The sequence below is a fragment of the Crinia signifera genome, chromosome 12 (genome assembly GCF_055691185.1).
Source record: "Crinia signifera chromosome 12, ASM5569118v1, whole genome shotgun sequence".
Classification (NCBI taxonomy): domain Eukaryota; kingdom Metazoa; phylum Chordata; class Amphibia; order Anura; family Myobatrachidae; genus Crinia; species Crinia signifera.
In genome coordinates, this window is record NC_139228.1 from 41,246,357 (window position 1) to 41,390,535 (window position 144,179).

The window sequence follows — 144,179 nt, forward strand, 5'->3', positions numbered from 1 at the left end:
AAAGCAGCTACATTTATTGTGGTCGAATAGTCGAGCTTTCAGGGTTTTACCCCCCTTCCTCAGGTCATACAATTCCTACAGCCATGATTGATTGGATTCCTGTATGACTTTGCCTATGGGCACCGGGGATATATATATATATATATATATATATATATATATATATATATATATATATATCTATATATCTATATATATATATATATATATATATATATATATATATATATATCTAGTGTCTGTTTGTTTGTCTCTGTAACACTGCCATCTGTTGGCAGCGAAAGAAACGACATCTCTCTCTCTCACACATGCACAAACACAGAGGCAATCACAAGGTAGCAGACTAACTTTCAAAGCATTTATTTAGAGCTGGCTTACTAGTAAGAACACATCTGTATTAATGATGCCGAGTGTCCACCTTTTGTCACAATAATGCCAAATTATTATGCTGTATTTGAAGAATTAAGTATTGTCGGTCTTGCAAAATACAAAAAAATACAGATCTCATATGAAGATGTTTTTATTGAAAACACATTTACAATGTTACATACACAGAAATTTAACAAAACAGATATACATTACATTGTTTTAGCAGCATTCATTATTTACTTTGTTCATTTATTAGAATTTTGTTTAAACGATTTTGAATATATTAACGGAAACACATGAGAAGTCAATTAGAAAGTGATAAAAGTAATTAAGGCAACAGTTCACTGAAGAAGTTCATATGTATTTGCCAAAAAATGTTCTGTACTGCTCATTTGGTTATGTTCTTACAAACTAACTTGTTAAGGTCAAATGTATATTGCATGTAATACATCCTATTTATTATCTGCATAGCAGCATTTATTTACACTGTATACAGGCATAGAGGCCCATAAAACAACGACAGCTCTGGGAGTCTTACTGAGCATCCTTTGCCATCGGGGAGTATAGCAGTAAGCTGCGGGGAAGGATCAGTGAGGAAGCGGAAGGAATTATACATAAAGAAACCCTCACACTTCTATAGCATACTTGCCTACAATCCCGGAATGGCCGGGAGGGTCCCGCAATTCAGGTCCCCCTCCCGCCCCCCCCCCCCCCCCCCCGGGAAGGTGGGCAAGTCTCCCGCATTTTGCCCACAGCCCCTGCGAATCGCGTAATTTCGCGTCATTTTAGCCCCTCCCCCACCCGCGAATGAATGCGGCTGTCTGTCATGGGGGCGGGGCTTGGTGCTGTCAGTGTTGCCCCGTCCCCCAAAACGAAGCCACATCCCACCCGCCTTTCACTCCTCTCCGGGCTTCTCCCGGAGAGGAAAATTATAAAGTCGGCTTGTATGTTCTATAGGCAAAGCCACCTAAAGATGGCATAGCCTACAGGGTACACGCACCAAAAAGCGAAGCATAATACATATAGGGAATAAAAAAAACCTATGAAGAGTTGTTTTCTGAATTTTTACCGTATTATGCCATTAGTACATCACATCGTTACCTATAGTAACCAAATTGCATAGTTTTTTCAACCTACAGAAGCTATACCCAAATAGTAATTCGTACACAGGTATTTCAGTCTGCAGTGCAGTAGGCAATCAAAAAGATCATTAGAATTATATTATAATATAGAAAATAGGATACGGTTCCAAAAAAATAACATTGAGATATAAAAAAAGATGTAATTTTTCCTGAATGGGCCACCTTTTATATCTCTCTCAAAAAGGTACTGATTGCATTAATATCACAAATGCAGTTACTACAGTATATACCAGATGACCTCCTTTTAATATAAGGAATCTGGTTTTGATTTTGGTGGCCTTAAAATAGAGGGTGAATAACAGACAAATCGGGATCCGCCAAGTCTAAGCTGGGGAGACTGTGCCTCTAATGACTCCAATAGAAAGGACTACGGAAGTCAGCTTTAGTTTTGTATAGGCGTTGATTGGGGATGCAGTTACAATCCCGGCGGTCGGGATCCCAGCGTTCAGAATCTCGACGCCGGAATCCCGACCGCCGAAATACTGACACATTCTCCCTCCGTGGGTGTCCACGACACCCCTGGAGGGAGAATAAATTAGTGTGTCGAGCGTAGCGAGGCACCGTGCCCGCTGCGTGGCGAGCGCAGCGAGCCCGCAAGGGGGGGCGATCCACGTCCCCCCCTTGTCGGCATTTCGGCTGTCGGGATTCCGGCGTCGGGATTCTGAACGCCGGGATCCCGACCGCCGGGATTCAATACTGAATCCGTTGATTGCCTGTCTCATAGGATTTGTTCCAACCTTATACAAAGGCATAACGTAAAAGTTTGTGCATGTGGCGCTAAGCCGGTCCTTAGTCCGCTATTGATTACCCATTAACCCTTTGACTGCCAACATCTCTGTGAGAGATGCGCAAAATATCCGCTAAAAATGGCAGCGTCACTCAGGTTTGTTATATAAATTCAAATTAAAAATGTTTCGTAAAAAAGATCATAGTTCCTATATAAGGGAAACATTACAGGTCATTATTTGCTTGGCAATTTACACACCTATTTTGGTAACTTCACACGGCACTCAAAGAGTTAATGTTTATATACATTTTCAGATGTATTATTAAGGTGCCCCTACATGGAGCGATGTGCTAGATCACATCACATCACGAACATTATTCAGGTCCGTTCGCTAGTGGCATTTGTTCACACGGGGACCTATGTTTCTTCTATGTGCTTGTTGCGTGCGGCCACGGTGAACAGATGGCTTGCGTGTGCCCAGCAAACAACCTTGCGGGCAGGGAGCGTAGAGGGGCTTGGGGCGGTGGGCTGCCCCATTACCATATGGGGACATCCACCATTTCATGGGCGTTCTCATGGTAATGAGGCATGACGGACAGGTGGGAGGCGGCAAGCTGACATCAACGCATGTCAGCTGCCCGCCTACTTTCCCCTGAGCAGACAAGCATCTGTAAGGTTGCTCTGAGGCAACCTTACAGATGCGTGAGCCTTAGCTATCATTCAAAGGCTCACGCACACGATCTAGTACAAAAAGTACGGGATGTTCATTTGCACGGGATGCACTTTTTGTGCTGTGCGGTGTGATGTGCATGGGAGCGCGCACCACATCGCACGTGCAAAATGTACCGTGTGTAGGCACCTTTAAAGCTATAGATAAAGTAAAGAACATAATTTTCAGAATGAAGCTGTATATGACTAATCCACTTAAGTACACCACTGATAAGCCAGTTCACACCAGTACACCATTGCGTTTTATCTTAGCAGTTGGTAAAGTTTAAAGAAAGTCTAATCCCTTTGTTTTCTATTAATGTCCTCTTGTCCATTTCAGTGGCATTCAGCACAAACAGTGCTGCCAATCTTCCAACCGGAATGTCAACAGACATACACAAAAAGTAATTATAAAAACTTCCTCAATGACGACATTAAGAATTTCCACAAGATTTTATCTATGCAACAAAACAACTAAATATTTGTTAGTGGCGTGGTTAGATTTTCTAAATAAGACCAACCAAGCGTTTCAAATTAAGCTTAAAAATGAAAATAGCAAAATCAACACATAACTTAAAAAGTAAGCTACCTAGTGTGAAACTGAATAGAAAAAATGTCAGACTACCTTACTGAATTCCTGCTTTACAAATGGGAGGACAGACTTCACAATGATTATCTGCTTTGTGCAAGAACTCAAGAAAAACTCGATAAGAAAAAATACATAAGCGGTTTACTTTGACCTACAGAGTAATTGCACCAAATCTGACGCACACATAGCACCAGGAAGAGGTCTCTGTCACAAGGACAAACAGACAGTCCTCAGCTAGTCTTGGTATGGAGAGATTATAAATGCAAAGTAATAAAAGATGATTAGAATAGATATAAACATAGGGGGATATCAATGCAGCTGACAAGGGGATTTTTATGGCGAAAAACAAGCTATCCTCGCTGTTTAACCCCCGTTCTGGCCACTTCACCCTATACTATGTGCCGGCGGAATCCTCACTGATTCACCGGAACGGCGAGGTTCGCTGCTAATGCAGCAAGCCCACTGCATATAGCTGCGAGCTCTGCCATTTTGAAGGCCGCACTCGCCGTTTCCACCTCGCTTTTTAGAAACAGCGAGGTGGAAACGGCGAGTGCAGGGGGTGGGTTGAATACTGAGTTCAGGCTATGACGGCGAGCAATAGGCACTGCTCGCCGTCATAGCTCGCCTGTTTGTCATTGAATATACCCCATAGAGTTTGACGGCAGGTAAGAACACCTTGGCCCATCTAGTCAGCTCTTATAGGGTGCGGTTATTAAGATTAGTTGCAAGAATTGGAAAAGGGTCTTGTACTGGTGTTAGAGTATTAGGATCAGGGTTGGGAATAAGATTAAGGGTTGGGGCATTCATTGTTCAGAAGTAGGACGGATTGTGAGGGCTGAGACTATTTGTGTTAGGGTTTAAAATTAAGGGAGAGAGTGTTAGGGTGTTATACCACTTTCACATCGCATAGCTAAGTCTGATCCAGGTCCAGCATGTTCACATTAAACCTGGGTCTACCAATATACAGAGGGTGACCCAGGTTAAACCCTTCTTATAACCCAGGTCGAATTGCCAAGTTGCTCGGACCGTGTTATAAGGTTTGGTGCTTTCACACCGCACCGCAACCCAGGTCATTACTTAAGCAACCTGGGTCCAACCTGGGTTATTTTGAAGATGTGAAGGGGATATTGGTTTTTGGGGTTAGGAATAATAAAAATAAATGTATTTCTATCATGCACTTCCTCCAATTGGACTTCAGCGCTTCAAAGTGAATCTTAAGGTATTATTGGTATGGTATTAGGAATAACCGTGAGGGTCAGGGTGTTAGCATAACGGAATTTCCATTAATGGTGAGGGTCAGGGTCTTCATGTTAGGGTGTTAAGATTAAGGGGTATGTGATTGGCTGCTATACGTTACAGCATATATGTGGTCTCTTTGCCTGATATAATTAGTCATGTAGACAATGACGTTTTGCATACAATGTTTCTGCAGATCGCTTGTGAACAAGAGTTTTGAAGATATTGCCCTGCCTTCCCATTACATTGACAAACTGGTTGTTAATACAGAATCCATTAGCCAAATATAGAATTAGACTAATTATGGTGAAAATATTTATCAGAATACCGAGATCAGTTCTATTCATAGAACCATCCAGTTTTATTCTAATTGTAAACTAGATAGAGATGTTCTAAGCTGCACAGATAATTCTTGGGATAATTGTTGCTTTTACCATGTCAATTTGACTGTAGTGTCATTTGTTGTTTCTTTATACTTTAGCATAGAACAAAGTCTTATGATAGCCAAAACTTAATGCTGTCTTAAGGGGCGAACACATGGTGCAATTTCCTTGTGATTCGTTCCCAATTCGATCGGAATCAAATCACACGGCAAGCAAAATGCATTCGATTTTGACCATATAGAACAGATCTGAAAACCGTTCCATTTTGATTAGATTTCTATTCGATTTTGACTAGAAGGTTAGTTACAATCGCAGTGTGTACACTACATCAGGAAAAACAAATACACATTTATTCAAAACTCAAAACTTTGGGCAATACCTTCAGGTCATCTTATATACACAGAACAAGTCTAAAAAAGAATATTCTAGAATACTCTAGATTTTCTATAGGCAGGTATTTTGCATTTTACTTTGACTACACTGATAATCACAGAGGGAGAATACTTTAAGAACCAATGAGGCAAATTTAAACCCACAGAATAATCTCTATGGGATCAAGTTACTGTATGTTATAGATTTTAAAGCAAATCTAATCAATAATAAGCGGGTATTAAAGAACCTGTTAGCATTCAGCAATAACGTGATAAAGTACATAATTTCATATGTAAACAAAGCTGTTCTGACAACTGTAAAATGGATGATTGTTTTAGGTTTTCTCTGTCTTTTTAAACCCGAGGTAGGCAATTTTTTGTGCTACTGCAAATCCCAGAATGCACTTCTAGACCCAAATTACAGAGTGTTCTTCAGAGCAATGGTCTAGAACAGAGGTTCTCAAACTCGGTCCTCAGGACCCCACACAGTTCACGCTTTACAGGTCACCCGGCAGGTGCACAGGTGCACTTATTACTCACTGGCACATTTTAAAAGATGCATAGGTGGAGCTATTTATTTTACCTGTGATTCTGTGAGGAGACCTGCAAAACATGCACCGTGTTGGGTCCTGAGGACCGACTTTGAGAAACTGTGGTCTAGAAGTCATAATGATTTGGAATAAAGCAGATAAGCTTGGCTTTGAGTGTCTGCAAGACCATTACCAAACATAACTGGGAAGGGTGCTTCCCTCTACCTCTCCTGCTTCCCTTTTAGTTGAACTGATTTTTTAATTTAAATTAAGACATAAAAACAAACATTAAAATAACTGGAAGAACATCACAGTGATTTAGTATGTAAAAAAGGCACTTTTTGCAATTATAATTATTTCCGGAATGAAAAGATCAAAAATATTAATAATTAAAGCCACTATCTTACTGGCACAAACGACTTTTTTTTTTACTGGCTTGGTCCACAGACTTGTATATCTTCCATGTGTTAATAAGTAAAACGGGAAGGAGCCAGCCTGTGCGAGCATTGTAAATTTCAGTCATGTAAAAATATATTGCACTTGACTTTTTCCCTTAAAAAAAATAAAAAATAAAACAGTTTTCCCTCTCCCCCGATTTTAACCAGTGACCAGTTTTATTTTTCCAGAGGAGGCAGAGGGCGAAGGAGTTGCGTGCTCTTAACACAAACTATTTCTCAACCAATTTCCCCTGAAACTGGATATCCTTGGCTGTAAATCGTTGCACATTCTGTTCAAATGTAAACTCCAGTGTGTTGCTCTCATTCACTGTAAGCCCAGTTCACGGTAATTAGTGTTAAACTGCAGGCACCAATACAAATACCGAGGACAAGCAGCCCACAGGCCTGGGAACACAAGAGAAAACAAACAGAAATTAGTACTTGTGGAAGGAATCAATTTTCACCGTGTGAGAACAGCCAATCATTCAGGCATCGGCTCAAATCATTTCCCCATTGTTGGTTTGGGAAAAACAGGTTAAGGGTGGCTATTAAGAGCAATTGTGTTCTACGCGTTATATAGGTTATCAAGGTAAAACAAGTTTCTGCAGGTTGTTGGAAGAACTTGCTGGTAAATGAAATACACTGGGCCGTATGAGCAGTGCTTCAACAGATTTATCGAAAGGCATAACTGTTCTATTCTTTTCATCTGCTAGACAAACATTATTTCCATGATCACAAAACACAACCCCTGTTATTATGAATGACTGGGCAGCTTGAAATGAATGGATGTGGGCTGGCACACACTGTACATAATCACGCATTTTTAAATCCAAAAACAATTTGTACAGAAGTCCATAAAGATGTCAAATAAGGGATACTTCTATAGCACTGTTTCTCAACACCAGTACATCCCAACAGGTCATGTTTTGCGGATTTACTGCAAATCGGGTGAGCGCATCTATTGTACTGGTAATTATACCACCTGCTTCCACACATAGAAATCCTCAAAATATGGCATGTTGGGAAATCTTAAGGGGTTGTGATTGGAAACCACTACTCTATAGTATATCCTACACTGGCATTTATATATGTAAAAAATACCTGCAATTATATACGTAAAAATGGGTTACGGGCAATTATGTAAAAAAAAATTAAAAAACACAGACTCACTACAGTCTACGGATATAAAAAAAAACCCGAAAGGAGCGGATATTAACTCACAACCTCCTCCCATACAGAGGGGTGTATTCAATGATTTTTGCAAGCTGTGACAGCGAGCAGTGCTGCCTGCTTGCAGTCACAGCTCGCAGGGTCAGTATTCAACACGCGGGGGGTAAATGGCGTGTGCGGCCGCTAAAACTGCGAGGTTCATGGCTAAGTGCAGCTGCCTCCCTGCATTAGCCCCGAGCCTCACTGTTTGGGGGAATCCTCGCCTGTCCTGTGACAGCGAGGATTCCTCCAGAATGTAGAATAGGGTGAGCAGCCGGCGCGGGGGTTAAACGGCGAGGATCACTTGTTTTCGGTAATCCCTGCCATTTAACCCCCTTGCCAGCCACATAGCAGCTGGGGGATGGGGCTGTTAGCACCCAGATAGTATGATTTATTACAGAATAAATTGGTGGAAGACTAATAAGGTACAGTGGTGTCTGCATACCCATAATGCTCAAATCACGCCAGACAGCCTACTTACCATGGCACAAACTTTGCCAAGTATCATGTCAACACTAATTTTGACTACTTAGTACACAATTTGCAAACTTAGGGGGTATTCTATCCCGGCAAATACTTTAGATCCTCAGAAATATTATTTGTTTTGCATAGAATAGAATTTCGCATTACATTTTTTTCATGCCTTTCGGAAACATTCAGAAAGTCAGAAAAGATCTGCGAATCCATGTCTTTAGCCTGTGGAAACGGACATTAAGTCGCAAATTTAGCAGCTTTTCCCCTAATGCAGATTCAGCTTTTCAAAAACCTGAACCTGCAGCAGCGAATCCCAGCCAGGATTGAATAGGTCCTGGCCGATATTTCCGAGTATTGGAAATATTGGGCAGCATTGAATAATACCCCCTAAGAAGGAAAAAAAAAAAAAGAGGGAAAGTAGCACATGCATCATTAGGATTGGAATTTATGAGGCCCATATATCTAAGTGGCAATTCCTTAATGCCGATCCGAACATTGGTGACTTGATTTCTAGAGGATCGATAAGATACTACATAATAAAAATATCCAACTCGCAGATTCTAGTCATTTTGGGGTCGGAATATGTGAATCGAGATTGTCCAACATATTAGACTCTCCAAACCCAGGCATTGGCAGAACCGGAAATTGCCCCAATTAGTTGCAGATGTATGAGCCCCATTAGATGCAAGTTTGAGACCGTAAACTAGCAGGATAAAATATATAGAGGTTGCACAAAAAGAAGCAAAGCTGCAGAAAAATAATAATTTATTTTAAATCTATATTACTCCTGTATTTTTATTCTGTTTTTTCAGCCTGGTCTGTCAAAGTTTTGCTATAGGATTCATTATCTCTGATAAGTATTAAACTAGCGTAGTCTGGCCAAACAACCTGCAAACAATCTGGTGTATTTTATTCTGGTAACACAGGAACCAATGTAATCTATACAGACACCCGGGGGGCGCTGCAGAACATCCGCTTTAGGAATATGACCATAATCAGTTACATGTCCGGAGAAAGCAGTTAAACCGCACAGAAATGCAACACCACATACCCCGAGCTTCTGGCAGGAGACCAAGTCTTCGTAGCTAACCTTCAGGTAGAACAGCCCAGGAAATATAAACAGCAGACACGTTGACGTGGTGGCTCCTAAACAGACAAGGAAATAGGATTTGAAATGTGCCTTTTCTCTGCTGTAATTGGTTTACAAAAGGCAGACATTTTAGTACATGTATCTTACTGTGATTGCCCTTATAAAGCTAAAATGATGTCTTGATAAAGAATCCATGGGATGTAAATGCGATGAGGTGTGCGCCATTGTTTTTCAACAGCTGAGTTTAACTAAAGTTTACTAAATGGAAGTATGTTGTTTTCTGCACTCCTCGGGCTCCGGAAACCGAAGAGGGTGCGTACAAAAGGTTCTCTACCTTGGATTTGTATCCCATGACATGTTGTTTTAGGATAGTGGATATTTTTAAAGGTTACACATTGTATTGGTATGAACTCAAGACCCATTTGGGACAATGATATATTATTATTAATGGATATTTAGGGTTTATTTATTCCTATGCCATTACCCTCTGTATACAGTAAATAACTGGGTGGTGAAAATAAGACTATTGGAGATATGACCTTATGGATACCTTCACAGGAGAGAACTAGACCTCATATGTGTGAGTTGGGAACTCGCCCCTCTGTTTGTGATCCATATAACAAATAAAATAAAAAAAACATTTATGATCACTGATAAATTTACTAAAGTGCAGGTTTTTAAAAGTGCAGATGTTGCCCATGGCAACCAATCAGACTAAACTAATTTCTAGTAGGTGATAGATAAATGATAGTGATTGAATGTGATGGGTTGCTACGGGCAACATCTCCAATTCTAAAATTCCACTCTTGAGGAAATAAGCCCCTACTCAGGAGTGGTTCAGATTGATATACAGGGGGAAATTTTATAAGATGGGATGTTGTTTTGGGCAACCAATCAGATACTATCTATTATCTTCTAGAGGGTGCTAAATAAATAAGTAGATTCTGATTGGTTGCCCATAGACACATCCTATGTGTAATAGAACTCCCATCTCAGTAAATTTCCCCCACAGTGTCTTAATAAACAGTCAATACAGCAGGTCGACAACAAAAAGTCGACAAGGACAAAGTCATCATGTTTTTGGACTTTTTCATACTTTACCTTCCTCAAAGACTACCACATGAGAACAATAAAGGCCTGAAGCATGGCGAGCGAAGCAAGGGTACGCGTTACACTAATTGGGGGGGGGGGTCCATGTCAATAGGTGTCAACATTAACAACAACAAAAACTAGGAAACATTATGTCAACCTTTTCATGTGACCACCATTTTTTATGTCGACCTTTTGGTGTCAACCTATTGACTGTCTACACTGTGGGGGTTATTCAGATTCAATCGGTCCCCCGCACGTTCGCACGGGGGACCGATTGTTTGAAACTGCGCATAAGTTTTTATACGCAAGTGCAGTCGCTTTGTGCGAGCGCCCACAGAAGTCTGGGAGGAGAGCGTGGAGGGGCGTGGGGCTGGGCAATTTGCATATAGGAATGCCCAGTGTTTCAGGGGCGTTCCCATGAGAATGCTGGGTGTTCCCATGCAAATTGCCTGGTGGCGCGGGTGCAGGCAGCTCATATTGTCCTCGCACCGGGCACCCGCAGGTCTGAAAAACCATAGAGGTGTCTCAGAACTGTGAGCGCTCAATGGTCGCCGACCATCAAATGATGTCTCCCCCGCACACAAGGCTGAGAATGGATGATTATGCAAATCCTCCATTCGCATGCCTGCGGCCTTGCAGGCAGCGGGCGGCCCTTGATGGACTCGCAAGGATGTGAAATTCGCAGCCTTGCGAGTCAACCAGAATAAGGGCCTGTGTACCTAATAGTCCACAGCCACTCAGAAGCAAGTGTGATACTTTATTCTAGTCAATGGTGTGGATAAAACATGAAATCGTAATGTTCTAAGAATACAACTGAAATGTACCTATGTACTGTACACATAACAATGCTTTCCACACAAGTGGGACATGCGGGAGGATTTGTTCACCTTTAAGTGACAAGAGGTGATCGTGCCCACAGCAACCAATCAGATCGTGTCTGTCATTTTTTATTGCATCCTAGAAAATGATAGACGGAATCTAGAAATCTAGATGCTTTAGTAAGTGTACCCCTCCGTGCATGGTTCACACTAGGGGGATTGCATCTATTTGGTACACGCTACAGATGGTTGTTTGCTCTGTCTTTTACATGCCAACAAAAAGGGTGAAAATTGTTTTGAAAGAGAAACATACGACTGACAAGAAATGCACGATTTCATCCTATATTTATTCATTTTGTTGCCTCGGTCAGGAATTCTTTCTGGTCATAAAACATTTATTATAATATAAGGCCACATGAAATATTTAACGCTGTAACTACAATTATAATAACACATTTTCAGGCCAATTGCCAATTTCAGACACTTTTCTGTGATGTATCACCGAATCTGGCAACACACGGCTGGCTGCTGTGACAGGAAAGCAAACTTGTACTAAGGGTCTGATTCATGTTTGTAAGTAAAGAAAAAAGAAAGCAAGTGGGCAAAACCATGCTGCACTGCAGGTGGGGCAGATGAAATGTGTACAGATTTATATACCTGTATAACATCTGTATAAAAGCAGCCAGTATGAACCCTACAGGGAAACTATATAATTGTACTGTATTTGCTCCCCTTGCAAGGCAACATGGTTTGTTCCAGACAAAGTTGCTTGCTTTTTTTTGCTTAACTTTCAAACATGAATCAAACCCTAGAAGCATAGACACAGGTGATTTAATTCCCACTATTAAGCAATATGACTAGATCACTTACAAATGAAGCACAGATCACTCCATGTGTACACCCTATAGCAGGGGTGGCCAGACCTGTCCTCGAGTTCTACCAACAGTCCACGTTTTCCAAATCACCTAGCTGGTGCACAGCTGTAGTCATTACTAACTGTCACATGACCCAGATCACCCAGTTGCTGCACAGCTGTAGTCATCACTGACACATGACCCAGATCACCTAGCTGGTGCACAGCTGTAGTCATCACTGACACATGACCCAGATCACCTAGCTGGTGCACAGCTGTAGTCATTACTAACTGTCACATGACCCAGATCACCTAGCTGGTGCACAGCTGTAGTCATCACTAACTGTCACATGACCCAGATCACCTAGCTGCTGCACAGCTGTAGTCATTACTAACTGTCACATGACCCAGATCACCCAGTTGCTGCACAGCTGTAGTCATCACTGACACATGACCCAGATCACCTAGCTGGTGCACAGCTGTAGTCATCACTGACACATGACCCAGATCACCTAGCTGGTGCACAGCTGTAGTCATTACTAACTGTCACATGACCCAGATCACCCAGTTGCTGCACAGCTGTAGTCATCACTGACACATGACCCAGATCACCTAGCTGGTGCACAGCTGTAGTCATCACTGACACATGACCCAGATCACCTAGCTGGTGCACAGCTGTAGTCATTACTAACTGTCACATGACCCATATCACCTAGCTGCTGCACAGCTGTAGTCATCACTAACTGTCACATGACCCAGATCACCTAGCTGCTGCAAACCTGTAGTCATTACTAACTGTCACATGACCCAGATCACCTAGCTGCTGCACAGCTGTAGTCATCACTAACTGTCACATGACCCAGATCACCTAGCTGCTGCACACCTGTAGTCATTACTAACTGTCACATGACCCAGATCACCTAGCTGCTGCACAGCTGTAGTCATCACTAACTGTCACATGACCCAGATCACCTAGCTGCTGCACAGCTGTAGTCATTACTAACTGTCACATGACCCAGATCACCCAGTTGCTGCACAGCTGTAGTCATCACTGACACATGACCCAGATCACCTAGCTGGTGCACAGCTGTAGTCATCACTGACACATGACCCAGATCACCTAGCTGGTGCACAGCTGTAGTCATTACTAACTGTCACATGACCCAGATCACCTAGCTGGTGCACAGCTGTAGTCATCACTAACTGTCACATGACCCAGATCACCTAGCTGCTGCACAGCTGTAGTCATTACTAACTGTCACATGACCCAGATCACCTAGCTGGTGCACAGCTGTAGTCATTACTAACTGTCACATGACCCAGATCACCCAGTTGCTGCACAGCTGTAGTCATCACTGACACATGACCCAGATCACCTAGCTGGTGCACAGCTGTAGTCATCACTGACACATGACCCAGATCACCTAGCTGGTGCACAGCTGTAGTCATTACTAACTGTCACATGACCCAGATCACCTAGCTGGTGTACAGCTGTAGTCATCACTAACTGTCACATGACCCAGATCACCTAGCTGCTGCACAGCTGTAGTCATTACTAACTGTCACATGACCCAGATCACCTAGCTGCTGCACAGCTGTAGTCATCACTAACTGTCACATGACCCAGATCACCTAGCTGCTGCACAGCTGTAGTCATTACTAACTGTCACATGACCCAGATCACCCAGTTGCTGCACAGCTGTAGTCATCACTGACACATGACCCAGATCACCTAGCTGGTGCACAGCTGTAGTCATCACTGACACATGACCCAGATCACCTAGCTGGTGCACAGCTGTAGTCATTACTAACTGTCACATGACCCAGATCACCCAGTTGCTGCACAGCTGTAGTCATCACTGACACATGACCCAGATCACCTAGCTGGTGCACAGCTGTAGTCATTACTAACTGTCACATGACCCATATCACCTAGCTGCTGCACAGCTGTAGTCATCACTAACTGTCACATGACCCAGATCACCTAGCTGCTGCACAGCTGTAGTCATTACTAACTGTCACATGACCCAGATCACCTAGCTGCTGCACAGCTGTAGTCATCACTAACTGTCACATGACCCAGATCACCTAGCTGCTGCACAGCTGTAGTCATTACTAACTGTCACATGACCCAGATCACCCAGTTGCTGCATAGCTGTAGTCATCACTGTTGCATGACCCAGATCACCTAGCTGGTGCACAGCTGTAGTCATTACTAACTGTCACATGACCCAGATCACCTAGCTGCGGCACAGCTGTGGTCATCACTAACTGTCACATGACCCAGATCACCTAGCTGCTGCACAGCTGTAGTCATCACTGACACATGACCCAGATCACCTAGCTGGTGCACAGCTGTAGTCATTACTAACTGTCACATGACCCAGATCACCCAGTTGCTGCACAGCTGTAGTCATCACTGACACATGACCCAGATCACCTAGCTGGTGCACAGCTGTAGTCATTACTAACTGTCACATGACCCATATCACCTAGCTGCTGCACAGCTGTAGTCATCACTAACTGTCACATGACCCAGATCACCTAGCTGCTGCACAGCTGTAGTCATTACTAACTGTCACATGACCCAGATCACCTAGCTGCTGCACAGCTGTAGTCATCACTAACTGTCACATGACCCAGATCACCTAGCTGCTGCACAGCTGTAGTCATTACTAACTGTCACATGACCCAGATCACCCAGTTGCTGCATAGCTGTAGTCATCACTGTTGCATGACCCAGATCACCTAGCTGGTGCACAGCTGTAGTCATTACTAACTGTCACATGACCCAGATCACCTAGCTGCGGCACAGCTGTGGTCATCACTAACTGTCACATGACCCAGATCACCTAGCTGCTGCACAGCTGTAGTCATCACTAACTGTCACATGACCCAGATCACCTAGCTGCTGCACAGCTGTAGTAATTACTGTCACATGACCCAGGTCACCTAGCTGCTGCACAGCTGTAGTCATTACTAACTGTCACATGACCCAGATCACCCAGTTGCTGCATAGCAGTAGTCATCACTGTTGCATGACCCAGATCACCTAGCTGGTGCACAGCTGTAGTCATTACTAACTGTCACATGACCCAGATCACCTAGCTGCGGCACAGCTGTGGTCATCACTAACTGTCACATGACCCAGATCACCTAGCTGCTGCACAGCTGTAGTCATCACTAACTGTCACATGACCCAGATCACCTAGCTGCTGCACAGCTGTAGTAATTACTGTCACATGACCCAGGTCACCTAGCTGCTGCACAGCTGTAGTAATTACTAACGTTCACATTTTCAAACCTGCTGCATTCATTCCTACTATAGATCCGGGTATGGGTCGGCCAACATTGGGTCGACCACTGAAGGGCGACATGGCTTTGATCAACACCTGAAATAGGTCAACATCTCTAAAGTCGACATGGATGGATCAACAAAAGCATTAGGTCGACAATGGCTAGGTCAACAATCAAAAGGTCGGCATGGGTTTTTCTTTCTTTTTTCATCCTGAATGTCTACAGAGTTGCAATGGACACTGTCAATGTGTGCGGTGTCCCCTCGCCATGCTTCGGGCACGGTGCCTCGCTACCTCCATGTCCTAGTGGATGGTAGGGCATGAAATACTGCTCGTCGGCACAAAAAAGGCGAAAAACCCATGTTGACCTTTTGACTGTCAACCTAATGCTTGTGTTGACCTTCCATCCATGTCGACCTTAGGCACGTCAACCTATTTCAGGTGTCGACTTAAGCCATGTTGACATAACGACCGTATCCTAAAGATCCACAGGTTGCCTGAAAAACATGAACTGTTGGTAGATCTTGTGGACAGGTTTGGCCGCCCCTGGTCTATAGCGATGGGTGGTCCCGCGCGTCACCATCACCCTCAGAGATAAAGCAATGCATGTACGGTCTATCCTGCGTAGATCGCAAGGTTTTGCCTAGGCAAAACCCCGCTCAGCACAGATTGCGCAGCAAACATCGGGGGTGCATCGCATGTGTGCCGCGATGTCTACTTATGCATCTCCCTCAGCCAGGAGGCATCCATCACCCCATGGGTACGGGGCTTAAGTCCTTAAAAATAGGAGAGGATATAAAAAAAAAAGTCCCATAATGGTATAGAAGGGAAGTGCATAGTTATACAAAAGTCTTGGAAATACTGCAAAGTAACAATGTTTACAGCAAATACTTACCAACCACACCAAACACATTCCTTATATCAGGCACATATATGGCGAGGACAACGATGATTACATTGAGGGTCAGTGTCACCAATATATGATGGAGGTACGAGAAAGGATAGCTGGAGAAGAACAGCATCATGAAAGCCTTTCTAGCCTAAAATAATGGAGGGGGGGGAGGAAACCGGTAAGAAACATAAGCCACTGTCTTGTTTACTCCTCCCCATTACCCAATGTAAGAAAAATAATATTCACCAATGACTTACAGGAAAATGAATAAGTGGGACGGTCAGAAGAACGGCTAGTAAAATAAAGAACCTGACCGTCATGATCAGAGTATCATTAGGCAGGAATCTGCTGTAAGCCTGTAGCAGCTCAGACCCCACTTTATCTGGAACAACAATGAGCATTAAGGCAAAACTCTATCACAAACACAAAGCATCTATTTACACAAACAATGCTTCTCTAGAACCAGTGACAGCGCTGAGGCACGACGGAGACTCACAGTTATACCCCTTACAAATGCTGCATCTCAACCGGAATTTGGACACGGGTCCGTCCTGGGAGTGACCCGGTATTTGCGCTGGTCCCTGATGTCATCCGGGGGCTGGGTGGTGCAGGGGAGGCAGCACTATGGTGACACTGCTGCCTCCTACATAGAAGTGAAAGGGACCCGGGTCCCTCTACCCAGGTTACCCGTTTACACTGCCCAGAAACCCGGGTCTGACCCGAGAATATCACTGCTTTTATTCCGGGTCGGATTGCTGGGTTAATATTAGACATGGCCCTTTCAAGGGGTATAAGTGGTCAGGATAATGCAGCCTCTCTGTGACCCTATGACGATGCCTCATGCCTCAGATGCCTCAGTGATACCCCAGGTTGCCAGTGACTTATCAGGCTGTATTCCAAGCGCTTATGTATGCAGAATGACTCATCCATACTGTCTAGGCAATATACTCCACATTAGTTTTTATTGGTCATAGAGTTTGTATTTCTAGATAAAACGTTTAATCTTAACCGTTTGAGTGCCAGTGCCGCTCACAGTTCTTAGTATAAATAAATACAAGTACAGCCAAGTCAATTCATTGAAGTTAAGTAAAATACTGCACCCAAAACAACACCCGTGAGCGGGATCGGCATTTTGAGGATCTCACACAACAACATTGGCACTCAAAGGGTTAATGCTACACAGTAATTGCCCAGCATAGTTTATGGAACTTACCAGGTGGTGACGAGATTAATTCCTGTTTATACATACCATAAAAAGTGAGATATCCAAACAATGCAGAAATGAAATAGATGAGGAAACTCAGGGATATCCCGAGGTTTGCGACATTCTGCATTCGGCTCTTTGATGGGCTGCCAATCACATACACAACAACAAATAATAGAAATAACAGACTTGGTCAGTGGCACAACAAATAACCCGTGTCATTCACTATTGCTGCAGTTGCCCCAAACAGCTCTCAGCTCTCCAGGCCCAGTGCGCCTCGGGTTACACCGTGCGGCTTTTCTGTGCAAATGTGCATTTTATACGCAATGCAAGGAGACTGCACTGATTAAAAAGGTACAGAATGCGTCACTTGTATAACTGTGAGACTAATGGGGCCTACACACAGGGTGACACTGCTGAGGGATCTGAGCAATGTAGATTGCACAGCACACATTGCTGCCCAGCCATATGTCAGCGCAGTGTGCTGAGTGATCTGTCAGGGCCAGTGTCCAGTAGCGCCGCGCATTGCTATCGCTATGGCCCCTATACACAGAACAATGTAGGGGCATTTTCTAAGCGATCTAGTCAGATCGTAACCCCCCCTCTAAATATTCGTATATGAATTAGCAAGAACAGTATAAAAAGTCTGTTTTCTGTAGTGCCCACCTACAGGCCTCGAATAAAGTCAATTTTAAAGTGTGATATAATCTGTAAAATACCACCGAAATATAACAAAAGGGTGCGAGTCAATAAAAAGATAAAAGGACTAAAATGAAAATGCCCCAACAGCCTTATTTCAGGCACTGAGTAAACAGCTAAGCAATACAGAATGCATATTATGCCACAACAGGGTGGCTAGTTTAAAAATAATATACATTTCACATTGTTTATATCAAAGGTGTAATCCCATTTAAATAAAATTTTCCTAAATTAACATAACAGTAACATTGGGTAAATGTCATTGAGTGATCCAAAGATTAATCTAATAAAAACAAAGGTTCAGCTGGCCTGTGTGTGACCGACTTACCTTTTAAGCTCGCAGTAAATGGGTAAAACAGATGTGTGGCATAGAAACGAGAAGGCCATAGTGGGCAATGCAAACGCACTCTAAAAAACCCAAAAAGGCAAATACGGTAAGGCTACATTGGAAACTATGCATGGCTGGCAATACACACCAGTTGGAAATAAGAAGGAGCAGCCATCGCCTGTACACCGGAGTGAAACGCCATTACCTGGAAGCATGTATCCTATCAGTGTATTGGTAGATTTACTGTAAAATGTAATAGGGTCATCACAGAGCGCTGCACAGCGCTGTGCCGCTGAGCGATCGGTCAGAACCAGTGTTCTCTGGTGGGAACACTTGCTCCGACACCTGTGATTATAGATTTATCCAGCATGCAGGATATTAATCTGCGGGTGATAGCGAGGTGTGGGACTGTGCATCACTATCGCTTTAGCCCCTACACACACAGCGATGGAGGGCCATTTTCTGAGTTATCTAGATAATTTAATTAATAGTGTTTAGAAAATGTTTAGAAAATGGCCTGAAATCGCTACGTGTGTAGGCCCATTAAATTTGAGTGGGGCGTGTTCAACCTGAAATCTAAAGTGCAGTGTAAAAATAAAGCAGCAAGTATTTACACTGCACAGAAACAATATACCTCAACCAAATGTAACGCTCTCTGCACAGGTCACATCTGTCCCACCTGCCGTGCAGCATGGTTTTTTCCCAAATCAGCAATAACAGAGAATAAACTAAAAAAGTTAAACCATTTATCACTAGCAATGGTGATTGATATTTAAGACCCTTCTATTTTTGGTTTAAGTGAGTTTTAAGGCCTTTAACCGATTAAGTGTCAATCCGCATAAAATGCCAGAGTCACTCACATTTGCTACGGAAGGTCGTCCACCCCCGGGAAAATTGTTAAACGGGCGAAAAACGCCCAGTGTGTATGCACTGAGCGTATTTCAGCCCAGCGATATTCCCCATCATCTCTAACCATACACACTGGGCAAAAACCCCCAGTGTGTATGGACCTTTAGACTTGAGAGGTTTTCTTTTTAGCACAGTTTAATGTCAAAATACTAAGCATGTTTATTTTACCAACATTTGTTTTCTCAGACATTAAACCAAGGATAAAAAGTATGGTAGGTACCAACACAAATTCCACAAGGCTGGACAAACTGCTACTTTAACCCCATACGTTTAACAAAATAGCGTGAGCAAAAGCAACAAAGGGAAAGAATACAAGCAATTTCACACTCGTGCTTTCTTGATGTGATGCGATCTCTGCAGTTGCCACGCACAGGTAGCTAAATCCCATACAAGAACCTAGGAGAGACACTTCAGTGTGTTGTGTTTGTAAGTCAATACAGCTATAAAACGACCGTGGTTAAATCATGCTTGACAAGAACAAGCATCCTTGGATTACATTTTTAAACGTCCCCAATATATTATGGCAAACCCTTGGTCAAACTTGGTGAAACCCTAGCCTCCCTTGGGACCTATAATCGCTCTTGGATGGTGCCAGCTTTTGAAGTGCAGAAGATCAGAGGGTCTCTCAGCCATGTGATTCCATATCAGTACATCATCGTTATGCCAAGGACCTCTTAAAATGATCTATTAGTGGGAGTCACACTGATTATGTTTTCCACATCCACCAATGCGTTTATTCAGCAGTCTACTACATCACTGTTACAGGACAGGAAGTGAACTCAAGTGCCATAGATTTAAAATAAACACATTCACTTGTCTAGCACTCTATGGACCGAAAACAAACCAAAAAATAAACTACTTTGGAAAGAAAGATCCAAAACTGGTTTACAGAGTCATAGGTTATACACAGTAACCGTCAATTTCTAAGTAAACGTACAGTATACAACATCTGCTAGCCGCTGGTTACTTTCCCAGCAAATCTAGATGCATGAAAGTAATCAGCAGCTTTAACACAAAAAGGGCAAAAGAATATCAGGGGACAAATGTAATAGGGTGTTAGAATCAGAAAGTGAGAGATTTTAGGAGAGTTTTCCCAATTCTTTTTAAAGCGGCAATCATTTACATGGCAAAATAAACCTAGTTTACCAGTGTAAATGATTGCTGCTTTAAAAAAAAAAAAAATGAGGCAAAATATAACATATACTACTTCAAAATACTACTACAAAATTTATTTCGTACAACACACATCTTCTAAAAACTCACCTCTTTTGAAAATTCAAAAAGTTTTGCTTTACATTCAGAACTATTGGAAATCTGAGGAAAAGAATAAAATGCGAATATTTTTGATTAAGGAAACAATTACTTTAAGGGGTTGTGAAAAAGGGGACATCCACCCAGAGACCTTCTGCCCTAACTGAGACATTGCCAAAACGATCTTTAAAAGGCCCAGACATACAGGATTAATTAGATCGTGGTAGGCCTGCAAAATGGATGCCTTCACAGTGAGCATGTGACAGATCCAATTTAGTAAGCAACTATGGCAATGATGGACACAATAAGGAAATACAAAGTGTTAAAAAAATAAAACATTTAATGGTAATAATGTATTACCATGCTAAGCAGGTCAATGCCCACAATACACATGTAACTGGTGCACTCTATAGGGTGTCATGTCCACCAAAGTCCCATAAGTGCCACGTAGAGTTCTGCCAAACAGGCACACTGTATTGAGCATCTGCCAACATTATGGCCTCATGCCCACATCGTTTTGGAAATGGAACTTTCTAACACTATCATGCCCACCATATAGATTTTCTATAGTTCCCTGCCTGTTACCTGCCTCTACGGAGTTAGAATTCTTGACACATTACAGCTGCTAAGCCAAGAGCAACTAAAGCAACAATGCTTTCTGGTCTTATAAACATTCGCAACACTTTCCTTGCAATGTTTTTGGCAGTGGGTCTAATTTCTAGTAGCACAATATAAACTTGTTTGCTATACTATAATGACATTGGATTTGGAACATGTTACTAAAACAATTTCTCAAGTCCATAGCAAATGCTGTTACCTCCATATATGTCAGAGTGTGATTCAGCGGAAGCGGGCACGGTATGTGCCATTTTTTAATCACAACCTGGAAACAGAAAAAAAAGGGTTAATTAGTGTTGGTAACTTAGTCGTAAGGCCCCCATACACTGAGCCGATTTGGGCCTATTTAACACCACCTCAACATTTGAGAATATAATCCTAATGTCCTTGTAAATGTTCTGACTGGAACTCACTCGGCAGATGTACAGCTGATGTATTAGAACACGTTTTCCCAAATTCTGCCATTACCGTCCAGATTTTAAGGGTATTCATGCTTGAATCCAGATGGTTAAACCAAATTGCCAGAAGTAATATTTAACAGTTTCATATACAGTGAATTATATCCTGTTGTTTTACAATTGGAAACAACGTTAATAGTACAAAATGGTTATGGTATATTAGATCTACAATGTCTAGGTCTACAGTCATATGGTCTACCACTAAGGGTCAAAAGGTCGCCATGAGCTTTTCATATTTTTGATGTCTATGTCAACGTAGGTCGACATGGACACCGTCTAAGTGCACCGCGTTCCCTCGCATGGCTAGCTATGTTCGCCATGCTTCGGGTTCAGAGTCTCGCTGTGCTCGGCACACTTTTATATTCTCCCTCCACACCTTAGTGGAATACCGCCTGTCAGCTCAATTTTTTTTTTAATGCATGTTGACCTTTTGACCCTGTCGACCTGTGGACCTTTGACCTTATGACTGTTGACTTAGAGTCAATCTATCCGAACACCGAACAAAACTGGGTAATAACAGACACACACATAGGTAGGTAGGCCCGCCCGCAAGTTTACAATCTATGTCATCGGTCTTCAAACTGTGGCCCTCCTGATGTTGTGAAACTACAAATCCCAGCATGCCTTGCCACAGTTTTAACACTCCCTTATAGAAAAACTGTGGCAAGGCATGCTGGGATTTGTAGTTTCACAACATCTGGAGGGCCGAAGTTTGAAGACCCATGATCTATGTAATCTGTGCATGGATATACTTAAAACCTGGACTGTAATGGTGGAGTTTGAGAACTCTGTGTTAGAATGACATCGAATAAATCACTAAAAACAGCTGGAGAAAGATATATATCCACAGAAAGATAGCTTGTTAGATTGGATGAAGAGATAAAGATAGATTGTATTTAAAGAAAAAACAGGCAAAAGGTGGAGAATGCACAAAAATAAGCGCAGTGCTAAAAGAAGCTAATGCTAAAGCATTTTCTAGTATATTTCCAGTAAATAATCTTCAGTATGAAGAAGCATATAATTCATCCTAATCACTTCTGTACCCATACATTCTAAAGAGTCCAGTCACATGGATCCTGGGAAATATATGTACAATACCATGTTTGTTTTTAGTTTTATTTTCTTTCCGTGTGTATATAAGAACTTGTGGACCAGGGCACAAGGCCAAGTGGCAGCACCATTGCACAAGGCCAAGTGGCAGCACCATTGGACAAGGCCAAGTGGCAGCACCATTGCACAAGGCCAAGTGGCAGCACCATTGATATCCCCTATATTTGGCTTGCCTGGTGGTTGTGCAGGCCCCCTCATCACAACATTATGAGGTCACATCTGTGGGGATTAGGGGCAGTCCAGGGCACATTAAGATCGGCTGCAGTGCTGTATATCACTACCAGACATGAAGGTACAAAAATCTTCCCATTTCTGATGAACTATACAGGAATATAATTTAATTAATTTAAAATAATATAATATATAATTAATATAATTTAACATATGTTGGAATTTAAAAAGTTCAAAAGTGAAAACGTTAAAAAGGCCAACGGAAAAAGAACAAGACCCAGGGCCGGTGTAAGGTTTCTCAGCACCCTAGGCAAAAATTCAACCTACTGCCACCCCCCACCCCCCATACTGCCACCAATAACCATTTTCCAACCCCTTCATGCATACTTGCTTAACATTCTGGAATGGCAGGGAGCCTCCCTGGGCAAGACTCTTGCTTTCTCTGGAGGCCCCCGGCACCCTCCCCTTTGCTACCCACAACAGAGTACAGGAAGAGAGGGAAGCAAAATAGGGAAGTATGCCTCAAGAGAAAGTATGGAGATGAGGTCGTAGAGGTTCCACAGCAACCACCAGCATTAAGTACAAGGATCCTCACAGACATCCTTTATTTTTTAATAGGCAGACTTGGTGGCGCCCCCCTAGATCCTGGCGCCCTAGGCAGCTGCCTAAAGCTGCCTTGTGGTAGAGCCGGCCCTGGCAAGACCAGCAGCGAGATGACTTGATCACAACTCCACACTACCAACACTGAGCCTCTTGATTGACATTTGTTTAAGGCAGCTATCTATAGGTTCACTAGAAGTCAGCATTGACTTGACGGTATACAACAACATATACAGACTTATCTACATACATCTACAGCTCTTTCAGACGCGACATGGTGTGACACAATAGCACAGTTTTTCAGTTACAATGCATCTTATTTGCAAAACGGTTCAAATAGGACACACAATCAGCTTCTACTGAACAAAAAAATATGTGTGTGCCCCGAATGCCACTGTGTAAGGCAATTTCTTATTTTGGTTAATTAAGCGCAGGGTGCCCCAACCCCACCTGTCTATACTCACATAATTTGGGTATTAAGTAGTGTACCCGTGCACCCAGCTGCTACAACCAAAATAACAGGTCTGTGGCGCAGGTTTCTCACCACCCACTCTAAACCCACATATTTTAATTGCATGTTCTGTTTTCACTGTTTTGTAAATAAGATGCAGTGTAATGGAAAGAATTGCACACAAAAGGACCTCTGAGTCACACAGAGCCCCCACATGATCATGAGTAACATGACTTGTAGCGCATGGAGGATAGATGTATGTGGACACATCTGTAGGGATAAATGTAACTCTCTCTGCACATTACATCTGCCCCACCTGCAGTGCACATGGTTTTGCCCATTTTGAGAACAAGGTGGTACTGCGATCACATCTGAATAAGGCCCTGTGTGTGGATTATATAAGAAACTGTTAATAAATAAATAATATTGGCTACATACACCAACCCAGGCTAATTGAAAAAAACACAAAAAAACCAATGACCAGCGTAATTGAAAAAAAGTTCCACACCAAAATCCAGTGTCTCAGCCACGAGGTGCATTGGAACTGTTCTGCTGGCGATTGGAGATTACATTAGGTCTACCCCAAAAAGGTCAACAGGGGAACGGTCGGCAAGGTCAAAATGTTGACATGAAAAAGTCAACATGAGTTTTTCTAAATTTTTGGGTGTCAAGGTCGACAACTGTTGATATGTGTTGTATAAACACGTCAAGCACATGAAATACACACAAATATATTGTATTTGTGCATAAAACAAGGTTTCAAAACATGAAACAAAGTTTGTGTACGATCTCAGATACTGAATTTAAACGGCAATCAATCATTTCCTTGCAAATATTTAGTGCCAGTTACATATCATGTCCTCAGTAGTGCCAGTTACATATCTTGTCCTCAGTAGTGCCAGTTACATATCATGTCCTCAGTAGTGCCAGATACATATCTTGTCCTCAGTAGTGCCAGTTACATATCATGTCCCCAGTAGTGCCAGTTACAGATCATGTCCCCAGTAGTGCCAGTTACATATCATGTCCCCAGTAGTGCCAGCTACATATCATGTCCCCAGTAGTGCCAGCTACGTATCATGTCCCCAGTAGTGCCAGCTACATATCATGTCCCCAGTATTGCCAGCTACATATCATGTCCCCAGTAGTGCCAGCTACATATCATGTCCCCAGTAGTGCCGGTTACATATCATGTCCTCAGTAGTGCTGTTATAGATGTCCCCAGCATGCTTTAAAAAAAATAAAAAAAAAATTCCGGAATGTATGGTTTTCAAAATAATTTGGATAACGGATATTTGGATAAGGGATACTCAATCTGTATCTAAATCCCTTCTACACCATCCTCTCTACTCCATGAGATGTGGAAGCTATGTATTCAAAAAGGACACCACATAACCACCACCTCCTAGTCAGGCCCTAAAGAGTCTACAGTGACCAAACACTCTGGACGATGACTACAATGAAAAGCTATATGCATTGGTATTCCACAATAATAATGGTGTATAGCGGCAACTCCAGCAATACTGTGGACACAAATACCATTGTATAGATTCTGAAGTTAGTGTATCAGTACATGGAAGTCTAGCAGGCAACTGGGTGCTACACCACTTACTTTAAAAAGGTGAAATACTTGGGTGTAGACCAAGTTCGAACTTTCTCTTTACATTTATACAATGTATAAAATAATATTTGTTCTCTACGGGTATATTAAACGCTAAAGACTTCCTAAGACTGGATTATGAAAATTCATTTGTGCACAATATTTCTCTCCTGTAACCACCGTGACTTAAAACACAGGACGTTCCGTTCAGCATGGACTCATTAAAAAAGTGAAAGGAGTAAAAGTCATTTTGGCCACTTAAGCCCCCTCCCCCCCCACCAAAAAATAGTTATTTTAAGAACTTACCACAATAGCAAAGTAGACCATAAAGAAAAATGACAAACTACTTGTGTAGCCAAGAAAGCCTGTAAAATAACAGTGAAATAAAAAGCAATTTATATGGAACCTGATCTTAATGCAGAGCTAAGGGTTTACATTTCTGGTATGTTTTATTTTACAGTGCTTGGTACCTGGAGCTTAAAGCTCAGAGTAACAGCCTTTCCAGTGCCTGTCACAGATCATTCCTGTCGTTTTGTGGGACCGAATTAGGACGGGTTTTACCACTAATGGAATACCATAAGTAAGAGCTGCCCTTTAATGTTCTCCTGTAAAGATTTTATTTTTGTATAACAGACAACATACTACCGCAGCCCAAGTAATGGCTTAACAAGCCAGGTCCCCTGGCTGAAACAAATTAAAATATTCCAAATAAAAAAGGTACCTCTACCTTCTACTAGGGGCCCCTCTACTTGGCCATCCCGTGCCAGCCCAACAAGGATTTAAAACTTTATTTGTATTTCCTTTGTTCCTTACCTATTCTGGAAAGCATCGCCAGGGGAAGCACAATGCACACGGATGTGATTATTAATAGTAATCTGCCATCAAGGTACCAGGCCCTGAGAAAGCAGGATTTCATTTGGAGCTTAATAGATACAAACACAATACAAAAAGTACAGGATTTACAATAAGGCGCCGTACAGTTTGTGCCTTCCAACCGGCACCACTGCAAATTTCCCTGTTAATTCATGCAGACGGAAGAGGCACAGGTTAGCTACTTGTGGTTTAACATATAATGACATTCAGACACTGCATATTCAGAAATGTAAACTGCAGTAAACTTGGCATGTATTGCAAATGCGTTCATAAAAGTAGTGCTTGAATAGCAACAGTGCAGCTGGGGAGTCCGGACAGGTGACCCCCAACGAAGCGACATCACCAACGAAGTGACATCACCAACTTACGTGCACTGTGACTTGGGTTTCTGTTCAGCCTAATGTGAACTGGGGGCACTACACTTTTTAAATAAAAAATATTTCCTTTATTGAAGCATGAATACATAGTATGCACAAGAGGCATAAAAATACAAAAATAGGGGGGGGGGGGGAAGCTGACCTATCTAAATAAAAAAAACAAGATAGACAATAAAAGCCACACTAGTAAAATATAATCTCTTATTGGTTGCTATAGGTAACATCACGCTTTTTTTATTACATAGAAGTCCATGGACAAGACTGGATGCCCATCAGAATGGAGGCACCATCTTATTCATTTGTTACTGTCGCAGAATGAAGGTTGGATGTGAGGTTATAGATGGGCGTGTAAGAAAACACTTGGTGTGGAGCCATTTTTAGAGAGGAGCAGAGGCCTTACCAAAGCCGACCTCTAACATTGAACAAGGAGCACCACTGCAAGAGAGTAGCAAACTGCTGCTTGTCCTTATTGGAAGATCGACTACACCACACCCCCTTTACACCAGTTTCTGACTGGGCTATGGGGGTTATTCAGACTTGAACACTGTTGTGCGAATGCGGATATAGATTTATGAAGGTCTGCGCAAGGTTCATAGAGTGCATGAGAACAAACTGCAACAAAAATCAGCGAATACTCTATTCACCAGCCCCTTGCAACTCGACTGACAGGAAGACGCTATTTGTGGGGTTCACTAGTAATTTTTTGGTGAGTTTCTGGAAAAATGCAGGCGTGCCCAGGCGGTTCCAGGGAAGGCCTGTGATGTTAGCGCTGGCCTTGATCAGCCCGTCTCTGGTGCAGACTTGTGGAAGGGTCAGAGTTACTCACACTTGCACAGCTGGAAAAATCAAATCGATGGTGAGTGAGTTGCGTATGGATTGGCAGGTTTTCAGTCTGTGTGGGTGGTGACTATCTGATCACAGATCTCTGCAAATTCATACAGCAGATAGTATACTGAGTTTATTAATTATTTATTTATTAATTATTATTAATTATTGTGTACTCGCAAATTTTATAATGCCCCAATGAACAAAAGCAGTAGTTTTGGTCTGTGTCCTAAACACGCACTTCAGGGAAGATATTGTAATGCCCTTGTTACACCGCCACAATAACTTGTGTTCGTTGGGGCTCGGTGTAAAAGGACCCCCCAAAAATAACCCAGGCTCAGTAACCCGGGAATCCAACCTGGGTTGCGAGCAGAGTTGGACAGGGAAGGACCAGTGTAATAGAACGATGTAACCAGGTTACAGCATATGTAGGGTGGTAACAGGAAGCCCCAGCAATAATCCAGGTCCATCCTGCAGTGTAAACAGGGGTTCAAGCCGCAGCCATACAGCTGGAAACTGGTGTTCAGTGACTCAGGCTTGACCCTGTTAAAAAGGGGTATAACAGAAAGACGAGACATTTAACCCTGTGAGTTTCATTGTTGCTGCTAAATATTCGCAAACATTTTCAGCATCGCTCACAGCGACTATTCTTTTAGTATAAATACAAATAAAGCCAAGTCAATTAATTGAAGTTTAATTAAATTTTGCACTTCAAAAAAAAGAACGGTCGGTGTGAGCGACACTGGCATTTTTCGCAGATATTTTGAGGATCTCTCACAGCGACGTTGGCACTCAAAGGGTTAATAATGACAATTTACCCTGTACAACAACTGAAGAAAAAAACGGTACTTGTTTCCTAGCACGGCGCCTACAATATTCAGTCGTATGGCATTGTATACATTGTATAGCATTGCATGCCATATGCACGCATGCGATGCGATTTTAAAATTGTATAAGCACCCTAATGGTTTTTTCAATGTTAAGTGGTCCCCCTATACGATTTTTAATTGTATTAGCACCCTAATGGGTGCTTACAATGTTAAATGCACCCCCACGCCACCCCTACTATCAATGCCAACCTGAAGCGTGGCGAGCGCAGCGAGCCCGCGAGGGATGGTGGTACGCGTCCTCCGACCTTTTCATAACCCCACTATCCACGTCGGCGTGGAGTTGATTTTATATAGTGTGGCGAGCCACCGAGCCCGAAGCTTGGCGAGCCCCGCGAGGGGACACGTATTACTTTTCATGTATTCCGCGTCCGCTCGTCACGCTTCAGGCTCGGTGGCTCGCTGCGCTCGCCACACTATATAAAATCAACTCCACGCTGATGTGGATGGTGGGGGTATCAAAAGGTCAGAGGACGCGTACCGCCGCCGCTCGCCACGCTTCGGGTTGACGTTGATAGTGGGGGTGTCGTGGGGGTGCTTTTAACATTGTAAGCACCCATTACGGTGCTTATACAATTAATAATCTTATAGGGGGCCCATTTAACATTGAAAGCACCCATTACGGTGCTTATACAATTAATAATCTTATAGGGGGCCTATTTAACATTGAAAGCACCCATTACGGTGCTTATACAATTTAAAATCGTATACCATCGCATTGTATGCCATATACAATGGTATACAATTTTAAAATTGTATAACATCGGGTGCCATCGCGTCGCATAGCATACCATTGTAAGGCTTATGGTAGACGATGCGATGGGCGCTGTGCTAGGAAACAAGTACCAAAAAAACAAAACAAACCTTATTTTCTATACCACAAGTCAATTATAATATATATGCAGGCTGGATTAGGGAAGGTTAGGAATATGCAGGTATTACTGGGACGGACGCCAGACATGCATGTCCGTCCCAGACTGGTTGAAGAATATAACGAAAGGAATGTACCCAGGATGACACGTTATTAGTGTCGGAGGTTGGCTGACACTTACCCACTGTGGTCTCCAGACAAGAACTCAGATACAGTGGCGGGTAGCTCAGACTTGATAATGAAGAGATAGGATGACATTGCTGCAAGGGAAGAGCAAATGTACATGTTATATGTGACTAACAATGAATAAGTTAATCAGGGTTAGATGTACGAAGCAGTTATACGGGAGGAGAAGTGAGCCAGAGGAGAAGTGGCTAATGGCAACCAATCAGCACTGAATTAACACCTATACATTTGCATAATATAAAATGATACAGAGCAGCGGATTGGTTGCATTGGGCCTCTTCTCCTCTGGCTCACTTCTCCTCCCTTGTCACTGCTTCATGCATCTAACCCTCAGTGTTTTTATGGAAATAATTCTGATACTGGTTAGCGGTTAAAGAGACCCCAACAGTAGCTTATATTTTCCTTCCTGCCTTTCAGCTTTGTCCAAATATTATAGAAATGTTTAATTCAAATCATTTATAATGTAGCACACATTACTCAGCTCTGGGCCGACAAGGAATATAATATATACAGAAGACAGACGCAACTGTACATGTGACAACAGTTAAGCATCAATGCGTGTTTAAACTCTGAGAGATGGTATACATATACCGCTCAGAAAATATGCAAATCATACAAATCCTGCAATGATCTTGTGAAGCTACAGGTAGCACACATTGGTGTCAATGTGAGGACAATGTACAGAACAACAGATGGGAGGGTCAGGGGGTACATGACATTATCAAAGAACTGCAGCTAAATAGAGGTACTGGCTTTCCACAGCATCCCAAACTATACGGGATATGGTTGTATTGTCGACAGCACTTAGGTCGACACCGTTGGGTCGACAGGTGGGAAGGTCGACAGGTGTCTAGGTCGACATGGGTGAAGGTCAACAGGTGTCAAGGTCGAAGGGGACAATGTCGACATGGGTTTAGGTCGACACAGCGTTAGGTCGACATGGTTTTTTTACTGGTTTTTGAGCCAACGTGTCGACAGGCGGTATTTAATGCCCTACCATCCACTAGGGCACGGTGGGAGAATAAAATAGTGTGCCAAGCGCAGCGAGGCACTGCGTCCAAAGCATCGCGAGCGAGGGGCTGCAGTTGACTTCCAACTGTGTCCATGTCGACTGTGTCGACATTCGGGTCAAAAAATAGTAAAAAAAAAATGTTGGCCTTCCGACCTAACCCATGTCGACCTTGCCCCCTGTCAACCTAGACACCTGTCGACCTAATGAAGGTCGACCTAAGTGCAGTCGACAATACGATCCACACCTACTGTAACTATACAGCTCCACCCAACACAATAAGAATAATGACACAAGTAACCTAAACCAGAAGAGACTTGTTTATGCATTTGTGCTGCATTGTGTGTTTCAAAGACTTGTTTTACTGTATTCTTTTAACATAACTGTATATGTTTATAAAGTAAAGGATGATACCAACATTGAGGTAAGGAAATAATGAGAGAGATGGGGTGGTAAAAGGAACAAAGCACAGAGATCAGTATTCCACACAGTAATATGCAGAAACTGATTTAGATGCCAACAAACCTCAGTATAAGACGAGAAGACTGTCATTGTGATGATCACAATTTCTCCCAAAACCTCAGCAAGTCTAGATACTGTCATCCAAGGGACCAGTCAGCATAGTTTGTTATTGAGGAGAGTAGGACAGGAAGAGGGAGGGAGAGGGGGAGAGAGAGAGAGCAGGGGTTAGAAAGGATGAAAGTGTGATTAGTAGCTTATTATATATTAGCTTATTATATTATAGCTTATAGTAGTGTACATTTTTGCATTGCAGCAAGTACTAGGCAAAGTTTCTACATGCAAGGCAAACAGCCACCCAATCAGGGCCGGATTAACAATGGACCTGATGGAGCTATAGCTCCAGGCCCACTCTCCAAATAGGCCCATTTTGTAGCTGAGGGCCAGGGCTTTCCAACGAGTCCAGCCCCACGTCGCTAGTCCCCCGGGAACCAGAGATACCGCCAGGCAAACCTGGAACGTTTTCCCCATAGGATAACATGACCAGCTTATTCCGACCTCCACCCGGTTCCAACGGCTGCCAGTTCCCCCTCTGGCATCACAGAAGCTCAAGGTTAATCTCAGTCGATTCCAAATAGCTGTGCCTTCAATCTGATACCTGGTCCGTATGGGTTCATGGGTTGTAGAGATATTGTGGGTAAACCAATTTTTTTTTCATTTCTGAAATGTAATTTCATGGCTGTTCATGTTGTTTGAGGACAGATTTCTCTGGAACCAAATGGCCCAGTTTCACGGGACCAAAATCATTCGAAGCCCACATTTAAAGGGGTCAGTTGGTTCAGAAGATATAGCTGGTTGTTTAAAGGGAGGCGGGGGTGGTTTTCTCTCCCCCTCACACCAGAAAATGCAGGGACTAGGTTGGTGTAAAAGGGGCCAGTCCGGGAATGTCCCTGCATGATCCTGGGACCATATTCCCGGTTAAATCCCTGCAATTTCGGGTGTGAAAGGGGTATTATTTCAAATAGCCGGGACCTGCAGTGCTCTAAATACAGCCGGGCAGCCCCCTGCTCTCTACCCGGCTGTCATTTTTGCCCGGCGGTGGCTGTCCCCCAGTTACCGCGAGCATGTATTCCCCTTGGTAATGAGCATGTAATCCCACATGGCAACGAGCATGGAACCCCTGGCAATGAGCATGGAACCCCTGACAATAATGTAGGTAAGCAACACTTATGTAGCATAATTTTTAATGGAAATTATGGTGTGTGGCTTAACATGTAATGGGCATTATAGTGTACATTTTTAATGTGCGCCTTTGGCACGCAATGCCCCTGTTTATGAAGCATATTGTGCATTATTGCTCAATCTGTTTGGTATAGTGCAGGTATGTCCAAGCTATGGCCCTACAGCTGTTGTGAAACTACAAGTCCCATCATGCATTGCCACAGTTTTGCTATTAGGGAATGCTAAAACTATGTCAAGGCATGCTGGGACGTGTAGTTTCACAACAGCTGGAGCACCACTGTTTGGACATACCTGGTATAGTGTGTATTTTGGCTCAATCCATGTGGTATAATGTGTAAGAGGCAAGTACAGTATAAGGGGGTTACTATTGTGTTGCATGATTTGAATAAGGGGTATATGGTGTGGTAAATTTAGGTGACCACATAAAAGGTGCTGAAATGTTGTCTACCAAGTTTCGGCTTTCACTATTCTTTTTATGACTGGAGTGCCGCCTCATCCCGCAAGTATTTTAGTACATTGACGTCCTGCGGGTGCACCTTTGGAGGACACCCGCCAATATATCTCCCTGCATTTTTCCTATGCCAGCCCCCTGCCTTTTCCAGGCATATATAATTAGTTGAAAGTATTTACACAAATAGAGCCACACCCATGAGCAGACCACCCACACTGGTCACCCCTCCCACATTATTAGGTGCTGGCCACAATCCCTAATATTGCGCATAATAGGCCCTTGATCGTTTTCAGCTCCAGGCCCATTTAGACCTTAATCTGGCTCTGCACCCAATGACACACGAGGTCCATAGTTATTGCTTTACAGTTATAGGGTCTAGCTCACATTTTGCTAGCTTTGTGACTAAGGTGCTCACTAGCACCGAAACAGGCTTGTCATGCAATGACCTAATGGAGGAGGACCGGGAGACGCTCAACTCTTATTGCTGCTAAGTACTTTTTTATTCTTTCCACGGCCTCCTCTTGATGTAAACTTTTTGTCACTATGCACTTTACAATATGCCATTTATAAATACTTGTTTCTAAATCTGATGTTGCTGGCGTACAGTTTTGTTTCTATACATTACTCCAGGTCTCTTTGCCGGGCACTCAGTCGTTGATTTAGTTAGTGCTGTGCGGCTACCTCCTTTGAACTATATATATATATATATATATATATATATATATATATATGGTAGAGACAGAGGCACTTCTGGGACTTGTAGTGCTAGTAAATAAATACAGACAGCGTGGTCCGTGGGTGATGTTCCGGTCTTTATTTGACCTTTTTCAAGCTCAATGTGTACAGTACAATGACATACCTTTGTAGCCACCACCATTCACCATGACTGGGACACCTTAAAGACCAAAACGTCGCCCACGCTGTCTGTATTTATTTACTAGCACTACAAGTCCCAGGAGTGCCTCCGTCTCAAACCTGTACATGTGGCACGCAGCTGCCATTGGCAGGCACCCGGGCAATATTTTTTGGTAGTTGTGTATTATCACGGCGCCCGTTAAGTACTTTATGTAGTGTCCTATTCACAAAAGGTATATTAGGGATATTATGTAGTTTCACGGCAGCACTGGGTTGGGATCGCATTGCATCGCATGCAATTTGTGTGCGATGCAATGGTACTTGTGTAGTTTCAGGACGTGGATAGTGGGGGTATCAACAGGTCGGGAGGACGCGTACCGCGTGTGCTCGCCACTCTTTGGGGTGACGTGGATGTGCTAAGTAATAGTCGGGTGTGCCAAATCGCATGCGATTTGCGTGCGATGCGATCCGATCCGCGGGCAGTGGCCCTGTGAAACGACATGCGATGCGATCCGACTACACCAACTAAGTTGCGCAGACAAGCACCGGGATAATACACAAGTTTTTTTTAAAGAGCATTCAGCTTGAACATGGAAAGTTTGGACTTCTGTAAGGAAAGGATGAAACCCAAAACCTTTCTATCACATTCAGTAAGTGAAATAAGACATCCGTATGGAAATTTGACTTGTGGCTGTAAATTCGGCACTTGCACTCCAATGGGTTTTGGAGAATTGTATTGAGGGAGGGTAGTGGCAGAGGATTTGTTAAGTTCTAATCAAAGCTTAATCGTGAATGTGAAACACTACCTGGAATCCGGAGCTGACCTGCGCGCAAACTGCGATAGTTCTGGCTTTACACATGCACTAACTGCAGCTTTTTAAGTGAATGCATTTTAGACTCTGCATTGGGTTCAACGTGTTTAAATAAAAATGGATTAATATACCTCACGTATAACCACATTCATTAGCCAATGTTCAATGCTGCGGCCGGCGAGGGGGTTAAACAGCGCGGATTGCAGAAAACCAGCGATCCTCGCTGTTTAACCCCCTCGCCGGCCGCTCACCCTATTCAACGTTTCAGGGAAATCCCCCAAACAGCGAGACCCTTGGCTAATGCAACAAACCCGCTGTATTTAGCCTCGAGTCTAGCTGCTTCTGCAGCCGCATACGCCGATTTTCCCGATTACCCCTCGCTCAATAAACGGAGCGAGGGGGAATTGGCGTATGAGGGGGTGAGTTAAATACTGACAGGGCGAGCGGTGACAGCAACGGGAAGCCCTGCTCGCTGTCACCGTTCACCCACGGCATTGAATAGACCCCATTATATTGATGACACAGGAATTTGTATCATTTTATAAAAATAAAAAAAAGCTAAAGTGGTGTACACACGGGCTGACCTGGAAGCCATCGATACAGATTCGAAATCAACGGCTGACAGGATCCGACTGGTTGCTGGAATCGACCAGGCGGGAGGACCGCACACAGGGGGAGGGATGCTGCATTGAGCGGCATGGAACCGATTTTGATCTGGCCGATTGCGCATCGGGATCAAAATCAGCCAACACTATTTGATTCAGTGTCATTATCGGTTTGATTTGGACTATATAGTCCAAACTGAATAAAAAAGAACACTGAATGGAACAGTGTGTACAAAGCACAATTCTTCATTCCATATCTACCCATGGAGTGACCAACTTTCTTACCAAGACTATAGGGTGGTGTTTAAATAAATTCTACACTCATTTGCATAAAATTCCACTAGAGATCAAAGGAAGAGAGAGGTGACATACCTAAAGAGAATAGCTTTGGAGCAATAATACGCATGTGGTTTATGTGCTTTTGTGTTGACAGCCCACTTTATATTGGTGTCCTTGTCCTTAGCGGCCTGTTTTATTTACATTACTTAACCTTTATCCCGTTGCAGGGACCTGGAATTCAGTCTTTCTATCCTCGTACAGGACAAAAAGATCCTTTTATGTGCCTCCGTAATGTGAGAGAATATTAATTATGTTTTCACAAAACCAATATTCATTAGGAAAAAAAAAAGTTTAGAGAAATGAAAAGGAGAAACCCAAGACTGTTATTCCATAGGAAATGTGAAATACATGAATGTTAAGTGGCCGATATCTAGCGGAAGGTTAAATGAAAGCAGTTGCTGGGTCAAGAAAAAAAAAAAACGGAGAGATATTCTTGCTTTGTGTAGAATATTTTACAGCAGAAAATCCCTCAGCCATTTGCTGCCTCAGTTACACAGCTGCTGCCTGCAGCTCGGCAAGACATCCATCCCTGTCCTTAACTCCCTTGTTATGGGGAGAACAGCAGGTCTGCTCAGCTGATATTGGGTTACACGAGCTTATGCACATGCTTAACTGCTTCAATGCTGGCATCTAAGCCACAGGGCATACTTTTTTTTTTTTACATTTGCTCTAACTATGAGGTCTCATCCCAAGAACAACACAAGGGTGCTTTTGCTAAGGCGGCACAGTGTAGAAACAGCTCAGTGGACAGTTACCGGAGGGAGACCAGTATGCGCCACACTGTAGCACCCATTCATAATTAAGCAAACTGGGGACTGTGGTTTACAGTGCTAGTTAGCCAGGCTAGTTAGCCAGGAGATTTATGTGTAATCACCTGGTTTAGGCTGTTAGTACATAGCGTGAATACGTACAAATGTACAGAAACTGAGCTTTCTACATCATTTTGCCAAAAACCAATGAAATTATCGGTCGTTTTTTTTGATAGGCAGAAAAAAAAAATGGAGGTAGCCATTGCAAACACAAGTACATAGAGAACATACAAACTTCACTCCAATAGCCGGTCTTCTCAAGATGAGCATGGCCCTTCTTGTGTTACTCTCCTGCACACAGGCCCTTATTCTGATCGGTGCGGCCGGATCCGAATATGCGGCCAGGACCGTGCGTGCGAAACCCCGCCTTCCATACGGATCGCCAACTCCGTCCGTACGCGGTAAGAAGCTGGCCGAACGGACCGCACGTGTATTTTTCATGGAATACGCCTCCTCCATCTCAGGGAACCTCCCCCATTATTCGATGGTCGGGATCAGAATTAGGGCTACAATGACAATTAACGTGGTATTCAATCTTGGATTCTGACTGTCGGAACGTTCCGGCAGTCGGAATCCTGGCCCGTTTTCGCTCTGCTTGACAGGCAGAATTAAATATTTTGTCTGTTAAGTGGCATAACGTGGGCGTGTCAGAAAAAACGGACTTGGATTGACGAGAAACGGCCGTGATTTCGCCAATCCACGGCCGTTTCCGACAAAACAAAACAAGTCGGATCCGTTTTGTCTGAATTCGCCTTCAATGTTGCCAGAAACGGCAGCATTGAATAGGAGGCGGGAGCTATTTCTCCTGTCGGAAATAGCGCCCGACATTGAATACCCCCCTAAACCTTTAGGCTCAACAGCATTAGTTGTAGGATTGCAATAACTAGATATAACTGGATATGAAACAACATTTGTATCTTGGATAATATGGAAAGTTGTGTATGTAGGCATTTTGCATTTATTTCTATTTTTCATTGGCTTGTACTGTTCATGTACTATGCATAGCAGTACGGAACTCTTGTGGTACCATATAAATAACGGATGATAACACCACAAGTAATAATAATAATAATAATGATACAGGCAGCCAGCTAATGATTGCGTCCCCATGACTTGGATATTTGTACGGACTATACGCTGTAGCGGAAAAAACCCTGCTAATAAACAGGTTATATTTCACTATTAAAACATAATTCTGCCCCAGAAAGAACAAAGTGTTTACACTGAATTAATAAGATGATCAGACTTTCAACACTTGGAGGAAGACTGTCAACTACTTAAAGGATTAATTAGCCATTACTAAACAAACAGATGTATAAAGGGAGGAAGTTGCGTGTTTATTCTGAAACTTCAAACATTTATTATATAAATGAAAGAATCTCGGAGGGCATGACTGGTGATGACAGAATGTGTCAAAATTTCTCCCAGCCGGCAAAATAATGGACTTCCCATACCAATACCTCACACGTGAGTGGGTCTAGCAGCTAAATAGTGTACGGTATAAAGAAGTTAAATGATGTAGGCGTCCTGCAATATCACTGTAACATGGCAGAGGCAACTAGTACGAGCGTAAAGAATATTCATGGGAATGCAGACCATCACTGTTGGACACAAAGCGCTGTCACTAGCCAAGATCTGCGCCTGTCTTCTGCACGGATCACTAGCTCCCATTCACTATTACAGGAATTTCCTCGGGCTGCTCCCACCCTATGGAATGCCCTTCCACGCACAATAAGACTCTCCAATAGCCTCCAAACTTTCAAGCATTCCCTGAAAACTCACCTCTTCAGGCAAGCCTATCATATTTAAGTTCTACACGCATAACCCTCTGAGGCACTTATGTATTATAAAGCTTCCCTTCTGGACCTGCAACTTGGTGGGACTGCTATGCTATTACTGGTGCCTGTCCTTGTATTTCCCTCCTATGTCACTATAGAGCAGGCTTGGCCAACCTCTGGCTCTCCAGATGTTGTGAAACTACAAATCCCAGCATGCCTTGCCAGTGTTTTAATACTACCTTATAGCAAAACTGTGGTAAGGCATGATGGGATTTGTAGTTTCACAACATCTGGAGAGCCACAGGTTGGCCAGGCCTGCTATAGAGTGTAAGCTTGCAGCAGGGCCCTCCTAAGTCCAAGTCTGTCTGTTACACAGTTTGGGCCTTATTTTGGTTCACTCTTTCTGACAAAATCATGTGCACTGCAGGAGGGCAGATGTAAAATGTGCAGAGAGAATTAGATATGGGTGAGTTATTTTGTTTCTGTGAAGGGAAAATACTGGCTGCTTTATTTTTACACTGCAATATAGATCTCACTTTAAAGTAAAACCCCACCCAAATATTATTATATCTGCACAAGTTACATCTGCCCCACCTGCAGTGCACATGGTTTTGCCCATCTAAGAAGGATTTTGTCAGAAAGCGTGAACTAAAATAAGGCCCTTTGTTTTATCACTGTCTACAATTGTAAAATGGAATCTGCTGCGCTATATAAGAAACTGTAAATAAAGAAATAATAATAATTGAGCTGGTATAATATAAAATAGTTCTCAGTTCTACACAGATCAAAACATACAGCAGAATGATATTGATATTTTTTTTTTTTTTAAACAACTTTTATTTGGTCAAAGCTTCAAAGCAATATAATGTATATTAGGATACAATAATCAAATAGATATTGATATTTTATTCATAAAATACATAGTGAAATGCAATTATTTGTATGATCCTAAATTTATAATGGTGCCACAAGCACCGTGTCAGTCCCACTTTCCACCATCCGCACCAGGATCGGAGTCCGGACCAGCCTTCAGGATACAGCTATCAGCATTTACCCACCCAAACATCTCAAGGGCCATCTTCAACATCCTCTTTAAAACCCTCCGTCCCCTTCGGCCAAATTGGGACTCCAAAGTCATTCCAGTGGACCGGTAATTTGTGCCAACCTTGGGCCGACCACTTGGACAATCTGAGACTGTTTCACCAGGAGTGGTAATTATTATGTTCTAAACCAATACTGTCTGGCATCAATAGGAACGGACTCTCCAATATAGTGCTGCTAGTGTGGAAGTGGGATCATCTGTCATTGTTTTTATTAATTGTACATTCCTATATCTATTATGTTTTAGTGAATTTATTACCATTAAATTTGTTGTACAGGTCATCCAATTTTCTCAAAAGTTTTTAAAGGTACAGCGCTGCTTTATTTTTTCTTGTTTTTCTATGGTGCCACAAGCAGTCTGCAGAACCTTACAGAGTCAGATACAGAGCACTATAGAGTACTGAGCTGTGGACAACTGGCCAGCAGATGGCGCTGTGGCTTCACATGTACTGTAGAGTTCACCGATGGCAGTATCTCCTCACTAGTTCGCCATTGCAGACTGTAGTGACTTTCCAATGCAGTTTCTTTGGCTTAAGCATAAGCAAATAAAACTGACAATATGTTTTATTTACGAACACAAGTGGCGCTCGAACTTCAAACAACTATATGGTGAAACTATTTATTGCACAGTAAGTGCCGGAAGTCGCGCCGTTCTGGGATTCATACAAATGGACACAACTAATCATGTTCTTGAACAGCCTTTGCAAGATTTCCCATGAAATTGCACTGACACCGTTCTAAATGTTCCCTTGCAGTTCTGGAATACTGTTTGGGTGAGATGTGTAGGCAGCACCCTTCAGTCGTTCTGGAAAACACTATTCTTAGTAAGCCATAGTGTTTCTGGGTGTACGGGCTGTGACAATGTCCTCCTGTTGAATCCATGCGTTCTGCATTCTCTGTGCTGGCAACAGGTTGACAAATCCTTGCACCATTATTATTATTATATTTTTATTTATAAGGTGCCACAAGTGGTACACAGCACCGTACATATAGAACACATTAGAACAGTACAGGGTACACAGAACTAGACATAACAGCAACAGAAGAACAAAAACAGAGCACAATTAACAGCACAAATCTTTGTAAACAATACAGCTGAGATACAGGGAAGTGAGTCTGAGAGAAGAGATGTAGGTATAGATTGTAGGTGAGTAAGAGAGCTGTAATTGAAATGCAGGAAGAATGATTGTAAGCTTGCAGCAGGGCCCTCCTACCTCCAAGTCTGTCTGTAAATAATACCCCTTTTACACCAAAACGCCGGGTCGCACCCGGCTTTTTTAGACCCAGGTTCAAGCCGGGTGCGACCCGGCGTTTAGTGCAATTTACACCAGGCGGACAGCCCTGCCCGCACCCCCCCCCCCCCGTGCTTGGAGATGACAGGATGATGTCATCTCCAAGCGCCAATCACCACCGCCGCCGGACCGGAACGCTGCTGGGGGCAGCCCAGCACTAAGGTAAGCTGCTGGGCTGCCCCCAGTCCCCGCGCACACTCCCCCCCCCCCCCGCCGTCGCACAGGAGGTGAATGGATGCCGCACACAGGCATCCGTTCACCTCCCTCCCCCGTCTGCAGGGTATAGCAGACATCAGCGCCGGCTGTCAGTGTCAGGCTGACAACCCGTCCAACCTGCGGACGCTGCGGTCCACAGGTTAGACGTTCCCCATTCATGTAAATGGGAGCTGGGTCATCCGACCCGGCGTTCCCATTTACACCGCCCTCTACCCAGGTCCTAGCCGTGTTCTACCCAGGTCAGGACCTGGGTAGAAGTCCCGTGTAAAGGGACACGGCGTTAGGGATTACACCGCCGAAGATCCGGGTCTGACCCGCCGCTGACCCGGATTTTTCGGCGGTGTAAAAGGGGTATAAGAGTACTGTGAGAACAGGAGGGAAGAGGACCCTGCTCTAAGGAGCTTACAGTCTAGAGGACCATTATAGTTAGGTATTAGTCCACGGCCGCTCACTGTGTCTTGGAAGAACATTAGGAAGATGCGACTACATGACGTGGCACAGCAGACGCCTAGAAGAAGACAATTCCGTATTTCCACGTAGGGTTGCATAACTTTTTGAACACCTTGTAGTTACCAATAAGCAATCACGCATTAATTAGCATTCAGACCGATAGTTTACGTAAGAGAAGAAAAAGTACAGATGACTGGGAGTAACCATCTTCAATGGTACCAAATCCTGCAGTTTCCTGACATGGTGATACTTAATTCAGTGTTGTCTGTGGTTAAAGGGCCAACAGACGGGAGAGATGCGGAAGCGTTCTAAGCGTTGTTAGATCGCTTGAACGCTATAGCAAGATCGCTCAGCACACAGCAATGTGTCAGCGCTGCGCGATCTGTCAGGTTCAGTGTTCTCCGGTGAGAACACTGGCGACTATAAATTTATCCAGGATGCTTGATATTAATCACCGGGCGATAGCAACGCGCAGGGCCGTGCGTCGATATCGCTATTGCCCCTACACATGGATCGATGTAGGGGTATTTTCTAAGCGCTCAAAATGCCCTGGGATCGCCCCGTGTAGGCCCCATTAGGCATGGGTTCCCGTTTGGCTGATCAGTTATGTACTCGGTATTTGGGTGCTGAGCATATCTTGTGGCACCATATAAATAAAGGATATATTGGATAATATTAGTAATTATTTATTATTATTAATACCCCATAGATCAGGAATGTGCAATATGAATTTCATACTATCGGCCAAACACGCATAACAATGGAAACTACAATTTTTGTAGCCCAAACCAAATCAAGTTGTTAAAAAGAAAAAAATACCGACACACCCAAAAACAGAATACAGATTTAGTGGTCAACACAGACAGATGGCGAGAGCCAAGAGTATCGGGTTTCTCACACAAAAAGGCTGAGGGGGGAAGGAAAGGTCTGAAAGATTTTAAACAAATTTAGCAAGTAAGGTGTTAATTAGGTGCTAGGGATTTTGCGAGGAAAGATAATTAACCCTGTTCGTTGAACAAGAGATGTGAATTACAGAACAATAAGATAAATAATTTTACAAAAAGGAAAAAAAGTTGTTTCTAAATCCCTTAATTTTGTGACTCCCTTAATAATGTCACTGTTTTAATCAGAGGCAGACAAATTGAGCTAACCTAGCAGTTTGCACTCATGCTGTGACACCACAGGAAAGGGACTTGTGCTCAGACGAAAAAAAGGCTATTTTAAAACTTAAGAGTCACGGGAGCTAGCAGCACACTGCAGACCGTATATCAGTCATTACGTAGCAGCAATCAAAACAAATGAGCAGGAACATATAATCCTCCGTGGGAGAGGTAACAACAGATTTCTTAGTTGGTTTAAAAAGCCCAACACTTCGGAAATAAATACACATGTTCCATATTAATAGCTACAGACTAGTAATGGCAATGAGCTATATTAAAAATAAGCATGTCCTGACAGAAAATAGCAGGGAAAATGGTCGCAACACCGGCAACTTCTGGTCAAAAATTGCGCATTACCTCACACACATCATATGAAAAATGCAGTGAATTTATTTGGTGATTGTAATTGACTAGATAAGCTGCAAAGCTTACCGAGTCCTTGTGACACCGCCCTGGTGAATACCCGCATCCCCTCACAAGCATGCGAGGGGATGTGTTACTTATACCCCTTTTACACCAAAATCCCGGATCCAACCCGGTATTTGTAATACTGTTCCAATCCGGGATTTTTCCTGTGTAGACTGCGGTGACATCATCTCCAAGCGCCGCTGCCCCCAGCCTCTGTGCACTGCTAGCCCCCCCTCCCCCCCACCCGTGAGGTGAATGGATGCCACATACAGGCATCCATTCACCTTCTTCCTGCCTCCACTGTTGTCTGCCCAGTACAGCAGACAGCAGCGGAGGCTGTGTGCACCCCCATGACCCAACCTCCATTACTGATCGCAGGATGCTGCAGTCAGCAGGTTGGGCTCCCCCATTGCTATACATTGGAGCTAGGTCAGGTGACCCGGTATACCAGTTTACACCGCCCCCCCCCCCCCCCCCCACTGCTCCACCCTGGTCAGGACTAGGGCAGGATCTGCGGGGATATCAACCTGTGCTTTTTTTCAGCTACCTCTTTTACACCGGCGCTGACCCGGTTCCACGAGGCAAAACTCCGGGTTTTTTCCTCGGTGTAAAAGGGGTATACGACACATCCCCTCGCATGTGGCTGCAGCAGGAGAAATCATTTGAATGATTTCCCCTGCCTTCGCAAACATATATTAGTGGGCACCGGGACGAAGACAGGGCGCGTGGCTGACGTCATGTGACGTCAGCTGCCCACCCCTGACACATAGCCACACCCACATTACCATGGGAAAGCCCACAGTTTTTCATGGGGACGCCCATGAAAGGCTGTGCTTTCCTATGCCCCGGCTCCGCCACCGCCCCTCCCCGCTGTGAACGGCCAGACGACATTGGAAATCTCCGAGGCCATTCGTAGTCGGGGTTTGTCGGGGTTTGTGCATGTGCAGAAATGCACATATGCAAACCTCGACCATCGGGACAGGGGCCAAATTCAGTTCACTAAGAGTGAACCAGAATCGGCCCCTCAAATGTCTCAAGATTCCTGGTCAAAAGGTCACCTGAATTATGATTGGCGAGTCTCTCATTATTGCACATAAAAACTAGAGCATTGGTGGTTTTAAAGGGGCAAAAACAGGGGGCAAATTAAGCCCTATTTATAAGCAATCTTACTAGATGGCTTAGAAATGGAGCACGGCTCGCTGTGTGTGTACACCCTATAGCAATGGCAATGCGCCGTCCCACGTGTCACCATCACCTGCAGAGATAGTGCATGCACTGCATAGATCACAGTGCTTTGCCTATAAGCATAGGAGCAATCCTCTGCACAGATTGCACAGATCGCAGGTACATTACATGTGTGCCGCAATGTGTAATAAGTGATCTGTGCTTAGGCAGCTCGATCACCACAGGGCACCGGTGCACAGGGCTTAATAGTGCTCAAACAAATGATGGCCAACTGCGACTAATGTGTCTGCCCAGTGGTTTCAATCCCCATAAATTCCACAAGGAGAACAAGAAACAACTGTAGCTGTACAATAAGTGCAAACTAAGTTTACCATCTTTCCAAGACAGAACTAGGGACTATGGGGGTTATTCTGGTTCACTCCTTCTGGCAAATTCCTTCTCAAATGGACAAAACCATGTGCACTGCAGGTGGGACAGATGTAACATGTGCAGAGAGAGTTCGATTTGGGTGCGGTTTTACTTCAAAGTGAGATCTATATTGTAAAAATAAACCAGTCAGTATTTGCCCTGCACAGAAACCAAATAACTCACGCAAATCTAATTCTCTCTGCACATGTTACATCTGACACCCTGCAGCGCACATGGTTTTGTTCATTTAAGAAGGAATTTACCAGAAGGAGTGAACCAGTATAACCTCCTATAATCCAAATGAAACATGGAATTGTGGGATAAAACACAGAACCCCATTTTTACAGGACATTGGCTAAGCTCTCTTCATCAAGCACTACAGGGCGGCAGTGCTCATTACATATCCAACTCACTGCAAGTCGCAGTTGATTCTAAAATAGCCAGCACAATTAAATATTGCTCCAGTGTAAGGACAGCTGATTGGAAAATGATTCCATAGTAGTGAAACGTAACACTGCCAAGTCTGCAAATATTTTAACACGTTTACGCAAAGCCAGCTAGTGTCTAACAGAGATGACGTTGGGGGACAAATAAAAACTGTAAGACTTTTGTAAGTAGGGCCCGTTTACCTTCATATATAATTTATTTTAGATGGGTTGATTTAAACTTTATCTTCCTTTAAATCAGTAGTTATTTAAGTCGGTCCTCAACGACCCCCATTGCATATTTTCCAGGTCTCCTCACAGAGTCACATGTGAAATAAGTATCTCCACCTTGAGATCTTTTACAATGTTAGTGAGTACACCTGTGCCCCTGCCAGGTGACCTAGTAAACATGCACTTTTGGGGGTTCTCGAAAACAGAGTTTGAGATTTACTGCTTAAAATCCTCAGTAAGACACATGGGGGTTGAGTCAATGGTATCTTTCACCCCCTGGTGGGAGTCTATAGTAAGGGGATGCGGTCATCTATTAGAATGAACTTAGGTCTACAGTCATTAGGTCGACTGGCAGGAAGGTCGACCTGACTTAAGGTCGACATGGGCCAAGGTCGACATGACTTAAGGTCGAATTTGCATAAAGGTCGACATGAGGAAGGTCGACATGGGGTTTTTCACTGTTTTTTGAGCCGACATGTGCCGACAGGCGGTATTTCATGCCCTACCATCCACTAGGGCGTGGAGGAGGTTATTAAAGCTGTGGTGAGCGAAGCGAGCCACCGTGCCCGAAGCATTGCGAGCGAAGCGAGCGATGCGAGGGTCCGATTTCCATTGCCAACTGTGTCCATGTCGACATTCGGATAAAAAAAAAAAGTGAAAAACCCATGTCGACCTTATGACAAGTCGACCTTCCTCATGTCGACCTTTATGCAAATTCGACCTTAAGTCATGTCGACCTTGGCCCATGTCGACCTTAAGTCATGTCGACCTTCCTGCCAGTCGACCTAGTGGGGTCGACCTAATGACTGTAGACCTAAGTTCATTCTGACAGATGTACCGATTCCTATAGTAATGGGTATCTATAAGAACTATTAAATGTTTGCTCCAACATTCACATTTATTTCTTCACAGCTTCCAAAAGGTGCAAGAAAAAAAAATGTGTTAAAAAGTCTGTAGTTTGGGTGCCCAAACTTGTGCTAATGACGCCCAATACCGGGACAATTAAATATTGTAAGGACGGGTTTAGCTGCTTTGAATACATCAAGGGCAAATGGCCCATGATGAAGTTAGTGTAAAACATATTTACAGGTAGTATCAGCTTTGGATACAATCTCAACCAGTTATAGATTTAATATAAGTAAGCACAGGATAGTTACACCTTGAGTGAACGTAGAGGCTGCAACTCCAGACATCCTGGTTCTGCCAAGGTCCTCATCGCTTCCTAATGAATTCAGAAACCGAAGAATACTTACATATTTTCAGTAGTGAAGCAGTTGACAGTGAAAATGTCAACAGCATTATGTTGACAGGAGAAAGACAACACAGCTGTAATGCTAGTAAAAGCAGGTTAACCACATTGGCATTATCGGCGGAATGTAATGCTGCCAGAGTCTGGCGGCTGTGCAGGATGCCGGCCGAACTTGGACGATGTTTTAAAGGGACAAATCGCTTACAAGGCATGGTTTTGCCTTTTAAGTAATTACCCCTTAAAAAAAAAAAAAAAAAAATCAGAGTTTGGCCATCATCCCGCCCTGCCGCCAGACTCGGGCACCATTACGTTCCGCCCTACAACTTTACTCTACTTAAAATGCTTTACAATTACATTATAACCTTACAGCGCGATCTCTTGTCAACATAATGCTGTTCACATTTTTACTGTTGATCAAGGGCCAGGTGTATCAAGCTTCAAATAGTGATAAAGAACCAGCCAATCAGCTCCAACCGGTCATTTTCAAACCCAGACTGTAACATGGCAGATAGGAGCGGATTGGCTGGTTGTTATTCTGCATTTTATCACTTTTTGAAGCTTGATACATCTGGCCCCCAAATGAGCAGACTTCCCATGGACTGTATTCTTATAAACAATGGTTCAATTACAAATGGCTGTTTAGTCATTAGTCCCTAGTACAGGCATGGCCATACTGTGGCCCTCCAGCTGTTATGAAACTACACATCCCAGCATGCCTTGCCATACGTTTAGCATTACCTAATAGCAAAACTGTGGCAATGCATGAAGGGACTTGTAGTTTGACAACAGCTGGAGGGCCATAGTTCAGAAATGCATGCCCTAGTCCGCTGAATAGCATCACTTGCTTGCATGCATGCAGGCTACCTCCACTCTACGAAGACAATCATTTTAAGCACGAGGTAGAAGTAAAAGGCAACTAATGTCACCGAAATGTAATAGCAACTATCCTCGTCAGACCTTTACCACCCAGATTCCTGGGACTTGTGTCTTTCAAACACATGATTCCACTTAAAGTAGCTTATGTATGAATGGAGTATTGGGTGGTTATACTCATAACACAATCTAAAATCAGGTTTCCTGAGGACAGTGCTGAGAAAGCACAGTAAACAATGACTTTCAGAACATGTGTTTATAAAGTGTAACTAATGGAACAGTTCGGTCTGGGGTTTGACTTGTTCTATTTCCATCTAAAGCCAGCAACGAAAAACTTGGGCTAGCCAGATGTAAAGGTGTTGGCTTCGTTTTCGCTTGAAAATGTTCATATAAAGAATTACACGGTCTACTGGATTTGCACTTAAAGCCTCACAGTTTTACAAATTGAGCTAAACAGAAAACGGTTTCCCAGTTAAATTGACTTGGTAAATGTTCACATCTATAGTCATTAATAGTATTAATAGACCAAACATAAACATAATTCATTTCCGAACACTACAAAAGGGACACTGAGTTGGACGCAAACGCATTTGTCCACGTAAAAAAAAAAAATGACGTGAAATGTTTGATTGCGCCGCTTTCCTATGCATTTTGTGTGGACTGCATCTTCTGCTTGAGTTCAGAGACACAATAGTGGCATTTAGGGGCAGATGTATTGGTGAACTGATAAAGTGGAAGGTGAGGATGTACCAGCCAATCAGCTTCTAACTGTCAAGTTACAGGCCGAGTTTGAAAAATGAACGGAGATGAGTGACTGGTGCATGATCATCTTTCACTTTATCACTTCACCAGGTTTAATACACCTGCCCCGATATAAAGGATATATATAGATGCAAGTCAGATGTGTAACCAGCAGCCGCCTGGGTTGCCGGTTACACATCTGACTTGCATCCCATCAGTGTCAGAGTGTGAGTAGAGGATCAGTGAGTACAGACAAACCAAAGCGAATCCTGTGCGTCAACACGTAACGGACCCGAACGATAAAAAACATTGATTTTTTTTTTTTATTAACTTTAAAAAAAATGGGGCTCCCTGAAAAAAATAATTATACATAAGGGCAGTGGTTCCCAACCCTGGTCCTCAAGTACCCCCAACAGTGCATGTTTTCCAGGTCACCTGGGAGGTGCCCTCATTATTCAGACACATTTTAAAAGATCCACAGGTGGAGCTAATTATTTTGCCTGTGTGGAGACCTGGAAAACGTGCACTGTGGGGTACTTGAGGACCAGGTTTGGGACCACTGCATTAGGGCATTGCAATTCCAAAAACTTTGTAAACCATTGCTATAGCCTGGTTTAAATGAAAATCAGATTATAAAGGTTTATGATATCATGATAACTGCCTTAATTAGGAGAATTTCCGTTCCATACAAAGTTCTGCAATTAAATCCAGAGATAAAATGTGCCAAAATGAAAAGGAGACTACAGTTGTATGTAAAAGATATTTTAATTAAAGAATATTTAATTACAGTTCATTTGTAACACTACAACTACACATAATTGCTATTGACATTAATGAACTTCAGTCTAGAAACTCCTGGGTTGCTGATGGATCCAGCTTACCATGGTGTCCTCTACTACCTTGTCACAGGTGAACCATTGACCTTTCACTGATTTTTTTAAGGGGCCTTGTTTTTGATGGTCAGATTCAGCCTCAGCAACGTCTTGCAGTACCGTTCAGCATTAACTGTTCCACCCCATTCTAGCCAGTTGATGAGTAGAGTGTCTTTTTATCGATCCGGTCTTCTGGCCAGAGATTGCTTTTTTTGGATGAGGGGAGCTGGGATGCTGACACTCCATGCTCATCCGTTTAGAAGCAGAGTTGGAGTAGTGATACCCAGTCTCATCACATGTAACAACATTGGCAATGAAATCTGTTCCTTGCTCCACGTACAAAAACAGATGGGCCAAGCAAACATCAATTTTTGCCAACTTCTGATTCTCTGACAGATTCTTGGGCACCCACTATGCACAAACTTGAAAATCTTCCACATCTGAAATCGTGGAAGAGTTGGTGACCACGTGGACATGCCCAGGCCATGGCAAGTCCTTGATGCTTTTGCGTCCCACCTCACATCGCTAATACCACCGGAATATGGTGCACTATGCGAGACACTGCTCTCCGTACACCACCTTCATCATGTGATCATTTCTGAAGCATGCTCACCTTCTGCACTAAGAAATTGGATAACAGCTCTTTGCGCTGATCTGGAGAAATCCATCATGCATACAACCGCGCAAAACAACTTTCCAGGACTGAAGAAACAGATGCAAAGCCGTTCACTACACACGCGCAACTGGGAAAATTGCCACGCCATCTATGGGCCAACACATTAACCCACTGTGATTAGATACAACGCTGCTACAGCAAGTCTCCTTTTCATTTGGGCACACCATGTATAATATATACACACAAGCACACAAATACACACAGAGTGGCATGAAAATGTTAATTTTCCCATTCCCGATTCCTTTTATTTTTGCCTATTCACACTTAAAATTGTTGCAGATATTTAAAACAAACCGGAAAAGACAAAGACAATATGAGTAACACATACACAGTTTTCAAAATGATCAGTTCATTTATTGAAGGCAAGATATTAAAATATCCTGTCCCTAAGTGAATTAGTAACCACCTCTTTAGTTACTCAACCAATGGACTAAATTGATAATTGGATTCAATTAGACCAGACAATTAGGTTTAATTACTTCCAGCCTTGTCGAATATAAACATCACTTAAATAAAATATTTCCATTTAAAAGTTGTCTAAAAAGGTCTCAACAAGCAGCAGTTTGCCACGATCAATAGAAATCCAGGAGATATGAGAAAGTAAATGATTGAAATACATCAGTCTGGAAAGTGTTAAAAAGCCATTTCAAAGATCTGATACGCGAGTGAACTATAGTGAGCGCTATTTTCTGCAAGTGGAAACATAAACAGTAATGATTATCATTACATTTATTATAATTGAAGAGCTTACCTCCTATGTTCTGAATAAGGATTGTGCTTGCCACAAGGATCTGTACAGAAAATGAGAAATACAATAAATAAGTAATTACATTTGGCTAGAATTAAAATACTTAAATATATTTGTAGAGAAACCCCCTAGAATAGCTTGCGCTCGCTTGAGTGACTAGTCCAAGGAAATTCGGTGGTTTGGTAGTCCCAGATCTGAAAAAGCTTGCTTGCCTAGTGGCAGGTGATTGGTCTTTGGGATCAGGTACAAAACTTTGGGCAGTATTCCTCTTGTTTCACTGCTTTTTAAGGTGAACAGGGCTGTTTTTCGGCGAAACAGTGAATTTTTTCACCGTAAATGATATTCGCTGTATTCAATGTTTACTGTTCGCCCGAAAGCAACCAGTGAATGCCGGCCAATTCGCAGTTTGATAGTCGCTGCAATTCGCTGGTGTATTTCAATGGGGTTTTTACTCTAATTCTTTGAAAGTGTATTCAATGCTAAAATGGAGAACTGCTTTCACCGTGATTTTCGCAGAGTTTCAACGTTTTGCATTCGACATCTTTTTAGGTGTACTTTTAAAATAAATGTGTTTTTTAATAATTTTTTGGGTGTCTAAAAATCAGTTAATTTATTATTTGCAGGAACTTTCTATTTTTTCTTGACAAGCAGCACATAAATATATTTATATATTTTTTTTCAGAGACATCAGAGCCCTCCCAACCCCCTCCTCCTCCCGCCCCGCCGGTCAGAGGCATCAGAGCGCTCCCCCGCCGGTCCTCACATCCCCCTGCTGGGACTGCGCTCCATCCGCAGCCCAGCCTGACAGTGCAGCCCCAGCAGCAGCAGCGAGAGCAGGAGGGGAGAGAGCCGGGACACAGGGCACGCCGGATTGGATAATTTTCGCCATCAGGGGCATTGAGCTCCTGAGGCGTTGAATAGGGCGGGCTGGCGGCTGCCAGTGAATAGTGGGGAGCGGTGAATCACGACAAGCGCACGGTGATTCCAAAATGATGTGCGCTGTGGATTTGGAGAAACAGATGTATTCTTCCACCCCACGCACAGATCTATTATGGACCCCAGCCCAACAGGGCACTTCACATGCTATTTAAGAATCACTAAAAGCTTGGAATGAGATTTTAATCTCCTCGAAATCTATTTCTCTGCCTGCTCGAATACTCTACCTGCAATATCTTTCCTGATTCAAATCCAGCTATTTGGAAGTACTGTGGCATAGATACTATACTGACCTTGTGGTTGGCATAACGATCACCTCATTTACCTCTTTACAGACTCAATATAATCTGCCCTCTACGGAAATATTCTCTTATAGCCGTATTGCTCATTGGATAGCTACCTAAAGACTGTCTTCTTTTCCAATACTCCTACCACCCCCCAATATTTTGACTAAGGTTTCATCTGGTAATTTTAGTGGCTCTATCAGATTTAGGTATATTGTGGTGCAAGGTACCGGAATCTAAATCACCTTCACAAATGAAATGGGAATCTCATCTACACTGCTCATTCACCCAAAAACAATGGGAATATATCTAGGCCTCCTCTCATACTACTGTATGTTTAGGTGCAATAATCACATACAAATGCACTTTAAAATATTGGCCTTTACTTTACCCCTTAAACTTCATAAAATTTTGCCTACCATATCCAAACTTTGCTGGAGGAATTTTGCAGAGACAGGTGATGGATTTCATATATTCTGCTCCTGCCCCAAAATCCGGCATCGCTGGAGGAATGTTTTTGCTTTGGCATCTATGGTTCTACAAGTCTCTGTATCGATGTCCCCCTCATTTGCATTGTTACATATGTATCCGAGAAACCTATCTAACGCAGGTCACTACGTGCTAGGCCACATCCTTATTTCCACAAGAGCTGTGTTAGCACAGAATTGGAGAGACTCCTCCCCACCATAAATCATTCGGAAAGCCCACTAAACCTTGGGTCTGCCTTATTCCCCCTCAAGACTTACTCCCCATTAGCTAAATGGTTTAAGCTGGCACGGAATTGGAGAGACTCCTCCCCACCATAAATCATTCGGAAAGCCCACTAAACCTTGGGTCTGCCTTATTCCCCCTCAAGACTTACTCCCCATTAGCTAAATGGTTTAAGCTGGCACGACCATTGAACTTCAAGAGATGGAGCCAATCTACTACTTGAAACTGATTGAGTATACGTCATTGAGATCTAGGATTCCTCTTTATATCACAGATTATCTTGTTTTTTTTTGTACCTGTCTTAACCAATTGCGTTTTAATTGTTGGACACCTTGTTATTGGAAACTTCTCCCCATGTTCCCCTTACCCTTCCCTATTGTGTTATTCTGTACCCTATTCTTTTTGTTATCGGAATTAAATCTTCAATAAAAAGCTATTGATTTAAAAAAAATAAAATAAAGCCCAATGGCAATAACTGCAAATAAATGACTTCGGTCAAGGTCTTATAATGTAACCCAAATGATCATGCATTGTTAGCACACAAAATACAGTGGTTACTGTGGTTTTTACTGGAAACAACATTAGAACTTAAGTTCTACTTGAGAAAATATTTGGAAATATTTGGAATCCTCAATATAATTCAAGAACAATGTAAATTTGTTTTTTGTAATGTAGAATAGTCTACTCAGATTTCCTATCTGTTTTTGCCACATGATTCCCCTTTCCCCCTGCAGCAAAAAAACGGTAAATTGCAGATTTTCAGCGCAATTTACCGTTTTAAGGCTGCAGTGGGAAAGTGCCAGAGTTGAAATACCGTTTAAAGCTAAATGGTATTTCAACCCGTTTTTAAAGCAGAGTCCTACACGTTAAAATAACGTTTAAAAAGCAGTGGGAATGCCTCTTAACCGTTATTTAGCCTCCAGGCAGTCCCAGTGCCTGATGAGACCTAGTAGTTCTCACTTTGTGCATGTGCAATGAGTGCACGTGCATAATAAAGAGCCGCTCATTACATATGCGCATATGTAATGAGCGGCTCATTATTATACACGTGCACTCACTTCATATGCGCAAAGTGAGAACTACTAGTTCTCATCAGGCACTGGGACTGCCTGTACCCTGCATGGACCCCCGCTGCCTCCCCACTGCCCTGCATCCCCGTACAGGTAAGTACAAGGGGAGGGGAGGTGGGGGCACAGGGCAGGTACGGGGGGTTAGGCACACTTTACACTTGGGGGGGGGGGGAATTAGGCACTCTTTACACTTGGGGGGGGGGGGGGGGTTTAGGCACTCTACATTTTACACGGTTCACTGCAATGGGAATGGTACTTAAATGGTATTTAAAACGGTAATCTGCTGCAGTGGGAATGCTAATACCGTTTTAAATACCATTTAAGATTACCAGTACTTTAAACTGGTCTGCAGTGGGAAAGCAGCATAAGACTGATATCAGCAAAAAATAATAATAATACTAATAATAAATACAAACAATACCTTTCCAACTGAACCAAACGCAAAGAGACCAAGGTCTTCATAGGACGTGACAGCTGTAGACAGAAGGAAATGTTTTAAGGGATCAGACAAATTCAAGTAACACATTGTTATGGTTATAACTAGCTGAAGTACCCGGGGTTGCTATTCCAGTTAAGCCATCAATGAGTTGGATGTAACAGACAACACATAAAAAATAATTAGTAACTTAATAGCTCTTCCAACACCCATGAGGTAGCTGTCGAGTGTCAATTTTGGGGTGTTGCCAGTAGCCCTGATCTCCAGCATATCCAATGCTTTGTACACAACATTCCCATAGATATATAATAATAATTATAATCATCTTATTTATATAGTGCTCCATATCTCCCAACTGTGCCGCTAAACGCGGGAACGTCCCGTTTTTCAGGGACGTTCCTGCGTCCCTCCCGCAGTCGGCAGTGTCCTGCTGCGGAGGGGAAGTTGGCAGTCTCCACCCCCCAATCTGACAGAAAAGATGTCTATTCAGAGGCGCATTGGCCGAAAAAGGGGCGCGGCCCTCATTTGATTAAGCCATGCGCCCTTTCTTGCCAATACAGGACTCTTGGGACTCTCCGGGCCATACATTTTCCCCAGTTTGGTTGGTGAGATATGAATTTTATGTGATTTTAGAGAATTATCAATGTATTCTGGCTATATGTATTTTAGACATTAAATCTTTTTGTACTAGATCAACCAATCCCTCATTTTTTTCACCCAACTTTACAGGTTTCATTACCTCACTTTTTACAAAGTTATACCAAGCGCAGCTCAACAGCCCTTTCTTTTCTTGTTCCTGCTGCGGAGGGGAAGTTGGCAGTCTCCACCCTCCAATCTGACAGAAAAGACGTCTATTCAGAGGCGCATTGGCCGAAAAAGGGGTGCGGCCCTCATTTGATTAAGCCATGCGCCCTTTCTTGCCATTGAAAAGTTGGGAGGTATGGTGCTCTTTCTCCAATAGGACTCAAGATGCTTAACAGAATGAATGTAATACAGTACAGGAACAATGAAGTACGGAAAAGCTTTTCAGTAACTATACTTAAAAGGAATCATGGAAATGCTTGAGTAAACAGGAGAGTCTTGAGGATTTTAGAGTGGGGTTCTCTCGAACTGTGCGGAGTACGAATTTCCACAGAGTCAGAGAATAGATCAATTGATCTGCAGATATACCTGTAGACAGATTGGGCAGTGTGCTCTGCATGCATGCCGCCCGACACAATAGGGTTGTAAACTACGTCTTTAAGAGACATATTACTGGCAAACACTGATGGACCAGCAATATAATCGGCTGTTTAATTGACCGGCCAGAGTGTACCCAGTATTACTGTTCACTTTTAGAATAGCTTGTAAATTGTGAGATGGGTTTAAAAGTTTTCCTTTTACTTTCATGGAATTATGGTCATTATCTGTCAGTTATGATAGTTCATTAAAGTTTTCATCCAAATCCATCATTTAAGGAGCAGATCAGGCACCATGTGTTAAAGTTCTGGCCAGAGTACACAAAACTAGAGATCTGACTGGGACCCCAGCCCCCTAGTATGTTTTATGGGATCCAATGTTACTGCTTATGGAAGGTTTCTTCCAAATCCATCTAGTGGCAGGCTCAGAACAGGCTCCCTTTGGTCAAAGTACTGTCTGTCTCTGTCCGCTGTGTGTGTAAAATGTTTAAAAAATAAAATAAAATCCCAACAACATTGTGGATTTTTGTCTAAAATACAGAAGCCCTGATGTCACTTCAGGACTCAATACTTAAAGGCAAACCACATCCCCAAACTGGTCTTTACCCAATAAAGGGCAATGCATATTTGAAACATAATTATTTGGTCTTCTGTAGTTTTTTGCCTATTTAGTCATTTTTTGTAGACTGACCAATGCTTCGAGTGACAGCATGTTACATACCAACTAGGTCTGCCATTTTACCACACACAAAAGCAGTTGTGTTACTAAAAGAAAATTGCATTCAATGTGTGGCGATTAAGTAATGAACTGTACTTAAAAAAATCAGCCATACTGTGTCAGTTATATGGTAGTGTGGGAACAATGATCTTGGTAGTACGGATGCTGTAACAGTTAGCATTTCTGTCTCATAGCGCTGAGGTCATGGGTTTGATTCCCACCATGGCCCTAACTGTGCGGAGTTAGTATATTCTACCCATACTAGCGTAAGTTTCTTCCAGTTACTCCAGTTTCCTCCCACAATCTAAAAGAATACTTGTAGGTTAATTGGCTACAAACAAAATTAACTCTAGAATGTCTGTGTGTGCCTGTACATGTGGTAGGGAATATAGATTGTAAGCTCCAGGGGGCAGGGACTGATGTGAATGTTTAAATATTCTCTGTAAAGCACTGCAGAATATGGGTGCACTATATAAATAACTTAATAAATACATAAATAAATCTTGGACTATGCCAAAATGATTTTGCCAGTTTTACTCCTTATTCCCTTTGCGTCGTAAAAAGCTTATAGTTCAAAAGGAAAACAATGTGGTAACTAAAAATATCTTGTTAAAGTTGAACAAATGCTTACTGAACCTTTCTATAAGCTAAATGAGCCTAATGGGGCAGATTGTAGATCATATGACAAATAGCCAGGGAATCAGCTCCTACCTGCCATTTCTCAAACTCAGCCTGTAACATGGCAGCCAGGAGCTGATTGGCTGGCTGTTTGTCACACTACATTCTATCACTTTTAGAAGCTTGATACATCTGGTCTGTAGTGACAGTTGGGAGGATGGTGAAGACGATAAAGATACCCGAATGCCTTGGATTTTGGTTAAGTATTCAAAGGGTTAAGTATTAACCGTTTGAGTGCCAAGTAAATGAGTCAAAGTTGGTGTGAAAATTGTCAACGAGACATTTTTATTCATCATAATGACCAGTAATGTTTACTTTATATAGGAAATCTAATCTCTGTTCTACACAACATTTTATTTGAAATGATATAACAGTGGGCGGGGTTGGAATTTTTAGAGGCTATTTTGCATATCTCTCATAGAGCGGTTGCCATTTTTTGCGGATATTTTGCATATCGCCCACAGACATGTCAGCATGCAAAGGGTTAAAGCACAAAACACAATAGTTTTGCTGTGACAAAGCTACACATGGAACTGAAACAATGTATACAGTAAAATTCCTTTGACATACATAATATAAATGATCATTCCTTAATTTTTCCATTAGACACACAAAAACAAGAACAAAAGGAGGAACTACTTTGCTAAAGAGGAAGAATAAGGTGAGTACAAAGTCAAATGTAAAAAAAAAAAAAAAAGGAGAGGAAGAAGTGTACCGGTGACCTCTGGCCAGATTAATCTAACAGCCCGATGCTCAGCCCTTGTAACACTTTCCTGATACATGTCATTCAAATTGAATGTGCAACGTTCAATAGATTGCAGAAACCTGTGATGTCACCAGGCTTAGCCAAATAATGACAAGATGCAGGGGTCAGGATATTGCTTTGTCTGTCTGATACTAGATAAAGAGAACAGAAACATTGCACCAAAAAAGGGAATGCACACTGGTTTTATTTGCCCATGACGCAGTCAATTATTTGGTTAGTACAAGTAAAAGAGACACTGGAGAAGAAAGTAGCGTATAGATATTTATTTATCAGCAGTTTCTTATATAGCGCATACATATTCAGCAGCGCTTTACAGAGAATATTTGAACATTCACATCAGTCCCTGCCCCAGTGGAGCTTACAATCTATATTCCCTACCACATGTACACGCACACACAGACATTCTAGGGTTCATTTTTGTTAGGAGCCAATTAACCTACCAGTATATATTTTTGGATTGTGGGAGGAAACCAGAGTACCCGGAGAAAACCCTTGCAAACACGAGGAGAATATACAAACTCTGCACAGTTAGGGCCATGGTGGGTATTGAACCCATGACCTCAGCGCTGTGAGGCAGTAATGCTAACCGTTACACCATCCGTGCTGCCCCATACACAGATATCCACATACACAGACCGAACTTCTGCTATGCCTCCTTATTACCAAGAGAAAGACCTCAAGGAAGTAGATAAACGTCACCCATGTGCACCTAATCTATGTCCTAAAGTTGGCCATACATTAGAATGATTTTGGGCCCGAATGCACCATTTTGTCGGCTCCTGAGGTGTTCTGGTACGATTGTGATCCAATGCACAGGCCCACAGGTCTTGAGATGAATCCTATGATCTTATGTGCTGCACACATGATCTAAAGATGTTACGACCGACCAGTATGCCTGCAGTTGCAGATCTTACGATAGATCTTATGTGAATTTAAACTTAAAGATCTAGCATATGTCAGGGAAGCTGCCGGGGAGTTCAAGGGAAATCATGACAGGATCCGGATGGCAGCTGCTCGTTGCCATGTATGTCCAGTATTACACTAATTTCTGCACCCCTTGCCAGGCTGCCATGAACTGCTTCTTCTTCTTTACAAAAAGAAGTAACCAATATATCCCCTTAGCGCTGGTTGTGATATGGTTCTTTGTCTCTTATTGGTTGCCCAAAAGAAAAACAGAGAAAAAACACAATAGTGTAATACAGTTTCAATGTAAAGTCACTTAACTAAAAAAAGGTGATTTTTCGTGATATATCTGACTCGTACCCTTTTGATAGGTCTACTAAATTGTAGACATTAGCGTTTCATGGGGGAGCGGTCATGTCACCGATACGTCAGGTGTGTATCTTGCCCATAAAAAGAAGAAATACTGGATAGTGCAATACAGCTTTTTATTCTAAAAACATGGACATAAAATAAAACAAGTAGCAAGGTGGACTCTCACCAGATCGTGTGGTCCACACACAAAGATGCAGACTACAGAGCAGATGTTAAATATGTGGGGGATCCCAGGCGTCCCTGATTGTCTCCCAGGTTCCAGTGCCACCAAGCCGCTACCTCCAACGCGTTTCGAAACAGGTATGTTTCTTTATCAAGGCCCATGCGTAGGAGAATCACATCGTATGGGCCATTTTAGTGCCGTGCGATGTGATGCGATTTTTTATTGTAATTTATTCACTGCTCTGTATGCCCCAGGGGATCACATTGCATCGCACCTCCCGCAAAAGTGCATGCGATTTTATAGGATGTGCAATGCCATTACATTAGCTATACAATAATATCATTGTATGACATACCAAGAGGTTTTAGGCACCCCCCCACTATCCACTGTACCCCGAAGCGTGGTGAGCGCAGCGCGCCCCGCGTCATCCGACGGTTTCATACCCCCACTATCCACGTCGGCGTGGAGTTGATTTTATATAGTGTGGGGAGCGCAGCAAGCCACCGAGCCCGTAGCGTGGCGAGCCCCGCGAGGGGATGCCTAATACATGTAAAGTAATCCACGGCCGCTCGCCACACTATATAAAATCAACTCCACGCCGACGTGGATAGTGGGGGTATGAAAACATCTGAGGATGCGTTCCGCCGCCACTCGCCATGCTTCGTAAAACATAATTGTATGTCATACAATGGTATTATTGTATAGCTAATGTAAGGGCATCGCACACCCTATAAAATCGCATGCAATTTTGCGGGAGGGGCGATGCGATCCCCATGGGCATACAGAGCAGTGAATAAATGACATTACAAAATCGCATCGCATGGCACGGCACTAAAATGGCCCATGCGATGCGATTTCACTACTTTAGCGTACGTAGAAAATCTGGGCGCCGTGCTAGGAAACAAGTACCGGGGCGTGTCCGCTTAAACGGTCGTGGATTGTCGATATTTGGCCGTGAGCGCGTCAATTCATGGCCAGTATCATCAAAACGGGTCATACAGCTTCTAAAGTCGGGCCTGTTTTGTCGATCTGCCTCTTCAATGCTGTCGGTCAACACTTCAACTCTGATGACGAGGCGAAAGCGGGCGTTCAGTCGTGGTGACGACAACAATCACCAGCTTTCTACTTCTCAGACAGGTTTGCCCGATTTGCCAAGTGTTGACACACATGCGTGGAAAGGGATGGGAACTACGTTGAAAAGTGAAGAGCGTATTACAGAGGATAAACTGAGTTATTATGTACAAAAAAGTGTTCTAATGCGTGCACAAATAAGAAAAAAAAACAATTTATAGCCATGGAGGCATTACTTTACAATCCAGCCTCGTAGATTACATGTCTGGCAATGCCAAGGACCAGACATCTGAACTTGACGTTTCTTATCACTGGAAAAGCCGCTCACACCCCCTTAGGCGCACAGAGGAAGCCTCTGGTCACTGGCTGAGGCGCAAAGTGAAAAGCTCGATACTGCCCTGCATGCAAATTGTTGAATGACAGATCTACACAGATATAAAAATCCGGCTTTCTGGTCTAAACGAACCTTTTAGTCCAAGTGCCGGTAACTTTTCCTACCTTTTAATGTCACAAGTAACTTGCCATGGGTTATTGCCATATTACTACATCTGTAAAATGACTTTTTACCCACTCAATTTATTATATGCACTTTAAGGAGTATTATAGTTTGCATCGTTGTAAAACCTTTGTTTATTGGTTACAACAGAATTTAAATATATACACAATTTCTTCTCCTAAATAATAATTTTAGAACACACCAATTAATTCTAACAACAGTTGCAGTTGATATTTTGGCGCACATATAGGACCGGATTTATAGCTGTACACCAAGCCAATGTTTGCTCGCAGGTGAGCGATTATAGGCTGACTCTGCGCGTTTATTAGTCGCACTGCACATGCACCAAAGCCCATTGCTGTAGGATTAATAGGAAGGGACTGTATGGAGATGGTAATAGGGGGCTGCGTGCATCTACAAATAAGTATGCTTAAAAGATGGCTCTGTTGTCTCGGTACACGGGACCATTTTGGGTTAATCAGAAGGATGATTATCAAGGGATCTAAGACAGGGATGGGAAACCTTTGGCCCTCCAGCTGCTGTTCAACTACACATCCCATACTGCCCTGCTACAGTTTTGCTATTTGGCCATGCTAAATCTGTTGCAAGGCATGCTGGGATGCATAGTTCAACAACACCTTTGTTCACAGTTGCTAAGTTTAGCAAAGCTAGCGGTGGATGTATCAATACAAATCCTGCCGGCTGATACATTTGTAGATTTTCGCACGGTATTGCAGTTGTGAAGGCATTAACGTACAACCCTGGATCAGAACCAATTTATATTCATAAAGGATGAGTCTTGCTATTTGTAAAAACACATGCTTAGCATAAATATTCTTTGCATTTGATGGGAGTGTGCAGGTAAAGGTGCCCATACACTAGTAAGATTTATCTTCAGATCTGGCTGGTTGGAACAAAAACATGGTTATGGATGAGTGACCATTTCAGTTTTCCAGCATTTCCAAGCAAATGGTCAACTGTCATTTGCTCTCATCCATAGCCATGTTTTTGATCCAACCAGCCAGATCTGAAGATAAATCTGCATGTGTATGGCCACCTTTAGACTATAAAATACTGTATATTATGTGTGGCTGTATACTGTAGCTTCTGGTTGGATTTATCACTATAGGACAGAGATGGGCAACCTTTAGCACTCTAGCTGTTGTGAAACTACACATACCAGCATGCCCTGCTACAGTTATTTGGCCATTTAAAACTGTTGCAAGGCATGCTGGAATGTGTAGTTCAACAACAGCTGATGTGCCTTATCACTTCTATTTCCAGATTAATGTTTAGCTCCAAGAGCTACAGGGATCTTGACAGATTTGTTCTCAAATATATTCTGAGGACAATATTTAAAAGTTGTGTGCTATTGTTACTATAGCTACAATTTTATGAACATGTGAAAAAAATGCTGATTTAATAGCCAGCACAAAGTTGTATTGAAACATCATAGTGGTGCACCACTGGCATATTCATACGCAGCATTCGATGCAGAACATGCAAACATTGACTCCCTAATTGTGTTTATGGTCGCAAAACATTGCTGCATTAAATAAATCCTTAAAGAGCTTAATGTTGTATCCTAAGCCACATTCTTCATATAACAAGTGAGATTCTGATGAACTTACCAGTTTGAATGCATAAACGAAGCAAGAGGTGAATAGAGTAAGCAGCCAGAAGTGCGACTACTAACAGCAGGACACTGGGGGGGTAAAATAAAAATAAAATCAGCAATTGTTTTCTTGATTTAGTCATGAAAATTGCTAAGCAAACTTTTTTATCCCTCATAATGTGATGTTTACCTTATAAGGGAAATATAATCTTTTTTTAAGACAGAATTTCACAGTTATATGGAAATAGACACACTAACTTCTGATTAACTTTCTCTTCTATTATCCATTGAAGCTGAAAACTCCCGGCAAGGATTCATAGTGTATATTAAACTGAACAACAAAAACGTATCCAGAATTAGTTTAGGGGATGCTACCTATTTAATGCTATAATGAACACTATGGGTGATCGCTTTGCATTGTGTTCTGTCTATATAAAAATGGAGGACGGCAAGTCCTGAGGCGGATGTGTGCATACTGAGGACCTTCACTGCTGGTTCCAGCCAGAGAGCCTGTTACACACAACTTGCAGCACAAGGCAGCTCAGTCAGCTGCAGGATACCAGATGATGGTCTCGGCCTAGCACCTGTATCTCAACCATCACTGTATTGCTAACTGTTGTGGTCGGTTTTACAAACTCTGTTGCCACGGGACGCATGAGCTACTTGTGCGCCCGAGCCCCCTGGCGGGGGCCGGCGGCTGCAGATAGTATCGCCAGCCCCTGCAAGGATGAAGCGAGCTGGAGTTTAGTCAGACAACATTTTTTGAGACAATCACCTCTTTTGTTTCAAAATGGCAGGTGATGTGGTATTTGATAGCTGGGTTAGCTACGCTGGCGACCATATTGCCAGTGATGGGAGTGTGCTCCAGCGATAAATCGCCAGGAGTGCGCTCCCATTTTCAGCCCAGTTATAATCGTTGGTCGCAGGAGCTTGCTCCTGCGACCAACTAATTACCTCTGCAGCTCCGACCATCTCTGGTCACCAATGAAAAGGAGACATTAAATTATATATCACTCGGCGATATATCACTCGGCGACATATCGCCGGGCGATATATTGCCCCGTGTGTACGCACCTTTAAGAGAGGGGTTTTAGTGTCAGTAGAGGGGGCCTGCATACAGGTTGTGGCTAGCCATCACAGGTGTTTGGCCAACGATTAGAGAGGACATAGTGGATAACCTGGAAACTCAATCAACATTTTATAGAGCATGGCCAGGCACAAGAGTATGCATATTCGCTGCAGTGGAAGAACATACAGTAGTCCTGGGAATGCAGTACAATGCAACATATGTAAACCAATAAGGCACACAATGGTGATCCTTGTCTTATATACCATATAATGAATTCCACATATGATAGGTGACTCACTGTACTCAACAACCATGAATACTGCATAAGGACTGCTAAAAGGCCAAATACATGCAGGAGTCAGGCCATTCGTCAATAATGACTGCAGCGGCAATCACAGAAAACATGTGACCAGTGTGACTGTCACTTGGCCAGGTTCATCTCCAACAGAGAAAGAGAATCATTAATGATACTCATGTAAACTAAAATAGTAATATAGTGTATATAAAAATGTTTTAATTGAAACATACTACATAAAGAAAAAATACCTAAACCCAATTATTCCGGTGTTGGCCATGGCGTATGATAAACCCAGGATACCACTTCCCATGATTGCATTCATTAAATTGAACACGGAGAACCCGAAGGATGCACCAGGGGATGTCCTCGTCTGTACCCTCTGCAAAAAAAGGAATAAAACAGAAATCAGCATATTTTTAGACATTTGTATTTAATTTTGAAGGAAAACCAACTTATTGAAGCATAAATGAGAACAAGAACTCTTCTGTAAGACATCTTCCTTTCCTAACAAGTGGTGGCAATAACCATGCGACCGTGGGGTTTACATTTAGAGCGGAGCTATTCTCCAAATCAGATGGGTACGGTGTGTACCTGGTGCCAATATCAGTGGGTTCCGCTTTTCAAAGCATATTTCTTGGCCGAGTATTACAAACCAACAAATACAATTTACAATATGAAAAATACTTCTCTCTAAATACAGTTCAAAATAAAACCAACGGAAGTCCACTAATCCCTTCTAATATACAAGGTTGAACTCGATGGACTATAGGTTAAACTCTATGGACGTACATCTTTTTATATGGGGCGCAAAGGGATAACTTTCTTGACTTTTACTCTGTATTCTCAGTGGTCCACAAAATTTCACATATATTATTAGAAAAAAACAAACACACAGAACATTACGCAGTGAAGTAAGATGAATATGATGCACCCAAGTGTTCTTCTAAGGAATGAAGAAATGGTGTTCAGGTGGTAAAAATATAGTCCCAACATGTAAGACCTAGTAAACCCGGAAGAAATGGTGTACCCTATTTTACACATATTGTAATTAAGGTCGCACACATGGGTGTGGGTCATGGAGTGTAGCCAATTTAGGTCAACCACTGAAGATCAACACCTGAAATAAGTCGACATTCTTGGAAGGTCAACACAAGCATAAGGTTGACAATGGCAAGATCGAGTTTGTCCCAAATGTCGACATAGTCGGCGCCAAAGTGTGTTTACGTCGCATGGCTTGCTTCGGGGACGGTGCATTGCTGCACTCGGCACGCTTCCTCCATGCCCAAGAGGATGGTAGGGCATGAAAAATCATTCAGCACATTAGCTCAAAAACACATAAAAAATTCATGTCAACTTTGCCATTGTCGACCTAAAGCTTGTGTCGACCTTCCAACCCTGTTGACCTATTACACCTCTCTTTGTGCCTTATTCTGGTTAGGTCGGTGAAACGTACGTACGGTCCGTTTCACCGTACGTGGACGGTGAGCGAAAGTCCGCCCACAGAACAGCCGCATATGGACGGTCACAAACACCGACAATGGGGAGTGGCGTACAATTGAGAGGACGGATCTCCTCTTAGCCACCGTTAACTGGCGAACAACAGAGCGTACGCCACCGTATACGGACGGATCTTGTCCGTTTTCACACCGACATCTTCCGTATATCTGAGCGTACGCCACAGTGCACGGACGGGTCTCGCCTTTTTTCAATGGAAAACTCAGCGTGTGTCACCGATCGTGAGAGTGAGCGTATGTCCGTGCATGGTGGCATACCCTTCACATATATGGCACTGCAAATCTTGCCTTTTAACTATAATTAAGATAATTAATTAATTATTCTGTTATTCAATAGTTGTTTTCTATTAACTCAATGGTCTACCTTAATAAACACCCTAATAAAACAAAATTTTAACCCTCATTACATGTATATTTATTATGTTCTAATGTGGCATTTTAATCACTATCTATGTGTCCCCACATTGGTTTTACTTTTAAATAAAGTTATGTTGGTGTTACAGTGAAAAAGTTGACACATGTCGACTTCTGTGAATTGAGTGTCCTAGAGTTTAAAGTATATACAAACACTTACTGAATGGGTGTAGATGGTTATAAAATAACTACCTTGGCATATATAAGCAGGTCTTTGAATGAATCTTACCTAAAATTAAACCAACCTTTACATGTAGAGAAGTGTAGAAAGATAAGCTTCCAATGTGTTTGAGGGCTGTGTGTGGCTTGCAGGTAGTGAAATAATGGTTTTCACTTAATAGGCTGCAGCATTGCTTATTACATTCAGGTGTAGTAATCAGCGTTAATTAGCAGACCCAGGCGTCCGCTCTCATACGGTATCTCTAGGGGTGGTCTGGAGCTATCTTTGGCGTCCGCCTGTTGTTGGGCCAAAATGCACGGTGCGTTCGCCGATCGAGCGGTTGTAGCACCGTACATTTTTGGTGCACACCCCCATGTACGCCCATGTTTACGCCCAGTTTTCTTCATTATTCCGGCCGCTCCCCTAAAAACACCCCCATGCTGCCCACTAGGACCGTGCTCTTGCGGACAGTTTTTTTTGCACGGAGAGACCCGTCCGTGAGCGGTGTGAGGTCGCCGCACATGCGCATAGCGAAAGCTACGCATGCGCAGTTGAAAAAAAAAAACCTGATCCACCCGTATACGGTCCCACCGTACCAAGCAGAATAACCCCCTTTGTGAGCAAAGAAGAACTGCATTCAGAGTGCACCAATGACTGGGGTCAGAGGTGTAAGAGGTTGGGTTATATACAGTATAAGTCAGAATGTCCCTGAGAGCGCTGGTGCCTTAGGTGATGTGGGAGAGGTCTACAAGATATGAATACATCGTGTCACAGTAATCAGAGTGGGATTTGACAGTTTATCTTGCTTTATCTTACAAAATGATATGATCTTTTTTTTCTGAACATTTATGCAAAACTTTTTTAATGATAATATGATAGGAAAGAGAGGAATTTTAATTAGTAACAATAGTGGATTGGTCTTTGAGAATTATTAACACCATGGGCAATTGTGGAAGGATTTATTGGTCAAATAAATAAATAAATAAATAAATAAATAAATAGACAAACCAGCCCTGGACCCCCAGCCTTATTTTGCCATGGAAAATATTGTAAAAGTGTGAGGGTTCCCCCTAATTTCCAAAAACCAGCACGAGACTCAACCAGCCATAGAGACAATGCCATAAAATGAAGACTCTCAATGCAAGGTCCTCCCTGCCATGATATTAGCAAGCCCCAAAACCAATCATCCCAGGCTGGAGTGCCTCAGAAAGTGCCCCCCCCCCCCCCCACCCCACCAGACAACAACCAGCCATGAGCTGAAGGCCCAGGGATATGCCCCGCAACCCTGGTGGAGGTTGGTGCTTGTTGCATTTAAATGTGGCCAACACATCCTACAGCAGGCTGGCACTTGCAGAACCACAATAGGTAACATAGGCATACATAAAAGCACCGTTGACACCTGTAAAGAAAATATTACAATAGAGAAACAACATCTAATGTTGTATAAATGTATTAGCCACCACCACCTGGGGGCAGTGGGTTTTAAGCTTTTTTGCAGAGCCACTGCCTCACCAGAGATTGTGGGTCCTACTTTGATCTTCACTGGGGGGAAGGGGGTGGCTTTGAGCTCTTTGGCATGGCTGCAATACCCCCCAGGACCTCCACAGTGCCTGGAGGGCAGCAACCTTTAAGCTCTTTTGCATGGCTTCTGCCCCTCTAAGCCTTCCATGGCATCATCATCATCATCTGTCAGAGACTTTAAGCTTCCAGAACTTCCATTATCTTCAGAAGCTCTTAATTGCCCTTATTCCACTATCGGACTGACACCTGCTGCCTCAGGATAGGTAATATAGCTAGCTCATGGGTGCAGGTTGCCGTTATTGGTTTGTTACATGTTCCATTAACTGCCCCCCCCCCAACACAGTAGAATCTGATTGGTTGCTATAGGCAACATTCCATCTTCAATAGAACTCCTGTAAATTCACCCGATTGAGAGCTGTCATCTCTCAACTGCACTTGCTGACTTATCCGACACTGGTCTGATTGATCTCAAATAGATATTAACAGACTTGTCTCAAACCAACTGGCATACACCTTCTGCTATGTTGCATTGTGTGCCACAATCATTGTAACAGTAATGACTCTTGACTGAAGTAAACTATTTATCTTTTATGTATATACAGTATGTGCATAAATATGTATATCTGTGTTGTAAGACTTATCATTGTGTTTCTTTGGATGATAGACTGGCTGTATGGTAATCAGAATTTTTTTTTTTGTTTTACATTGGAGGAGAGACAATAGATTTATTTGCTGCCAACAAATAACTGTTTACCTTGGATCAAGAAACCAACACTTTTGCGTAAATCCAAATATGCTAACTAACACAGAGAATTGTATCAGAGATTCATAATGGGAGATTCAGCATGAGAGATTTCAAATCTCATGGGTCATTATAAAATCCTTGCATTAAAATACATACAAAATGGCTTGGGTTCCCCCCCACGAGCATGATAAGCCCCGGGCTCTAGGACCAGTCCTGGTTTCCAAAATATGGGGGGACAAAAGGAGTAGGGGTCCCCCGTATTCTGGAAACTAGCACAGGGCTCAAACAGCCATCAGGGTAATGCCACAGCTGGGGGGCGCTTATTATATTAGGTCCAATGGCCAAAGCATTACCTCTGTGGTTGGTCAGCCCTGGCCAGGTCCCTGGGGGAGTGGGGACCCCCCCCCAATAATGGGCTCCACTGGCCCAGGCTTCAGCCTGAGGCTGTCCCTGGCGCCCCTGCGCGGTGGGCGCCAGGCTGATAAACAATAAAATCATTGGTAGCCAGTGGCCTTATAAATAAACATTGTGGTACAGTGTACCCCCCCCCCAAAAAAAAAAAGTTTAAGCATTGGTGGCAACCAACCGTGGTGGCACAGGCACAGTGTTAAAAAAATATATAAAACAAATACTTACCAGCTCCAGAGTCTGTCTAGCGTCGCTTCGTCTCCCTGCAGCAGTGCAGCTTGTGACTGAATAGGACGGGCGCGGCGGCTTCTGAGTGGTGTGCTCCGGCGTCTTCTGTCAGTGACAGCCGCTCAGATGGCCCTGCTCATCCCAGTGCCACACATGAAGGAGATGAGCAGGAGCATCAGTGCGACTGCACCGAATTTACTGGCGGGTCCGTTCTGAATCCTGGGCAGATTCAGAACGGCGGGGGCGCGCGCATGTAAATCGCTGTGTGGGCTATATACACACACATCGATTTACATGCGGTATCAGGGATTTTCTGAGTGATTTGTTTAAAAAAATGCCTGAAAATTGTGCTGTGTGTGGGGCCCTTAAGGCATCTGACAAAGTCTTGTTACAATCCGAAATACACAGAAGAAAATGCTATTTGACCTACATTAGAATACTATGCAACAATAGATTTCACACTATGATATCACAGACCTGCTTGATATCAGCCTCCCTTGGGATAACAGATAGAAAAGAGTGCATATGAATAACCACAGAACCAGGCACTACACAGCGAATTGTTAAGAATACTGTATAAAAGAAAAACAAATGAATAAAGAACTGTGTTGAGGGGTTCCAATATAATAGTTCCACTGGGAACAATCAAAGTTATTGGATATATACCAGGGGTTCCCAATCTTTTTTTAATCAAGGCACCCCTAGAGTATCAGAATTTTTTTACGGCACCCCTAGGCCAAAATTTATTTTATTAGATTGTGTTTATATCCGAATCTTCATGTCAGTTATGTGGTAAATGGCAGGGTTTGCTTCTGTTTGTACAGATTTTATGATTGGAAGCCACCAGCACTGGTTTTTCTAATAAATAATGCACCATTAATCATTTTTGTTGGTCCTGGACCACCAACCCAGGGCACCCCTGCAAGTGTCCTGAGGCACCCCAGGGAGCCACGGCACACAGTTTGGGAACCACTGCTATATACAGTATAGTAGTGGTATTCATATTGTAAACAGCTAGAAAAATGGGGTGTGGTATGGCGCTCCGAAAGTCGGGATTCGGGCGGACAGTATACAGACCGCCGGTACTCCGATAGGTGGGCGAGCGCTAAGATGCCCCTCGACACAGGTGCTATTCTCCCTCTATGGGGGTCATGGAACCCCACAATGGAAAATAGCTCATCAGTCGGGATCCCGACTGTCGGGCATTTAACAGTCGGGATTCCGATGTCAGTATATTGACTGTTGGAATCACGACTGTCGGAGTGTCATCCGGCACCCAGAAAAATGGTCAATACTAACCTTTCCCACTGACTCTAACACCACAGCTGTTTGCACGTGGGTGAGACTAAGGAAATTATGGGATTCATAGACCAGCAATGTACTGGGTCGCAAGTATAAAAGGGGTATTATTGAATGCTCATGCAAGACCTAAGTATAGGTGTTGTCCCATAGCATTTATGTAACTTTCTGAAGATTTCTGCATTGTTTGTGAGCTCAGCATCTGAGTGACTCCATCAGTCCAATCTATGCAACAGCAGTGTTCATTCTCGCACTCGCCATCTTTGAAAACCCATGCAGATTCTCTTCCCTGCCTGTGGTGTTGCTGTCGGCTGTAGTTCTTCTAGAACAGTGTGGTCTGTATATCAGCACTGATATGCAAACCAGACCTGTGCTAGAAACACCACAGCAGACAGCGACACCCCAGGCAGGTAAGAGGAAATGCATGGGTTTTCAAAGATGGCGGGTGCTAGAATGAACACTAGATTCAACAGAATTACTGGAACATATTGGCAGAGTTTTATTACCTGTAGAATGGGTGGAATGCCTCATATTTGCTATATAAACAGGCTGGGTACTTGTTTCCTAGCACAGCGCCCATCGCATTCCGTATTTAGTGGTATGCGATGCATGCGATACGATATTCCCGTTAAATTAACAGGAGTGCTTGTACAATGAAATATTGCATAGCATTGCATGTCCGCAAATGGCATGCAATGCGATTTTTTATTGTACAAGAACCCTGATGGGTGCTTACAATGTTAAATGCACCCCCATTGTCAACAACACCCCCACTATCAATGCCAACCCGAAGCGTGGCGAGCGAGGGGCGGCGGTACGCGTCCTCCGACCTTTTCATACCCCCACTATCCATGTCGGCGTGAAGTTGATTTTAGATAGTGTGTCAAGGAATATGAGCCCCAAGGTGATGCGGAATACATGTAAAGTAATCCGTGTCCGCTTGCCACACTTCGGGCTCGGTGGCTCGCCACACTATCTAAAATCAACTCCACGCCGACGTGGATAGTGGGGGTATGAAAATGTCAGAGGACATTGTGCTCGCCACCCTTCGGGTTGGCGTTGATAGTGGGGGTGGCGTTGACAATGGGGGTGCATTTAACATTGCAAGCACCCATTAGGGTGCTTGTACAATTAAAAATTGCATCACATCCCACTATATTGCATGCGATTGCATAAGATGCACTTCGATCAAAATCGAGGGCACCGTGCTAGGAAACAAGTACCACAATAAAAAGTAATATTTACACAACACTTGAATTGTAGTTGTAAACTTATCCACTTGAGCATGGTGACCATATTGCCAGTGATGGAAGTGTGCCCCGGCGATAAATCGCTGGGTGCGCGATCCCGTTTTCAGCCCCGTTCTAATCGCTGGTCGCAGGAGCTTGCAATATATCTCCCCGTGTGTGCGGGGCTTTAAAAATGGGGAAAAAAAAAACATTATTGAAGACATTGTAGCATGCTGAACACACCTAAACCCTAACTATTGGATCTGCAGAGGCTGCCATTTTGATAAGAAAGCAGAACAAGCTCCTAACACGGCTGTACAATTATTATCACCCAACGTTGTAAACAGGAAAGGCTTATAGGTACAAATACATTGTTTTTTTTAAACCCGGTACTAACTTTTGCCACATCAGACAACGCTGTTATATCAAATGATATTTGGGTAGAAGTACAAATAAGAACCAAAGACTTTTGGTATAAAGAACAGATCTATTTGCAGCAGACCGACCAAAAGGTACATCTGGTCATGAATAAAGGGCTTTGGGTTGGCCCGGGGGCTCCTGAACGCAGCCTGACCTGGAATAATCTTTCAACAAACTTACTGTATAATAAGCAGAAAAATAACTGCACTCCCAAACAGAGGAAGTCTATGGATACAGACTTCACATAATACAACTGTTACTGTATACAGGTATGTAGCATGTGTACAACACAGAATAACCAAAAGCCAATAGACATACTGTAGTACTCAGGATAATGATTCCTCACAATGGGTCATTAAGTCGACCCATATTAGGGTGACATGGCTAAGGTCTACACAAGCATTATGTCGACAGTCAAAAGGTCGGCATGAGTATTTAATGTTTTTTATGTCGACATGGACACGCCATTCTTCAGGCACACTATTCTATTCGCTCTCCATGCTCTAGTTGATAGTAGGGCATGAAACACTATCTGCCAGCACATGTCGGCTCAAAAAAGAGACGTGAAAAACTCATGTCAACATTTTCACTGTCCAACTTGCCATTGTCGACCTAATGCTTGTGTTGGCCTTCCAACCCTGTTGACCTATTTAATGTGTCAACCTAAGCCATGTTGACATTCGGTGGTCGACCAATGCATGTTGACTTAATGACCACATATCGATTCCTCATCCTAAGTGTCTTATTAGGGGCTTGTTGTACTAGGCAGGCTGCATAGCAGGAAAGCAGCTGTTACACCCAGAGCAGCACTGGAAGAAGGCTTACATTTCCCAGCAGAGGAGCAGATTCATCCTGAGCAGACACACGGTGGCCATAATCCGAGTTAATGCTACTTTCTGCATGCGGCATTGTGGGCTGTAGAGCACTGCCAGTCCTGAGCTTGTCCAACTGAAGGTAGCATGAATCAGGTCAAACTTATACGGTGATATCCCAGCTGGCAGCGAGAGGGTGAGCTGTAAAGTGAGCACCGAGCAAGAGCAAAGAGCGAGTGTGAGAACCGGGAAGGAGCGGAGAGTGAGCACCAAGCAACAGCAGAGAATGAGTGTGAACACTGGTCAGCACTCAGCAGCTACACCAGCAGAATGAGCAGAGCACCGGCACAAGCCCCTAGCCACCGCTTCCTGTTTACTATCGCATCACGTGAGACGGTCACGCTGCTGCCGGCTGCCCTCTTTGCCCACAGTCGCAAAGTGATGACGCAGCGTAAGCATGGCGGCTGAAGCTGAGCAGCATGAGGTGAGAGGTTAGAAAGATGCAGCGCCACATGCCAAGAATACTACCTGACAGACAGAAAGCTGCAGGTACTCGGGTATGGACTGTATATTTATGTGGTAGTACGTTCTGTGCAGATGCTGGTTGGCAGGACATGCTGCGCTTTGTAGTTCCACCTCAGCTGCAGAGACATGTTCACCTGTGTGTGCATCTCTGTCCCACATGGTTAGATGGCCAATAAGAGCAAAATGTAATGTTCATTTACGAGGCTGAAGTTGGCTTCTTATTCGGCCAGCTTCTTATTCGAGCTCCAGCTTCTTATTCGAGCTCCAGCTTCTTATTCGAGCTCCAGCTTCTTATTCAGAACAATCACTTTTACAAGGGTTAATGAATCATGGACCACAAATTTCACTGCAGAAATCAACACAGGGGGGTTGCCTACATATGACCCACTTGCAATTTCTTTTGACCAACAATGATTTGGGCAGAAAATGGGCACAAAAATGGGCATGGGTCCCAGATATCATTTTGAATAAGTAGCTGGTGTCCTGCAAGGGTTAAACAGCGTTGGTCAAAAAATATTACACTGGAAACCCGCACAGGGGGGTCACTTACATATGACCCACTTGCCATTTCTTTTGACCAACAAGGATTTGGGCAGTAATAGGGCAGTAAAGTGGGCATGGGTCACAGATGTCCTCATTTTGAATAAGTAGCTGGTGTCCTGCAAGGGTTAAACAGTGTTGGTCAAAACATATTACACTTGAAACCCACACAAAGGGGTTGCCTACCTATGACCCACTTGCAATTTCTTTTGACCAACAATGATTTGGGCAGAAAATGGGCACAAAAATGGGCATGGGTCCCAGAATCATCATTTTGAATAAGTAGCTGGTGTTCTGCAAGGGTTAAACAGCGTTGGTCAACAAATATTACACTGGAAACCCGCACAGGGGGGTCACTTACATATGACCCACTTGCCATTTCTTTTGACCAACAAGGATTTGGGCAGAAATAGGGCAGTAAAGTGGGCATAGGTCCCAGATGTCATCATTTTGAATAAGTAGCTGGTGTCCTGCAAGGGTTAAACAGCGTTGGTCAAAAAATGTTACACTTGGAATCCACACAGGGGGGTCAGATACATATGACCCACTTGCAATTTCTTTTGACCAACAAGGATTTGGGCAGAAATAGGGCAGTAAAGTGGGCATGAGTCCCAGAATCATGATTTTGAATAAGTAGCTGGTGTCCTGCAAGGGTTAAACAGCGTTGGTCAAAAAATATTACACTGGAAACCCGCACAGGGGGGTCACTTACATATGACCCACTTGCCATTTCTTTTGACCAACAAGGATTTGGGCAGTAATAGGGCAGTAAACTGGGCATGGGTCACAGATGTCATCATTTTGAATAAGTAGCTGGTGTTCTGAAAGGGTTAAACAGCGTTGGTCAAAAAATATTACACTGGAAACCCGCACAGGGGGGTCACTTACATATCACCCACTTGCCATTTCTTTTGACCAACAAGGATTTGGGCAGAAATAGGGCAGTAAAGTGGGCATAGGTCCCAGATGTCATCATTTTGAATAAGTAGCTGGTGTCCTGCAAGGGTTAAACAGCGTTGGTCAAAAAATATTACACTGGAAACCCGCACAGGGGGGTCAATTACATATGACCCACTTGCCATTTCTTTTGACCAACAAGGATTTGGGCAGAAATAGGGCAGTAAAGTGGGCATAGGTCCCAGATGTCATCATTTTGAATAAGTAGCTGGTGTCCTGCAAGGGTTAAACAGCGTTGGTCAAAAAATATTACACTGGAAACCCGGACAGGGGGGTCAATTACATATGACCCACTTGCCATTTCTTTTGACCAACAAGGATTTGGGCAGAAATAGGGCAGTAAAGTGGGCATAGGTCCCAGATGTCATCATTTTGAATAAGTAGCTGGTGTCCTGCAAGGGTTAAACAGCGTTGGTCAAAAAATGTTACACTTGGAATCCACACAGGGGGGTCAGATACATATGACCCACTTGCCATTTCTTTTGACCAACAAGGATTTGGGCAGAAATAGGGCAGTAAAGTGGGCATAGGTCCCAGATGTCATCATTTTGAATAAGTAGCTGGTGTCCTGCAAGGGTTAAACAGCATTGGTCAAAAAATGTTACACTGGAAACCCGCACAGGGAGGTCACTTACATATGACCCACTTGCCATTTCTTTTGACCAACAAGGATTTGGGCAGAAATAGGGCAGTAAAGTGGGCATGGGTCCCAAAATCATCATTTTGAATAAGTAGCTGGTGTCCTGCAAGGGTTAAACAGCGTTGGTCAAAAAATATTACACTGGAAACCCGCACAGGGGGGTCAATTACATATGACCCACTTGCCATTTATTTTGACCAACAAGGATTTGGGTAGAAATAGGGCAGTAAAGTGGGCATAGGTCCCAGATGTCATCATTTTGAATAAGTAGCTGGTGTTCTGCAAGGGTTAAACAGCGTTGGTCAAAAAATGTTACACTTGGAATCCACACAGGGGGGTCAGATACATCTGACCCACTTGCCATTTCTTTTGACCAACAAGGATTTGGGCAGAAATAGGGCAGTAAAGTGGGCATGGGTCCAGAATCATCATTTTGAATAAGTAGCTGGTGTCCTGCAAGGGTTAAACAGTGTTGGTCAAAAAATGTTACACTGGAAACCCGCACAGGGGGGTCACTTATATATGACCCACTTGCCATTTCTTTTGACCAACAAGGATTTGGGCAGTAATAGGGCAGTAAAGTGGGCATGGGTCACAGATGTCATCATTTTGAATAAGTAGCTGGTGTCCTGCAAGGGTTAAACAGTGTTGGTCAAAACATATTACACTTGAAACCCACACAGGGGGGTTACCTACATATGACCCACTTGCAATTTCTTTTGACCAACAATGATTTGGACAGAAAATGGGCACAAAAATAGGCATGGGTCCCAGAATCATCATTTTGAATAAGTAGCTGGTGTTCTGCAAGGGTTAAACAGCGTTGGTCAACAAATATTACACTGAAAACGGTCACTAGGGGGTCACTTACATATCACCCACTTGCCATTTCTTTTGACCAACAAGGATTTGGGCAGAAATAGGGCAGTAAAGTGGGCATAGGTCCCAGATGTCATCATTTTGAATAAGTAGCTGGTGTCCTGCAAGGGTTAAACAGCGTTGGTCAAAAAATGTTACACTTGGAATCCACACAGGGGGGTCAGATACATATGACCCACTTGCCATTTCTTTTGACCAACAAGGATTTGGGCAGAAATAGGGCAGTAAAGTGGGCATAGGTCCCAGATGTCATCATTTTGAATAAGTAGCTGGTGTCCTGCAAGCGTTAAACAGCGTTGGTCAAAAAATGTTACACTGGAAACCCGCACAGGGGGGTCACTTATATATGACCCACTTGCCATTTCTTTTGACCAACAAGGATTTGGGCAGTAATAGGGCAGTAAAGTGGGCATGGGTCACAGATGTCATCATTTTGAATAAGTAGCTGGTGTTCTGAAAGGGTTAAACAGCGTTGGTCAAAAAATATTACACTGGAAACCCGCACAGGGGGGTCACTTACATATCACCCACTTGCCATTTCTTTTGACCAACAAGGATTTGGGCAGAAATAGGGCAGTAAAGTGGGCATAGGTCCTAGATGTCATCATTTTGAATAAGTAGCTGGTGTCCTGCAAGGGTTAAACAGCGTTGGTCAAAAAATGTTACACTGGAAACCCGCACAGGGGGGTCACTTACATATGACCCATTTGCCATTTCTTTTGACCAACAAGGATTTGGGCAGAAATAGGGCAGTAAAGTGGGCATAGGTCCCAGATGTCATCATTTTGAATAAGTAGCTGGTGTCCTGCAAGGGTTAAACAGCGTTGGTCAAAAAATGTTACACTGGAAACCCGCACAGGGGGGTCACTAATATATGACCCACTTGCTATTTCTTTTGACCAACAAGGATTTGGGCAGAAATAGGGCAGTAAAGTGGGCATGGGTCCCAGAATCATCATTTTGAATAAGTAGCTGGTGTTCTGCAAGGGTTAAACAGCGTTGGTCAACAAATATTACACTGAAAACGGTCACTAGGGGGTCACTTACATATCACCCACTTGCCATTTCTTTTGACCAACAAGGATTTGGGCAGAAATAGGGCAGTAAAGTGGGCATAGGTCCCAGATGTCATCATTTTGAATAAGTAGCTGGTGTCCTGCAAGGGTTAAACAGCGTTGGTCAAAAAATGTTACACTTGGAATCCACACAGGGGGGTCAGATACATATGACCCACTTGCCATTTCTTTTGACCAACAAGGATTTGGGCAGAAATAGGGCAGTAAAGTGGGCATAGGTCCCAGATGTCATCATTTTGAATAAGTAGCTGGTGTCCTGCAAGCGTTAAACAGCGTTGGTCAAAAAATGTTACACTGGAAACCCGCACAGGGGGGTCACTTATATATGACCCACTTGCCATTTCTTTTGACCAACAAGGATTTGGGCAGTAATAGGGCAGTAAAGTGGGCATGGGTCACAGATGTCATCATTTTGAATAAGTAGCTGGTGTTCTGAAAGGGTTAAACAGCGTTGGTCAAAAAATATTACACTGGAAACCCGCACAGGGGGGTCACTTACATATCACCCACTTGCCATTTCTTTTGACCAACAAGGATTTGGGCAGAAATAGGGCAGTAAAGTGGGCATAGGTCCTAGATGTCATCATTTTGAATAAGTAGCTGGTGTCCTGCAAGGGTTAAACAGCGTTGGTCAAAAAATGTTACACTGGAAACCCGCACAGGGGGGTCACTTACATATGACCCATTTGCCATTTCTTTTGACCAACAAGGATTTGGGCAGAAATAGGGCAGTAAAGTGGGCATAGGTCCCAGATGTCATCATTTTGAATAAGTAGCTGGTGTCCTGCAAGGGTTAAACAGCGTTGGTCAAAAAATGTTACACTGGAAACCCGCACAGGGGGGTCACTAATATATGACCCACTTGCTATTTCTTTTGACCAACAAGGATTTGGGCAGAAATAGGGCAGTAAAGTGGGCATGGGTCCCAGAATCATCATTTTGAATAAGTAGCTGGTGTCCTGCAAGGGTTAAACAGTGTTGGTCAAAACATATTACACTTGAAACCCACACAGGGGGGTTGCCTACATATGACCCACTTGCAATTTCTTTTGACCAACAATGATTTGGACAGAAAATGGGCACAAAAATGGGCATGGGTCCCAGAATCATCATTTTGAATAAGTAGCTGGTGTTCTGCAAGGGTTAAACAGCTTTGGTCAACAAATATTACACTGAAAACGCGCACTAGGGGGTCACTTACATATCACCCACTTGCCATTTCTTTTGACCAACAAGGATTTGGGCGGAAATAGGGCAGTAAAGTGGGCATAGGTCCCAGATGTCATCATTTTGAATAAGTAGCTGGTGTCCTGCAAGGGTTAAACAGCGTTGGTCAACAAATATTACACTGGAAACCCGCACAGGGGGGTCAGTCGTTAACAGGTGGGTCATATTTAAGTGAACCCCAGTGTCAGTTTGAAGTGTAATATTTTTTGTCCCTTGCAGGACACCAGCTACTTATTCAAGATGATGAAATCTGGGACCCATGCCCACTTTAGTGCCCTATTTCTGCCCAAATCCTTGTTGGTCAAAAGAAATTGCAAGTGGGTCATATGTAAGTGACCCCCCTGTGCGGGTTTCCAGTGTAACATTTTTTGACCAACGCTGTTTAACCCTTGCAGGACACCAGCTACTTATTCAAAATGATGACATCTGGGACCTATGCCCACTTTACTGCCCTATTTCTGCCCAAATCCTTCTGACCCCCCTGTGTGGATTCCAAGTGTAACATTTCTCTAACGTCCTAGGGTATACTGGGGTTTAGGTAGACAATGGGGTATAGATGGGTCCAAAGGAGCCGGTGCACTTTAATAAAAATTAACATCCTGTGTGCTGGCTCCTCCCCTTTATGCCCCCTCCCACAGCCCAGTTTAGAAAAAAGTGCCCTACGGGCCGGTAGCACACTCTGGAGCTCCAGAGTTTTTTGATGTTATTTTTTCTATTTTAATTTTATTTTTGCAGCAAGCGGAGCTTACTGCTGTCCTGATGGAGGGACACGGCACCAACCTCTTACAGGGTTAATGGTCCGTGTCCTGCTGCCGGAGTTTGGTCCCGGAGGGTGATGTTACCGCAGTCATTAAGGACTGACGAGCACACCATCAGCCCGCCGCCCATCAGAGTGACGGTACAGCGGAAAACAGTCTCCCGCTAAGGGGATTCTCGTAGCCGCGGCGGCGTGTATTTTACACACAGACGCGCCATGTTGGGGGCGGAACCTCCCGGAGAGCGCGAAAGAGCAGCAGCAGCCGGCGCCATTACCGCTTGCTGAGAGCACCGCGACAACGCAGCAGAGACCGTACAACAGACTGGTAATACAGTGGGGTTGTGGGGGTCCGTGGGTGCTTGTAAGTGCCACATTTTTGATCCTCTTAGGACAAATCTGCGTTAATTATAGCCCGGGTGCCTACAAACACCCAGCTAAGGGCTTGTGTGCTGGCTCTCCCTGTCTGTCCCTTCTCACTGCTTAGGGAAGGACATTGCTCTGTGGGTGCGGTATAGTTTTATAAAAGTATATATACCTTCCAACAGCATGGCAGGGAAGAAGTCGGTGTGTCAGTCATGCCACACAAAATTCACCCCCCTGGTGGAGGGGTCTCTTGTGTGTGAAAGCTGTATGCCACCTGATCAGGGTACTAGCAGCCAGGAGCCTGCTTGGTTGGATTCTATTAAGGGAATGATGTCTTCTATTTCTTCTGAATTAGCTGTGGCTAGGCAGGAGAGACATGACTTACAGAGGTCTGTGGCTGATCTTAGAGCTACACCTGCTGCTCAAAGACCACCTAAGCTTCTTCCTCAAAAGCGTTCTTTGCCTGCTCCGCTCGGCACAGACACTGAAGATGAAGAATTAGAAGAGGATGAGGTAGATATCCCTGAGTTAGTTGAGGAATCTCACTCTCAAGGGGTGGATGCTCTCATTTTTGCTATTAGAGAGGTTCTAAATCTTCCTGAAAAGGAAGAGGAACATACAGAATTAATGTTTTTCTCTACAAAAGAAAAATCCTCTGCCACCTTTCCTGTCTCTACAGAGCTTAACAGGAAATTTCAACAGTCCTGGGCTCACCCAGAAAAGAGATTTCAGGTGCCTAAAAGGTTCTTATCTATTTTTCCTTTCCCTTCTGAGGATAGAAAGTTGTGGGAGACCCCACCGGCAGTGGATACTTCTGTATCCAGGCTCTCTAAAAAGATAGTGCTCCCAGTCCCTGGGGCAGCTTCTCTGAAAGATCCAGCAGATAGAAAGCTTGAATCTACATTAAAAGCAATTTATGTGGCATCTGGGGCAACTCAGAGACCAGTTATAGCAGGTTGTTGGATAACCAAGGCCATTAGCAAATGGGCTGAGGCAATTCAGGCTGATCTACAAGAGGATAACCCTCAAGTGGATATGCTGACTCTTTTGCGACATATCCAGGAATCTGCAGATTTCTTATGTGAGGCATTAAAGGAGATTGGCGTAGTGGCAGCTCAGACAAACACTATGTCTGTTTCCGCCCGCAGAGTCTTATGGTTGCGACAATGGGCGGCCGACCCAGAGTCTAAGAGGGGTGTAGAGGCTTTACCTTTCACTGGGGAGGCTCTATTCGGTGAAGAACTAAATAAGTGGATTTCGCAGGCTACTGCTGGAAAGTCCACTTACTTGCCGTCTGCCCCTCCACCCCCGAGGAGAAATTATTCAGGCCCCTCCTTGCAGTCCTTTCGGACCGCGAGGTTCAGGACCAGAGGCCGTGGAGCCTCAAATGCAGCCAGAGGCACAAGAGGCAAGTCCCGCAGAACCCAGTCAGCAGTCCTGCCCGAGCAGGCTCACACCTCCACTCAGGAAAAGCCCTCAGCATGACTGTTCCCTTCGTCAGGGAGGGGACATTCCAGTGGGAGCACGTTTACTTCATTTCAGTCCGGTTTGGAAGGCGTCTGGCCTGGACCCCTGGGTGCTAGAAATAGTGACTCAGGGATACAGAATAGAGTTTGCCTCTATCCCGCCTCAAAAATTCTTCAAGTCAGCCTTACCAGTTTCACAAGAATCTCAAAGGAACCTTCTGGAGGCAGTTCGGAAACTAATAGATCAGGCTGTGGTAATCCCGGTACCTACCCATCTCAGGGGGAAGGGATACTACTCCAACGTATTCGTCGTACCCAAACCAGACGGTTCTGTACGCCCCATACTGAATCTTCGGTTTCTGAACATGCATCTCAAGACTTTCAAGTTCAAGATGGAGTCCTTGAGGGCGGTCATTTCGGGATTGGAGGAAAAGGAGTTCTTGGTGTCGTTAGACATAAAGGATGCCTACCTTCACATCCCGATATGGCCGCCACATCAGGCCTATCTTCGCTTCACGATTTTAAACGACCACTACCAGTTCAGGGCCTTACCGTTTGGCCTGTCTACAGCCCCTCGGATATTCACGAAGGTCATGGCAGAGATGATGCTTCTACTCCGCCGGGCCGGAGTGAATATTGTGCCATACCTGGACGACCTTTTAATAAAGGCCCCTACCAGAGAGCTACTGGAGGAGAGTGTCAGTACCACCTCCAGGATCCTGTCAACCCACGGATGGATACTGAATCTAAAGAAGTCGCAGCTAGTACCATCTCAAAGACTTCTATTCCTGGGGATGATACTAGATACGGTGGCGCAGAAGGTCTTCCTGCCAACGGAGAAGGTTTTGGCCATCCAAAGGATGGTGCGGCTGGTTCTGAAACCGCGCAGGATATCTGTACACTCCTGCATTCAACTACTCGGGAGGATGGTAGCAGCATACGAAGCGATTCCCTACGGACGCTTCCATGCGAGGACTTTCCAACTGGACCTATTAACCAAGTGGACGGGTTCTCATCTCCAAATGCACTCCCTGGTCACTCTATCATCGGAGACAAGAGTCTCTCTTCTGTGGTGGCTGAAGTCATCCAACCTGCTAGAGGGAAAGAAGTTCGGATTTTACCCATGGGTACTCCTAACAACAGATGCCAGCTTGAAGGGTTGGGGTGCAGTAACTCAAGGAGTTCATTTCCAGGGGCTGTGGTCAAAACAGGAGGCCTCTCTCCCCATAAACATTTTAGAACTAAGAGCAATACATCAGGCCTTACTACAGGCCTCAGATCTGTTGAGAGGAAAGCCAGTTCAAGTCCAATCGGACAATGTCACGGCAGTGGCATATATAAATCGCCAAGGGGGCACAAAAAGCAGGTCCGCCATGAGAGAAGCGGCAAAAATCCTAAGGTGGGCGGAAAACCACGCAGAAGCCATATCGGCCATCTTTATTCCGGGAGTACAAAACTTACTAGCGGATTATCTCAGCAGACACACTCTACACCCAGGGGAGTGGAGTCTTCACCCTCAGATATTTCAAATGCTGGTGGACAGGTGGGGGTGTCCTCAGGCAGATATGATGGCCTCACAAATGAACAAGAAACTTCCGAGATATTGCTCCCGAACGCGAGACCCTCTAGCAGTGTCGGTGGACGCACTGACGGCGCCATGGACCTTCAGTTTCATTTACCTGTTTCCACCCATCCCATTGATCCCAAGAATTCTCAAGAGGATAAAACGGGAAAGGGTCCTGGTGATCTTCATCGCCCCTTATTGGCCGCGCAGGACCTGGTTTGCGGACCTTCTGTCCATGTCCCTGGAAGACCCTTGGCCTCTGCCACATCGACCAGACCTTCTACAGCAAGGGCCGTTCATTTATCACGACTTACGTCGGCTAAATTTAATGGCGTGGAGATTGAAAGGGAAATCCTAGCAAGAAAAGGCATCCCAAGTGCCATCATTCCGACTATGCTCCAGGCTAGAAAAATAGTCACTTCAAAGCATTACTACAGAATCTGGAAGCGGTATGTCTCTTGGTGTGAAGGCCATAGATTTTCTCCTTCGGAATTCAAATTGGGAAGATTTTTACAGGCTGGGGTTGATCTGGGCCTTAGGCTAGGATCCATCAAGGTCCAAATTTCTGCACTGTCTGTATTTTTTCAGAGACAGTTGGCGACTCTCCCAGAGGTGCAGACCTTCATCAAGGGGGTCCTACACATACAACCACCCTTCAAAAGTCCGGTGGCGCCTTGGGATCTAAACTTAGTTTTGGAATTTCTTCAATCATCCTGGTTCGAGCCTTTGAAGTCAGCAGAAATAAAGTTCCTTACATGGAAAACGGTTTTGCTGTTGGCTTTAGCATCTGGTAGAAGAGTCTCTGAGCTCAGCGCACTATCGTGCAGAAGCCCATACCTAATCTTTCATGCAGACAGAGCTGAGTTGCGTACAGGGCCGAAGTTCCTCCCGAAGGTGGTCTCGGCCTTTCATATTAACCAGCCCATTGTGGTTCCATCGGTTACTACTGGCTCTTCCACCCCTAAAACTTTGGATGTGGTTAGAGCTTTGAAGACTTACGTTTCTCGAACAGCTCGTACAAGGAAGTCCGATGCTCTCTTCATTCTATATGATGCTAGAAAGATAGGATGTCCAGCGACAAAGCAGTCCATCGCCAGATGGATTAGATTAACCATTCAGATGGCATATTCGCAGGCCTCGATCCCTGCTCCGGCCTCCATATCCGCTCACTCTACCAGGTCGGTGAGTGCCTCGTGGGCGGCTGCTAGGGGGACTCCTTTGCTACAGTTGTGTAGGGCAGCCACATGGTCCGGAAACAATACCTTTGTAAAGTTTTACAGTTTTGATACTCTGGCATCAGAGGATCTACAGTTTGGAAACTCGGTGTTACAGGGACCTCAGCACTCTCCCGCCCGTTGTGGGAGCTTTGGGACGTCCCCATTGTCTACCTAAACCCCAGTATACCCTAGGACGTTAGAGAAAAGGGGATTTTGATTACCTACCGGTAAATCCTTTTCTCGTAGTCCGTAGGGTATACTGGGCTCCCACCTCTGTGCTTCGTTCTACTGTTTGGTGTGGTTGACTGACCGGTTTCGTCAGTGTTATGCTGTTGCTAGTTAAGTTAAAGTTATTCCTCCTCTCATAGTATGACCGTCTCCTTCGGGCACAGTTTTCTAAACTGGGCTGTGGGAGGGGGCATAGAGGGGAGGAGCCAGCACACAGGATGTTAATTTTTATTAAAGTGCACCGGCTCCTTTGGACCCATCTATACCCCATTGTCTACCTAAACCCCAGTATACCCTACGGACTACGAGAAAAGGATTTACCGGTAGGTAATCAAAATCCCCTTTTTTTTGACCAACGCTGTTTAACCCTTGCAGGACACCAGCTACTTATTCAAAATGATGACATCTGGGACCTATGCCCACTTTACTGCCCTATTTCTACCCAAATCCTTGTTGGTCAAAAGAAATGGCAAGTGGGTCATATGTAATTGACCCCCCTGTGCGGGTTTCCAGTGTAATATTTTTTGACCAACGCTGTTTAACCCTTGCAGGACACCAGCTACTTATTCAAAATGATGATTTTGGGACCCATGCCCACTTTACTGCCCTATTTCTGCCCAAATCCTTGTTGGTCAAAAGAAATGGCAAGTGGGTCATATATAAGTGACCCCCCTGTGCGGGTTTCCAGTGTAACATTTTTTGACCAACGCTGTTTAACCCTTGCAGGACACCAGCTACTTATTCAAAATGATGATTCTGGGACCCATGCCCATTTTTGTGCCCATTTTCTGCCCAAATCATTGTTGGTCAAAAGAAATTGCAAGTGGGTCATATGTAGGCAACCCCCCTGTGTGGGTTTCAAGTGTAATATGTTTTGACCAACACTGTTTAACCCTTGCAGGACACCAGCTACTTATTCAAAATTATGACATCTGTGACCCATGCCCACTTTACTGCCCTATTACTGCCCAAATCCTTGTTGGTCAAAAGAAATGGCAAGTGGGTCATATATAAGTGACCCCCCTGTGCGGGTTTACAGTGTAACATTTTTTGACCAACGCTGTTTAACCCTTGCAGGACACCAGCTACTTATTCAAAATGATGACATCTGGGACCTATGCCCACTTTACTGCCCTATTTCTGCCCAAATCCTTGTTGGTCAAAAGAAATGGCAAGTGGGTGATATGTAAGTGACCCCCCTGTGCGGGTTTCCAGTGTAATATTTTTTGACCAACGCTGTTTAACCCTTTCAGAACACCAGCTACTTATTCAAAATGATGACATCTGTGACCCATGCCCACTTTACTGCCCTATTACTGCCCAAATCCTTGTTGGTCAAAAGAAATGGCAAGTGGGTCATATATAAGTGACCCCCCTGTGCGGGTTTCCAGTGTAACATTTTTTGACCAACGCTGTTTAACCCTTGCAGAACACCAGCTACTTATTCAAAATGATGATTCTGGGACCCATGCCCATTTTTGTGCCCATTTTCTGCCCAAATCATTGTTGGTCAAAAGAAATTGCAAGTGGGTCATATGTAGGCAACCCCCCTGTGTGGGTTTCAAGTGTAATATGTTTTGACCAACACTGTTTAACCCTTGCAGGACACCAGCTACTTATTCAAAATGATGACATCTGTGACCCATGCCCACTTTAGTGCCCTATTTCTGCCCAAATCCTTGTTGGTCAAAAGAAATGGCAAGTGGGTCATATATAAGTGACCCCCCTGTGCGGGTTTCCAGTGTAACATTTTTTGACCAACGCTGTTTAACCCTTGCAGGACACCAGCTACTTATTCAAAATGATGATTCTGGGACCCATGCCCACTTTAGTGCCCTATTTCTGCCCAAATCCTTGTTGGTCAAAAGAAATGGCAAGTGGGTCATATGTATCTGACTCCCCTGTGTGGATTCCAAGTGTAACATTTTTTGACCAACGCTGTTTAACCCTTGCAGAACACCAGCTACTTATTCAAAATGATGATTCTGGGACCCATGCCCATTTTTGTGCCCATTTTCTGCCCAAATCATTGTTGGTCAAAAGAAATTGCAAGTGGGTCATATGTAGGCAACCCCCCTGTGTGGGTTTCCAGTGTAACATTTTTTGACCAACGCTGTTTAACCCTTGCAGGACACCAGCTACTTATTCAAAATGATGATTCTGGGACCCATGCCCACTTTAGTGCCCTATTTCTGCCCAAATCCTTGTTGGTCAAAAGAAATGGCAAGTGGGTCATATGTAATTGACCCCCCTGTGTGGATTCCAAGTGTAACATTTTTTGACCAACGCTGTTTAACCCTTGCAGAACACCAGCTACTTATTCAAAATGATGATTCTGGGACCCATGCCCATTTTTGTGCCCATATTCTGCCCAAATCATTGTTGGTCAAAAGAAATTGCAAGTGGGTCATATGTAGGCAACCCCCCTGTGTGGTTTTCAAGTGTAATATGTTTTGACCAACACTGTTTAACCCTTGCAGGACACCAGCTACTTATTCAAAATAATGACATCTGTGACCCATGCCCACTTTACAGCCCTATTACTGCCCAAATCCTTGTTGGTCAAAAGAAATGGCAAGTGGGTCATATGTAAGTGACCCCCCTGTGCGGGTTTCCAGTGTAATATTTTTTGACCAACGCTGTTTAACCCTTGCAGGACACCAGCTACTTATTCAAAATCATGATTCTGGGACCCAAGCCCACTTTACTGCCCTATTTCTGCCCAAATCCTTGTTGGTCAAAAGAAATTGCAAGTGGGTCATATGTATCTGACCCCCCTGTGTGGATTCCAAGTGTAACATTTTTTGACCAACGCTGTTTAACCCTTGCAGGACACCAGCTACTTATTCAAAATGATGACATCTGGGACCTATGCCCACTTTACTGCCCTATTTCTGCCCAAATCCTTGTTGGTCAAAAGAAATGGCAAGTGGGTCATATGTAAGTGACCCCCCCTGTGCGGGTTTCCAGTGTAATATTTGTTGACCAACGCTGTTTAACCCTTGCAGAACACCAGCTACTTATTCAAAATGATGATTCTGGGACCCATGCCCATTTTTGTGCCCATTTTCTGCCCAAATCATTGTTGGTCAAAAGAAATTGCAAGTGGGTCATATGTAGGTAACCCCCCTGTGTGGGTTTCAAGTGTAATCTGTTTTGACCAACACTGTTTAACCCTTGCAGGACACCAGCTACTTATTCAAAATGATGACATCTGTGACCCATGCCCACTTTACTGCCCTATTACTGCCCAAATCCTTGTTGGTCAAAAGAAATGGCAAGTGGGTCATATATAAGTGCCCCCCCTGTGCGGGTTTCCAGTGTAATATTTTTTGACCAACGCTGTTTAACCCTTGCAGGACACCAGCTACTTATTCAAAATGATATCTGGGACCCATGCCCATTTTTGTGCCCATTTTCTGCCCAAATCATTGTTGGTCAAAAGAAATTGCAAGTGGGTCATATGTAGGCAACCCCCCTGTGTTGATTTCTGCAGTGAAATTTGTGGTCCATGATTCATTAACCCTTGTAAAAGTGATTGTTCTGAATAAGAAGCTGGAGCTCGAATAAGAAGCTGGAGCTCGAATAAGAAGCTGGAGCTCGAATAAGAAGCTGGAGCTCGAATAAGAAGCTGGCCGAATAAGAAGCCAACTTCAGCCTCGTTGTTCATTTGGTCATTCCATTTTTGTGTGCATTTAGGTGAAGCATATCTTCTTACCCCATCCAATACTGTATGTATATATATTTTTTGTCCCATAATGACTTCCTCATTTCGGTGATGTTTAGTTTCACCGGAAATAACTTTATAGAAAAAATGTGAATTTAGAAAAATTCGCCACTAACTGGTAACAAAAACACCTGAAGTGTAACAAAGCCCACCACAGCCCAAAAATACTTCTTACAAGCTACACTAATCTATACAGATGTTTTAGGATATAAAGCTGTGTGTAGGATTTCCTCTCTGGATGATCCCTCTTTATGTAATGTGAGCAAAGAAATGTCTGTACATAACAGAAGGTTTTGTTTGGTTGTACAGTAGTAAACCACTATGGAGGTCAAAAGAAAACTACTTGACAACAGGGTTGCTGACTTTTTAAAATCTCCTCTCTGAGAGAAGCCCGGAGAGGAAACTTTCCTGGGGTAGGGGGCCTTGAGCGTGACATCATTGAGCCCCACCCCCATTATGGAAAAGGTACTCTTTACCTAGAAGGGCGCCAGCGATTGAAATCGCGGTCATCGGGGGGAAAAATCGCGGTCATCGCGGGTAAATCGGGATGGCCGCGATGCCCGCGATTTTCCCATAGGAATCAATGTTAAAAAGGCTGATTGACCGCGATTTGACTGTTAAATGCCTCAATGGACCCGATTTGGCCATAGAAATCAATGTTAAATGGGCCACAGAGCCCATTAACCCTTAAATGTCCCCCCCCAATTTTTAACGCCACCCCACGATCCACGCGAACCCGAAGCGTGGCGAGCGCAGCGAGCCCGCGAGGGGCGGCGGTACGCGTCCTCCGACCTTTTCATGCCCTACTATCCACTAGGGCGTGGAGTGAGAATATAATAGTGTGGCGAGCGCAGCGAGCCACCGAGCCTGAAGCGTGGCGAGGGGACGCGGATACCTTCACAGCTATACGCGTCCCCTCGCGGGCTTCACAGGTGTCCGTGGCGACGCCGACACCTGTGAAGCCCGCGAGGGGACGCGTCTACCTGTGAAGGTATCCGCGTCCCCTCGCGGGGCTCGCTGCGCTCGCCACGCTTCGGGCTCGGTGGCTCGCTGCGTTAGCCACACTATTATATTCTCACTCCACGCCCTAGTGGATAGTAGGGCATGAAAAGGTCGGAGGACGCGTACCGCCGCCCTTCGCGGGCTCGCTTCGCTCGCCACGCTTCGGGTTCGCGTGGATCGTGGGGTGGCGTTAAAAATTGGGGGGGACATTTAAGGGTTAATGGGCTCTGTGGCCCATTTAACATTGATTTCTATGGCCAAATCGGGTCCATTGAGCCATTTAACAGTAAAATCGGGTTCATCGCGGCTTTTAACATTGATTCCTATGGGAAATCGGGAGCATCGCGTCGCGGGCATCGCGGGCATCGCGGGTACATTTATGGCCGGCCGCGACGCGACCGACACGATTTCCATGTTTAACATGGGTTTCAATGGGAAATCGCGGGCATCTCGTCGGTCGCGTCCAGACATAAATGTACCCGCGATGCCCGCGACGGGCGCCCTTCTAGGTAAAGAGTACCATGGAAAAATTACCTGATTTGCAGATCTCATCGGAATGGGTGGGACAGGGAGGGTTCCCCACCTTTCCAGGGGGCCGGGAAGGGGACCCGATTTTCGGGACCCTCCTGGCCATTCCGGGAGGGTAGGCAACCCTGCTTTACCATACAGCAGCATGTCCAAACTATGGCCCATCATGCCTTACCACAGTTTGCTATTGGGATGCTAAAACTATGGCAAGGCATGCTGGGATGTGTAGCTTCACAACAGCTGGAGGGCCACAGTTTGGACATGCCTGCCATACATGAACACACAGTGATTTGGGATTAGGGATGACAATCCCGGGGCATTTTTTCAATCCCGGGATTCAGGTTTGAAAAATGCTCAATTCCGGGATTGGCCTCCCTAATAAAAAAAAATGGTCCCTCCCCCAAATGTCACTATAAAAAAATGTCTACAAGTGCATACACACGTACAGATTTTCTGTCTGATCTAACTGGTGGGAACAAAAACCTGGAAATGTATGGGAGCAACTGACAATCAAAAAATTGTTCCCAAACACTTGAAAACAGACAGTGATCAGTCAGACAAATTGTTTAATCATTGTGATATAACAAATTTATCAAAACATATATATTTTTTCTGTTTTCCTGCATTTGGGTGGAAATTTTTGATTGTCATATACTCCCATACATTTCCAGGTTTTTGTTCCCACCAGATAGATCAGACAGAAAATCTGTACGTACCTTAAGCCTAACCCCCCCCACCAATCCTCCCCAGCCGCCCTGCCCTGTCACTTACTGCGGTAGTGGTGACAGGCAGCAGCAGGACCGTGACTATTTCCGGCGCTTGAGCGGCTGGGGGAAGCACAGCGGGTGTCTGTCCGGGTTTAAGACCGTGTGCTGAGCCTGACAGGCATAGCGGCGGCCAGGCTCTGCAGTGTGACGTGATGTCAGGGGTCACGCTGCACAGCCCGGGCGCTGCCATGCCTTCCTTACAGGCTCAGCACAGCACACTGTCCCAACTCCCGAACAGCGGCGGGGTAAGGAGCAGTCAGCCGGGCAGCGTCTGTGCCATATTCTATAGTGCTCAGCGCTGCCCGGCTTTAAACAAAAAGTACATTTTTGCATGGGGATACTAATCCCGGAATCCCGGGATTCGAAGCTTCAATCCTGGGATTCAAATCCCGACCATTTTAGGCCAAAATCCCCGGATCCCGCCGATCCTGGGATTGGCCTCCCTATTTGGGATATAGGAAAATATCTGGGATATGATTATTAGGTCAACCACTAAAGGTAGACAGGCCTTAGGTTGAAGGGCAACAATGACAAGGTCGTCATGAATTTTTTCATCTTTTTTTGTGGAGCCAACATATGCCAACAGGGCATGGGGGGAGAATGCAGCGAGACGCGGTGCCTGAAGCATAGTGAGCACAGCTGTATACTTTGACAGTGTCGACATTCGGGAAGAAAACCATGAAAAACTCATGTTGACATTTTGACACGTGACCTTGCCATTGTCCACCTAATGGTTGTGTCAACCTTCCAACCCTATCAACCTACTTCCGGTGTCATCCTAAGGCCTGTTGACCAAATGCATGTCGACCTAAATTGGATCAACTCAATGACCCATACCAAATATCTATATTCTTACATTTACATGTCAATCAGTTCCCGTCTTTAGGAATCTGCTGGAATACATATTTTCACGCCTAGATAAGCTTATTTGATGTTTTCCTACAGGATACTTAAACAGATTTACTGCTCAGCAACTCTTCTGAACTCTGCTGGTATTATCACCGTAAATAAATTAACACCCAAACTTCCATTCCGTGTAATCCGGAGGCTACACAGCTCTTTGGTAGTAACAGAAATGCAAGAAAATGAGGAACTGGGTCTATTCTCTCCTAATCCCAAAGTGCGTGGGATGACCAGTCTGGATCGCGAAGCCTTCACTAAAACTATACAAGTCCCTGTTATAAAAGTAAAGAAAGAAATTATTAATAAAGTCATGAAAAATCTTAAAAACAGACTTATTCGCAGGCCGCAACTAAAGAGAATAATTGACGACCCAAAGGATGACCATCACAAATGTGTAATCCTGGACCCTTTTACAGTTAAGTCGAAGGACTCCTTTGACGAACGTGATCTGGACATTTTTGAACAGTTTGAGATCAGCCCTCAGGTTTATGAGATTGATCTGCAACTTACTTACGAACAGTTTAAGACTGAAGAGATCTTGCAGGCAGTCTTACCTCAAGGCCAAGATGTAACCTCTAGTTTCAGCCGCGTCGGACACATCGCTCACATGAATCTCCGGGATCATCAACTTCCTTACAAGAATTTGATTGGTATGTATTGTTTCATGACAATGGGTAATTACATGTCTCAGTTACTGTGATGTCTAATTGACTACTACAGTCATGCTATTGTCTGCAAGTTAAAACTAAAATACTCTGGTGGAAAAATATGTCTGAGATACTGGAGTTCAGACAGAGCTGTTGTAAAGCCTGTGGTCCCCTGTAAATTGCACCACTGCATCCGGTATTCAGGTATAGGAAATACTCTCCCTGGACCATGTGTAGTAAAGTACACGTTTATATAGAAATCTCCTTAATGTCCATTTACATGAGCGATATTTGTCCAGCTTTAAAGTTATCTATTTCTATACACTGACAGATAGGCATTGTACAAAAGTTAAGGAAATCTGAAAGTTTTGCATGCTGGACTAGTGATCTGTGGTGCTTTGTGTAGGTTATTGCTTAGTTGTGTAGTTTCTTATAATGGGAATCAAAGATTTTGTTGCACATTATGGGGGAAATTTACTAAGCTAAATTCGTAAAAAATAGGTGTATTCGTATCCAGAAATACACCTATTTTTTACACATTCGTATTTTCGCGATTTACTATCCCGAAAATACGGCTATTCGTATTGATGGGACATTCATATTTGTATTTACAAATACGAATGAGTACACCATCGAAAGAATACGACAGGAATCACCATTCAAAAGAATGGTGATTCCTAATTTACTAACCGGTTGTATTTTCAATACAGCCGCTAATTGTCGGCCAAATACGCCTGGAAAATATACTTAATTTTCCAGGCGTATTTGGCTTCAGCCTGCACGGATCAATCAGATCCGTGCAGGCTACAGTGTGTAAAAAAAATAGAAAAATAAATAAGTAAAACGGCGTGCCTATCTATTGGCATTTTGTGATGAGCACATCTTGTGGAAAACATATTTGTAAATAAGATAAAATAACATTGAGTCATTTCCACTGTGGCCCGGGAAGGTTATGCCCCTTTCAGACCGCACTTTGTAAACTGTATATTGCCGTTTTTTTACCGTTTTAAAACGGTAATCTGTGCGGTCTGAAAGGTGCAGGACCCCTTAACCGTTTTACAAAAGCCGATTTTGTAAAACGGTTAAAATGGAGGGTCCTACCCGTTTCAGACCCGGTATTTTTGCATCAAAATCGGGTCTGAAACGGTATTTAGGACCCAGCCAATGAGCTGGGTCCTAAATTCAGAGCAGCGAATATTTAATGAGCACTCATTAAATATTCGCAGCACTGGAGCCGCCCCCCCCCCCCCGCGTGTGTCGACACCCCCCACGCGGCGCGTGTGTCGACACCCGCCGCGCAGCCGGTACCTTTGTTGTGGATCCCGGCAGTGAAGTATGGTCGGGGAAGCACTTATGAAAAAAAAGCGTCTTTCAGAAAATGGCTGCCCCATAGGAAAACCTGTTTTAAAAAACTGTCTTTCGTATGGGGGCAGCCATTTTCCGAAAGTCACTTTTCTTATAAGAAAAGTGACTTTCGGAAAATGGCTGCCCCCATACGAAAGACAGTTTTTTAAAACTTGTTTTCCTATGGGGCAGCCATTTGCTGAAAGACGCTTTTTTTCATAAGTGCTTCCGCGACCAACTGCAGTGCCGGATCACGCAACGGAGGTACTGGCTGCACAGGGGGGTGGGGGGGGGGGATGTAAGCCCTGGGGTGGGGGGGATTTGGGGGTGTTAACCCCCGGGGGGGGGGGCGGGGGCGGCGCGCGCTGAAGACTGGCTTTGACCCTGTTTTTGGAAAGTTTACAAAACCGGGTCTGCCAGTGTAAAAAAAACCGCACTTAAACGGTAATATACCGTTTAAGAGATGCGGTGTGAACGGGGTTTTACCTGGCAGACCCGTTTTTGGAAACGTTTCCAAATACAGGGTCAAAGCCAGTTTTGCGGTCTGAAAGCAGCATTACTGTTCTAGGTATTTGCCTATTTCACCTTTGTGGTATATACAGCCTTGTTCCCTCCTGCCCTGCCCCCACTTCTAGCAATCTTCTGCCCGAACTGCGACTGGCTGTACTATTTGTTACACAGAAATGACACAAATGGCAATTACTAATGTATGGGGTTAGCTGGATGCCATGCAAAGTATTTTGTAGATGAATTCTGGTTATAAAAGATTGGGGACTGATTGCACATTAGAGGAGCTCATTAGTGTAAGTCCGGCATGTCCAAACTAGTTGTTGTGAAACTACACATCCCAGCATGCCTTGCAATAGTTTCCGTATTCCCTAATAGCAAAACTGTGGCAAGGCATGATGGGACAGCTAGAGGGCCATAGATTGGACATGCCTATTGTAAGTAATCCAAACCTTTTAAAAATAGTTCTGTGGGGCTTTCTATACCTGCATCATCTTCAATCTGTGGGCCTTATTCAGCACGGATTGCAGATGTGATCTCATGCACATTAATTGCAATCGCAATTCTGCATACACTTCAAGCCAACCCTGCACTCTCATCTCTGATCACTGATACAGCATCGCCAATGAAGCCAATACCTATTGCACTCAATCCTGCAAAGATCATTTTATTTAAATGACTATGGTAAAAAGACATGACTTTATCGCAGTGTTACTTTGTACAATGCAAAGAGTTAATGAATGTCATTTGGCATGCAGCGGACTAAACCGCATTCCCTACATCAGTGTGAAGGGCATCAGCTGGCTGTGATTATGCAATTATTAGCCTGAGCATTGACTGTTCCTCAGCAGCCATTCGTACTTCCGCAGTCTGCTGGAGCTCTGCAGTTACTCAGCCTGTACGAATGAAGCGTTAACATTTTCTACTATTGGCTTTGCAATTTTTCTAAATGCATTGCCTACGGAACCCCCCATACAGGCCCCGCATCGCAGAAATTGCAAACCCATCCCATTGACACTTCACCACTCCTTTTCCTTGTTATGAAATGCAATCGCTCCCACTGTTGCAGATACCTTTGTGCATTTGCAAATACAGTCTTGTGCACGTGCCGTGTACCAATAATGGCGCATTGCATTAAAATTGACACTGCCGGTGCAACTCTTATTTACCCACATGGTAACATTAACATGCTATCCACACACATCCAGAACTTCCTTGTCCCCCAGTCTTTATATGTAGTCTCCTATAATATACACTCAATGGCCACTGTATATCATATTGAAGATCATATTGCAACAAATCAACGCATACATGGTGACTCGTTCACCATGACCCTGATCATGAAATGATTGTTGTAGCAAGATGTCTCAGAAACTGCTGATCTTCAATTTTTTTTTTCTGTCAAGAACTGCAGTCTGCACAGAAAATTGTGTGCAAAACAAAAAACATCCAGTGAGCAGTATTTCTGTGGAGAAAAACATCTTGTTAATGAGCAAGTACAGGGGAGTGTAGCCCGACTAGTTCATACTTACAGCATGTTGAAAGTCTCTCAAATAGCTGCTTCAAAACAGACTCAAGACTTTCCTGTTTACTCGAGCATTTCCTTAATTCCCTTAAGTATTGTTTATGAAAAGCTTTTCTGTACTTCATTGTTCCTGTACTGTATTACATTCATTCTATCTCTTAAGCGCCTTGAGTCCTACTGGGGAAAGAGTGCTATATAAATAAATGTATTATTAGTATTATAAATGCGCAGCTCATTAATTCTTGAAGTTAATGCAGTGGTTCTCAAACGTTCCAGGGCACTTGTTTAAGGCAACCCTAGGCAAAAATGTTAATTGATAAATAAAGTAAATTATGCTTAACTGTCACCCTTCGGTTCAGCTGTTGTTCTAATTGTCCATACATTTTATGATTGGCAGCCACCAGCACTGGTTTTGCCTATTACTTTAAGCATAAATAATTTGTTTTGGTCGTGGACCCCTAATCCGAGGCACCTCAGGGTGCCTAGGCACACCGTTTGGTAACCACTGAGTTAATTGGTTACAGCAGCAGAAAGCCACAACTAAGACAGGAGTGGAACCCGGTGCCCATCCCTTCTTTTCTCAGTTTATCCATCCTCTAATGCAGGGCTGGGCAATTGCGGCCCTCCAGATGTTGATGAACTACACATCCCAGGATGCTTTGCATTAGTTTTGCTATGTGGCCATGCTGAAACTGATGCAAGGCATGCTGGGAAGTGTAGTTCATCAACATCTGGAGGGCCGCAATTGCCCAGCCCTGCTCTAATGGCTACTTCCAGCAGGATACCGGGACATGCCACAAAGCACACAATCTCTGAAGCTGGCTGCACAGCATGACCATGAGCTCAGTGCACTGCAATGGCCCTAACCGTTACCAGATTAAAATCCAATAGCGCGCCTCTGGGATTATGAGGCGCAGCCTCCCTCAAAAAAACTATGATGCTGCTATAATGTAGGCCAGGCACTCAGGACCATTTCCAGAACATTCCACAACAAATTAAGGCTGTTTTGGAGGTAATGGGATGTCCCATCCAGCATTAGAAATGTGTAAGTAATAAAGAGGGTAATTCCCAGGGGTACGTTGCTCCTGGGATGAGTGTCCAGAGCTTCAGTCGGACACTCAGTTTGTCACAACTACCCATCCCCCGGGGATTGGTAATAGTAAATTTTAATTTGTGACTTAAGCACTGGGTGCAATGCTGGTAGCATCACGTATAGCCGCGGTACACTAGTTAGCATGGCTTTCTGCTACATCCCCTCGCTTCTATCTGAATTCCTCCCATAGTGGCAGCTGATTCTATGTACAAATAGTTCCCTATATTAAATCCGTAATGTATCCATCATTACGAGTCTTGGCACCAAAGCTAGACAGGTAAGACAATTCTATAAATAGTAGGATATAGAAAACTGATGCAACTGATTTTTCTTTTAACAGGTCAAGTTCTATTGGATAAAAATCCAGGCCTTACGTCTGTCGTCAATAAAACGAACATAATCGATTCAACATATAGAAACTTTCAGATGGAACTGCTGGCTGGGGAAGAAAACATGATGACCAAGGTTTGTGGAGTCCATCACACTTTAAAGACACTTTTTAACATTAGTATATATCACAGGCTGTGTATTACTCGAGTTTGTGATGAACTAAAATTATTTTTTTTAAATGCTTTTTCCAGTACAGGTGGCTTACAAGTAAGATGGGAGGAATAGTGTGGATTTGGTGGACTAGTACAGAGTGGGCTCAGCTTTTTGTATGAGATCTTAGTGTTCCTTCTAGGAACTGGGCAGGGCGGGGGCAGAAAGAAAGGGGTGGCCATGGCCTGCCGATGTCACCAAAGGGGGTCGGGCCGGCCCGGTGGCGTCACTAAAGTAGGGATGGGGGTCGTAACCCCATGTCACCAAAGTGGGCAGGCCAGGCCCCGCCGAAGTAACTTCCGGGGAAGCGCCAGGCTTCAACATGGGCTCTGGGCTTCCCCGTGCGCACCAGCAGCAGGCTGTTCTAGCAGGGCACTGCTAGAGGGGCAGGGCGCATTTTGCCCTTTAAAAATCGGGCAGGGCGTGGCACCCCGCGGAAAAACTAAGATCTCATCGATACACTGAGGGCCTTATTCTGGTTAGGTCGGTGAAACGTACGTACGGTCCATTTCACCGTACACGGACGGAGAGCATAAGTCCGCCCACAGAACAGCCGCACACGGACGGTCACAAACACCGACAATGGGGAGTGGCGTACACTTGAGCGTACATTACATTTTCATAATGTTTCACAAATTTTAACTAAACATTATCAAAATTATTTATAGTATAATAAATATTTCAGATTAAATTTGGCTTTCATCAATGTGGGCTTTGGCGCATTTTTGTTGGAGCCATTACACAAACACAATTCATCAGAGTTTCTCAATAGCTCCCGTGACTGAGGAGGCCAACTTTCGGTTTTTCTTCACCTGTCAAAAAATTGATACAGTTTAGAACCCCTTTCCAATATTTTGAGTTCCACTTGGTACCTAGCTAGAGTGAAAAGTTAATAAAATAATAAAAAACCCTAACTACTCTAATTCTTCGGCTGCTCCCGCAGCCCTTTAGAATAGCACCCACTCCAGTGGGCACCTAACACGAACTGAAGAGTCTGGGATGCAGTAGGGGAGGAGCCTACCCTCTAAAGCTTTAGGATAGGTGCCTGGCTCCTTTGGACCCTCCTACATCCCAATGTTGAGCTGTGTCACCAGGACCATTGAAAGAGAAAGTGTGTTTCTTATTCATAATTGATTTAATGTTATTTGAACTATATCTCCGGACTTTCCTCCACCAACCTATACACCCCCCCCCCCCCCTATTTATGACATGACCACCACCATGTTTAACTGTATTACTTATACTTTGGGGTCGGTCCTATTAACCCTGAAGGGTGTGGATGATTCGCGAGTTGCAAATCATCACAACATCGGGCACACTTTACGGGGGGCTGAATTCGCTGAAAATTGCTCGCACCTCCATATGGGTGCGAGAAAATATCAGCGAATTCAGCCCTGCGAAAGGTGCGAGTTAGGGTTAATTCGAGTTCCATTTTCAGCGTTAAAATGGCACCCGAACGGCAACTCGCACCCTTTGGGGGTTAATAGGATTGACCCCTAAATAGAAGTTCTCTGACTATTCTTTGAACATACTAATGTCTTGGTTGTCGAGAAGGTTTTTTTAGTCCCGTTTGTACCATTTTTTTTCTTTTTGCATCGAGCTAATGTATATGTTACACTAAACAGTGGAATTTTCCATATTTTGTTTTTAGCATCTTGTCGATGAGTATAACCTTCTTCAGAAAGCGTTTGAATATGGCACCAAAATGCGAGGATGTTTGTGTCTTTTTTTTACACTTTGAAAAAGTTATGGTTATTATTGATTTTAACACTGAAAAAGGAAATAAATGTAAAAAAAAGTTAAAATATTCAATGAATAAAATGATTTTAGATCATAAATATTAAATTTACAATAAAGACCAGATTTATTAAGGAATAGGTTTAAATTGTGTACTTTAGCATATCCATATACTGAAAAGATCTGATTTCAGGTGAAAGAAAATGGCATCACTTACGAGTTCGATTTTTCCAAAGTCTACTGGAATTCACGTCTCAGCACAGAACATGATCGCATTACCGGGATCTTGAAGAGCGGAGATGTGGTATTTGATGTATTTGCAGGAGTGGGTCCCTTTGCCATCCCTGCTGCTAAAAAAAACTGCATAGTTTTTGCCAATGATTTGAATCCAGAATCCTACAAATGGCTCCTCCATAACTGCAAACTGAATAAAGTCGACAAAAAAGTCCAAGGATTTAACTTGGACGGAAGAGAGTTTATCAGGACGGTTGTAAAGAAAGAGCTGTCACAATACATTAAGTCCTTTTCTGTGAGCAGGAAAAATCGCATTCACATTGTAATGAATTTGCCTGCGTTGGCCCTGGAATTCCTTGATGCCTTCAGAAACCTTCTTGAAGAGAAGCCGTGCAATGAGGCTATCCTGCCAACTTTACACTGTTATGGCTTCTCAAAAGACAGCAATCCAGAGAAAGAAGTGAAAGACAGGGCGGAATCGATCTTAGGAAGCGTTTTGGAGAGTTGCTCTGTTCATCTTGTAAGGAAGGTCGCGCCTAACAAGGAGATGATGTGTATAAGTTTTGAGCCGACAACCGAGGTGCTTTTTACAAATGATTCAAATGATAATGGTAAGTAGAACAGGTCGTTCAGCTCATTGGTACAGTTGAGCGTTACTTCTAATTTCGCTGTTTATATTTTCTTATTATTTAATGGAGCTGCACTCGAATGCCAAATATTTTTGGTAGAAAATATAAAACATTGGCCTGATTCAACTTTGCATCTGCTTTAAATAAAAATCTGCTAATGTATGGGAGCAGATGACCATTCAACCATCGATTCCCAGGTACTGGAAAACAGACAATAGTCATTCAGACAAATTGGTCAAATCAGCTTGATTTAAAAATTTGTATCCAAACAGTCATTTTACAATCATTTACTTCCATACATTACTAGATTTTTGTTTTCTCCAAACAGGTAAATCTTCAGATGTGTACCCAGGTTAGGATTGATAGGCATTTTTTTTTTTAAGCTCAAAATCACCTAGTATGAATGGGTGGGTGCTGATGGGCACTCCTGCATCATCGCCATCTGTTGCCGGTAATCTAGGACGAGTAAAACCACTTTCCATAGTCATCTACTCTCCCCCCGTGAAAATCGCTCATTGTGTATGCATTGAGCGATTTATTGGTCAGCAATTTTTATAACCTCGCTCATGGGCAAAAAACACCCACTGTGAATGCACCTCAAGGTAGAAAAAAAAAAATCCTGCATTTATTATATTTTATTAATGTTTATCTTGGTATGTTAACGTCACTTTTTTCTTTCTAGGTGAACCAGATCCTAAACGATTCCGAGCAGATCCAGAAGGTGGCACGGAGCTCTGTAATCTAGAATAGATTTTCAACTTTTTTTGGTTTTTATTCCCAGTGGAATATTAGCTCATGTTGCTTAATTTCCATTTTTGTCTTTTAATAAAAGATTAAGTAAGTCAGTGCTTGTTTATGGCTTGTGATGAGACCCATTTCCTGCCAGTACATATATTGGTATCCTATTAGTTTTTTTTTTATTGAGTGTTTATTTAATTTTCAATATCAAAAAGACAATATACATACAATACATACATTCCCTCACAATAAGGATCACATTTGTTTACATACATACGGACCCAGTCCGTTCCCTTATATTACAAACACACACACAGACAATTACATTGACATACAGCCTGTTCACAGCCCATGATACCTTACTCGACCTAATATTTTTTCCCTCTTCTACCATGCCTATACAGTTCTCCCATTACTACCGGACACGTCCTTTTCCTTCCCTACCCCCTGTTCAGCCCAAGACTATCCCCTTCTTTTCCCTGTTGTACTATTTATTTCTCTACCGTCCAATGGGATACTGGGCTTCACTACTATGGGGATTGAGACCTCCGCAGGAGAGACAGGCACATAAAAGAACTTTCAGTGTGGGTGCACTGGCTCCTCCCCTCAATCTCCCTCCACTAGTCAGTTTTGAAAAATGTGCCTCAGGAGAGGCAGTGCTTCTGGATGCTCCAGAGTTTTTTCCACATTTATTTTCAAGTTTGTTATTTTGGGGCGCGGTAGTGACCACACAGCTGTCCTGCTTCGTGGGTGTCAGGGGAAGGGTCAGTCCTCGACCTCTTCAGGTGCAGAGCTGACCCTGCTACAGGACAATCCAGTCCTGCGTGGGACTTGTCACCGCACAGCATTGCGCTGTAGCGAGCAAGTCCCCCAGCCGCCGCACACCCCTGACAGGTCTGAAGACATCGGTGGTGAGTACAGGCTGGGGGTCCCACAAGGGGTCCCCGCAGCCATTTCTGGTGCGGCAAGACGACGGCTAGTAATGGCGGCTCTCCAGCAGGGACCGCGTGAACACCGCGTCTGATAACTGGCATAGGGGTGCTGCCGCTGGACCACCAGGGACACCCCTCAGGGTATAATGTATGATATATATTTTACACCTTTAATAATGTCAGTATAATTATATGTAAGCGCCAGCTCCGTGTAAGGGGGCGGGGCTTCACTCAGAGCGGGACCAAGCTCTGCTGGGCGCGCGCTGTCACTTCCTGCTTCTTCACACGCTGCCAGACTCCATTACAGGGCTCCTCACTGGCGTGGTGGATCCGGGTACTTGCAGCACGGCAGAGACAGCAGGTTTTTATAGCGATTTAGCGCTGCTGCGCTATCTAGCTTAGTCAGACACTGTGTTGTTTATATCACTGTGTTTAGCGTTACCAGCTCACCCAGATCTGTGAGTTCAGGTTAAGGGTGCACTTGGCTCCCCAATTGCTCTGTTTTTTCCCCACTGTTTAGTTACAGACAACAGCATAAAGCAAGCACATAGTCTGTTTTCACTCAGAGGAAACACATCCAGCAGTGTGTGCACGTGTGTGACTGCGTGGGGGTTGTGTTTGTTACTACAGACATTGTAGTACTATCTCATCATGGTGAAAAAGTTCACTTGTATGGTGTGTAGCACCAAGTTTGTGCCCAAGTCACAGTCCCAGGTTACTTGTGAGGCTTGTATGTCACCACAGCCCAGTAGTGCTGACACCCAGATCAGTGGGGTTCCCCCACAGCTTGCGGGGCAATCGCAGGCAGACGAGCAGGAGCCTGCGTGGGCCTCCAACATAAAGACCTTGTTGGATTCTGTGGCTTCACAGCTTTCCACTAACACTCAGCAAACGCAGAGGGTTCAGAGGGAATTGTCCATGTTATCTGCCAGGGTGGATATTCTTCATACCCAAAGTGTACCTCCCCCGCCCGCACAGCCTCAAAAGAGGCAGGCTACTGCTATGGATCCTGACACAGATGAGGACATATTGGAGGAGGGTGAGGAGCAGGGTCTGCAGGAACCAGCTCCTGAGACGGCAGTACATGGTCCCGAGCCCTTTATCAGGGCCATTAGGGATGTTTTAGATCTCCCTGTAGAGGCATCCACAGAAGGAGATCCTTTCTTCATGACTCAGAAGAAACAGCCAGTGTACTTCCCTGAGCAGGCAGAGTTAGAAACTGCTTTCAGGGCTGCATGGAAAAACCCTGATAAGAGGTTTACTCTTTCAAAAAGGTTCACAAATGCATATCCTTTTGAACCTTTGGGCAGAAAGAAATGGGAGGAGCCACCGGTAGTGGACTCCTCTGTTTCCCGCCTCTCTAAGAAGGTGTTGCTACCAGTCCCAGGGGTATCCACCCTTAAGGACGGGGCGGACAGAAGGCTGGAAGCTACCCTCAAGTCCATATATACGGCTAGTGGGGCATCCCAGCGTCCAGTTTTAGCCAGCTGCTGGATGGCCAAGGCTATTCATACCTGGTCAACCCAGATTCAGGACGGCTTGTTGGGTGACATGACTGTGGCCCAGATAGGGGACAGCCTGCGTCACATTCAGGATACCGCAAAAATCCTGTGCGAGGCACAAAAGGAATTGGGCGCAATTAACGCGCGCAATTCAGCCATGGCGGTGTCAGCCAGACGGGCCTTGTGGCTGCGGCAGTGGTCTGCAGATGTAGACTCAAAGAAGAGTGTGGAGGGTATTCCCTTTACAGGAGAATGGCTGTTCGGCAGTGAATTAGACGGTTGGATTTCCAAAGCCACGGCAGGAAAATCTACCTTCCTTCCATCAGCCCCCACGGTTGCAAAGTGTACCTTCACAGGTGCTTCCCAGCAGTCCTTTCGTGGGAACAGGTTTCGCCCCAAGGCTAGGGGCGCCTCCAATGCCAGCAGGGGCACGAGAGGCAAGTTTAGGAAGCCTAACACCTCCAACACCCAGGACCGTCCAAATGCCGCGACTTCCTCTAAGCCTGCAGCATGACGGGGTTTTCCCGCCACGAGACTCTCTCGCGGTGGGAGCGCGATTGTTGCATTTCAGCCATGTGTGGGACGCCTCGGGTCTGGATACCTGGGCCAGAGGTCTCATTTCTCTAGGTTACAAGCTGGAATTCGACAAACCCCCTCCCAGACGATACTTCAGGTCGGCACTCCCAGCATCCCAGGAAGATCAGGTGCTCCTTCAGGGGGCCATTACCAGGCTGCTTCAGTCTCAGGTAATTGTACCGGTGCCAGTCACGGAGCAGGGCCAGGGATATTATTCCAACTTATTCCTGGTACCGAAGCCAGACGGCTCAGTAAGACCCATCCTGAATCTAAAGTCACTGAACCCCTTCCTGCGCGTGTTCAAGTTCAGGATGGAGTCCTTGCGCTCTGTGATCGCCAGCCTAGAAAGAGGGGAGTTCCTGGCCTCTATAGACGTCAAAGACGCCTATCTACACATTCCTATCTGGCCCCCACACCAAATCTATCTCAGGTTTGCCTTGGGGAACGACCATTACCAATTCCGGGCGTTACCTTTCGGCCTGTCGACAGCCCCGCGGGTTTTCACAAAGGTAATGGCGGAAATGATGTCACTACTCAGGCTCCGAAGGGTGAATGTAGTGCCATACCTGGACGACCTGCTAATAAAAGCAGGGTCGGCGGAGGCTTTAAGCAGTGCTCTCAATCTGTCCATACAGGTTCTAAGAGACCACGGGTGGATCCTAAACATGCCCAAATCATTGCTGGTTCCAACCCAGAGGATGGTTTTCTTGGGCATGATCCTGGATACATCAGAACAAAAAGTTTTTCTGCCGATGGAAAAGGTCACTGCAATACAACAGCTGGTCAGGGAGGTCCTACAGTCACCTCTGGTACAGATCCATCTTTGCCTCCGGCTTCTAGGCAAGATGGTGGCTTCATTCGAAGCAATACAATTTGGCCGCTTCCATTCCAGGACCTTTCAATTGGATATTCTGACAAAATGGTCCGGCTCCCCCCTGCAGATGCGCAGAAGGATTGGCCTTGCAACAAGAACCAGGATCTCGCTACAGTGGTGGCTAGATTCATCCAATTTGTTGGCAGGCAGACGGTTCCAGATCCAGGACTGGATTCTGGTAACCACGGACGCCAGCCTGAGGGGCTGGGGAGCTGTGACACAGGGAGTCCGCCTACAGGGTCGATGGTCTCCACTGGAGTCAGGCCTTCATATCAACAAGCTGGAGTTGAGGGCGGTCTACTATGCCCTGTTACAGGCAGCTCCATTGTTACAGGGAAAGGCGATCCAGGTCCAGTCGGACAATGCCACCACTGTGGCCTATATAAATCGGCAGGGTGGTACCAAGAGCATGCCTTGCATGAGAGAAGCGTCAAAAATTCTGTCCTGGGCGGAACAGAATGTCCAGGCCCTGTCTGCCATTTTTATCCCGGGGGTCGACAATTGGGAGGCGGACTTCCTGAGTCGTCACGATCTTCACCCGGGAGAGTGGGGCCTTCACACTCAAGTGTTCAATGCCATAGTGGATCTGTGGGGGCTCCCTCAGATCGACCTGATGGCTTCACGATTGAACCACAAGGTAGCAATGTACTGTGCACGGACCAGAGACCCAGGGGCGATAGCGGTGGACGCTCTCACCTGGACCTGGGATTTCCAATTGGTGTACCTCTTCCCACCTCTCCCATTGTTGGCTCGGGTGCTAAAGCGGCTCCGGCATCAGGGGACGGAGGCCATACTGGTGGCACCAGACTGGCCAAGAAGGGCCTGGTACGGGGACATTCAGGCCATGCTAGTGGAAGACCCGTGGCGTCTGCCCCTAAGAAAAGACCTGCTCCTCCAGGGCCCGTTCGTCTTCCAGGACTTACAGCGGCTACGTTTAACGGCCTGGAGGTTGAGCGGCAGATCTTAGTCCACAAGGGTCTCCATCCCTCTGTCGTCACTACAATGATAAAAGCCAGGAAGCCGGTGACGGCTGCTCATTATCATGTAATATGGCGCAGATATATTGCCTGGTGTGAGAAGAATGACTTGCCTCCGGCCAGTTTTCGATTAAACAGTCTGCTACGTTTCCTTCAGGCTGGCCTGGATAAGGGACTCAGATTGGGTTCCTTAAAGGTCCAAATCTCTGCACTATCTGTGTTTTTTCAGAAAAAGATTGCGGCCTTGCCGGAAGTGCAAACCTTCTTACAGGGGGTGCTGAGGATTCAGCCCCCCTTTGTGCCTCCCACTGCACCATGGGATTTGGAAGTAGTTCTTACTTTCTTGAAATCAGCCCGGTTTGTTCCGTTGGAAGAGTCTGAGCTGCGACACCTCACTTGGAAGACTGTTGTTTTGCTGGCTCTAGCTTCGGCCAGGAGGGTGTCCGAGCTCGGGGCCTTATCTTGTCGGAGCCCTTACCTTGTGTTCCACAACGATAGGGCGGAACTCAGGACTAGACCACAATTCCTTCCAAAGGTGGTGTCAGGGTTCCACCTAAACCAACCTATTGTGGTTCCTTCTAGCGCGACACACCCAGATATACCAGATACCTTGGATGTGGTCCTCACCCTTAAAGGGTATGTCAAGCGCACAGCTAGGATCCGTAAGACGGACAGCCTGTTTGTGCTTTATGATGCGCAGAAGAAGGGTTTACCTGCTTCAACGCGTACCATTGCCAGGTGGATAAGATGTACTATCCAGCAGGCTTATGCATCAGCTGGTTTGTCGCTTCCTTTTTCAGTAAAGGCTCATTCAACCAGGTCTGTAGGTACCTCTTGGGCGGCTGCTCGAGGGGTGTCGGCAATGCAGCTATGCAGGGCCGCAACTTGGTCAGGGCAACACACATTTGTGAAGTTCTACAAGTTTGACACCCTGGCCAGGGAGGATTCCCAGTTCGGGAATGCGGTTCTACAGCAGAATCCGCACGTTCCCACCCGTTCTGGTAGCTTTGGGACCTCCCCATAGTAGTGAAGCCCAGTATCCCATTGGACGGTAGAGAAAATAGGATTTTGGGTACCTACCGGTAAATCCTTTTCTCGTAGTCCATATGGGATACTGGGAGCCCGCCTCAGTGCGGCTTTTTCTGCTGTCTGATCCAGTGCGGCTTTTTCTGCTGTCTGATCCTGCTTATTGCCTTGTTTTCTATAGGATAAATATGACTATAGATTTGTTCTAGTTACAGGTGTCCTCTTAAGTTGTTAGGATTCACCTCTTTTCTATGTTTTTTGTTCGTTTGGGTGTGCTGGATGAATCTCACCACAATACATTATCACATACTCCTCACATGCTCTCCTTCGGCACAGTTTTTGCATTAACTGACTAGTGGAGGGAGATTGAGGGGAGGAGCCAGTGCACCCACACTGAAAGTTCTTTTATGTGCCTGTCTCTCCTGCGGAGGTCTCAATCCCCATAGTAGTGAAGCCCAGTATCCCATATGGACTACGAGAAAAGGATTTACCGGTAGGTACCCAAAATCCTATTTTTTGCACCTCCTTTGAGTTTTTAGGATTTCAATCAAGAACCAACCGCTCTTTTAATAGATCCCAATGGGCTCATATCAGGCCATACACTGCGTATATATGGAGAAAAAAAAGGGGAAATATATATTAACAAAGAAACAGAAGGTCGTGCTCTAAGTGCCCCCTTCTACATTATTTATGTCTAGAGACCACACTTTAATTATTTTACCTTTTTGTGACTGTGTCATTTACCTACTACTTTTACATATTATCAATAAGGGGAGAAAAGACCGGTATCCTATTAGTTATTACTTTATTTTATCTTATATAGCTAATTGACGCTGGTGGCTATCCAATGAGCCCTGTAAGTCGGCATTTCTAAAAGATTCTGCCATTCTTGATCAAGCTGCCCCATGAGACCAGTTTTTCGCCTGATATCTCATGGTTCCCAAATCCCATAACGGCAATTAATAGGATATCCCCCATAGCTTAATTGCTAGCTCCAGTAGGGTAAAGGCCCATACACGCTAGAACAGTGATGGCTAACCTCGACACTCCAGCTGTTGTTGAACTACACATACCAGCATGCCCTCCATCATTTTTAGCATGGCCAAATAGGAAAACTAGCAGGGCATGCTGGGATGTGTAGTTAAACAACAGCTGGAGTGTCAAGGTTAGCTCATTTTTAAAGATATTGACATCTTCCGGAAATGCAGGTAAATCTGCCAATATTGCTCATGCCATTTGCACCCATCGTTCAGACAATAAAAATAATCAGACATTAAAAATAATGACAGGACCCCAGGAAGTTACTGCAGGTCATCACATCAAATCTGTAATCAGCAGACAGCACACGCATGGCAGCATTGTGTGGGCACAAAATTATGGGAGGAGTCTGAAGTAACAGACAATTCAACAGATTTTTCAGACTCCTGGGGCGAAATGTAATAGGGTGAGAAAAAAATCGCACCTTTAAAAATCGTGTTTTTTGCCGCAAATTTGCGGCAAAAAAGTGCGATATGGTGCGATTTCGGGCGATTTTTAAGTCCTGAAAATGTGCGATTTTCAGTCATGAAAATCGGCACATTTTCAGTACTGTGCGGTGTGTTGAAAAAAAAAGAAAAAGAGAAAAAAACGGCGTGCGGTCCCCCTCCTAAGCATAACCAGCCCCGGGCTCAAAAAGCCGGTGCTGGTATCATAAAATCAGAGGGACAAACAAATAGGGGTTCCCTTGATTTAATGAAACCAGCACCAGGCTCAAGGTCCAGCGCTGGTTCCCAAAATACGGGGGACAAAATGACTAGGGGTCCCCCGTATTTTAAGAAAAAGCACCAGACCCAACCAGCCAGTAGGGTAATGCCACAGCCGGGGGACACTTATTATATAAGGTCCCACGGCCAAAGCATTATCCCCGTGGCTGGTCAGCATGGGCAGGGGTCCTGGGGAAGTGGGGACCCCCCCAATGAAGGGGTCCCCCCCTCCAGGACTTACCAGCCCATGCTGAAAGTCCGGGGCTGTCCCCGAAGCCCCTGGGCGGTGGGCATCGGGCTGATGAAAAATGTAAAAAAAAGAATAAAAACTATTGTCTTATACTGTAGAACTATGAGTCCCAGCAAGCCTACCCCGCATGCTGGGACTTGGAGAACCACAAATCCCAGCATGCGGGGCATTAAAGGGCCCGCTGGCACTTGTAGTTCCACAGTACAAAAAATTGTTAAATAAAACACACTGACACCCAGAAAAAAAAAAAGTTTAATACATCCACAGCCCACACATACTGATACTAACCTACCTTGAGCCCGTAGGTCGGTCTCTGGGTCCGGGGCTCCTGGGTTGAAGAGTCCGGTTCCGGGGCTGGTCCGGGGTCCTGGGCTCCAGGGCTGATGTCTCCTGGGTCCAGGATCCGAAGTAATCCAAAAGGGGTACCTGAGGAAGGAAATCCTACTCACCTGGTCCCCGGCGACGACCCCGACATCTTCTCCGGCAGACGCGCTGGTACCCGCTCACGGACTGGAGAGGCGCAGAGATGTTTCATCTTCTGCGCCTCTCCTCAGAATGATTCCATTGGCCGCCTAGCGGCCAATCAGGAGCCGAGAAAGTCGGCTCCTGATTGGCCGCTAGGCGGCCAATAGAATCATCCAGAGGAAAGGCGTGGAAGATGAAACATCTCTGCACCTCTCCAGTCCGTGAGCGGGTACCAGCGCGTCTGCCGGAGAAGATGTCGGGGTCGTCGCCGGGGACCAGGTGAGTAGGATTTCCTTCCTCAGGTACCCCTTTTGGATTACTTCGGATCCTGGACCCCGGAGACATCAGCCCTGGAGCCCAGGACCCCGGACCAGCCCCAGGACCAAGGCCCCGGAACCGAACTCTTCAACCCAGGAGCCCCGGACCCAGGGACTGACCTACAGGCTCAAGGTAGGTAAGTATCAGTATGTGTGGGCTGTGGATGTATTAAACTTTTTTTTTCTGGGTGTCAGTGTGTTTTATTTAACTATTTTTTGTACTGTGGAACTACAAGTGCCAGCGGGCCCTTTAATGCCCCGCATGCTGGGACTTGTGGTTCTCCAAGTCCCAGCATGCGGGGTAGGCTTGCTGGGACTCATAGTTCTACAGTATAAGACAATAGTTTTTCTTTTTTTTTTTACACTTTTCATCAGCCCGATGCCCACCGCCCAGGGGCTTCGGGGACAGCCCCGGACTTTCAGCATGGGCTGGTAAGTCCTGGAGGGGAGGACCCCTTCATTGGGGGGGTCCCCACTTCCCCAGGACCCCTGCCCATGCTGACCAGCCACGGGGATAATGCTTTGGCCGCGGGACCTTATATAATAAGTGTCCCCCGGCTGTGGCATTACCCTACTGGCTGGTTGGGTCTGGTGCTAGTTCTTAAAATACGGGGGACCCCTAGTCATTTTGTCCCCCGTATTTCGGGAACCAGCGCTGGACCTTGAACCTGGTGCTGGTTTCATTAAATCAAGGGAACCCCTATTTGTTTGTCCCTCTGATTTTATGATACCAGCACCGGCTTTTTGAGCCCGGGGCTGGTTATGCTTAGGAGGGGGGACTGCACGCCGGTTTTTTTTTTCGTTTTTTTTGTTTTAACTATTTTTTTACAACAGAACCATGCACAGATCTCAATGATCATTGAGATCTGTGCATGTTTCTGATAAAATCGCCAGTCAGAACCTGGTCTATTTTTTTTGCGATTTTTAGTAACCTTTACAAAAAATCGCAATCCATTAAATATGCGAGTTCTATACTTTTTAATGGGAAAACATCTGGATGCGATTTTTAGTCTAACTAAAAATCGCACCTTTAAAAAATGCGATTTTTGCCGCAAATCGCACCCTATAAAATATGCGATTTTCGGGAAATGCCCGAAAACGGCATATTTTGCGGAAAAAAAAACGCAAAAAAAAAAAATTCGCCTCCCATTACATTTCGCCCCTTGAATCACTGACTGAGATGAGAAGTCATCAGCCTGATGGTCAGCAACATGGAGTCGCGACCCCATGCTGAGAAGGTCGGGATTCACAGTTTGAGAACTGCTGTTCTAGTGTGTATGGGACCTTAAGCTTGCCAGCTGTGATCGAGTTAGGGCTGCTTACTTGGCACCATCAATATGGAAGTGTAGTGGTTAGCCATGTTTATCACTAGCTATTTTCCATCCACTGGTATAGTATTATTTTAGTCTTTATTCTGAAGACCTCTCTATATAACTTTAAATGCAACCTTGTATATAGTATTCAATTTTGGGTTGTTCTTGGCATAGTATTCGAAAGTTCTAGATAAAGAGTTTTAACGCAGATACAATTTTACATAGTCAATGGGTCGACATGCAGAAGGTAAACACTAGCAAAAGGTTGACATTAGATTTCCAGGGGTTTTTCCTGTGTCAATGTCGACATGCTTCAGGCCACTTCACAATGGATGTATGAAACTCCCAAAAAATGGAGAAAAGAAATCGTAAAAAACTCATGTCAACCTTTTCATGTGTTGACCTATTGTCTGTCTACTTAGACCCGATCAGCCGATCATGCGGATACTGCTCTGAAAACTGTCTCCTCTTATTACAGATTTTATAAAAGATCTCAAGCTGTACTTTTGTTTGCATAGATTGGTGTTAACCACACATGGTGGTCAATTCTATTCATTGCGATGGGCCGTTTCCACAAATCCCGGGTACCATAAAGTGCATCCACTGCCGTGATGACGCACCGAGAGAACGTCTCACTGAATAGGATTCATCCAATGGTGTGTGTGTGTGTGTGTGTGATTGATATATATATATAAAAATGTTGGGCTCTTGCCATCGTACCAGCCCACTCAAGTACTCTAAAGTAGCATTTCATTAAGCCCATACTATGGCCCTTATTCAGATCTGATCGCAGTACAAATTTGTTCTCAAAATGGGCAAAACCATGTGCACTGCAGGTGGGGCAGATGTAACATGTACACAGAGTTAAATTTGGGTGGGGTGTGTTGAAACTAATATCTAAATTGCAGTGTGAAAATAATGCAGCCAGTATTTACCCTGCACAGAAACAACAAAACTAACACAAATCTAACTCTCTCTGTACATGTTACATCTGCCCCACCTGCAGTGCACATGGTTTTGCCCATTTTGAGCACAAACTTGTACTGTGAGATAAGATCTGAATAAGGGCCTCTGTGCTGACCTTATAAACACAAACATATATTGTCATTCTGTTATAGCGAATGGATTGTCTTATGGAACGCTGTGTCACATTGGTGTAAGTTCATACCAGTTGACCGGAGGCAAGTTCGAGTCTCCCCCAAAAAGGACCTGAATCCATGGTGAATTGGCAGGGCTTCTGTTCCACTATGTGCCAATGGGTTAGGCTCTCATTCATGACTCAGCCATCTGCAGCAAAGAGAATCAGCGTCCACCGGCGGATCTTCTATTACAGTTCAGCAGCGGCTGAGTGCTCCCTATAGCTGGTGTTAGCAGGCCTCCAGAAATAGAGCTCTGTTAGTGGGATCGAAGTGTGACCGCTGCTCTTCTATGAACCACCCACATGCTGCATTGGCTGTGGGAGTTAGGCCCTGCTGTGTCATTGTTACAATCCAGTAGTGATGCCTTCAATCTTATGGCATCAGAAAGAGTATATTAATTCAGATTTTTCAACCCATCTGCCTGGTAACAAAATCATTTACATTATCTTAAAACCCATACACACTAGGCCAGGGCTGGGCAAACCACTTCTCGAGATCTACCAACAGTTCACGTTTTCCAAATCACCTAGCTGTAGTCATTACTAACATGCTGCATTCATTCCTACTATAGATGCACAGTTGCCTTTAAAATGAACTGTTGGTAGATTTTGAGGATAGGTTTCGTCACCTGCACTAGGATATAGTGAAAGATATCACACACAATCTGGCATTATGTACAGTTGCAAGAAAATGCATGTGAATCCTTTGGAATTACCTGGATTTCTGCATAAATTGGTCATAAAATGTGTTCTGATTCTCATCTAAAGAAGTGTACACGCGATATGGGCTATAATCGCTGGTGACCATACTGCCAGTGATGAGTGTGCCCCAGCGATAAATCGCCGGGTGCCCGCTCCTGTTTTCAGCCCCATTCTAATCGCTGGTCGCAGGAGCTTGCTGGTTTTAGTGATATCCAGGCTGGAGCATAGATGACTTAATTAGTACCTGAGTGATTCTGATTAAACCATCTGTGCTGAAGCCCAGATATTACTAAAACCTGCACTGTTGGTGTGCCTTGAGGACCGTGGTTGGGAATGCCTGCCTTACAGTAATACCAGAAAAACAATTACATGTTCTCATGTTTTTATTGAACGCACCATGTAAACATTCACAGTCCAGGGTGGATAAACTATGTGAACCCCTATGCTAATGCCTTCTCCAAGAGCTAATTGGAGTCAGCCAACATGGAGTCCAATCAATGAGACAAGATTGGAGGTGTTGGTTCAAGCGCCCTGCCCTGTAGAAAAACACACCTGTTTTGAGTTTGCTATGCTCAAGAAGCATTGCCTTATATGATGATCAGAACACATTTTATGAACAATTTATGCAGAAATCTAGGTAATTCCAAAGGGTTCACCCTTTTTTTTTTTTTTTTTGCAACTGTATAGGATTTGGGTAGAAGATCTTACATTTAAGAATGGTGCTCTCTCCTGGAGAAAGGATAAGAGGAAAGAGAAATAGGAGTCAAAGTTGTGGGGTTTGGAAACTGGTGAGACTCTGGTTTGGTTTATTTATATTCATATATAAATGTTGGGTTGTAAAACCCAGCACTGAAATTTAAAAGGGATATGCTTTCACTGTACATATTTTCTAGTAAAGGCATTTCCTCTTTAAATCTCAGGCACAAACATGTTTAGAACTGTTGTGTTGTAAATACACCCCAAGGATAGAGGAGGACAGAATAGAGAGGGGTTGACCAGAGGGACACACATATGAGATAATAAGCACACTAGAGACCTGCTGAGCTATGGCTCCAAAATACAAGTACACTATAATGAAGATTTGGTTGTTAGCGTGAATGTGGTATGGGGCTCCGACAGTGGGATCACGACTGCCGGTGCTCCAACAGCAGGGGGGGGGGGCAAAGAAGCCCCCTGTGGGCTCGCTACGTTCCCCACAGGTTCTATTCTCCCTCTATGGGAGTCGTGGACCACCACAAGGGAGAATAGCCCGAGTCCGAATCCCCCTTGTCGGAGTGGTCGGGATCCCCACTGGCGGAGCGTCATCCGGCACCCAATGCTAGGATGTGAGCAGCTTGTTGTGGACTTCCACACCTCTATTCTCCAGGGTTTAGGTGTGCAGCGAGCAATCTGCAGCCAAGTCTCACAATAGTATATCAGCACATAATGTCTCATACCCACTGATGTTTTTGTATAACTGTGGTCACTGTAGTCTTCTCCCAGTGTATTATAACTTGTAGCAAATGCTCCGAATAGAACAAGATTCAGTTAGAAAAATGGGAAGCTGTGAATAGGACGCTACAAGTGAAAGGCTGACATGACAATGGTCAACTCATGAAAGTACCAATGTGAGTTTTTCCCAATTTTTTTTTTGTTTTTTTTTCACACTTTACCATCCACGTGGACTACAACTGAAAACCATAAAATGAGTTGAGTGAAGCAGGGCAAGCAAAGCGAATCATGGGGGACTACACTAATTGGGGGTCCATGTCGACATTTGGTACAAAAACCCATGAAAAAATAATGTTGACCTTTTTGGTGTCACCCTATTGACAGTCTACTTCGATACTATACCATGGGTCTTCAAACTGTGGCCCTCCAGATGTTGTGAAACTACAAATCCCAGCATGCCTTGCCACCGTTTTAACACTCCCTTATAGCAAAATTGTGGCAAGGCATTTCACAACATCTGGAGGGCCGCAGTTTGAAGACCCACTGCCTTAAAGATCACTTTAAGCTGGCAACCATCTATGATGGACTAGTCTCTGTATGTCAATCTCATTGTGGTAGAAGGAATGGTCTCCACAAGCCTCTATGCTTCTGTAGGACTGAACTGGCCTCCACTTATTTGGATCGAAATCCACCATCCAATCCCAACTTCTGAGCAGATGTAACATGCAGAGAGTTAGATTTGGGTGGGATGTGTTTAAACCGAAATCTAAATTGCAGTGTAAAAATAAAGCAGCCAGTATTTACCCTGCACAGAAACAAAATAACACCCAAATCTAACACTATGCACATGTTACATCTGCCCCACCTGCAGTGCACATGGTTTTGTCCATTACAGAGAGAATTTGCTTTTGCGAGTGAACCAGAATCAGGCCCACAATGTGTAGACACATTTTCTATAGATGCATGTGAATAGTAAAGTGGAAGTAGAGCAGAGTCTCTGTTAATGGAGAGGTTGACATCGGACCTCACTCACCAAATGTGATATAGAAAAGTTCATATCAAGGCATCTTGATCAAAGCAACAGGATTGTAGGCATACTCCAATTCACAGTGAGCACAAGATTGATGTTCTTGTAGCAGTTTCTTTATGGTTCCCCCATGTCTCCCAATTCTGGGTGATCACAATACATGGTTGGAAAAATAAAATACCCAATGTACAGTATTGTATGAAAAATGATGGAGAAAGAGTAATAGGACAGGGTATCAGCAGAATCCCACACCATAGAAGGGTAAAGAAGACACCTTGTGTGTGTACGTACCTCACTTACATGGGTGAGGTGTTCTAACATGAATATAAAGGTATCTTTTGGAACCTCAATCAGGAGGAAATAGGTAGCTTATATCTCACAAAAATAGAGGAAAAATCTAGTAACCAACCCTGAACGGAGGAGGAACGCTTGGTGGAAGGGGCTCTCTCAGCAGCTGCTAAAATAACAGGTTAGTGAGACCTGTATGATTGGGTACACAAGACAAAAAAGAAGAAAAGGATAGCAGCGCTCTTTGGGATATTGGCCCAGAAGATGAAAAATAAATTGGATGTACAATTATTTATAAATAACACATCAAAGTATTATATCTATATATCAAGGGGGTGGGGGGGGGGGGGGGTTTGGTGTGCGCTACCTAATACAGAAACTGATGAAAAATCACTAATAAAAGGACTATTTATCCTGAAATGGACTGGGCCTAATCATTGCGAACATCTTCAAATACAAGGAAACGAATTTCAGAAATGTATTTTTGATTTTACTATGTTATATTGGGAGGTACAGTTTCTGTATTAGGTAGCGCACCCCAATCCCCCCCCCCTTTCTTGATTACTATACTGTTCCTCACTAACAGGAGGAATTTTGGTGGTGCTGCACATACAACTAAGCGCAACTCAGAGTCAAACCCTTTCTTCTGTATATATGTATGTGTGTGTGTGTGTGTATATATATATATATATATATATATATATATATATTCTTAAACCATAGCAGGCTTAAAACAATTTATTCTAAAGATGCCCATGTCCACGATAAAGCAACAAATGTAGAGGGAGAGTCCGTTCCTAGTACGCCCAATTTTTTTAAACAGAATACGATAGTTACCACTCCTGGCCAAATGATGAAGTGCTTGTAGAGACACCGTGCACTTTGATAAAGCTGCCAGGAGCGGCGAAACGCGGCAGCTAGTGTTTGCCCACCCTCCACCTACTCACTTGGGATCGCATTCTGGACCCGCCCTACAGAATTGGACCTTCCTGACTACCCCCTTTACATCTGGGAGGCCTTTGAATTCATCCTCTGGTGCACTAGTGCGTCTCCGTCCTGCCATACAAGACCCACCCATCCTTCAATTTGCCAGTGGACTTTGGTTATTTGTGCCAACTTTGGGCCGGCCACTTGGACATATGGACGGGGTCTCTACAAGTAGTTCATCATTTGGCCAGGAGTGGTAACTATCCTATTCTGTTTACAAAAATTGGGCGTACTAGGAACAGACTCTCCCTCTACATTTGTTGCTTTATCAGGGACATGGGCATTGTTTATAATCAATTGTTTTAAGCCTGCTATGGTTTTAGAATATATATATATTAACTTTGATGCGTTATTTATAAATATTTGTACAGATCATCCAATTTATTTTTCATTTGCTGGGCCAATATCCCACAGAGCGCTGCTATCCTTTTCTTCTTTTTTGTCTTCTTGTGTACCCAGCTTACCGGTATATCTCTCACCACATTTAAAAGGCATTATATTTCTCAGGCTGCATTACTAGAAGCCACTGTTCTCACTACTTCAGTTTGTGTTGAAAAGAAAATCTCTCCCCCTCTGGGGATTTCCATTATTTTTTTTTCCTGGATTTTATGGTTATTTTAATTATTGTTTACAGTATTCCTGAATGATTTTAGTGAACTCCATGGAAACTAAGGGGGTTATTTTGGTTCACTCCTTCTGGCAAATTCCTTCTTCCATGGACAAAACCATGTGCACTGCAGGGGGGCAGATATAAAATGTGCAGATAATTAGATTTGGGTTAGTTATTTTGTTTCTGTGCAAGGAAAATACTGACTGCTTTATTTTTACACTGCAATATAGATCTCAATTTGAAGTAAAAAAAATCTAATTCTCTCTGCAAATGTTACATCTGCCCCACCTGCAGTGCACATGGTTTTGTCCATCTAAGAAGGAATGTGCCAGAAGGAGTGAACCAAAATAACCCCCTAAGAACCATTGCCCCACAGGAAACTGTACACACTTGTGTTTCTACATATACTGAAAACGACAAAAAAATTTTTAATTCACTTGCATCTCATGCTTGTTAACACAATGAGATACAATTACATATTTCCATGTGCATTTTACTTGAATTCTTGTTTTGTCACAGATACACATTAAAAAGAAATGCAAATTGCAAATTGAACAGAATTCAATGTAGTAGATTGGACCAGAGGTTTCTAAATGCAGTCCTCAAGGCACCCCAACAGTTCATGTTTTAAGTATATCCGTGACTCAGCAGGGGTGGTTACATCAAATGAACTGAGGTACTATTGAATTCAGTAATAAAATATTATTTTTACCTAAAAAGGTGTATACTTTATTTGTTGACGTATTTGATTATTTTTAGAAGTTTTATTTATTAAACTTTATTAAGAGCTAGTAGGTCATCATTCTGTAATGGTGCTGGATAATACAGTTTGTCAATGATATGAGACCTTAAGGTAAGTAGTGAAAATATTAAAACAAGATATAGATTTAAAGAGAAAAAGAAATTTTAAAGATTAAAAATCACTCTGTGAATATTGTAGCTTGAGTATACTTGTCTAGTTACTGCTTAAATTCCACAGTGTGATAGTGGATTAATGCAGTGCCTGTGTAGGGTGTTTGATTAACACGGTGATATTCTCACTGTCTGTTGTCTAATCAAAGCAATGTATTGCCCTCTGCGTATATATTCCTCAAATGGGGTTGATTCTGCCCACGATAGTTCTATCTGAACCACTGCATATGGTGCAGATGTATAATCCGTACGGACAGGTTTGTCCTACACTAGTACTAGTGCTCACAATCTGTCAGGCAGAGTCACTGGTAATTGTCAAAGGGTGTGCACTCAATTAGTGCCGTGTAACTGTGCCTGTTAGAGAACTGTTTTGCTGTGCACATATAATCCATTTAAGCCTGTCAAATACGTCATTGGTATTGGCTTTCACTCTTGTATATGTGATATCAGAACTCGTTAATAGCGCATCAGAAAGCGTATGAGTTATCAAAACATAGAAGCACAGTGCGAGTGTTGATCCAATCTTAGCATTGCACAGTGTGTATGGCAATCAGTGATTGAAGACCCATCTTGGCAGTTAACAGTGACTGCTTAACAGTTAACAGTGACTGGGTGCAGTACACCACTGGCATTTGCTTTCATTGATGTATATGTGATATATTAACTTGTCAACAGCGCATTGCAAAATGCAGTAGCTATTTTAGCACAAAAACACAATGCTAGTGTAGATCCAACTTGAGGATTGCATAGTGTGTATGACATCCAGCGATCACACATTCGTACTGGCAGCCTACCAGTGATCTTGCCCAATAAAGTAATGCATGTATGTGAACACGTGATTCATTAAACTGTGCACAACATACCATCAATACTGTTCCTACCTATGTATACGTGCCACATGAACTGTATGTAGTGCACCATAAAGCACATCAGCCATTTAAGCTCAGAAGTACAGGATCATTACAGATCCAATCGGAAGATTGCACAGTGTGTACGACCCACGTATATGTGCCACATGAATTGTATGTAGAGCACCTTATAGGATCAGCATAGATCCAATTGGAAGATCGCACAGTGTGCACGGCACTAATTGAGTGCACACCCTTTGACAATTACCAGTGACTCTGCCTGACAGATTGTGAGCACTAGTACAAGTGTAGGACAAATCTGTCCGCACGGATTATACATCTGCACCATATGCAGTGGTTCAGATAGAACTATCGTGGGCAGAATCAACCCCATTTGAGGAATATATACGCAGAGGGCAACACATTGCTTTGATTAGACAACAGACAGTGAGAATATCACCGTGTTAATCAAACACCCTACACAGGCAATGGATCACTGTCAATAGTAAAGGAGATCCTGGCATAGAATCTAGTGTATACGATCTGACACAAGTTCCATTCACATATATATGTTATACTAACCCTTAACCCCTTCATGACAGAGCCTTTTAAGGTAATTTTTTTTTTTTTTTTCCTCCTTGCGTTCAAATAAGCGTAACTTTTTTAATTTTCCGGCTATATAGACACATGAGGGCTTTTTTTTTGCGGGACAAGTTGTACTTTTTAATGGTACCATTTACTATACCGTATAATATTCTGGGGAATCAGTAAATAATTCAATGTGGGGTAAAAAGAAAAAAAAACGCAATTCCACAATTTTGCGCTGGTTACGGTTTTTTTGGAGTTCATAGTTCGTTTAAAATGATGGGTTATCTTTATTCTATGGGTCGTTACGATTCCGGTGATACCAAACTTATATAGTTTTCGTTACGTTTTACGACTAAAAAAAAAAATAGAAAATGTTACGGTTTTTCGAATTTGCGTCGCGTCGCCATGTTCTGCGGCTTATAACTTTTTTATTTTTCCACCTACGGACCTGGGTGAGGGCTCATTTTTTGCGGGCTGAAGTGTACTTTTTAATTAATACCATTATGGGATATGGGCGACTTTCTGATCTCTTTTAGCTATTTTTTTTTGGGTAGACGATGCGACCAAAAAACGTAGTTTTGGCGTTGGGGATTATTTTCCGTTTACGCCTTTAACCGTGCGGGATAACTAATGTTATATTTTAATAGATCGGACTTTTAGGAACGCGGCGATACCAAATATGTTTATTTTATTTATTTTTTATTTATTTTTATTTAGGAAATGGGGAAAGGGGGGTGATTTGAACTTTTAATATTTTATTATTTTTTTTTTATTTTTAAACTTTATTTTTTTTTTTTTTTTACTTTTACTACAAGGCCCCCTAGTGTACTTGACCACTAGGGGGCGCGATCGCCTGTACTAGGTTCAGCCATAGAGCTCTATGGCTGAACGTAGTGATTTTATGCACTTCCTATTACATCCTGCCTGAGGCAGGATGTAATAGGTATGCATACACGGACAGCACAGGGGTCTACATTAGACCCCTGGCTACCATGGCAACCGATCGGCACCCTCCGATCGCGCTGCGGGGGGCCCCGATCGGCGCCGGAGGGGGGCGCCCCCCCTCCGATCAGCTATTTAAGCACTGCGGGCGCTTTGCCCGCGGTGCTTAAAGGGTTAAACGGCCACGATCGGCGAACTCGCCGCTCGTGGCCGTGAGAGCAGGGACCTGGCTGTAATATACAGCCATTACCTGCTCTCTATCAAGCCAGCTCACTCCGTGAGCTGGCTTGATTCCCCCTCAACGGACATATGACGTATATATACGTCATATGTCGTGAAGGGGTTAATAGCGCATTGGTTATTTAAAACACAGAAGCACAACACTAGTGGGGATACAATCTGAGGATTGCACAGGGTGTAGGGCAATCAGTGTTTGCACATTTATTGCGACAGCTACCAGTAACTGTGCCCGTTAGAGAACTGTTTTGCTGTGCACATATAATCCATTTAAGCCTGTCAAATACGTCACTGGTATTGGCTTTCACTCTTGTATATGTGATATCAGAACTCGTTAATAAGCGCATCAGAAAGCGTATGAGTTATCAAAACATAGAAGCACAGTGCGAGTGTTGATCCAATCTTAGGATTGCACAGTGTGTATGGCAATCAGTGATTGAAGATCCATCTTGGCAGTTAACAGTGACTCACTGTGTGCAGTACACCACTGGCATTTGCTTTCATTGATGTATATGTGATATATTAACTTGTTAACAGCGCATTACAAAATGCAGTAGCTATTTTAGCACAAAAACACAATGCTAGTATAGATCCAACCTGAGGATTGCATAGTGTGTATGACATCCAGCGATCACACATTCGTACTGGCAGCCTACCAGTGATCTTGCCCAATAAAGAAATGCATGTATGTGAACACGTGATTCATTAAACTGTGCACAACATACCATCAGTACTGTTCCTACCTATGTATACGTGCCACATGAACTGTATGTAGTGCACCATAAAGCACATCAGCCATTTAAGCTCAGAAGCACAGGATCATTACAGATCCAATCGGAAGATTGCACAGTGTGTACGACCCACGTATATGTGCCACATGAATTGTATGTAGAGCACCTTATAGGATCAGCATAGATCCAATTGGAAGATCGCACAGTGTGCACGGCACTAATTGAGTGCACACCCTTTGACAATTACCAGTGACTCTGCCTGACAGATTGTGAGCACTAGTACTAGTGTAGGACAAACCTGTCCGTACGGATTATACATCTGCACCATATGCAGTGGTTCAGATAGAACTATCGTGGGCAGAATCAACCCCATTTGAGGAATATATACGCAGAGGGCAATACATTGCTTTGATTAGACAACAGACAGTGAGAATATCACCGTGTTAATCAAACACCCTACACAGGCACTGCATTAATCCACTATCACACTGTGGAATTTAAGCAGTAACTAGACAAGTATACTCAAGCTACAATATTCACAGAGTGATTTTTAATCTTTAAAATTTCTTTTTCTCTTTAAATCTATATCTTGTTTTAATATTTTCACTACTTACCTTAAGGTCTCATATCATTGACAAACTGTATTATCCAGCACCATTACAGAATGATGACCTACTAGCTCTTAATAAAGTTTAATAAATAAAACTTCTAAAAATAATCAAATACTTCAACAAATAAAGTATACACCTTTTTTAGGTAAAAATAATATTTTATTACTGTGGAACAGGAGTGCATCCCAGTCAAACTGATTCACCTTTTTTCTCTTCCATTGTTATTGCTCATTTTTGAATCAGGGGATTAGCACCCTAAATTGCCAGGAAAGATATTTATAAAAATTTCCAGCGAATATAAGCACAATTATTCCACGATACCATACATTGCTTCAAAAGCACCTTATGGTGCGGGTCTCTCCACTTCTTCTCTTTTCGTACTATTGAATTCACCAGTGGCCAATCATGGATATATGTAAAACGATCGTAGGAATGCCCCGAGGACCATATCTGGACCTGGCATCAGACTTGTCAAACACAATAGGGATTGGGATGATAGGTCAACATGAATTTTTTTTTTTTTAAATGTCCATTTTTTTTCTTCTAATTTTCATATTTTTCCATCCACGTGGAAGGGGAACCCATACACTTGACTGGGGGGTCATAGACAAACTGACCACAACAAAAAACATGAAAGGCTCATGTTGACCTATTGGGGATAGACCAAATATACCACACCCAACGCAATGAAAGCACATATTGCAAATACCAAAATGTACACAGTCTAAGGTTGTCCGGGCGGTCAGATGTGTAGTTCCACAACAGGTTTCTTACCTCTGCCATACAGGAGCCCATGATAATTATCTGTTTATCCATAATAGTAATTACAGGCCCTCTATTAGAGTTGGTGTCCCAACAGTCCTGTATAGCAAAGCATAAAATACTCTGCAATAATGACATCATAAAGCTGCGTGTTCAGTCAGCGCTATACACTCGGACTAATGCTCTACAAATATTTATTCAACAAAGCCTCGAAAAAAAAACGGAAATCCACAAACTAATAAAACTTGGCTTTATTTAAAAATAAACAGAAAAATGTACAACTTCTTCGAGAAATCCCAGAGATATAAATGGAATTATTCATTGCTTCCATCAGACTTGTTGTTTCAGTTGCTGTCGGCAGCGCTATAGGAGCAAAAAAAAAAATGTATTGGGACTTAGGCCGTTCTCTCTCTCCAAAAAAACACTTCCCGTCAAACACAGCTGTCTTTATTAAAGTGCACACAGCAGCCTAGGTAAGGTGCAGATGGCAGTAATTTTACCAGATTGGCTTGTGCTAGATGCTGGTCCGATGCCAGTGTGCGTTCCATCCAGACTGGGGTATGCGAGTCAATGTGGCAGCCAGAACAGCCCGCTGAAAGCATCCTGCAGTGCCCTGTGGCATGCAAGGGAGGAAGTATAGCCTCCGGCTAGATCCTGTGGGGAGGTGGCCCGTACATGGTTTAGATACCTGGAACAAAGGAGAACATTGTTTTACCAACAAAACCTATAAATAAATGCTAGTTCATTTTACTAGGTATCCAGATGTGTACAATTCGGATTTCCCAGGGTAGCTCGTTACCAGTAGTATTATACAGATACATAAATGCTGTAACTTTCAGAAAGAAAAAAAAAAAAAAAGATTCATACAACTGATTAAAAGCCTATTAGACTACTGTTATGCTTTAATTCTTTACATCTTGGCATAGGGTAATGTTGAGTCATTAACATTGCTTCATAGAACAAACAGACTTTCAATGTGCATGATTCTTTCTGGGGTAGCACCAAGAAACTTAAAACAGATGCCTTTCTGGCAGGAGCCAGGGGGAAAAAGAAATACAGGACCACCAGTAAAACACCTCGGATGGTTTAATACCGTGTTGATGCCATCATGCTTGGAAAGGGACATCCCAAACAGGAATTTAAATTATGATGTGTTAAGTCTCCTGCGGTTATATTGCTTCACCTGTGTTTCATTTGGCCACCTTAGAGATCCTGAAAGTGGATTTCTGCTGATCTTACCTGTGGCATCCACCATTTAAAGGACAAGAATATTTTGTGAAATATTAAACAAGAGCATAATAATATGTGCTACTCGTAGTACCCTGGATTTTCCACTATAGTTTTGTTCATAAGTATGAGAGTAAGAGTGTGATGGAGTATAGTATATCCAACTTCTCGAATGTTTATATCGAACAAAAAGCTTAAATAGCAAAGCTTGGCATGTCTGTTATTCCTCCAACAGTAACCATTCGGATAATTCCGGTTGCTATAGAGACATGTAGGTTTTGAGTCATGTAGCAGCTTGAAAACTGTTCGCACTACAGGCTGGACACTCGATATTGCTGGGGCCTTCTCTCTGCCGGAGATTGTAGCCCGACTTAAGATATAGGGGGAGATTCTCTAAGAATCTTCGCCGCCCATCACATTTATAATTATCACATATGTTCTAACATATGCGATAATTCTAGCAAAGGACAGCTCTTGCGTTAAGAGCTGTCCTTTGCAGTGAGAGTCGCGGGGTCCCAGCGGCTCCCCCCTCCCTCACACACCCGGCGCTGCTGCTGCGCCGGGCTCTCCTCCTCCCTGCACCCGGAAGAGGATCAGTGTAGGGAGGAGGTCAAAGGTCCGGGCAGCACTGCGCTGTGCTGCTCGGACACAGGTGAGGGAGGAGGGGGCGAAGCGGGGCGTCGTTGCGGGGCGGCAGTGGGATGCGGTAGAAGCGCATTGGCCTCTATGGGGCATCGCCAGATTTTTCTGGCGATGCCCCCAGCCGCGTTAACCCGGCGGGGGATGCTTACAGCATCCCAAAATGCGGTAAAAACCCCGATAATGGGGTTTTTACCACATTTCTTGCATAGAGAATCTCCCCCTAAGTCTTGAGTCTCAAGACTACATTGCTCTGTAACCTGGGTTGGATTTCCAGGTCCTTTTAAGGTGGACTAAGGAGTACTACCCATAGCAACCAATCCGATCCTACAGTATCTATCATTGTATAGAATGGATTAGCTAAATGGAAGCCAAAATATGATTAGAACATCTTTACTTTCCCACTTTAGAAGGGTTTCACGTATTTATTTTCTCTTTTTAAACGACACGGCGAACGAACTGGCGGAGTCGATGGACTCGGAAGGCTGCGGATCAACCAGAATAACCCTCACTGTGTGTAACATTGCAAGCCAAACATTTCCTAGTGCAGGTTAAAAAGTTTCTGACAAAAAATGCAAACCATTAAACATCACAGAACCAGCATTAAATTCCTTATGAATACTTGCCAACAGCCTCTTACCAAGGCCCCAGACCAACGAAAAAAGAATTTCCTCTGAAAAAGATGAAAACCAATAATTTTTTTTTTTTCACTAAAGCAGACCGCATAAAAATAATGGCTTTTATTGCTTTAAACCTCAACGTAATAGTGATTGTTTCTGTGAATTCTATACTGGTATAAACTATGTCTTGCAACCACATACGTCGTGTTATGTTGTGGGTGGTGCCTTGCTGACTTTCTTTCCATTTAAAAAGGCCTGAGATTACTAAATAAGCCAATTCTTAATGTCCAGGATTTAAAGAGATTGTAAAAATATTGTCTGCATATGCAATGGCCTAAATCAGGACGATGGGTGGCTTAAACTGGGGTGTGGGTGTTTAGTTTGACATGGAAAAGGCTGGCACACTTTACCATACTCAACTGCAGTCCATGTGGATGGTGAAGCATGAAAATGTCCACCAAAAATGTAAGATTTTGAAAAACTCATGTTGACCTTTTCAAGTGTCGACACATTGATTTGTGCCGACCTTCTGTCTATTTTGCCCTTATCAATGTCAACCATATGGTGTTGACCTAGACCAGGGGTAGCCAACTCCAGTCCTCGAGAGCTACCAACAGTTCACGTTTTCCAGCTCACCTCACAGGTACACAGGTGCACTCATTACTGACTTACACATTTTAAAAGATCCACAGGTGGCACTAAATACTTCAGTTGTGATTTCTGTGAGGAGACCTGGAAAACATGCACTGTTGGTAGCTCTCGCGGACTGGAGTTGGCTACCCCTGACCTAGACACTGTCAACCCATGGATCGGGTACTAGCGATATCAGACCCTCCAGCAGTATTAATCTTTACTTCGGGCCCAAAATAATCTAGTCCTGGACTACCAGTGTATTTGCGGATATGGTAGAACTCACCGACAGTCGGGATTCCGACGGTCGTTTCTCCAACATCAGAATCCCAACTGTCGGGAGCCCGACAGAGGAGCGAGCGCATCGATGTCCCTTGCGATCGCAGGGGTTGTGGACCCCACGAGGGAAATAGGGATTCTGCCTGTTGGGCTCCTGAAAGTCAAAATTCTGATGTTGGAGAAACGACCGTCTGAATCCTGACTGTCGATGAGTCATCCGACACCTGTATTTACAAATCTCTTATTCAGAGGAGTGCTCCGGCTCCCTCGGATTTGGTATGTAATCCCGACAGGGTCAAAATCCCGAATGGGTCATAATACAGACAAGGACAAAATCCCGACATTTAAAATACCGACAAGGACAAAATCCCAACATTTAAAATCCCGACATGGTCAAAATACCGACATATAGAATGTGCAGGTGAAACTGTCAACATGAGTTTGGGTCGGCAGGTCGATATGGGTTTTTTCACAGTTTTTTTTACCCGAATGTCGACACAGTTGGAGGTGAACCGCAGCCCCTCGCATCGCTCGCGATGCTTCGGGCACACTATTTTATTCTCCCGCCACGCCCTAGTGGATGGTAGGGCATGAAATACCGCCTGTCGGCACATGTCGGGTAAAAAAACAGTGAAAAAACCCATGTCGACCTCGTGACCTGTCGACCCAAAGTCATGTTGATAGTTTCACCTGTACATTCTATATGTCGGTATTTTGACCTTGTCGGGATTTTAAATGTCGGGATTTTATCCTTGTCGGTATTTTAAATGTCGGGATTTTGTCCTTGTCGGTATTATGACCCATTCAGGATTTTGACCCTGTCGGGATTTCGACTGTCGGGATTTTGAGTGCATCCCGGCTCCCTCTGTACATGAAGAAAACAGGATGGGCAATCGCTAGGATTATATAGATTGCAGTCACCAATGTTGAACAAATTAATTGATAATAGTGTTGTAACACAGGTGTCTACAAACATAGATTCATTGGGAAGCCTGGGAGCAGAGCATTTTGTACATGATGGAGGGGGGCATGTTGGAGGTTCTGTAAATATACAAGCAGGAGAATTATTTCAGGCACATTCATTCCCGCAACAGTGTTACAATCCAAACAATCCCATGTTCGCAGACATTTTTGGCACTAGATTTAGAAATATAAAGTGGTGGTGTTTCCCATAGCAACCAAGCAGATTCTATCATTTTCTGAGATGCTCCAAAAATACTTTTAGAAGATTTAGCAATTCTACTCCCAGGGCAACCCAATGCACTTCAAGGGCCAAATGGGGATACTCTGGCTAAAAAATCCCCCCCTCCCCCCACACACACACACAAGTCGATTCGGTCTTCCAGTGATAAGCGCATACACATTTAAGCATATCATTAACAATATTCAGTGACATCATCCTGCCCTCACTACTTCCATGCGATAGAGTGAAATTGAGCTGCGCGTACAGACAACGGGGGACATTGCTAATGACTCACAGGAGAAACAGAATCTGATTGGTTCTTCAATAGAACTCACATCTTGGTAAATTTACCCATATATTTCCACACTACAAGAAAACAATCACATACATCCTGAGACATGTCATTGTATGCGAAAACAGGCTACTGATGTCCGATCGACTTAAAATGACATCTACTGCTTTAATGGAATCCCAAATAAAATATCCTATTAAAATAAGTTGGACTTTTCCTCTATGAGCAAGGAACAAATACAACGAACAGCGCAGCATTTTGCATAATCTGATTACTCAGGAACTGATACATAATCACATCAGCATAAACATCTAGTCGCACATATTAAACGCATGTCTGTGTTTATGTGTATTATTTCAATGGATGATAGGAACCATGTGCTTCGTCAGGAAGCTTCCTTCCTTGTTACTCCTGCAATCATACTGGGATAAATTAGGATCAGATTAGGATCATATGCACCATTAAGTAGTCTATACAATGGTCCTACTGCTGGCGGCATTCCATTCCTCCCATCATATTGAAAAAATATGGATTTACACAAAAACATATTTCCCTTGAGTTTTAAGTTCAGCAAAGGAACATCGCCCGTGGAAAGAGCTGGCATGACGGTAAATTGAGAGGAGGGTAAAGGTCCCAGTCTATAATACTTTACAGAACCCCAGTCATTTTAACAAGTAGATAATTAGTTTTAAGCTGGAGGATGTATGTTACATTCCACACCCATCCTGTGGAACGCTGTATACCAAGCTGGTATATACAATTACACTGCTGTACAACAGTGCTAAGGCTGCCATACTGTAGTTTGTGGATCTCAACAGGTTCAGCCTTTATTAGCAATCCACAGAATGTTTTACGAGGCACCACTAATTAACACGTAATTAGCCAATTAAACTAGACAGACATGTCTGATGATTGAATGTGTTTAATTTTAACTACTAAACATTTTTGGGTACTTATGTAATATCTGGGCTCCCGTTTTTCTTATAAGACCGCTGCGCTCGCCACGCTTCGGGCTCGGTGGCTCGCTGCGCTCGCCACACTATATAAAATCAACTCCATGCTTAGTTGGATAGTAGGGGTATGAAAAAATGGGGAGCATTTAACATGGGAGCCCAGATAATACATAAGTACCCATTTTTGGAATAAAGTAGTACATGGCAGCATGGTTGGTGTAGTGATTAGCATGCCCTTTACAGCCAAGGAAACAATTTCAATTGTTGGCATATCAGTGTTGAGTTTGTATGTGCTCCATCTGTTTGCCTGGGTTTCACTCACACTGGGTCAGGGACTGATATGAATGACTAAATATTCTCTGTGAATGTGTGTGCATTAAATCTATATATAGCTTAATACTCCTCACCTCTGAAGTGAAGTACCTCCAGTGACCACTAGAGGCCACTCAACCGACCAAATTACTCCTCCACAGAAAGTGAAAGCAAAATGATCTGTTTCAAACTTGCTGGATATGGAGAGAGGGAGCTGTGAAGACAGATTGGAGGTAGGAGCAGACAGAGGGCCAGATACACTAAGCTTCAAAAGTGATAAAATGGAGAGTGATAAACAGTCAGCCAATCAGCTCCTACTAGCCATGTCACAGACTGTGTTTGAAAAATGTCAGGCAGAAGCTGATTGGTTGGTTATCACTCTCCATTTTATCACTTTTGAAGCTTAGTGCATCAGGCCCAGCACCTAAGCCATCATTATGAATATGAATACTAATTTTAGCCACTGTATCTTCCTTCCAGACGAGCAGCAACTGCTCCCACTCAATGAATCACTGTGGGCTTGTGGCATTTCATATTTAACCGTACAAATCTCTGGCTCATGTCCTGCAGTTCAGCTGCTCATTTGGAAAGGTTGAATTCATTTAACTGACCAAAGGTTTGCACTCACCGCCCGAGGCTAGTGGTTAACCGTGTTTTGGTGTCTGAAACATTTTCAAAAGAAGTTTCTCCAAAATGAGACAACAGAAAAGTAGAAACGATTTGGGTTTTCAACAAATGAGGACATTGTGTAAACATTTCTTTCCTTCCTGCAGAACGCCGCAGCCCTGGAGCTCACCAGATTTCTGCAGCCCACTAATCTGAAATGCTGCAGAAAAGTTAAATATAAGCTTCTGGGAACATGGTGCAAAACGTCGAGGTATAAAAGCATTTAGAAATCAATAACAGCATGCTTATTACTAGTACAATTTCCAAAAGCAACTTCTAGATACAGGACGTCACTTATATATACATTCTATGTTGTTTTTAAAATTCCTTATAGTTTGCAATTAACAAGCTGAGAGCCAGGAATGTGAAGGAAATAATAATACAATGAATGATGTTAAAAACAAAGATGCTGTCACTAGTAATTTGCAGCACCTTACAATAGAACCTTGATAACATAGTAACATAGTAGGTAAGGCTGAAAAAGACTTGCGTCCATCTAGTTCAACCTGGTATAGATATCCATTGCTGATTTGGTAGGTTCTGATATTTTACAGACAAATTATATTTCTTATTTGTACCCATGGATGTTTTTCTCCAGTAAATGTTTGTCCAACTTTGCCTTGAACGCATTTAATGAGCCAGCCGTTACCACCTCTCTGGGAAGAGAGTTCCAGAGTTTGACTGTTCTGACCGTAAAGAAATTCTTTCTACTAGCTGAATGAAATATTTTTTCTTCTAATCTATACTCATGCCCTCGCGTCCTAGATTCCTTTCTAGTAGAAAAGAGGGTGTGTGACAGTTCCTTATATTGGCCCTTGATATACTTGTACATGTTGAGCATGTCCCCCCTTAAACGTCTCTTTTCTAATGTAAATAGTCCCAAATTGCTTAATCTCTCCCCGTAGCTTAAATTCTCTATTCCCCTAATAAGCTTTGTTGCTCGCCTTTGGACTTTTTCTAATCCTATGATGTCCTTTTTATAGTGTGGGGCCCAGAACTGTACTCCGTACTCGAGGTGAGGTCTCACCAATGCTTTATACAGTGGCATAATTACCCTTGAGTCCCTAGTTTCCATTCCCCTCTTAATACATGCCAGAATTTTGTTGGCCTTTTTTGTAGCTACATTACAATGGGCACTACATCCTAGTTTGCTGTCTATTTGGACTCCTAGATCCTTTTCAAGTATGGAATTACCCAGTTCCTCTCCGCTAAGGTTGTAACTTGCACACTGGTTGTGTCTCCCAAGGTGCATAACCTTACATTTATCTACATTGAACCTCATCTTCCATTTTTTTGCCCACTCATCTAGAATTGCAAGATCATTTTGAAGCATGGTGACATCTTCTGATGATTTGATGACTTTGCTAAGTTTTGTATCGTCCGCAAAGATGGATACATTGCTGAGTATATCACAGTATAACACACACTGCATGTATATCTGTGACTTCATCTATTGCCTATTGTGCATGCAGCCCCTGCCCAATACCGGTTGTATTGTAACCGCATAGGCATGTTCAGCGCTCATGCGATTATAGTAGGCTGTTGTTTGAGAAAGGATAGAAACACTTCTAAAAAGCAATTGAAGAGCACTGAAGTAAAGACTGCTATATTCTATTACTGGTTCCCACCATGTATGCCTAGGCAACCTGGGAGTTGCAGGGGTGCCTTGGGTAAGTGGCATAACTAGAAATTTGAGCCACGTTTCTCATTCCCCCATACATTAATAATAATATTTTTTTTTATACCAACACGCTCATTGCCAGGAGTTTTGGTGCTCACAGCATGCCATGGCTCTCGGAATCTGGCACTTTTGGGCAGCGCTATATGTAAAGACACTAGAGGTTCAGTAATAACTCTAGCATCCATCTCCTTCAAGGAGGTTTTCAGCAGATTCCATGTGGACGGTCAGAAGGCACGGAATCTGCAGAGATGGTTAAGCTACTGCCTTAGGTGGCCCAGGATCAAAAAATTATTTGTCGTCAAATTGATAGGCAAAACCAGCGCTAGTTATTACCAAACATAAAATATGGGGACAATCAGCACACATCATGGCACAAAAGCGATGCACTCCGCAATGTGTGCTGAGCAGGGTATTGCCTATTGTTTACAGTCAAAACCCAGTGATCTATCCATCTCTGCGGGCGATTGCGATGTGTACGAGGGGAGGTTAGGGTAAGGCACTGGGGAGAGGGTATAGGCTGCGGGAGGGAAGGTTAGGGTAAGGCACTGGGGAGAGGGTATAGGCTGTGGTAGGGGAGGTTAGGGTAAGGCACTGGGAAGAGGGTATGGGGTTAGGCTGCGGGAGGGGAGGTTAGGGTAAGGCACTGGGGAGAGGGTATAGGCTGTGGTAGGGGAGGTTAGGGTAAGGCACTGGGGAGAGGGTATGGGGTTAGGCTGTGGGAGGGGAGGTTAGGGTAAGGCACTGGGGAGAGGGTATAGGCTGCGGGAGGGGAGGTTAGGGTAAGGCACTGGGGAGAGGGTATAGGCTGTGGTAGGGGAGGTTAGGGTAAGGCACTGGGGAGAGAGTATGGGGTTTGGCTGTGGGAGGGGAGCAAATTCACTGAAGGTTAGTTATGAGTATGGCTGCCCATTGTTGCACCACGTGGGGAAAAAGCAGCAGGAAGGAGCTCCTCAAGTCCCGCTGCCAGTAAACAGTTTCCATAGCAGCGCCACAATTTTAATCAGAAATTAAAAAAAAAAAAAGACTAAAAAAAATGACAGACGGGCATGTCCCTTGGTCCCCCCTCTAAATACGCCACTGGACGCATACAGCAATATTTATAGTTGTATGCACCATATGGAAATGCGTATGTTTGAATACTAAATACTAAAAAAGGACACTAAAACGTGTGAGAAATTATACGGAACCTCACCCATCAGTACTAAACCTTATTATAATTTAAAACATACAGTATAGTACATTACATTTCCTTATTAAGAAACTGTTGGTTCCATATATTTATCTACATAAGTATAATTGAATCGTGTGTGTGTGTATGTTCCACAATAACTCTTGAAAGCTATAACTAATCGTCTTCAGACTTTGCACACTACCATATCATCTTAAAGGACAATCTAAGTTCTAAGATGGGTTTAACCAGACGACCCTTTAAGGGTTCTGTCATAATTGTCCATGCTATTTCTGTTGTTTTCATGCATTGTGATATGTCATTGGAAAGCTTATGACTTTCTGAATACAAACAGGGCCACTGAAAGCTCCGCTGGGCCCCAGCAAAAAGGGACGTGGCCAAATGGGGGCGTGGCCATGCCCTTTTAAAAATAAAAAAGGTACTGCTTTCCTAGCACAGCGCCCGTCTCATTGATTGCATGCCTTAAGTTTAAGGTACTTAAGGCATACAATCAACGCGATGGACCCGATTTTTTAATCTCATGGATCTTATGCATACATAAGATGCATAAGATGCATGAGATCCATAAATCGTGAGCCCCCAATAACCATTGTTAACGCCACCCCACTATCAACGCCAACCCGAAGCGTGGCGAGCACAGCGAGCCCGCGAGGGGCGGCGGTACGCGTCCTCCGACCTTTTCATACCCCCACTATCCACGTCGGCGTGGAGTTGTTTTTATATAGTGTGGCGAGCGCAGCAAGCCACCAAGCCCGAAGCGTGGCGAGCCCAGCGAGGGGACGCGGACTACTTTACATGTATTCCGCTGCGCTCGCCACACTATATAAAATCAACTCCACGCTGACGTGGATAGTGGGGGTATGAAAAGGTCGGAGGACGCGTACCGCCGCCCCTCGCGGGCTTGCCACGCTTCGGGTTGGCGTCAATAGTGGGGTGGCGTTAACAATGGGAGGGCCATTTCACCCATGAGGGGGGGTTAGCAATTAAAATTGGGGTTTTGGGGGCTTTTTACATTGATTCCAATGTAAAAATCTCATTGATCGCGTCGATTGCATCATCTCATGCATCTTATGCCGCACAAACACATAAGATGCATGAGATGCTTGAGATATCAGCCCCACACATACAATCTAGATCGTGGGCGCCGTGCTAGGAAAGCAGTACCATAAAAAATGTGCAGAGTGTACGGGCTGTGTGCTGGCGCACAGGCTGCTGCTTCCTCTCTCCCCCACTCAGCACACTGCAGTGAGCATTGTGTGCTGAGCGGGGGAGAGAACCTGTGCTGCTGCAGCAGCCTCTACACTCTATTGCCACTGCCAGGTCTCTGCAGCAGGGGAGCGGGGCAGGGGACACGGGCCCGTGGAAAAAAGTACTCTGCCCCACCGCACCTCAACGGCACTGAATACAACACAATAAACAGACTCTCTTAAGTGGCATCTTAAACCCTTAAGTGGGGGGGGGGTTCCTGGAGCAGGACAAAAGCAACCAATGTAGGTTTGCCCTGCCCCAGAAATATTCCCCTCAGAACGGCCTTTAAGGGTACATTATTAAATGAAATAAATATTCACTTTACAAAACTTTAAGAACCGGATTTAACAATGTCACTGTCCATCCACGGAAATCACAAAAAAATCAATATATGTGTTTGTGTGTGTTCCAGCATAACTCTGGAATGCCTGCAGCAATTTACACCAAACTTGGGACACATATGACTTACTATCTGGGAACAAACACTGTGGGGGTAAAACAGCCTAGGGCGGAGGCAGACAGCATAACTTTGGAATGCCTGCAGCAATTTACACCAAACTTGGAACATTTTTCATTGACAACCTTTGAAAAAGTCGACAGTGCCCAAAAGGCTGACATTGAAAATGTCGACATGGTCAAAAGAACGACATGGCCAAAAGGTAGAGATTGAAAATGCTGACATGGTGAAAAGGTTGCCATTGAAAAGGTTTTTTATTGGTCACCAAATGTCGACATGAGTTTTTCATGGTTTTTTGTGTTTATGTCGACATGGACACCGTATAAGTGTATCGCGTCTTCTTGCGTCAGGCACAGTGCCTTGTTGCGCTAAACTTACTCTATGCCCACGTGAATGGTAAAGTATGAACTGAAGTCTGTTTTACCCCTAAAAATCATGAAAAGCTCATGTTGACCATCGACCTAGATTTATCTGCATCTATTTGTATCCATTTCCGTCAAAAGTGCTTTCTAACCTATGGGCTATAGAACACTTGAGAGATATCCCGCCACCATAAAGTGTGGCGATTGTTGTTGGAATTCGGCCAATCAAACGATTTGCTGGCAATTGATTTTCCCCCTAAACGCATCAATCCAAGTGTATAAGGCAATCACAATTTAAATAAACAAGCTAATTGCCAAAGGAATAGTATTTAAATAGCTCACACATACAGTTATGTAAGGGACCATAAGAGGGTATTCAATCCTGGGTCACGACTGTTGGGACATCCGACAATCGTGACCCTGGACCATTCTCGGCCCACTTAACTGATATTCAGCAGGCGGGATTCAATGCTCCGCCTGCCAAACGACGAAAAGGGGGCATGTCCGTGAGAAACGGGAAAGACAGCATTGAATAGGCAGGTACCTGCTGCTATTTCCCCCATCGAAATTAGTGGCAGCGGATTGAATAGCGCCCTAAGTGTTCAAATTTCATTACAATTTTGTATAAAATATAACAATTTTATCACTTAAAATAATTAAATTAAAATTTGACACACAAAATATCTTGGTACTCTTTACCTAGAACGGCGCCCGCGATTGAAATCGCGGTCGTCGGGGGTAAAAATCGCGGTCATCGCGGGTAAATCGGGATGGCCGCGATGCCCGCGATTTTCCCATAGGGAACAATGTTAAAAAGGCAGATTGACCGCGATTTGACTGTTAAATGCCTCAATGGACCCGATTTGGCCCTAGGAATCAATGTTAAATGGGCCACAGAGCCCAAATAAGCACAATTAACCCTTAAATGTCCCCCCCAATTTATAGTGTGGCGAGCGCAGCGAGCCACCGAGCCCGAAGCGTGGCGAGCGCAGCGAGCCCCGCGAGGGGACGCGGATACCTTCACAGGTAGACGCGTCCCCTCGCGGGCTTCACAGGTGTCCACGCCCTAGTGGATAGTAGGGCATGAAAAGGTCGGAGGACGCGTACCGCCGCCCCTCGCGGGCTCGCTGCGCTCGCCACGCTTCGGGTTCGCGTGGATCGTGGGGTGGCGTTAAAAATTGGGGGGGACATTTAAGGGTTAATGGGCTCTGTGGCCCATTTAACATTGATTTCTATGGCCAAATCGGGTCCATTGAGCCATTTAACAGTAAAATCGGGTCCATCGCGCCTTTTAACATTGATTCCTATGGGAAATCGGGAGCATCGCGTCGCGGGCATCGCGGGTACATTTATGGCCGGCCGCGACGCGACCGACACGATTTCCATGTTTAACATGGGTTTCAATGGGAAATCGCGGGCATCGCGTCGGTCGCGTCGCGGCCACACATAAATGTACCCGCGATGCCCGCGACGGGCGCCGTTCTAGGTAAAGAGTACCAATATCTTTCAGTAGGGTGCAATGTGGGGAAAGCCCTACACACAATTTGATCTATTTATTTTCTTGTGGACCCATTGGCATTATGGTTTGGAGTCGGAAAAAAAAAAAACCAACAACAACAGAGTGGCCCCTTCTCATCAATAATTTGGAAAGCACTTATCAACGCTGCTCCCCATTGATTACATTCCTATTTGGGAGTATGGCTTTTCCTCATCGTGGACCAGCTGTAGGCTACATACTAGAGATGACACAGTGAGAGACTATTCTCACAGACTAATAATATATATCTTGTCCTAATCACGTTATCCCATATTGGAGCTAGAATGGAACACAGACACAGCCTCCCTGAAATACAGTCTTGTGAAGGGTTTTCTCCCTAAACGGTTCCGGAATTCATTATCTTTCCATTTCAGTAATGAAAGGTTAATGATTATTTCTGGTAACCGTGATATCATTGGCAGGAAACATTCCTTAAGCAGTGAAAAGCTTCCGTTGGTAAGACTGCTGGAAATGGAGCATTTAAATGCATTCCCCAACAATCAGGACACCTGGCTCCACATTTGTCATATCCCTCACCCCCCACCTTCAGCGAGCAGCTGTCACTGCTCTCAACACCATGTCTGGCAAAACAGGGAGTACATTCTGCTGAGCCTCATTTGCTCTCCCTCCCTGGTTTGCACCTTATGATGTAGTGAATGTATAAGCGCTTACATTCTATACATGCCCTGGCTGCTATGCTATATGCTACAGCAAGGGCATTGCAGCCTGCTGGATTCCTGTAAAGCACTTTCTCTGCAGAACTAGTATAGATTACACTGTAGAGAGGCTGCAGAGCTACAGCTACAAATAGAGCGATGAGTAAGTCGGGAGTCACGTGCACTTGACCCTGGCAAAGGACAGTGGGGGCCACTTTGGCTATGTCTAGAGAGGGCTTTTAGCAGGCTGTAAATTAGTAGAATGCAGAAATCGTTTACAGTGTCATCAAATTATACCTAAACTTCACAGCTAGATAATGAAGCCCTTTACTCAATGTTACATATCTCATGTTCATGTTACACGAGTCACTGTTAATGTGGCCATACACTAGTGCAATTTGGGCCCTTTTCATCAGATTCTGATGCATCCGGCTTTCTTTCAGTATCAGACCTGCTTCACTTGTAATCTTGTTTCTAGTTCTTTATTCATATTCTTCTCTTCTTCATCTTTACCACCAACGTCCCCCTCACATTTCCTTCTCTTCCTCTGGACCCAAAGGGGGATATTCAATCACCGGCGAGCATCGCCCATCAGGGAGATGCCCGTCGGGCACTATTCAATGTGGTCATCCCCGACAGCATTGAGCAGGGTATCTCGGCAGAACGAGCCCGACATCACTAGCTGAACGGCCGGGAAGTGATGAGCTGCCGGCTGCAGCTTGCCTCTTCCCAGCCGCAACTCGCGGCCACGCCCCCTTCTCGCTCCCCTGCAGGCGGGACGTTGAAACCCGCCTTCATGTTCTCGGTCGAGCTGACCGAGAACGGGACTGGGTCACGGCGGTCGAGCAAGCTCAACTGCCGTGACCCTCACATTGAATACCCCCCAAAATCTTCCATTACTAGAAATTGCTGTTGCAGATACTGTTCACGGTTACCTGAATAATACCAGTCATCGATGCTACTTGCCTTTGATGCCTTTAAAAAACTTTCATAGAAATAACTAAGGGGGTTTATTATTAACACTCGGAAGGGACTGAATTCGGCCCCGTTACGATGTTTTGTGGACTGCGCATGCGCAATTATGCACATGTGGCTCAGCTGACCCGGCAAAGATTGTTTTTATTGAATTGGCCTCAAAAAGTTTTTCTATTGCCTCATAATGGGTGGAGGTCGAAATCCCACTAGGCAGAATTCCAACGGATCACTGGGAGCATTTTAACTTGAATATTGACTGAATGTAGTTAAAAAAAGCATAGTGTGTTACTTATATGCCAATTATATTAACAACTGTTTCAGGTAAGTCAGAAGGTTATTACAAGATGCAAGTGTAATGTAGCCTGTAGCTGCGGACCCATGCCTACATACATAGAGGCTAGTGACCATCAAGATTCTCTGCCACACGTGACCCCCAGATATGGGGGAATGAGGTCACGGATGGATGCCGGTCCTCTCCAATAAATTTATTTGGAGCCTGTATCATGTGACACCACAAGCGGAGTCACGTGGCCGGCACCTAACTACAACATGCAATGGACTCCAATAGTGGTTGCCATATCACGTGACCGTGATACGTGGGGTCACGTGACCTACAGAACACCATGACACATCATACAGAGTGCCAATAAAAATATAAAGGTGTCTCTTGGTTACCAAAATCTCAACAATTGCCCTGATTGGCCAACCGTACATTAACATTGGTTCTAATTGGTGGAGTCTCAATATTCATTCAACTAGTGCTGGCGTAGGAAGCCTGTGGCTCTCTAGCTTTTGTGAAACTACAACTCCCAGCATGCCTTGCCACAGTTTTGCTATTAGGGGCTTGTAGTTTCAATACAGCTGGCGGGCCACAATTTGTTTATGCCTGTACTAGTGATATGTAGGTATTTTTAACATGTCATTTTAATTAAAACCAAGTTTTAAATGTATATATTATTGTTATATATGAAAAAGGTCTTCCTCCTTATGATCATCTTGATCATTTTCTGGATTATTAAGTTGATTGGATAAATTAAGTGAGAACAGGTGCTAATGATACATTTCGTTAGAAGGGTACATGAACCCAACTTTAGCTTCGATCATTTAAAATGCAGCAAAATGCATCAGCCTCCAATCCATTTCCTTGCACCCATCCAGCTTCTAAGTAGATCATCACAGGTGTCTGGATATGGCAGTTTGAGGCCAGTTCAATCTGAACAACCATCTACATCACAGGACTTGCTACCAAGTTGTACCAGCCAATTCCACTGTGACCTTTGCGAATAAAGAGATTTCGGACCATTCCATCCACTAATGGCAATAAAATCAGTTTCTTACAGCAAGATACAACTTGATATCGGAGGCTACAGGATTGCTTGGGATATTGGAAAATATACTTCATCTTGTGAACTCACACTCACCAATGACCATTTGCAAAGAGTCCAGTTAAATGGACATTTTAGGAACAGACACTGCCTGCGATATTTCCAGCTCTAAGAATCAGGAGCTTAATGAGGTGCATTATTATATGCATTATAGTTGCATTTTATTGTGTCATTGACCATTACATACACATATATTGTAAACTCAATCCGATCAGTTAATAATAGTTTTCTGAAGCGCTAATACACTTACTATATGGACCCGTACTTCCCTCTGTATTTATTATACGATAATAGAACACCTACACCACAATGTGCTCATTTATTAATCTAGGACTCCCGTAGGAAGTACATAAGCAGCTTAGTACTAATATTAGGTGAAATCAGCAGAACAAAGACATCTCGCTGACCAGCACACCTCCTCCATAGTGTCTAGTCACCTCCAGCTGTTTGAGGACACACACAAGCATGCTAATATGAAAATATAGGTATGCAAGAATGCAGTTCTGAATAGTACAATAAATCATTACTCATACACATAATTCCTGTGCCAGTAACTGAAGATGTAAAGGGCAAGGACATGCTGACCAAGTACAGTGCTATTTATGGACGTCTGCAAGCAACCTATAAATTTATTTAAAAGGACAGCTAGATCTATACCAGTGGATTGGACCCAGAATACGACCCAGCCTGTACTCCCTACACTCACCCCATAAGTACTGGTTTATTCTCCCTGTCCACACTAGAGGATATTGTAAGAGATATCGCCCAGAAAAGGGCGTCTGAGCAATATCTTTTACAATATCCTCTATTGTGTACACTCAATATTATTAACGATGCAAGCTCCCACGCATCATTGCCGACCCCCTCCCTTGTCAGAATATGTACAGATGAGGGAGGCCCCCACTTCCGCCATTGATCTCTCCCCACCAGCATCAGCAAATGTGTATGCACCTGCTGATTGTGAAACAGCTCCCTGTTTTAAGCATTGCTTTTCTATGTGTATTGCTTTTTATTACTTTAAATCTTTGCAATCCCTCTCAGCAGTTGCTGAATTAGCATGTTTTGCTATTGCAACCAAAGGTTTATTTTATTTACTCTTTAGAAAGCCACATAGAACCCATTACCTGCATCAATGGATGTGGGCGGAGCTAGTGTGTCTGGCTGCATCTGCCTCCTCCTCCTTTGATCCCAGATGCGCTTGGATTTTTTTTTTTTTTTTTTACATAACGCAACTTCTAAATTCTCACTATGAGCACTATATTATATATATCTTCTATACACCTATATGGAGACCATATATTAATAACTTCCTAACAACTATATCGCCTTGAACCATTTTTTAAAGTGGCCCCTAAAGCCATAACCAGGCTGCACTGCTTCCCACTATAACAGGCAAATCCCCAGTGTGGTACTATCCGTGTTATAGCAGAAATCCAGCATAGTGCAGGTTAGGGTAGACCTACTGCCTCTTGATGGGAATTTTCACAGCTTTAATGAGCCAGTTCACATTTTCCAGCTCACCTCACAGGTGCACTTATTGCTGACAGACACATTTAAAAAGATCCACAGGTGGAGCGAAGTACTTCAACTGTGATTCTGTGAGGAGACATGGCAAATGTTAACTGTTGGTAGCTCTCGAGGTCAGGAGTTAGCTACCCCTGACCTACAACATGTAACCCGATAGGTGTTCTGGAACTGTGACCGTTATTTGCAGTTACCTACTAAGCAGCGATTTTCCCAAAATTAGGGGGGTATTCAATTCAGGATTCCAGCTGTCAAAACGTCTTGATAATCGGAATCCCAGGCCATTTTTACCTGCTCAACAGGACCTCGACAGTCGGAATTTAATGTTCTGACAGTCAGAAAGTGAGTGCGTCAGCGAAGAATGGTCACAGATAGTCGAAAAACAGATGAGAATTTAACAATCTGCCGCCATTTCCGAACTTCTTTCAACGTTGTTGGAAACTGCAGCATTGAATGGGCAGCAGCCGCTATTTCCCCTGTTGGAAATAGCGTTCGAAATTGAATACCCCCTTAGACTTCTAAGGCAGTGAAAAAGGGTAATAAAATGTTCTGCCAAACAACCCTTTGCCCGGTTAAAACCGGGAACATCAGTTAGTATTTTTTACTATTCCAGAAGTTTTTTTTATCTAGAAAATATGTGATTATATAATGTATTAATGTTTATGTGGGAACTAAGGATCAAATAGGGTTGGGGTTACCAAAAAGCAAAAAAAAAACCTAAATAAACTGAAAGATGTAACCAGATCGGTGTGCATATTCTTTCCCAATAAATTACTGGATAAAGAAAGATCTTTTCAGTGATATGAAAGTGGCAATTGATAAAGGATTTCCTAAGGAAACAGGACTGTCGAGCACAAGGAAAGGGCAGCTATTTATAATTTTTGGCTCTGTTTTGTTAGTGCAAGTGACAAACACTTGTGACTGTGTTTACAGATACAGTGGCATACGCAGGATTTCTAGAGGGGGGTTTCCAAAGATAATCCAAAATCTCCAACTTTGCAGCACATTGGAGTAAGTGTGGCAGACTGGGAGAGTGGTAACATCCCTGAAAATTTGTCTTATTATACACTGTATACTGTGGGAAGCGGTCATCTATTAGAATGAACTTAGGTCTACAGTCATTAGGTCGACCCCACAAGGTCGACTGGCAGGAAGGTCGACCAGATTTAAGGTCGACATGGGCCAAGGTCGACATGAATTTGCATAAAGGTCGACATGAGGAAGGTCGACTGGTCATAAGGTCGACTTGGGGTTTTTCACTGTTTTTTGAGCTGACATGTGCCGACAGGCGGTATTTCATGCCCTACCATCCACTAGGGCGTGGAGGAGGTTATTAAAGCTGTGGCGAGCGAAGCGAGCCACCGTGCCCGAAGCATCGCGAGCGATGCGAGGGTCCGATTCTCATTGCCGACTGTGTCGACATTCGGTTCAAAAAACTATGAAAAACCCATGTCGACCTTATGACCAGTCTACCTTCCTCATGTTGACCTTTATGCAAATTCGACCTTAAGTCATGTCGACCTTGGCCTATGTCGACCTTAAATCTGGTCGACCTTCCTGCCAGTCGACCTAGTGGGGTCGACCTAATGACTGTAGACCTAAGTTAATTCTGATAGATGTACCGATTCCGGATACTGTATGGAATACAGTATTAATATTTAACATTACAGATGGTCTATAGTATAGGCTGCTTCAAACATATAAATAAGATAAGTGGTCAGGAAAAAATTAAACATATAATAAATAAATACACAAACATAATAGAACCAGGACTGCACTTTCTAAGTTCACAATCTCCTACTACATGGTAAGGCTCCTGTCTCTTCCTCCTGGCAACTGCTCTCAGGTCCACTGCAAAGTTTGAGGACTCAGATCCACACATACAGTAAATGTGGTAGAAAAAGCTGATACACTAGGCTCTGTCCCTTACACTGTATGATGTGATGGCAGCTCTATTGATCATATTATATACCATTGCTATTGTTGTCATAATTTAAAGCACTTACCAAAAGGATTGGGGTTTCCGAGAAACGAGAAACCCCTGCTGCGTTTGCCTATGAGATACCACAGCTTGGAAATACACACACATTTCTGACCCCAAAAAAAGGCAAATCAATTAATGCCCATTTTCGTGGATCAGGATCGAGGAGAAGTTCAGGGAATCATATAATTTCACAATCGCGGTTTGGAAAAAAAATGGCACTCATCAGGGATTTGTTTTTTTCCTGCCTTTAGGCAGGTGAAATAACATCCATATTAATACTGGCTCTCAGCTGCAATTGAATTACCCCCAGGGATCAATTAGCCACAGTAAATTACAGCGGCTTATTGAATTCGCCCCTATATATTTTAATTTAAGTTTTTAAGAATTTGGATTAGGCAGGGACCATATGTGACACATAACTTGTTGATAAATACAGAAAAATGGAAGTGACTTTTGCGGGGACTCAAGGTTCAAGCTGCTCTTAGTGTACTGGAGAGAGAAAATACCAAATCTATATCAATACCAAATTTATTTTACAAAAAAAAACAACATGTACTGACAGTAGTTTGCGTACTTTTTCCATGTTTTCACATAACTTAATATATTTTCATTTGACGGTTGCTGGCAGGCTTTGATAAAGCTTCTTTGATATAAGTTATATAAACCTGACCTTACCATCAGAACGATAGGAGTCAGTGAGAAAGTTAATGTACCATCAAGTTTGAGCTTGAACCGCTGAACACCATTACAGTGATAGAAATGTTATGAAAAAGGGTTGTTGGCTTCAAGAAAGACAGATATACTACAACTCTACCTACGCTTTAATGTATAGCACTTGCATAGCTAGAGACTTAAAACTGAAGATAAAATATAAGAGAATGTCATTTCTGTAGTTATGCACGTTATTCAACATGATTATGGTATTTAGCTTGACTGTGTTTTCTTAATAATGCATTTTTTTCTGCAAATTAAAATAAAGCATTTTGATGGGAGAATTTCAAAACAGGTAGGCTCTCCTCTATCCAACCTAGATAAAGACCTTAGTAATTGAAAGGCATCAACGTTATATTCCTGAATTCCCTACCAATAGGTCCTTTTGTGGCAGGGCTGAAATGCAGTGGAGATGATTTTGGGAGTTCATTGTCATGGCAATAATTGCAATTCATCTGATCACTCTTCATGACATTCTGCAGTACATGCAAATTGTCATCATAAAAACCGAGGCAGCAAACTTTGTGAAAACAGATATTTGTGTCATTCTCAAAACTTTTAGCCTTTTTGATAATTTATTCAGAAAAGCTGTGGCCCCTCATTTCAGTACCTAACACTACACCACTGATGCTCAACCTAGGTAAAATACCCCAGGTTTCACAATGTGTTGTGGAAAAAAAATTATTTTAAGAAAATACATAAATAAGTAATTGTAATTCCAAAATACTATAGGACGCTATTTTTGTCTCACTCAAACTCATTTTATATTCACACTGCATGATCAAGTTCTTCTTAACCAAAAATGAGCCTCATCACATTGCTACAGGTCCAGGTAAATAAAACATGAAAAATGCGGATTAATTAAGACTAACTATATTTCTGATGAATAAAACCTGAAAACAGATGTCTGACTTGATATTTCTTTTTTTTTACATTTTTGCCAATTTCTTTGTGACATTTATGACTAAAGTAATTGATTTACTTTGTGCTATCCTAATAAAATATTATTAACTTTATAATTTTAAGCTTTGGCTATTTATTTAATTATTGAACATGTGATGTGTAAGATTAAAAAGTGACATAGGACTAAACTGTATTTCAGGTTCTGGGTTTAAATAAAGATAATCAAGCAAACAGTTGAGTGCAGGAAATTGGTAAGTAATGCTGAGTAATTTCGAAATAAATAAGGAAATAAATTAAATTAGGATTTCTAACTTTGTAAACTTTGAATTTTGTGGCAGTAAAAGTAAAAACATGATTTCAGAAATCTATTAAACCATAATTGTATTTAGTTTAAATTAAATGATAAAAAAACTCTGTAAATACTACAGATACAGTATTATAATTTTGATAGTTTCTTTATTTTTACATATAACAAAGTAAAGTTAACTCACAGGAGGAGGTAACTTGGTGTTTTAAAGTGGCAACTATTTAAAATGGCAAAGCAATTTAGGTTTGCCCTTTACTTGATTGTCACTTTTATTCATCAAGCAGGCTTATTATTTTCCTCATAATTTTTTTTTTTTTTTTGCAATATTTATATAAACACAACAATATAGTGTAACCCTTTAATGACAGATTATGATCTTTTATATTCTCTTTAAATACAATCTGGATAATCCAGTAAGTGGTTAAAAGGTATTGTTAGTTTTCATTAACTGGAATCTACTTGATGAAATGTCAGCAATTGTCCAGAAAGTAAATTCTTGAGGCGTTTCGCTAAAGTATTCCCCCCTCAGCTTCTTCAGAAGTAAGTTGTCAGGGAAACCAAAAGATAGCTACAGCATATCTACTTTAGTACTGTTTTTTATTTTCTTTAACCTGTATATATGTTAAGCCTAAAGGTGCCTATACACTACTGTGATGTATCGCATTAGTGTATGGTCCATCCGACCTCCTTGAGCCACATAGGACCTTCTCGGATGGCAGGATTGCAAGCGATACATTGCATGCGGTCCTTTCACATGAGATGTATCGCATGCAACCCTGCTCCCCATCGCCAGGAAGGGCTTCGAGTCGGAGGTCAGACCGGCAGCAGGATCGACCTCTGTCTCCCGTCCAATGCACATAGGACCGTGCATCCGACCGAGGGGTACATCAAATAACAGATCCTTCAGGATCAGGTGAAATCATCCCAAATTGGACTAGTGTAAGGCTAGAATGTTGAAACCCTCTCAACAACATTTGCTAATTTTGGGTTCCTGGTATTTATGTTGGCATCAAGGGGGAAAAAGGCAGCATTTAAAAATATATTTGTTTTTCTTCTCTACCTGTCCTCTCCGCCATCCAGTTCCCACCTTCTGTCCTCATTAGTAAATTTCCCCTATTGCCTACAAAGGATTCTCAACAGGAATATGGTATTCATTGAAATTTGATGGAACCAAGATAGCAGTAGATACTTTGCCACAGTATTTAATCCAAGCAACAGAACTATTAGCTCTTACTACCCCATGCTTTACAAGACATTAAGGGGAGTATTCAATCGCCGGTGACCATCTCCCCACGGGGAGATGGTCGCCGGACCCTATTCAATGCTGTCTTCCCCGACAGCATTGAGCAGTGTTTCTCGGCAGAATAAGCCCGACTACACAAGCTGTTGGGCTCGTTCTGCAGAGAACGGCCGGGAAGTGACAAGCTGCCGGCTGCAGCTCGCGGCCACGCCCCCTTCTCGTTACCCGGCAGGCGGGACATCCCGTCTGCATGTTCTCGGTCAGGCTGACCGAGAACGGGACAGGGTCACGGCGGTCGAGCAAGCTCGACCGCCGTGACCTGTACATTGAATGCCCCCTAACAATTTCACAGTAATGTAGCTCACAACTTTTAATGCAGTGTGAGCTAATTACAGCTGGAGTGCGATGGCACTTCTCAGTTGCGTATTGACCAGCCAAGCCAAGATATGACTTGCTTAAGAGGGCACTTTTTATCAGACAGTTCAGCGGCTAAAATCTTAAATTATTTCTGCTTTTCATGCACAGATCG

General features: G+C 43.7%; 3 protein-coding genes across 8 annotated transcripts in view; 1 reads left to right on the plus strand and 2 right to left on the minus strand.

Moving 5' to 3' along the window:
• Positions 1 to 504: 504 nt before the first annotated feature.
• Positions 505 to 71,936, minus strand: SLC38A6 (solute carrier family 38 member 6). 3 transcript variants are annotated; one of them, XM_083166652.1, is made up of 16 exons: positions 71,556 to 71,936; positions 63,041 to 63,171; positions 61,442 to 61,515; positions 53,451 to 53,503; positions 50,032 to 50,071; positions 29,630 to 29,708; positions 26,429 to 26,511; positions 25,922 to 25,980; positions 21,425 to 21,490; positions 20,620 to 20,670; positions 18,448 to 18,527; positions 17,466 to 17,566; positions 16,474 to 16,598; positions 16,220 to 16,364; positions 9,227 to 9,321; positions 505 to 6,897 (listed from the first exon to the last, which is right to left on the minus strand). In XM_083166652.1, the coding sequence occupies exons 1-16, from the start codon at positions 71,637 to 71,639 to the stop codon at positions 6,814 to 6,816; spliced, it is 1,350 nt and encodes a 449-aa protein (XP_083022778.1). In that variant the 5' UTR covers positions 71,640 to 71,936; the 3' UTR covers positions 505 to 6,813. The 3 variants fall into 3 exon arrangements, with proteins under 3 accessions (XP_083022778.1, XP_083022779.1, XP_083022780.1); XM_083166653.1 differs by lacking the exon at positions 26,429 to 26,511 and adding an exon at positions 31,169 to 31,239; XM_083166654.1 differs by lacking the exon at positions 71,556 to 71,936 and adding an exon at positions 66,393 to 66,655.
• TRMT5 (tRNA methyltransferase 5) lies at positions 71,879 to 99,010 on the plus strand. 3 transcript variants are annotated; one of them, XM_083166649.1, is made up of 5 exons: positions 71,879 to 72,026; positions 89,951 to 90,558; positions 95,365 to 95,489; positions 97,495 to 98,146; positions 98,847 to 99,010. In XM_083166649.1, the coding sequence occupies exons 1-5, from the start codon at positions 72,022 to 72,024 to the stop codon at positions 98,912 to 98,914; spliced, it is 1,458 nt and encodes a 485-aa protein (XP_083022775.1). In that variant the 5' UTR covers positions 71,879 to 72,021; the 3' UTR covers positions 98,915 to 99,010. The 3 variants fall into 3 exon arrangements, with proteins under 3 accessions (XP_083022775.1, XP_083022776.1, XP_083022777.1); XM_083166650.1 differs by having other exon boundaries at positions 71,963 to 72,099; XM_083166651.1 differs by having other exon boundaries at positions 71,969 to 72,091.
• A 21,915-nt stretch (positions 99,011 to 120,925) lies between these two features.
• Positions 120,926 to 144,179, minus strand: part of MNAT1 (MNAT1 component of CDK activating kinase) — a 140,946-nt gene continuing 117,692 nt past the window's right edge. The window contains exons 8-9 of one of the 2 annotated variants that reach the window (XR_014466189.1): positions 121,191 to 121,378; positions 120,926 to 121,053 (exon numbers count right to left, since the gene is read on the minus strand). Coding sequence is in view for 1 of the 2 variants with exons in the window: in XM_083166298.1 (XP_083022424.1) it covers positions 121,258 to 121,378 (121 nt within the window). In the remaining variant the exon portion in view is untranslated. Of the gene's footprint in view, positions 121,379 to 144,179 lie in introns of both variants that reach the window. The other variant, XM_083166298.1, reaches the window with a different exon arrangement.

Coding starts and splice junctions, on each gene's coding strand:
- SLC38A6 (XM_083166652.1), bottom strand. CDS start 71,639: ATGCCGCATGCAGAAAGTAGCATTAACTCGGATTATGGCCACCGTGTG. Junction 21,491..25,921: donor TGGTCTACTTTGCTATTGTG/GTAAGTTCTTAA, acceptor TTCTGTTTCCAG/GTTGTGATTAAAAAATGGCA. Junction 17,567..18,447: donor ATTTACTGCGAGCTTAAAAG/GTAAGTCGGTCA, acceptor TGTGATTGGCAG/CCCATCAAAGAGCCGAATGC.
- TRMT5 (XM_083166649.1), top strand. Junction 90,559..95,364: donor TCCTTACAAGAATTTGATTG/GTATGTATTGTT, acceptor TTCTTTTAACAG/GTCAAGTTCTATTGGATAAA. Junction 98,147..98,846: donor AAATGATTCAAATGATAATG/GTAAGTAGAACA, acceptor TTTTCTTTCTAG/GTGAACCAGATCCTAAACGA.